Source organism: Lemur catta, chromosome 16 (assembly GCF_020740605.2).
Source record: "Lemur catta isolate mLemCat1 chromosome 16, mLemCat1.pri, whole genome shotgun sequence".
Taxonomy (NCBI): Eukaryota; Metazoa; Chordata; class Mammalia; order Primates; family Lemuridae; genus Lemur; species Lemur catta.
In genome coordinates, this window is record NC_059143.1 from 42,035,690 (window position 1) to 42,157,585 (window position 121,896).

Below are 121,896 nucleotides of genomic sequence, written 5' to 3' on the forward strand. Positions count from 1 at the left end.
TTAATAGTTAATCAGTTATTCTTTTGTTCCATGATATGCATGAAGCAAACCTGTCAGCCTTAAAATTTCTGAGGGCTGCTGGCGAACCCCTCCTCCCTCTCCAACCCAGTCCCCCTTAGCCTCCCTGGCCAGTCTGTCAGAAGGTGTCAGACTCTGTAGGTCCTTCCTACTGCCCCCAACTCTGAAGGAGTGACCTCTCTGGCTTCAAGCCATTAAATGGGAGCTCACTGACATTTCTCTCTTGAAACCTACAAACTTCCCTGCTTCAACACTAATCCTTTGCTTCCCCGACCTCTCTCCACCTGTCTTCTGGATTCCCCACACTCTCCAATCTTATCTCCACACTACAGCCAGGCGAACACTTAAAAATGTAAACATCATTTTGTTCTGTATCTGGCAACCTTCCGTGGACTTCCTTTTGCTGGCAGAGTCCACCTCAACATCCTTATGGGCTCAGCAGGCTATGTATTCTCTAGCCTGTCATTGCTTTCTAAAGACATAACTAACTTCAGCCTAGGCTAATTTCTTCATTGAATTGGCCTGAGTATGATGTAGAATTGGGGGTAGCTGTTAACAAAGGTGAAAACAGCATCAAATAAGAAAATTTCCTCCATAGAGGTGGGGAAACTTTCAAAGCAGAATAAATTGTGTCCTCTGAAAGCAAAGAAGAAGTCCTCTAGGTTGGTTTGAAGAACAATCCTGTATCAGTTTAGCAGGAGTTGAGGCTCTCAGGGGGTTTCAGGGGGTCTCAGAGGCCCGGCTGACGTTTCTTAGTGTATCAGTTTTTTGCTGTTGGGACAGGACATAAAAGTATTTTCACCCCAAGCCATAACATCCTAAGAAATAACTCAGTCTTGGACAAATTCAGTAAATTTAGAAGAGTCCTTCTGAGTTCATATTTACTCAAAATGCTTGCAGTGCTAATAACATTCTGATGCAAGTTTTCCAGAAACTTGCACCAAAGCTCTACCTTTAGAAATAGTCCCTGTGTTATTTTTATTAAACTCTTCAAGGAGCATAATGTTGGTCACACAAAATTTAAATAAGGAAACTGAAGGTAGATGGGAATCCCCAAATGGGTGGTAACCAGAGACCTCCTATAGGATTTCCATAGACTGGTTTATTCATTATGCAGCTTGGCTCAGCAGAACCATTTCATAATGAAACTGCAAGATGACTCCCAGCGGGCAAATCAACCTCTATGCTAAAGGCTGATTCTTATCACCTGGGAGAATTGATTCCTGATGAGAAATGCTAGACTAAAAAACCTTCCCATGTTGACTTCACAAGCCAGATCCAATATCTTTAATCCTCTCGTGGAAAAAAAGCAAGAAGACATTCCAGGACTATGACAGCCTTCGAGAATGATTGCTATTATTTAAGAGCATCAGGGCCCAAACGAACATTGGTAATCTTTCCCACTGGAGATCGTAAAGGGTTACCTAGAGTGAGGTAACCTATAACCTAAATTTGGCTGGGGTACCTTGGGTTTTTAGCCACTATACTTGATCAGGAGTTTGGATTTCTCTCCATATTAGAATTTTCCTTCCTCATATATTTAGTGTAAATAACTGCATTATAATTTTATTCAGGTTTTGAAGCAAAATTCCTAACAATTTTTAAACTGTGAGTTATTTCTTTCTATGCATCTTATTATTGAGGTCATATTAGCCGATAATTGATTGGACAATATAGAACCAAATCCATACAGGTCTTTGAATCTGGAACATTCTCTCAAATTCTGTTGGAGCTTTCCACATTTTTGACGTGACTTTAAGATGTTACCCAGACTTTTCTGAGGGCAAAGAAAATGTGTGTGCATATAAATAGCCTAACAAAACACACTGCTCTCTGTCAAGAGATGGAACAGGAAGTCCCCATCTCTGCCCACTGCCAGGGCAAAGTAAAGAGCTGGGGGTTGCTGCTCTAGTGAGAAATGCGTAGGCTCAGAAGAGTCTCAATTTGGGAGGATTTATAACTTGAGCAGGAAAAATATTAAGTCAAATTACCCTTTTTGGCTTAAAAATCATTTCTATTTTTTACTTATTTTTTGGAAAAGATAATATATTCATATGGCTCAAAATTTAAAAACCATGAAAAGGTAATTCCATTTTTAAAAGTCTCGTGCCCTATAACCACTTTTACTAGTTTCTTTTTTTTATCTTTCTAGAGTTTCTTGATGAAAATATGGCTATATTCTTCCCAGTCTACCTTCTATATTCTGTCCTTCCTTTCCTTAAAAAAGCTTTTTTTGAGGTATAAATAATATACAACAAAGTACACATATTGAAAGCGTGCAATTTGATATGTTTTAACTATGTACATACCTGTGAAACCATCACCACAATCAGGGATAGTGAACATAACATATCCATCACCCCAAAAGTTTTCTTATACACTTTGTAATCTTTCTCTCATGCATTTCCCTGTGGGGGCTGGGCCTAGAAGAAAGGATGGATGGATGGAAAGAACGTGAGCAGGTGAATGAAGGGTCAGGTGAAAACACCTGCCCGAAGCTGCTTGTTTGCTGTGTGCAAACGTCAGCTGAAAACAGCTGACCTGTATGGAAATTGTTAAAGAAATTAACAAACGGCCCCAACCCTTTGCACGTGTCCTTGGAAATAAATACTGGGAGGACCTTAGCTGAGGAGGCCATTTTCTTTTTCAGAGTTTGGTTTTTTTCTCTTTTAACGTCTGCGTGTTTGGAGTACTTACTCATTTTCTTCACTACGGAGCTCCAGAGCAAAAAGCAGCCGCTACAAGTGGGGACCCCAACATGATTCAGGAATCTGTGCATCCAGGGAGCATTTTTGTCGTCTGGACTACGAGGGGAATCATCCTGGTAAGGAATAGTCCCGCCTGCTGTTTTGAGAAAGGGACCCACGACTCGGGTAGTTCAGAAGGGGATTTCTAGCATGGGGCAGCACCTGACGAAAGATGGGCAAATTTATCTGTGTACTTTGCAACAACTTATAAAGGCTGCCCAGTGTGGTATGGAACCAAAAGCTTTACAACTCTTACGAGCAGTAAGACAGCATTGCCCCTGGCTCCCAGATGAGGGCACGTTAGATCTAGAGCTCTGGGAGCAAGTAGGGAAGTTCTTTAAGAAGAATTTTGGGCAGGGGGATGGTTTCTGTGCCTTTTGCGGTATTAACTACAGGGAGCCTGGGGAGAACAGCACTGACTCCCTTACATGTTCCTATGGGTTCTAATCGGTTGGAACTGCTCCTCCTTCTCTGCTGTCTGCTCTGCTGGAGGAGCCGGCGTCCCCTGCTGTAAAATTCCCAAATCCTGAGCTATGCTCTCTACCATCGCCTTCTGGGGCTCAAGAGAAGCAGCAGCTCCTTCCACCTCCCCCAGGGGATCTCTATTCCTCCTCTGGTAAACCATCAGCTTTTCAATATTTTCTATGAGAGGACCAACCCTCATGGGGACGAAATTTTGTAGAAGATTCCATTGTTCTAACTACCCAGCCTTCTCTTTTTTTTCTTTTTCTTTTTTTTTTTTTTGTTCTTTTTGAGATAGTCTCTCACTCTGTTGCCCAGGCTAGAGTGCTGTGGTATCAGCCTAGCTCACAGCAACCTCAAAATCCTGGGCTCAAGCAATCCTTCTGCCTCAGCCTCCCATGTAGCTGGGACTACAGGCATGTGCCACCACGCCCGGCTAACTTTTTCTATATATTTTTAGTTGTCCAGCTAATTTCTTTCTATTTTTAGTAGAGACACGGGGTCTCACACTTGCTCAGGCTGGTCTTGAACTCCTGACCTCGAGCGATCCTCCCTCCTCAGCCTCCCAGAGTGCCAGGATTACAGACGTGAGCCACCACGCCCGGCCTACCCAGCCTTTTTATTAGGGGTCACTGCTCAGGTAAATCCAACACAACCCACACCTTTATGATGGGCTACTAATCCGCCCATTTGGGTAGAGTAGTGGCCCATTAAGCAGGATAAACTAAAACGTTTAACATTTCTTGTCCAGGACCAACTTACAGCGGGACTTACAGAACCTTTCCTGAGACCATGGAACACTCCTGTATTCATCATACATAAAAAGAACAGTAAGTGGCGTTTACTACAGGACCTAAGAACTCTTAATGCTGTTATAGTCCCAGTGGGTCCTCTACAACCCGGCCTTCCCCAGTTGTTAATGCCAAGAGATTGGCCTTTGATTGTAATTGACTTAACAGATTGTCTTTTCACAATTCCTCTAGGGAGACAAGACTGGGAAAGATTGGCATTTTCGGTTCCCACTTTTAGTAATGCCCACCTGGTCAACAGGCATCACTGGTAAATCCTTCCAAAAGGCATGTTAAATAGTCCCACTGTTTGTCAATCTGTTCATCAAGCCCTACTCCCTTCTCGGCACCAGTTCCCAGCTGCTATCACCTATCACTAGATGACTTATTAGTTCCTACTCAAGCAGAATTATCATCGTTTGCTCACATACAAACATATACTGCTGTCCATGGGCTGCAAATTGCCCCAAACAAAATACAACTTACCCAACCCTGGAGCTATCTTGGTTATCTTTCTTCACTTTCACTGCGACCCCCAACAAATAGTAATCTCCTTGCCTTCTACCCTGACACTACATTCATTACAACTACTTTTGGGACATGTGAATTGAATATGTCCCACTTCAGGAATTACCAATAAACATATCATCTTACTAACCAACGAAATATATCATCTTACTAATACGTTAAAGGGTGATCCAGAGCCATCTTCACCTCATTCACTAACATCTCTGGCATTACAGGAATTCCACGCTATCAATAAAGCCCTTAATCACTGTCAGCTGTCACACATTGACCTGGACAAACCTGTTCTATTAGCTTAAACACCCCCCATCTTCAGCTGTTCTTACAAGGCAATTAACACCTCCCATGCCTCCTTCGGTTTTTTTTATTTATTTTTTATTTTTATTTATTTATTTTTTTTTGAGACAGTCTCACACTGTTGCCCAGGCTAGAGTGCCATGGCGTCAGCCTAGCTCACAGCATCCTCAAACTCCTGGGCTCAAGCCATCCTCCTGCCTCAGCCTCCCAAGTAGCTGGGACTACAGGCATGTGCCACCATGCCTGGCTATTTTTTTCTATATATCTCTAGTTGTCCAGATAATTTCTTTCTATTTTTTTGGTAGAGACAGGGTCTTGCTCTGCTCAGGTTGGTCTCGAACTCCTGAGCTCAAACGATCTGCCTGCCTCTCCCTCCCAGAGTGCTAGGATTACAGGCGTGAGCCACCACGCCTGGCCCTATCGTTCCTTTGGAATGGTTACCTTTACCACACAGTCCCTCCCCCAAACCTTTGCCCCTTTAATTAAGGGACAGCCATGATACACAATTACTTGGATTAGATCCAAACACTATATATCTCCCTATTCCTAAAAACTTTCGAAGCAACTTTACATAATTTACTTGGGCAATCAGCCCTTGCAAGTTATGTAGGTTCTTTCCATCCATTGCCCCTGGGACAAGCTGCTCTCCACTGTCTGCTTAATTCCTGTACAACCGCTTACAAAACTCTCCCCTACACCTCTTCCCGCCACCCGGACAGTGTCATGGATGGCTCAGGACAATCATCTAAAGCAGGAATTACATGGAAAGATGGTGATGGAAATATTTATCCACTTCCGATTTTCCCTGCACTCAAGAAGCAGAATTAGGAGCGCTTATATTAGCTTTAAAAACAGTTCCAGGCCAGCGCGATGGCTCGTGCCTGTAATCCTAGCACTCTGGGAGGCCGAGGCGGGCAGATCGTTTGAGCTCAGGAGTTCGAAATCAGCCTGGGCAAGAGCAAGACCCCGTCTCTACTAAAAAATAGAAAGAAATTAGCTGGACAACTAAAAATACATAGAAAAAATTAGCTGGGCGTGGTGGCATATGCCTGTAGTCCCAGCTGCTTGGGAGGCTGAGGCAGAAGGATTGCTTGAGCCCAGGAGTTTCAAGTTGCTGTGAGCTAGGCTGATGCCATGGCACTCTAGCCAGGGTGACAGAGTGGGACTCTTCCTCAAAAAAAAAAAAAAAAAATTCCATTAGAACCCCTAAACATCATTGACTCCCATTATGTATTCTATTCCATTCTCCATGTCAAAAATTCTGTCATTAAGGATATACCTAATCAAACTTCAACAAGTCCTTGTTCTACAGCACTTATTAGGCATCCAGGGACACCCCCTCTTTGTGTCTCATATTCATGCTCGTACCCCTGTGCCTGGACCTCTGACAGAAGGAAATTAATGCCGTTGATCGTCTCCTTTTTTTTTTTTTTTCTTTTATTTATTTGAGACAGTCTCTCTCTGTTGCCTGGGCTAGAGTGAGTGCCGTGGCCTCAGCCTAGCTCACAGCAACCTCAAACTCCTGGGCTCAAGCAATTCTTCTGCCTCAGCCTCCCGAGTAGCTGGGACTACAGGCATGCGCCACCATGCCCAGCTAATTTTTTCTACATATATTTTTAGTTGGCCAGATAATTTCTATTTTTAGTAGAGACGGGGCGGGGGGGGGGGAGTCTCGCTCTTGCTCAGGCTGGTCTTGAACTCCTGACCTCGAGCGATCCACCCACTTCAGCCTCCCAGAGTGCTAGGATTACAGGTGTGAGCCACCGTGCCCGGCCTGATCATCTCATTTTCTATCGTGTATATTCCACTAATGCCTTTAAAAATGCCATGACATCCCATCAGTTTTCACCAAAATGCTCAAATGTTTACTGAACAGCTTCCCATTACCCACAAATAAGCTTGTCACATAATACGAGCCTGCTCAGCATGTCAGGCTTTACAATGTGCCTTTATCACCTAGGGTTAACCCTCCCGGCCTAACTCCTAACTCAATCTGGCCAATGGACGTTACTCATTTCCCCACCTTCAGGAGCCTTCGATATCTACCTGTAACTATTGACATTCAGGAATGATTCATGCCACTCCGTTATCGGGTGACTGTGTCTCCCATGCTGTCGCTCATTTGTTAAATTCCATCACTGGCTGGGCGCAGTGGCTCACGCCTGTAATCCTAGCCCTCTGGGAGGCCAAGGCGGGTGGATTGCTCGAGGTCAGGAGTTCAAGACCAGCCTGAGCGAGACCCCGTCTCTAAAAATAGAAATAAATTATCTGGACAACTAAAAATATATGTAGAAAAAATTAGCCGGGCATGGTGTCACATGCCTGTAGTCCCAGCTACTCGGGAGGCTGAGGCAGTAGGATTGCTTAAGCCCAGGAGTTTGAGGTTGCTGTGAGCTAGGCTGACGCCATGACACTCACTGTAGCCTGGGCAACAAAGTGAGACTGTCTCAAAAAAAAAACCCATCACTTATCTAGGGCTTCCTCATACTATAAAGGCTGATAATGGACCCTGTTACACCTCAGTAGCCTTTCAGACTACTTGACAGGACTGGAACATTCACCACATTACTGGCACTCCACATAACCCTACTGGAGAGGCAGTTGTTGAGTGGACCAACGGCTCTTAATTTTTTTTTTTTTTTTCCCTGTTCAGTCTCCAGCCACTTTCCACCCAGTCCTTTGTCATTACCTCCCTTTCCAGATCCCAACCCAAGCCCCTAAAAGAAAGTGTGGATGTGGTGATGGTGACTCCACAGGAACCTGGGACAGCCCTTTTGGTGTGTTAATGTGGGGAAAGAAGATATGTTTGTGTTCAAACTTCTACAGGTCCCAAGTGGTTCCCTTCTAGACAAGTTTCCCCTACATCATGAGCTGGATTTTGCAAATGAAACGTCTCTCCCTCTAGCTGCTGCCAATAGGGGTCCCCCCGCGACAGACACGTAACACCATGATGGTGCCCAGGATCATGTGGGGTCAATTGCAACAACTAGAGACACAGGCTTCAGCTATGATGGCACAATTGGGGATTTCCCTACCCCAGGGAACACTTTTCTGGCATATGTGGCTATTATTGTCCATAACAGGTACCCCAAGGGCTGATTTGCAGCCCTTTTCTCCTCTTATTTCTCTCAGACAGTACAGCCACGGTTCACTGGGCTCATGTCTTAAACCCACCTGTGGTTAAGCCCCTATCATGGTGGGACTTGGTCCCTCTGTCTACCAAAGACTCAATATGGACTGGAGGAGTGTGGCTGCCTCCACGTTCCTGGCAGAGAAACGGAACAGACAGGCTTAATACCACACAGTCAGTAGTTTATCACTCCTCTAATCCTCCTGTGTGTTACCAATTTATATAATATAACATGGTGTATTCCCATGACCACCCAAAAATATATTAACCTGTCATGCTTGGTCTTGTCATTTTCTCTTTTACTTTCTAGGATAGATCTGCCAACTGATGACCTCCCAACACCATTATGAAAAGACTGGCTGAAGCTTACACCTTTCTCCTACTCATACTCCATCTCTAATTTTAAGTAAAAAAGGGGGACGTGTAGGGGCTGGGCCTAGAAGAAAGGATGGGTTGATGGATGGATGGATGGATGGAAAGAACGTGAGCAGGTGAATGAAGGGTCAGGTGAAAATGTGTTTTGAGTAATCATTTTTTAGCTACCGAGCCCAGGAGCAAAAAGCAATTGTAACATTTCCCTAATGACTAATAATCTGAAGCATATTTTCATCATCTTTGCCACATGTATATCTTGTTTGTCGAAATATCTTTTCAGTGTTTTGTGGGTAAAGGGTGTGGTTCAAAGTATGGACCAAGTTCATTTTTTCACCCTAAGTTCACGTTTTTGCGTGTGGATATCCAAATGCTCACCACTATCTGTTGAGAAGCCTATCCTTTCTCTACTTCATTGTCCTTGTACCTGTGATGAAAATCAGTTGTCCATAGAAGTATGGATTTATTTCTGGACTCTATTCTGTTCCATTGATCTATTTGCCATCCTTAGGGCAATACTATGCTGTTCTGATAATTACAGCTTTATAACAATTTTCAAAATCAAGTAATAATGTTAGTCTTCTCTTTTTTTTTCTTAATTTTTTTTTTTTTTTAAACTGATAACCAGAGAGACATATCCTACTTTTGTAGAGCTATTTTGGCTATTCTAGACCCTTTGGATTTCCAGATGAATTTTAGAATCAGCATGTCAAATTTTATAAAAAATCCTTTGGGATTTTGCTGGGATTACATTGACTCTATACACCAATTTCATCACCTCCTGCTCCTTTTTATTTATACATAAAAAGAAGCTACCACACACAGCACTGCACATGGCACTTACTTCAGTCATGGACATCTCTCCTTATTCTCCCTTTAGCTTCCGTTATAGTTTCCCTGTAATCTGTCATCAGGATGTAACTTCATTTAACCTGTCTCCTGTGATGGATTTCTAGCTTATTGCCAATAGTTTACTATGATAAACAGTGCTACAGTGTAATTGTACATATCATTTCCCTTGTGGGCAAATATACATACATGCAGGATAAATCTGAGAAGCGTGATTGGTAGGTGAAAGGGTATATATATTTGAAGTTTTAACGGTATTGCTAAATTGTCCTCTTCAGAGTTTCATTAACTCATATTTCTATCAATAATAAAACAGAAGGGCTGTTCTGCCATAGCCTCAACAGTGCCTTATCAAACTTTTTCTCTTTTGTCAAACTAATAGGTGAAGATGGTCAACATCATTTTGATTTGCATTTCTTTATTACAAGTAAGTTTAAATATTTTTTCGTGAGTTTGAGAGCCATTTGTGTTTCTTCTCTGATTTTCATATTCTTGGTTGCTATGGGTTTGAATGTTTGTGTTCTCCCAAAACTCACATGCCGAAATCCTAACCCCTAAGGTGACAATATTAGGAAATAGGGACTTTTGGAGGGGATTAAGTCAGGAGGAATTGGTGCCTTTATAAAATTGTCTCAAGGGACTTCATTTGCCCCTTCAACCATGTGAGGACACAGAAGGCACCATCGGTGAATGAGGAAGCAGTCCTCCAGCAAGCACCTAATCTACCCGTGCCACCTGTGGTCTGGGACTTCCTAACCTCCAGAACCATGAGAAATTTCGGTTTATAAGCCATCCAGCTTATGGTATTTTGTCATACAGCCCCAAATAAGACATTTGCCTATTTTTTTTCTCTTGGATTGTCAGAATTTTTTAGTTGCAAGGAAGTCTTTATATATTAGATTAGCCCTTTGTCTGATATGACTTCCAAATATTTCCCCTGCTTTCCCATTTGTTTTTGCTTATACCTTTGGTTTTTTTTTCCTAAAAGGAAAGTTTTCAGTGTTTATGTAATTAGATCTTATTAGCTTTTCCTTTGAGGCATTGGATTTAGTCTTAAAGAGGCTTTCCATACTCCAAGGCCATATATTTGAATTTTTATGAGGTTTTTTTTTTTCATTTAAATCTCCTATTTATTGGGAGTTTATTGTAGTACAGTGTGAAGTATCCAGTTTGGTTTCCTGTAGTCCCAACATGATTTATTAAAAAATTCATCTTCTCTCCATTGATTGTTTCGTTTTTTTTTGAGACAGAGTCTCACTCTGTCATCCTGGCTAGAGTGCAGTGGCATCATCCTAGCTCACAGCAACCTCAAACTTCTGGCCAAGCGAATCCTCCTGCCTCAGCCTCCTGAGTAGCTGGGACTATAGGCACATGGCACATGCCATGATGCCTGGCAAATTTTTCTATTCTTAGTAGAGAACAGGGTCTTGTTCTCGCTCAAGCTGGTCTCGAACTCCTGAGCTGAAGCGATGCTCCTGCCTTGGCCTCCTAGAGTGCTAGGATCACAGGTATGAGCCACTGTGCCCAGTCTGTCTACTGATCTTTGATGCCACATTTATATAGTAAAGTTTTACATGTGTTTGAGTCTATTTCTGGATTTTTCTGTTCTCGTCCATGAATGTCAGTGAAATCATGCATCAGAACCACACTGTTGGCTGGGCATGGTGGCTCATGCGTGTAATCCTAGCACTCTGGGAGGCTGAGATGGGGAGGATTGCTCGAGGTCAGTAGTTCGAGACCAGCCTGAGCAATAGAGAGACCTCGTCTCTACTAAAAATAAAAAGAAATGATCTGGACAGCTAAAAATATATATAGAAAAATATTAGCTGGGCATGGTGGCACATGCCTGTAGTCCCAGCTACTCAGGAGGCTGAGGCAGAAGGATTGCTTAAGCCCAGGAGTTTGAGGTTGCTGTAAGCTTGACGCCACGGCACTCTAGCCTGGGCAATAGAGTGAGACTCTGTCTCAAAAAAAAAAAAAAAACCCACACTACTCAAACCACTTTAAAAATTATATGGTTTAACATCGGTAGGGGTAGTCTCACCTCATTGCTTTTGGTTTCTGGCTCCTTAGCTTTTTCCACATGAACTTTATAATCAGCCTGTCTATTAAAGGAAACTGTTGGCATTTTTATGGGGATCATATGCTATTTATAAATCAGGGAGAATCAATTCTTTATGGTGTTATATCTTATCCAAGAGCAGGATATGCTTTTCATCGGCTCAGCTCTTTTGACCTCACTAATATTTTAAAGTTATGTTCACATATGGCTGGTTTGTTTATTCCTGGGCATTTTATCTTTTTTGTGGCAATGGCAAATATGATCTTTTCTCCATTACATCATCTTACTAGTTGTTTGCATAAATGAAAGTTATCCGTATATTTATTTCCACTACCTTGTTGAATTATTAATCAGTTTCTTAGTTGAATCTACTGGGCTTTCCAAGAATACCTCCATGTAATCTTCAAAGAGTTTTGTTTCCCTTATCGCCATTTTTATAGTTCTAATTTATTGGGCTTTTTATCTAATGGAATTCAAATTATTTTCCCCTTTTAAACCTCTTCATGTCTATTTCATGCTTTGTATCATTTAGAATTACTTGTGGCCATAAGTAACAGAAAACTCATAGCTTAAGCAAATAAGGATTTATTCTCAAATAAGTTGTGTGGAGGGTAGGCAGTTTAGCTGTTCACCCATGTCAGTAACCCAGATTCTTTCCAATTTTCCTTCCTGCCATCCTTACCAGGTTGGCTTGTTGCCTCATAGTATCAACATGGCTGCCAAACTCCAGGCATCACACTCACATTCAAGGGAGGAAGAAGTGTGGTGGGGTGAGACAAGGGGAGAGGCAATCTAGGTACCTCAGGAAGGTAAAAGTTTTCCCAGCACACTTCACCTTTTGTCTCATTGGCTATAGAGGGTCATGTTGACACTCTAGCTGCAAAGGGAGTTTGAGAGAGCAAGTATTTAGATTTCCAGCCTAATAGTGGAGGTGGGCAAGGAAGAAGGGGATTGGGAATGGGTGGGTGATTAGCCAGTCAGCACTGTCTATGGGAGGCATCACTTCATGTTTATATGGAATAAAGAAAGACCTTTGATCCTAAATAAGTCCTCTTGAAGGCTATGGTGGTTTTGCTTTTTGTTCTGTATAAAAACAATCTACTTTTAATGTGAAATTCACATAAGATTAACCATATTAAAGTGTACAACTCAGTGGCAGTGAATTAATATGTTCAGTGATGTGTAACCACACCTGTCAAGTTCCAAAACATTTTTCTCACCCCAAGAGAAAACTCTATACCCATAGTGGTAATTTTATGTCCACTTAGCTAGGCTGTGGTACCCAGCTATTCTGTCACACAAGTCTACATGTTGCTGTGATGTGGTATTAATATTTAAATTAGGTCTCTGAAGAGGAAAGAATTCTGCCTCAGTTTGTAGCTTTTAGATTCAAGACCGCAATATCAACTCCTGCCAGAATTTCAGCCTGCTGGCCTGGATGTTTGTAAGCCCTCAGAATCCTGAGTTAATTCCTTAAAATTGGTAAGTCAGTTTCCCTTTCTCTTTTCCTGTGTTTGTGTGTGTGTGTGTGTGTGTGTACACACATGTGTGCATGTTCGTCCTGACCTGGACTAAATACATCCACTATAACAGTCCCCACCCTATTCTCTCTAGCCCTTGGCAACCACTAATCTGTAAGAATTTATACTGGATATGTAAATAGACTCTTACAAAATGTGACCTCTTAACTCTGATTTCCCTAAGCACATGTTCAAGGCTCATTTATATTGTAGCATGTATCAGTACTTCACTCCTTTTTATGGCTAAATGATATTCCATTTTATATATACACATTTATCCATTTATCTGTTGGACATTGGGGTTGTTTCTACGTTTTTGGCTATTATGAATAGCACTGGTATCAACGTTAATGTGTATTTGTTAGAATACATATTTTTAATTCTCTTGGGTGTATACCTAGGAGAGGAATCACTGGGGCATATGGTAACTTACTGAACTGCCAAACTGTCTTCCGCAGAGGCTGTACCGTTTTACATTCACACCAGCTATGCATGAAGGTTCCAATTTTTCCACTTTTGTTTTCATTCCAGCCATCCTAGTGGGTGCGAAGTGGCATCTCCCTGGTTTTGATTCACCTTTCCCTGATGACTAAAGACATTGAGCATCTTTTCATGCTCATTGACTGTTTAGATATCACCTTTGGAGAAATAATTATTTTTAGTGTTTAAGGTCCCAATCTCCACTTTTTCCTGAGACATACTTTTCTTATTCAGTGTTTTGACATGCCTTTTCACGTGTATAGGTGCACCAGAAGTTGTATTGCAGCCATAACTTTCTAGCAGATCCTGACAGGATGTTTAGAAGCTGTCTTGCAATTTTCCTAAGCTTCATGCCCATCACATAAAGGCAGCAGCTGTTAAAATATAGTTAGATCCCATTAGGGTATGTTTTGCTATCACACTGAAGTCTCTTAAGAATCACTTTATCCCCATCAGATGTTACTACAGAGCAGTTTCTGGTCCTGAACATGACTAAGAATCTTTAGGTGGTGGTCTTTGATTAAGTTGTTTGAGGGATAAATGTTTTTAAATACAGTAGTACTTTCCAGGAAATAAGCGGCCATTAATTCTTTTAGAGGTGATGTCCCAGGCCTGATTAGAATGTTTCTCATACCGTTTCTATTGTAGAGGTTAATCTTCCCCTCTACTCCCATCCCAAGCACCCCAACACTAATACTTTTTCAACTGCTTCTAATCATGCCTCCCAAAGAAGCCCCCATATCTGTCACACAGAAAACCTTCCCTAGTGGGGTGCTGGCTTCCGTGTGTCCAGGAGCTGCCTGTCCCACAGGCAGGTCACATTAGACTTAACTTCCCCGCAGCCTCAAACACCAGGTCTTCCAACCCCTCCCCTCCCTCCTCTTTGCTCATTTTTCTGAGAGCTATTTGTGTATTTCCAGGATTATCTGCTCATTTCCCAGTTCCTCCTTTTGGGTGAGGTTTGCCTTTTTCTGGCTCCAAAGAGTTGAGGTCATTTGAAAAACTGTCCCTTGCCCTAAGCACCATCCCTGGCACAGCCTTCGTCTTCCTAACTGTAAATCCACACCCTGTTAGTCCCTTGTCCCCTAACACTTAGTACCCTGTCCCTAAGTTTCCTCAGACAGATTAGGGTCTATGACGGAAGAATCTAGTCCTATAAAGACTAGTCAAGTTGCAGTAGTTGAGAAGGGAAGTAGAAAAAGGAGTTCAATCTGTAACTGACTTGAACAATCAAGTGAGATAACTCACTACCTTCGGACCAGCCCTATACCCCAATCTTTAAAAACAAAAACCCCAACTTAAAGATTACACTTGCCAAAGATTTTACTAAAACATTTATTTTTAAACAAAAATATACAATCTCAGATTTACAGAATATAGAAATAATTTATCCAAAGCAATTTGCATTAAAATTGTTAATATTGCACCCAACAATATAAGTCTTTGACACATTTGCATTGTCAACCTTTCCCACAATTTGCAAAACCGGAGAGACATCTGAAACTGACAGAATTACACAAGCTAACTTGTTTTTCTAAAAAAAGAAAAATTCTTATTTACAAGCTAAAGAGAAGTTGTAAACTTTCAGAAATTTACTTCCATAGAATAAAGAGCCATACATTCTTGTATCGTACCTAGAAAATGAACTATATACATGTTGTGATTTCCTCATAGGAATTCAAAGGGACTGAAATTCTGAACATTCCCAGCTCAATGGTAAGCAATTATTGAAAATACTCCTATGTATTCAAACTAGTGTGTGAAAGAATGAGAAAAAAGCCTTTGGAAAAAATTAATTTTACCTCTTTGATGATAGTTTCCATAATTATTGAAAGTTATTTCCAAATTTAAAAGGACACATTTTCCCCAGTTTTAGAAATGTGCTACTGCTAGCCTTTTCTCTCAAGACATAAGTAAAAAAGAGTGAGGTCTCTGTTCAAGTCCCTTATAAAATACTTTACATATAGGCAGGCACAAAGTTTGCTTTTCAAAAGAAAGCTTTGCAAAATGTTCTGCAACTGACCACTGACATCTGTTTTTAATATTTAGATGCATTTTAAAAACAAGAGAATCAAGTCACTTGGTGCCGTAGGGAGTTGCTAAAATACGCGATAGTAAAAATGTAATGTGCTATTTAACCTGGTAGTAAACCACGAATGTACTAAAACCTTAACGATTGTGAAATTTAGAAGTAATTTTCCTTGATTGTACAGAATTAAGCTATACAGCCTGTTATCAACTTTGAAAAAGTCATTGGACCACTTAGTTTCCATGTGCACATTCATGAGTCTTTTGTCATATTTAAAAAACAAACACCCACCTCGGTTAATAAGGTGGCCTAAGGGTAAAAAGGAGTCTGGGGAACTCATGCTGAAGATCAGAGGGAAGTTTAATTGTAATTTTTTTAAGGTAACCATTTGAAATGAAATATACCACGCTTTCTAATGCTGTTGCCCTGGATTGAGACTGGGTTAAAACGTTCCCTTTGAACCATCATGAACTTCATAATAGTCCATAATAGGACTTTTAAAAAAGGTAGCTTTGGCTTTCTATCAGCCCAAGCCAAGTAGTCGGTGACAAAGGTTGCTGCCTTCTAGATCTTTGCTACAACCTTAACAAAAAAAAAGTCCTGAGAGTCTTGCATAGAAAAAGACACGTCCCCCGTGAGCCAGCGCCTCAGCTCTCCACCGTCCGCCGGTACTCGGCCGTGCCCTCGGCCACGATGGCGTCGAGCGGGGAGCGCTTCTTGCGGATGCTGCGGCCGGAGGAGATGAGGTCGGCATAGCCGCGCTGGTGCGAGAAGGCGTAGGCCGAGCGCCGCGACGACGCGCCCCTGCGGAACACGTTCTGCCGCCGCTTCCACTGCTCCTCCGCCTTGAGCCGCTTGCGTTGCTTCTGGATCTGCGAGAGCGTGAGAGCAGGAGGGAGGCAGGGAAGGTTGGTGACACGGAGGGAGGGGGCGTCCCCAACGCCTGTCCCACAATGGCGTGGGCATCCCTGTCCCCACTGCATAGATGGGAGGAGGTAAAGGAACAGTACTACATACTCAGCACTGCAAAAGGGACACCTCGGGGGAGACTGTTACCTCTCAGCATCTTCTCCCTCTTTATTTCTAGGAAACTGATTTTATTCCAGTACCCCTTCCCCCACACCGCCACATCCCTCACAGGCCGGGGGACTGATTGACTGTCCTTGCTAGGCACTAGTGCAAGAACAGGCATGGGACCTAATTCTGGCAAACGAGACCTGAGTGAGGTAAGTGTGCTAGGGGCCTTGGGCGAGAAGTTTTGAGGCTCTTTAGGGAATGCCACAGAATAGTCTCTTATCTGCCCCTGGATGCTGACACGTCAGGATGGGACTGGGAACAACTGTGGCCATCTCCCAGATTAAGCTAATCGGAAGATAGTGGAGGGGAATGATGCAAAGAACCCTAGTCCTTTTTTGATATTAAGTTATTCAATCAACCAAATCTGTTAATGATTATCTGAGTTGAAATGACATTTGAGCCATTTTGAGTTACAGCTTTGTTTACTGGGAGCCCAAAGGGATCCTGCTACGGGAGGTGACTTTTTTTAACTTTATTTTTGAGGCAGAGTCCCACTTTGTCACCCTGGCTAGAGAGCTGTGGCATAAGCCTGGCTCACGGCAACCTCAAACTCCTGGGCTCAAGCCATCCTCCTGCCTCAGCCTCCCAAGTAGCTGGGACTACAGGCATGCACCACCCATGCCTGGCTAATTTTTTCTGTACATTTTTAGTTATCTAGCTAATTTCTATTTTTTAGTAGAGATGGGGGTTCTCACTCTTGCTCAGGCTGGTTTCGAACTCCTGAGCTCAAATGATCCGCCAGCATCGGCCTCCTAGAGTGAGCCACCTCGCCCAGAGCCCGGACGACATTTTTCTTTAAGGAAAAAAAAAAAGCCCAACTTATTTGCATGGCAAAATGTTAACACTGTGATTGTTAAACCAAGGAGATAGATACATGGGGCTGACTGTATTAAAAAGAAAACAAAAATCCCAATCCCAAAGGAATTGTTTGCAAGATGGAGTTAAAGAAAAAGCAGCAGTCAGAAAAAGCATTCTTACCAAACTTCCCCTAAGCTTGGAATTTTGCAGGAAAGGTGCTGTTGGGAAATGGTTTGATTTCCATGAGGGACACTCAGAGTTAGGGGAAGACTGTATTTCTATATACCTTATCACTTTCTGATGGCCAAATGGTCATGGACAAGAACCGTACGGCAACGACGGGCAGCAAGCACACTGCAACGGTCAAGATGATGGTCAACCAAATGTATGGCTGCCTCAAGGCATTTGAAGCTGTGCCTGAAGAGAACACAGGGAATTAATTGCACTGGTCCTTCCATCCCAAGGGCACGTTAATAGTCCACAGTCCACAAATAGATTATTTATGGTAAAGACTTAGAGCCAGATTGGCGTCCCCAAAATATCCCATCACTGCTCAAGGAATGGACATTTTAAAATCATTTTAAGCAAAGCAAAATGGGGCAGACAAATTCTTTGGAATAAAGCAAATATACATAAGTGAGCACATAAGGAAAAAACAAAAGCACAGTTGTTCATACTGCAGTGATTATTAATAAAAATGAAAAATTAGGCAATAGAGACTTCTAATTCTTTTCATGAATGTATAGTTCTGGTTTGAAATACCAAATATTAGTAATAAAAACTAGCACTGCCAATACCAGGTGTTTTATAAAGCTCACATCATTCAATCAGTTCTGAGAGGTGCATATTATCCTCTGTGCCAAAGAAAGAAACAATTTTAAAGAAATTTGCCCAAGGTAACAAAACTAGCAATGGTAGTGCCTGAATTAAAATCCACTTCTGCCTGACTGACGCCATGCTTTTCCACTGCAATTTGGTTTGAGTTTTTATGTCAGAAGTTGTAACAATTGAATTCTATAATATCACATCACATCATCCACTATCCAATTTTCAAACTATACTTAACATCTTCTAGAGACAAATTTATCACAAGGTTTTCTGTACTTACACTCTATGTAAAAAAAAAATAATGGTCTTTATATTTCAAATGTGATGTTTACACTGCTAAATGTGGATGGAATTATAAAACACTCCCTGTGGGGGATATGCTAAGTAGCTGGGTACTAAATTTTTAAAAGTCGGGAAAAAAAAAAACGAGCTCAATCCCAAGAAGAAAAGGGTTATCACAGGACCTGTTTTTTACAACTCAACAGCTGGTCATAAAAAGCTTAATCTTTCACAGGAAAACTAGTTTATGTTGTTTTCCCATTGTGAATCCAAACTCTCAATTTAAAATAAGAATCTTATAAATTCCAGTTCATATTTTTCATTTATAATATTTTATGATATTTATATCATTTCACATTCATTCTAACATTTGTTAATTCATATTTCATATAGTTATAATCATTGGTCCCATTATGATTTTGGTTTCCATCAATTTACTTATTTTGCAGACGCATTTCCCTTCCAGCGGTCCCCAACCTTTTTGGCACCATGGACTGGGGGCTGCATGGGAGGGTGGTGCTACAGAGCTCAGGCAGGGATGTGTGGCCCATTTCCTAATGGCCTATAGACCAGTGCTGCAGTGTAGATGTAGACCACTTTTGAGTTCTAGAATTCTGTCATACTGGTATGTTGTAGTTTGATTACCTAATTGAAATCTTAGGTCTTTTGGGTTACTTCCATTTTTTCCCCTTTTTTACAATTAGAAACGTGGTGGTGGTGTAGTCTTTTTATACATTACCTTGCCAAAATTTGGTATGTTTTATCTTAAGGTATTTTCCCCAAGTGGAACTACCTGGCCAAAATGTATGAAAAGCATTACAGTCCGTTATGCATTTTCAGATAGTGTTTTGCAAAGATGAAATCATACTATAGTGTTACCAGCAATACATGTATACTTACTTTTCCAGTAACCTAACGATAGGTTTTATGGGGAAAAAAGAAAAGGCTTTTATGTAGCTTTTTTAAAGCCTTATCTAACACAACAGATGCACAATTGTATCTTATATCCTAACTTGCTTTCCTCCCACTCACATTACTACACTCTTAACCCACCATCACCATTCAGTTTCCAGTTAAGACATTAATTTTCGCTAGCAATGATTTATACTTTGTTTTTTTACTTACCCAGAAGTTATATCAAAATCTAAACTAATGAAATTTGTACATTTTTGGAATTTAGAAAATACCAACCTGTAAATTGAAATGCAGATGGAAAGAGAACATGTATTCCAGCACTGTGAAAGTCAAACATGATGCCAAAATAAAGTGCAATGCTTCCAAAAATTGAAAAAGCATTCACAAAAGTCCAATAAGAAGTATCCAAGCCAATCTGTTGGGAAACCAGAGAAAAACACAGCACTCATTTTGGGGAGTTAGATCCTTTATTTCTTGCTAAGAATTCTGAAAATAGGATGCAGCAACTGCATGCATGATTTGATTGGAACACAAGACAATCAGAAACCCAACCAAACCAACCCATCTTTGACTCAGGCAAGAAATAGAAAATGTGCTTGGTGTAGGGCAGTAGTCCCCAACCTTTTTGGCACCAGGGACAGGTTTCATGGAAGACAATTTTTCTAAGGATGGGGGAGGAGGGAATGGTTTCAGGATGATTCAAGCATATTACATTTATTGTGCAGTCAAACCTCTCTGCTAATGATAACCTGTATCTGCAACTGCTCCCAAATGCTAGCATCGCCGCCTCACCTCCGTCTCAGATCATAAGGCATTAGATTCTCATAAGGATCGTGCAATCTAGATCCCTCACATACAGAGTTTGGAGTAGGGTTCACACTCGTATGAGAATCTAATGCCGCTGATTTGACAGGAGGCGGAGCTTATGCAGTGATGTAAGTGATGAGGAGTGGCTATAAATACAGATGAAGCTTCGTTTGCTTCCCTGCTGCTCACCTCCTACCTTGTGGCCTTGTTCCTAACAGGCCATGGACCACTACCAGTCTGGTGGGTGGGAACCGCAGATTTAAGGGATTAAAATAGCATTCATATTTTATAAAGTGGCAGAGGTGCATTAGGAGTCCAGTGGACGTGCTCGCCAGCCTTTGTACAAAAATACAGGTACTAACCGAGACTGAATGCAATCTCTGAAAGCCACATACCTGGAAATTGACCGTTATTACAAGAGCAGAAGCAATGGTGACAGCAAAAGACTGGTAGTCAGAAGGTGCCTCTCCGTCCTGGCCCACGGTTTGCAGATAAGCTCCAAGAGGTATGAAGAAGAGGATCATTGACGTCAAGACCCCATGCAACAAGCTTACGAAGAATCGCCTATAGTTGAACAGTAAGTCTCTTTGTCCCACTACATATAACCTGGGGAATCGGAGGCTCAGTTTGTCACTCACGTCCTTGAGGAGAAAACAAAATCAGAGTAGTGCATTGTCCATGTCAAAGAAGTTGGAGATGTGTTGCAATTTATATCTCAAAGAGTTGCAACTTGCTATTAAGTTTTAGGAAGGAAAAAAACTGAACAAGATGCTCAATCCTGTAATTTTTCTGTGCAGAGATCGATCTCATTGCTTTAGCCCACCATTACCTAACATTTAATTCAGAGAGAGGCTAGGTAGTTTCTAATTTGCTACTTATGGAAAGAAAACAAATTTATTATTTTGCTACTTATGGAAAGAAAACAAATTTATTATTTTGCTACTTATGAAAAGGAAAATTAGCAATGTCAAAAAAAATAGAGAGCGAGGTTATTTTTAACCTCCTGAGAGAATATATTTATATTATTGCAAATTCTTTGGGAAAAAATTTCCTCATACAAGTTGATGAGTTAATTCTAAATTATTACTTTTTATTCATTACAGCACTCTAAGAATTACTAATAGATAAAAATACAGATTAATTTGGGAATTAAACATATAAGTTTTGGAAAATATTAAAATTTACTTTTAAAATGAATAAGTTATTATTATAGAGACAATATGAGTCCCTCAGGTGTCTTAACAGTAAGGTCTAGTGTCCAAAAGGAGCATGATAAACACTTTTGTCAGTGAATTCAACTCAGTCACAGAAATCCGCCCCCTCCCATGGGTCTTCATTATGCTGTCCAGACTGGACTCGAACTCCTGGGCTCAAGCGATCCTCCTGCCCCAGCCTCTGAGTAGCTGGAGCTACAGGGAAATCCTCTTTTCTTTTTGTAAAACAAGCCGCACAGAAGTTACCCTTGTTGTCTGACAACAGAATTATAAAAGGGTTTACTCAGAAAGAAGCAAAACCCAGAAGAATGCATGGGAACGCTTGCTTGTAACTTCTCTAACAGGCGCCCATCTGTCTGGAAGCTTCCCTCCCAGTGAGGCTCCTACCTGGTCGAGCAGCCCCATGAGTAGCACAGGCAGGCTGGAGTACAGCACGTTGTAGAGGGTGATGAACCAGTCCTCGTACGCAGTCTGTGAGGAGATGACAGAGGCTCCGTGTTACTGATAAAGACATATGCCAGCATAGTGGACACACATTCACCTGCTTTCTCAAAGCAGGGATGTCCCCAGCTGAAGGAGGGCGTCTCCTGCCTGAGTAAACACCCTGTGTCTACACCTCTACAAAACATGAAGTGGTTTCTATGGAATGGGCAGAGTCATAGACCTTTTTGCAGAAACCAATTCCCCAGCCCCGATCCAAAATAAGTCTGGGGGGAATATACTCCAAAACGTTTTTGCTAAGAGTCTATTCTACTTGAATGATGCTGGAAAACAAGTCAGTGTTCATTGTTTTTATACCCCTTTATCCATAGTTTAGAATACATAAAATTGTTTCAAAACACGTAAGTACCATTCAAAATTTGTTTTAGCTGTTTCTTTGCAAGGCCAACATTTCCATGAAAATACTTTGTAAAACAATTTGACTGAATATAAAAAATATGCTTCTGAAGAAAAGAAACACCACTGTGCATGCATCATTCCTAAAGGTGGGATAGAGGAAATGGGCTTACTCAGCACCAAGAGTTACATACGGCCCTGCCCAGAAACAGGATGATGGCCAGGACCCTGCTTGAAGTCCCTCCTGGGCCCTCATTCCTGAGACACCATTTGTCTCTGGCATCACATCAAAGAAGTTTCGACCACAGGCACTGAATTAGGTCCATATTTTATTTATGATACTTTTCTTCTGCATCACTATTTTAGCATATTAGATATGCCCCTTGCTCTCATTTCAGCAAAAACAAAATAACAAATGGAGACATGATAATAGAACTATAACATCCACAATTTATATAATCTCTTTAGCTTTGGTCACAATATAATTTTATGCTTTCACAGTTAAACAGTTTGTTAATGCTATTCTTAATGGCAAGGTGACATGGAAAAATAATCTAAGATGAAGACATAAACATAAGCAAATACCGCCCCCCCTTTCTAAGGCAAAATAAAATGTTTTGAAAGCACCAGAAACATTTTATAAAAGTCATGACCTTACTTCACTATGCCCCGAATTTAAGGAGACACAGCACCAGAGCTACAAATATAGAAGAAACAAATTGTCTTTTCTGGAGTTTTATTCATCTAAGGGAAGAGCTCTATACCCAATAAAAAATAAGTGAATAATGTTATATTACCTGTGCAGAGTAGCCATTGAAGAAGGAGTACCAGAAATGAACCAAAGTAAACGCAAAGTTTTTGTAAAAGAAGTATCGTAGGAACTTGCACATCCTTATGTAAGACCACCGACCATGCACCAGCAGCAGCCTCTGCAGATATCGGAACTGAGCAAAGGAATAGTCACTCGACATGACGGCTTGCATTCCTTCCTGTCCACTTATCCCAACACCAATGTGTGCAGCTATGGAACAGAGAAAGCATACACACACTGTGGATCACAAGCTGATTTTAAGGCAAAACATCATATGATAAAAAGCAAAACAAGACAAAGACAGACGTTCATGGAACAATACAAAAGCTCTTGCTCACCATCCCTCCCCCCACCCAGCTCCTGAACTCAACTCAAAGTTGGAATTACAAGTTGCTGAACAGAGTACACATGGTAGGGCCTCCATAAATATTTGTGAAAGGATCTCCCGCGGGTGGTGCATTCCATTTGAATTATCTGCCCAGCTCCTAAAGCTGTCCATCCCTTCCACCCACAGGGTGAGCCCCCGGCACCCATGTGTACACTGTGGCCCTGCCTCCTGGGCCATAGTTGTGTTGGCCTCAGGCAGATACGTAATCTCTGCGGTAGATACTACAGACTGGTTCCCTCAATCTTCATTCCACCCTTGTTCTAATCGGAGAGGTGGGAAAGTAAATAAAAACCCTACACTTCCCAGACTCCCCTTGCAGCCAGATTCTCTTTGTGATTTAGGCTCCACTGTTTAGATTCCCTTGTAACTTGGAAGCAGAAGTGAATCAGAGCCCAGCATCCCTTCCCCCTTTCTGGTTTTTTTGCAGTTAAGTCCATATCCAGCTGCCCAGATGTTGATGGGCAGCTGCAAAGGAATCTCAGAGGTAGAAGCTCTTCCCGTGAGGGACCCAGAGGTTAGAGACTCAGCTTAGAACCTGCTTCTTTAGTCCATACAGAGCTTTTGAAAGTGCCTAGTCCCCTGTATGAACCAATTCTTGTTTAAAGTACCTAACAAGGGGTCTGTTTACTATGCTAAACCCTGATAGAAAACCCAAGCTGGTCCAGTCTCTCTTGATATTCTGGAATTAGGATTCAGGTGTGCTTGTGTCTGGAATTTCAAAGTGTAAATTTTGAGGTGTGGCATGGATATATTTCTTTCTGAAGAGTTCTGAGGGGCAGAGAAACAGCGCAGTTGAGAGAGAGAGAGACACACACAGGATTCCTGGTGCAACTCTACGTCCTGGTTCCAGCATGTTCCCAAGGCCTAGCTGCTTGGACAGGAGACATCTTTGGATATTTTTAAATGAATTGTTTTTATTCTTGAGCTAGCATTGGTTGTTCTCCAATACTTGTAATCGAAGGAGTTTTAACTGAGATACAATTAAATTTTCAAAGGCTTATTCATGGCCTTCCATGACCTTAAGACATAATTTTTTACAGGGAGATGTTTTCCAGAATGGATAAAAATTAAAGTAACAAATTTATTCATCCTTCTAATAGCCAATAAATAACATTTTCAAATTAGACAATTATAAATTTTATCTAGATCTTAAAAGTCATGAATGTAAAGACCGATAATGAGATCTTTTAAGAAAAATGTGTTGGAGAACATAACCTATTATTCTCAGACCCCGAGAAGTGACTGCCAACTCCTCAGAGTTTCCAAGTAAAAAGAAGCTTCAAAAATCCCACCCTGGTAACAGAACACAGGGTCTTGCAAATTCAAAACATAACTGTAATGACTTGTCCAAACCTAAGTTTTCAATAACACTTTGCAGTTCTAAAAAATAAAACAAATTACATCTCATCCAATATTTATGATCACTTTTAAAACGCAAATAGTTCTTATGACCAGTTGTGGTTGCCAAACTCTCCTTCCTACCAAACCATGGCCTTCTTTCCTGAAAAAGGCACAGTGGGAACTGCTGAGATTCTCGCTTGGCTCTGGGGGCTGAGGAAAAGCCCGTGCCAGGCCTGGTATCCAGTCCTTCAATCATTCTGCTGAGCAGACCAAGGGCAATATATAAAATGAACATTGTCATGGTTCCCAGGGCATTTGAAGGTAACTAAACAGATACACTGTAAAGCAACATTTGATTTTTTTCCTAAAATCTGCGTCATAAGCACCTAGATTTTCTTGAAGTTGCAAATATGGTGACAAATGCCTCATCTGGAGGTACTCCATAATTCCTTAACAAAATGATTATTCCATTAATACAGCAATAATCCCTTCTGCCTTTATGTCAGAAACTTCAGGCACGAGAGAGGGCAGCCTATGCCAGTCTTTGGATCCTTGCTGGGGCAAAAACGTGGCAGGTCACAATTCCCTCATTTCCACTAGACTACACTGCTAAACATGGAGCATGTTAGCAAATGGTCAGATTGTTTTTGACACCTGAATTTCACTCTATTCTACTACTTTATGGCAAATAAATAAAATTTCTTTCTGTACATTGTTCTTGATGCCATTGAATGAGATGGCAGCTGTTACAAAGTACAAAAAGGCACTAATGCTACTTAGATGACTTCCAAGGAGACATCAGGGTTGCCTTCATTGTCATCCCAAATGGATGCTCTGTAAGTTATATATAAAAGCACCCGACATACAACAGAGCTTAATAAAAGTTTTAAAGCAACTAAAGAACAGCAAGCCTCTATAAGGTTATCTATACTGACTTTGTACAATCCCTCTCGCTATCAATTGGTGAGCTCAGAGGAACAAAAAGTTTCAAGTTTAAGTCACATAATCAGATTTAAATCTGCAAAGCAAACCACCTCCCCCCAACATCTAGAAGTCTACATCATAACTGAGTAAAAATAACGTTTGAGTTCCTTGCCCTTTTGAAACAGCTTGTTCTGTTAAGGGTACACAGTGGAAAATAAACTAGAGCTGCCTAAAGAGGAAAGAGAAATCTAATTCAGAGCAAGAAATGCCATTCATAGGATAGGACAAGCACACGCAAAAAACAGCGGGGAGGAATTAAACTGGCAGTGGCCACAGATATACGCACTGATAATAAAAAAGCAAGACGACATACGTCATACAGCTGACTCCTGTTGAGGAAGATAAAGTTGGAATATTCTTAGTATATATCGAGGAGGAGGAGGAGGAGACTCTAAGAAAAGAAAGAGATGGACTCATGAGTCACAAAATAGGCTGAATTAACTCTAGTTGTATATAACGCATTCAAGCTATCCACCACTACAGGACCTGGATGTATAGTCACGTGATATTTCATCTTAACAGTAATAGTATCACAGAGCTGGAGGTGACACTGGACATAATTTTCTTATTTTCAGATGAGAAAATTAAGGGCTGAGCATCAGTCCAAGGTGACACAGGATGTTGGCAATAGGATGAGGACAAATATTCAGGTCTCGTTAGTTTGGGTCTTTTCATTACAAGATACTCCCTTATAGTAATAGAGGGAGGAAAAGGGACCAGGACTCAGACACAGCAGAAGGCCCCAGGTTTGGTTCTGCATGCTTTAATACCAGCTAGTTCTGCATGATACGACTCAACCTTTAATGGTGGGGACCTACGGTCCTCCGACCAGCAGAAGCTTTTTGGCAGCCTTCCAGGGTGGTCAGGAGGATGGATGGTGAGACGTGGAAACTTTACTTCAGTGCTACACGTGTTACTCTAAAGCTCACACCAGGTGACCCATTGGTGAAGTTCCAACAGATTTACCAAAGGCAAGAAGAAAGCCCCAGAAAGAGACGCGTCGGTGAGGAACAATGATATTCTCAAAGCAGTATCAGAGAAAGTGCAACAATTTAGGCTGAGCTCAGCAGAATGTTTTTCAAAGCTTATTAAGTCTCAGAGTTTTTAATAAGCCCTAAAGAAATATGGGAGGAGAACCACTCAAAAGCAAAAAAAAAAAAAATATATATATATATATATATATATATGTATATATATATATATATATCAGATGTATGTAAATGGAGGAAACAAATAAGGGTAAATTCACATACAAGGACTTCATCTTCTACTTGTTCTACTTGGCATCTATGAAGACCACTGTTAGGCCTGCCATTTCCTCCCAGTGAACTGGCGGCTTCCTGGGGGAAGGGTCACAGGCAGAGTCATTATGGTTAAGTGCTTTTATTGCATGTCTGCCTTAACAAAACCTGATTTGGGAAATCTGAAAAAAAATCTTGAAAATGTCCCTGTCGTTTCTCCTCTCTAGCAAGTTGGGTCTCACTGGCCACCTGTGCACAACTCACTTTTGATCATGTTCACATCGTTGGCACCGTCTCCGATGGCCAGCGTGATGGCTTTCTTGTACCTCTTGACCAGGTCCACCACCATGGCCTTCTGCTTGGGGGTGACGCGGCAGCAGATGACAGCGCTGCACTCGCAAGCCAGGTCCACAAAGTTCTTCTGCCGCTGCTCTTTCTTAGCTTCCAGCCTCCTTTTGCTTTGGGTCCGCATCCGTCTTTCTTCTTCTGTCCTCGGGAACTTCAGATTCAGAATCTTACTTCTCTTGGTCTTTTTCTCTAGAAGAATTTCATTCTGTGAAATCAGAGAAGGGAGGGATTACAGTCATTTTAGTTTTAACACCAAGAGCACCACGACCAAGGTTTAAATTACGTGAAGGATAATTCTGGGGTTATATCACAGATTGTATAAATATATTTACAACAAATAAACTGATGTTTATAATCAAAATGTATGTTCCAATTATAAAACATGTTTATGACAAAAATTTAGAAAATGCAAACGTCTACAAAGAGGAAAATGAAATTTACTCAACCAGGATAACCACTGTTACCAATTCGGTATAATTCCTTTCATATATAATACTAAGTCTCAAACTTGGAAAATCATACTTTACTTTATAGGCCAAGAGATTCTGAAGTTGGCAGTTAACATGCAAAACCATCTAAAATTGATCCAAAAGGAATTTCTTTTGTTTGAGTCAAAGGCACAGACAGAGCCACCAAGGATACATACCAACCAAGAACCGGTGATGATTAAGGCACGGTTTCCGCCAGAAGGGAAAAAGGGTTCGGGCACAGGGGGTGCAAATTTTGCATAGACTCCACCTCTATTCCTCTGGTTTTCCATCCTTGTGTGAAGAAGAGAACTTGGGGAAAATAAATTTAAGTGTTTAAAGTATAAGACATAAAATAGGCCCTCAACACTGAGAATTCTGACATTTTTTTAATTCTTCCACTATGAGGGCTCCATGCTCTTGGTACTTCATTATTTTTCAAAGACAGCCTAAGGAAGATACAGTTGAAAATGTATACACAAGCAACAGAAGGTAGGCAAACTTGATCTGGATTATAATACACTAGGGTGAACCCTACTTTACTGGCTACTGTTTGGCAGCAAGAAACTTGTTTCTACATAAACAAAATTATAGCTGCTTTTAGAAATTCTCAGTGCTTCATATCAAATTATTGAAAAGATCACATATATTAATAACACTTTCATGTAACAGAAAAATGAGTCATGAAATTTTACAGTGGAAGGGACTTTAAATATCTTTTGTTTTTCTTTTTGGAGACAGAATCTTGCTCTGTCACTCTGGCTAGAGTGCAGTGGCGTCATTGTAGCTCACAGCAACCTCAAACTCCTGGGCTCAAGCAATCCTCCTGCTTCAGCCCCACAGTGGCTGGGACTACAGGCATGCACCACCATACCCGGCTGATTTTTCTATTTTTTTTTTTTTTTCGTAGAGACAGGGTCTTGCTCTTGCTCAGGCTGAGGACCTTAAATATCTTGTCTAATCTCTTCATATTACAAAGAATGCAATCAAGCCAGAGAAAGGTGATGTGATTTGCCTACAGCAAGTTGATAGGAAAACTGGAATGAGGACTCAGTTCCCCTAACTCCCTGCCCAGGACTCTTCCTATTGCACACACACAGCCATCATTCTTCATCTTCAAAAGAAGGCTTCTCAACCTTGGCACTATTGATGTCTCGGGCCAGATAAATTCTTTGTTGTATGTGACCACCTAGTGCATCGTAGGATGTTTAGCAGCATCCTTGGCCCCACCCACTAGCAGCCAGTAGCACCTTCCTCCCCACACATAACCACCAAACATGTCATGTGTTCCCTGGAAGACAAAATCATTACTGAGAACCACTGTACTAGAGGATTAAGTATCTGGTATCCTTTCTCCACCTTAATTTAATTCTCATTTTCAAGTTGTAAGACAAATCATTAAAAGGCTGAAGGAGATCAAAAATAGTTACCTACACAAACCATTTTATAGGAATCATCATTTCAGGAACATCTAGAAAGATGATTCATCTTTCTATAAAGGTAAACTTGGCCAAGAGCATGATCATAAAATTTACCACTTGCATAAATCGTTTAATTTAGCTTAGGGCACTACTTTCAAAAGAGACCAAAAATTTATTAAGGCCCTATCTACAAGAAGTAAACAAAACCATATGGTAATTAACCAAATTACTGGAAACCGAAAACTACTGAAGTAAACACATTAAGCATTTATTTGTCTATTGCTACCTTTTAAAAACCTAAAAGCACAAAGGGGTCTGAGGTATGTGCCTCTACACAAACAGAACTGGTTTACATTCTAAGGCTACTACTCATTTTGTCTGAGTTAGCAGAGTGCAGATATACTGGAATGACTCGCAAAAGCTCTACCATCATCATCATAAAGACGACTAATGACAACCGTCAACTCCCTCGTCATCTCAGCAGCCCCAGCAAGTGTATATGTTAACAGCTTAATGTGACCTTGTGACAGCCAGAGAGAAGTGTTGTAGGGAAAAAGCTTGAGGAATAAATGGAACTGTCAAGCCATCAGGCAAGCACATCATGGTAACTGTGCAGCATGTTTATGGCTTCGTAACAAGACAGGGCTTCCTCATTACACATTTCTAGGTCTGCTGCAACCCTGATTCCAAGCTAACAAATGTTTCCGCATAAGCTCAGGTTGGAAACGTCAGGCCCGCCCATCTAGACCAGACCACAGAGGACCCACACCATGTAACCCACCCAGACATTTCCTTCTGGGCCAAGGTTGGTTTTTTTTCTTCCCCTTCTATTTCTTTCAAAAGGTAAAATTCCTAGAATAGGCAAACCACGAATATAATTCATATTAATTTGCTAGTGATATCACATGCTCACTTTCTTTTTCAGTAAGCAAGGATGGAGGACTTCTAAGGAATGGAGAAAAATGGCCCCTGAAAGGCCTCGAGTTTCCTTAAAACTAAAATCTGTCCAAAATAAGGCCAAAACATGACAACTTGGAACTGCCTGCTGTTCTCTTGCTTCATTTAAACATGAGGACACTGTCCCAAGTGACATATTGCAGCTCCTATTTCTCTACATCTGTTGCCTTCTACCGCGAGTCTTGCCTTTGTGAAAATGAGCTGTGACATCGTCACATACTGCAGGCCCTTCACTTACTTTATATCTTCCCCATAGCAGATAGTGGTGTCTTCAGTCAGAAGTTCACAAGCAAATCCTATATTTTCAGCAGTTTCTACAACAGAATAAAATTCAGTCAAATGTTGTTTGTTCCTAGTTGAATTGGATGACTGACTTTAGTAATAATTTTTCCCCAATTCATGAACTTAACCAGATTCAACCAAATATGCTGTTTTTCTGTAGGAATGTACAGAAATCACATATAGAAAAAAAATCGCTTTCTTTATAATAAGTCAAAGTCTGGTCTGACATGTTTTCAATAAAATGTGCTATGTTATCAAACATATAAACTGGTTATTTACTAAATCTATATTCAGTAAATTACTAAATACACTCAAGTTCATGTAGTTTAATGATTCTGTTATGGGGAGGAAAAAATAACCATTTCTGTCAAACCTCACACGAAGATATTTTTCCCTTCTTTTTATAACCACCCATTTGGTATTTATTTAAGGTCAAGGCTGTGCTTTCCTTAACTTCACAGAGTATATATATAACCCATTGACGATTTCAAAGCAACAGATATTATTTCATTTCTTGTGGAAGGCCTGCGGAGTAAAAAATCAATGCCAAATGACTACTTGTTAACCTCTAAATTTAGCAATTAAAATTTCTTTACTTAGGTATTAAATTTTAACTATAATTTTCAGGCAATCAAATGGACAAGAAAACAAAAGTTGCTTTTCAGCACTTTGTATTTTTCTACTTCTATGCCCAACAAATGGCAAAGCACTGGGAGGAAAGAGGGATGAGGGGGTGGCCCTTTCAGGACAGGAGCCCACGTCTGTCTGGAGAGAGAAGACCAATCACAATCAGCAAGATGTGGCCAGGAGCTAAATTATAAGGAAGAAACTGCTACTGAGGGAGAGAAAACATCTTCTTTGCAAAGAAATAGTGTTTATATAGGATGGCAAGTTAGAGAAGGTCCATCTTGGGCAAGGTAAACAGCAGCTATAAATATTTGTGAATTAACAGATATGCTTCCCTACACAATGAATTACCCTTTTTGTCTCCAGTAAGCACCCAGATCTTAATGTCAGCTTTTCCAAGTTTTGAAATGGTTTCTGGGACTCCATCTTGTAGCTTGTCTTCAATAGCTGTAGCTCCTAATAGCTGGAATGGACATTTTTAAAAAAAGGAATTAGCAAATAGACCAAAAGTTTTCTATACTTACAGTTTGCCAACGTAGAAAAAGAAGGGCTAATTATATACCCTGGGGTTGGTGCTCTACTGGGCCCAACAGCCAGTGTTGACAGAGAAGGCTGCCATGTTTCACATTCACCACAAACCAGCACAGATAAACACTTTTTTCTTAAAGGATGAACTATTTAATTTACCAAGACAAACATGCAAGTACAAAATCAAAGACACTAAAAATATACTGTACTTGTGTATTTGTGGCTTTACACAGACATGAGCCAGTTCCAATACTTGCTATTTGTTGAACATTTCCCATCGATCTAAACCCTGTGAGTGCTAAGTATTAATTTTTGAAAATTTTGAAAGGGTATATTTTTCATGTCTCAAGATTTTGCAAAATATGAATCGTTTCAGTAATTCCCACAATGTAATAAGTAGACCTAGGTTTGTCACAGTGTAAAAATCATAATGAATTTTAATAAGTGATATAAAAATGACAGAATTACATTAGAACCTCTCCTAATGTTTTTTCTCTTTTGGTTTCTCATAACAGCAACTTCTATTCTGCTATTTTGCCAAACAAAAGAAATTTAAATGACCTACTTCCATTGTACCAATGTCAAATGCTGAGGTTAGAATTATCTTTCAAGCATGAGATCAAAAATGTAATAAAACTTAATACAGGTTGCAATTCTGTTTAGAATAACAAGAAAAAATTATTACAGCTAAAACTCACAATTAAGTCTTTTTCAATCTCCTCATACACTTTATCCAGAGCTTCATCCCGGTTGGTTGAGGCCACACTGGCAGCCATAAACTTTTGATTCCATTCTGCAAATTCTTTTTCTTCAATTTCCTTGTAGCAAAGGCACAGGGTTCTAAGAGTTTCACTTGCAAAGATCTGTTTTATCGAAAAGACAGTCCACCAATGCAAAGAATAATTTTATGTAATTCAACATCAAATTAGTTAAAGGGAAAAGTCTACCTTTCTTCTACATCAAGTCACTAGAATCAAGAAAACCTTTTTCTCTTAATGACTGAGAAAATAACAAATGAAGGGAGCTGCCTTGTGGTATAATGATATAAACACAGACCTGACAACTTTATAATTTGTTCCAAAAAACTGCGATACAAATCCGATCAGCTGTGAACTGTCAACCAAGCATTGTTCTCTCAAGCCAATTCAAAAATTCATGAGCCATTATTAAAGCTGAGGTCAAATATTTTAATGAAAAAGGGTATCTGGACATTTTCCGATAGTGAATAGATTTAAACCATTTTAAATAGCTTCAACATGAACTGGCAAAAATCTTTCATTACTTTATAGTCACATCTTATCTAGCCACGACAGTAGAAGTGGTTCAACCAAATGAGTGTGTGGTTTCAAAGATTCTTCGGAAAGTTCTGCATTTATTTGATTAGATTGTCATTGTTCACATCCTCACGAGGACTCATGCATTTTAACTGCATCAGTGTCAGCATATAATCTTAAAATGTGACCTCGCTTAGTAAACAACATATATATTCATCAAGCGTCTCTTCAAAGGACATTTGGCTGGCTCTAAAACTCAATCAACCCTTAAAGTAAAGGGGGAAAACCGCCCTTTATTAAGTATCCACTAAGTGCTAGGAACTGTGGAAGATGCTTTCTCTTACAGTGACCCTCCCTGGGAGGAACTGTCCCCTCTCTCTTTCACACGGAGAATTAATGATTCATATGATAAATCGACCATTTTCCCCAAGGACACAAAACTAGTAAAGAGGCAGTATTGGGACACCAGGTCTGCCTGATCTCCTCCATACCTCACTGCCCTTGTTATACAGAACCCAAAATGACATGCAGATGGGTAGGCAAGTCCAAGAACGCAAGTTCCAGAAGCATTCTGAGTAGGTACAACATCGCTGGACGAGGTATACAGCTTCCTAAGATAAGGACTTTGAAGTCATTGAGACCAAACTGTTTTACTAATAAAGGTATCAAAATTCAATGATCCAATGCACTATCATCCCCTGTCATACACAGATGCTTTCTTTCCTTCATTCTACACCTGCAAGTTAGTGCAGTTCTTGGGATATCAAGACTATAGCTTAGTATGATTAGGAAGCTTGCTTAAGGTCACTGGAAGAGAGAGAAGCTGCTCCCGTGCCTCAGTCCTATGTACCCTGTGGACCTAGATGCTGGAAAGAGCACCATGGTCAACTCCTAGAAGTCAGTGGCCGGGGCAGAACTGGAACCCAGGTGGCCAGAGTCCTGCTTTGGCACTTTTTCTACCCAACTACACCAAAGCAACAGTTAACATACAGCTTCTGCTCGAGCTTAAGAGAGAGCACCAGCAAGTAAGGTCAGAATCTCCAGCAGAAGAGTAAAAGTGAGACTTACATCCAAGGCATCCTGTGTTTCTTGCTTTGTAGGATTCATCCGACATAACCGTTCATAAATTACAGTGTCAGCACCTTTACAATACAGCCTGATGTTGCCTTCTGGGGTTCGTACTGGTAGCAAGGGAAGGAGAAGCACACAACAAAGTTGAGTTTTGCTCTCTTAATCGAAAGCCACATTTATAAATTTCATTTGAAGCGTTGCTGTGCTCATAGATGTGTCATCAACACATCTAGAAAAGTATTGCGGTCAGCACAAGTTGGTAAGTCACTACCTACACATTGAAGACCATAGTGAAAATATAGATGAAAAGATTCCTTCACAGTCAGCTCGGTTTTCCGTATCCTTATTCTTCCAAAAAATATTTACTGACTCCCTGCTATGTGCTATGCCCTGTGCTAGCTACTTTCTTCCAGAGAATTTCCTTTGTGCATGCCAACCACTAGGAATCTTATTTACGAACTCACAGCTCTTACTGCCTTTAATACTCACATCATAACCACTCCCTATGACCATCTCCTTGTATTTTTTTACCTATGCTATGATTTAATCGTAGTATATGCCTCATTGCTAACTAGATTTTAAATCAAGGTAGATGGCAGGCATGGTAGTCTAGGTCTGGAAAGCACTCAGTAAAACCTAATGAGAGTGTGATAGACAGTTAAACCTATATATTGTCATTGGTTTAAAAATATCATAGTGGAGAAGGCTTGTGGACACCACCTTAACCAAGTGATCAACGTTAACATCCCCATCCAACAAACATCACGTGCCTTCTGATGTGAGAAGGGCACAGCATCACTTATGGACTCTTCCTGCCAATAGTGCATAACCTTGATCTAATCATGAGACACTATCAGACAAACCCAAACTGAGGGACATTCTATAAAATAACGGGCCCAGGCCAGGTGCAGTGGCTCAAGCCTGTAATGCTAGTACTTTGGGAGGCTGAGGTGGGAGGATCACTTGAGCCCAGGAGTTCAGGGTTGCGGTGAGCTATCTATGATTGCGCCATTGCACTCCAGGCCTGGGTGACAGAGTGAGACCCTGTCGCTACAAAAAAAAAAAAAAAGAGCTTGCCTGTACTTCTCAAAAATGTCAATACATAAAAGATGAAAAAAAGGCTGAAGGACTGTGGTTGATTCAGTTATGATCACCTGATACAACCTGCCATCTTGCATTGGATCCTGGATCAGAAAACCAAGAGGGAGGGAATTTCCTGGTAAAATCTGGAAAAGTCTGTAGACTAGATAATACTGTATTGGGTTAAAGTTTCTGATTCTGGCCATTAATCGCTGTATATACAAGCGGGTGTTCTTGTTCTTAGGAAACACCCACTACAGTCTTTAGGGGAAAAGGGGCATCAGGTCTGCAGTTTACTCTCAAATGGTTCAGAAAACAAGCTGTGCATATAGTGACATTGACAGAGAAAATGCGGCACATGTCAACCACTGGTGGATATGAAAGAGTATACAGCAGTTCTTTAAACCATTCTTGCCACTTCTATGTGAATTTGCAATTTCAAATTACTAACTTTAAACAATTCAATGCTAGGACGAGATCATCCTCTCCACTGGGTGGTCGGTCATGTGCCCGGACTGGAGGTCTGATTTTGGTTCATAAGCACAGCCTTGCACGTCTCATAACTCCTCTCCTGCTGGGTCCTCCCTTCCCTGCCATCCAGCACAGAAGTGCTCAGAGGGCTCAAAAATAAGACAGCACATGTCGTAGGCAGTGCCGCAAACGCCCACCTGCCGCTTCAGTTGTGCTGCGCGTGCCAGCCCAGACTCAGCAGCTGGTAGCCCATGTGGCTAAAGAATGGCGACAGCATTGGCAAGATTCAGATATGCCGCAGCTGTCCCTCTGAATAAGGGAGATGGTGGAGAATGAAGAAAAAATACCAGTTTCAATAAGTCTGTGGAAATCTTCTAGGAACCAAGTAGTTCGTCCATGGCCTGCTTCATCCTGGTGTCACTCAGTAAAATGGGCAACAGGCAACATTTCAATGAACGATTCACGAACATACTCTGAGGGAGACTTACTGATGATAGACATCCGCTTCCGGTCACTGTTGAAGTCCAAGATGGCGAGAACGTTGTAGGTCCTTTCGGTGCCCAGCTCACTGATGGTGATGGTGTTCTGGGTCCTGGTGAGGAAGACAAAGCCGAAGTTCCTGGCGGCGTTGACCAGGGCGCCTTCGTCGGGAGAGGCCGCCTGGTAGTTGAGCTGACCTGACAAGGAAGCAGGAGAGAAATCTCAGAAGAGCTGGAAAACCAAACACAGAGCTCACTGCAGGTCCTCCGCCGAGGTTCCCACAGGGTTTAGGATGCACAGCAAAGCCCAAAACAGAGCCAGGAAAACAAGTCCCTGACTGAAGGATTATGCCAAGGTGAAAACTTCTTAGACCTGAAAGTTCTATTTTGAATTATAAACAGTCGTATAAACTAGAAGTAAAACAACTGGTAAGAAAAAAATTCCCATGATCCCACCATCCAGAGGAAAAACCACTCTGTTGACATTTTATCATACCTTCCAGTCCTTTCTAAATGCCCACTTCTACTTTTCCTTTTCCCTTTTACAGTGCTAGCTGAAAGCAGACAAGTCAAACAAAATGCCCATTTCTGAAACAGTTTCTATCATCCTGAATATACACATCTACATTCTGATTATTTTAATGTATTTTGAGCATGTTGACTTATCTTTAAAAATTCTTTCTATGTTTTATTTTAATGAATATAAACATGTTACCATTTTCCCATTACAGACACTTAGTTTAGATGCCAATTTTTTTGCTCTCAAAAATAACATAATAACCTTTGTGTGTGTGCGCAGATATTTCTGTCTCTAAGAACAGATTCCTAGTAGTGAAAATATTGAGCTAGAGAACACAGATAATATTTGAGCTCATTGGTATATATTACTAATTTGTTTTCCGGAGAGGTTATACTAGTTTAACTTCCCTCTAGAAGGGTGTACTTACTTTACCATAGCTATATTCTCTTTTAAAAAAAAAAATTAGTCAATTTGATCAATAGCTTGATGGAAAACTGCCTTCTGTTTACAACTACACGTCAGCAATAAGAATAAATCTCACAGTGTTGACTGACAGAAACCAGACACGGAAGAGTATATACTCTACGTGACTCTATTCACACAAGCCAAAAACTGACAAAGCTAACCTGTGTCACACAAAGTCAAAAGAGTCGTTTTCTTGGAAGGTAATCACTGGAGGAGAACACAAAAGGGACTTCTGGGAGATTGATAGTGTTCTTTTTTAAAATCTGGGTGCTCATTACACAGGTGTACTCAATTTGTAGAAATTCATTGACTATATACTTGCGTACATGTCCCTGTATACATGTTGTAAATTGATAAAAACTTTAAAAAATAGTCTGCCTACCCAACAGCTTCTATTTTCTTCTGCTAGTTATTCCGCCTCAAAACAGAGAGAAAAAGCATTGCCATGGTCAGATGAATTTCTACAGAAAAGGGCATTTAGTTTTCCAGCGTGGTTTGACCAGGACGCAGGCCACGGCCGGCTGGGCACCCTTTTACACCTCTGCGTATCTGGAATGGGGGGATGCACCGGGGTGAATGGTGGCAGTGAAAGCTAAAGGCTCCGTCCTTCCCTACTTCCTTCACAAACTGGCTCAGATGATTCACTCTAATGAAGTCAGTATTAATCGCTTCCCAATTAATAAAGATGATACTTTAAATCGTCTATTTGTTCACCCAGAAGGTCATATACAAGAAGTTATAAATGTACCTGCTAAATCCAGCCATTCTCCAAACATACACGTGTGCCAGAGGGCAAACTATTTCACCAAACTAAACAAGCAACGGAGAGAGCAAAGCCAATCCCTTCAGCCGTTGTAGCGACATATTGTGTAACATCGACTGCAAACTCCGTTCCAACAGAGACAAAATAATAAAAGGTGGTAGAGTTCCCATGAATGAGACACTTATATCTAGAGCAAACACGTTGGTATTTTTTATCATTGAAAAGAAAATCCTTCCATTACTTTCTAACAATGGAATCACAGAATAGCAGACTATAGAGACAGGAAAAACCTCAGATTTGGTCCAAACTCCAACCTTATGTTTGCAGGAAGGCACTTGGACTGAAAACAATCTTCTGAAAAAAAAATCTTTACAGCACACGTAGAGGCAACCAGAAAGACCTTTTCTTTTACAGACTAATTTGAGGATCATGAAACTGCTGCAAACAGTTTCATGGACCGGAATGAGTTTTAACCCACCGGATGACCTCGGGCAGGTCTCTCATGCTCTCTGGGTCTGAATTACCTTATCTGTAAAATTTGCAGGTTGGTCCCCAAGGTCCCTTCCACGAGACCCTCTCATGGTATTTTATGGATCAAAGCCAAAACCAACTTCTCTGACCTCCTGCACCTTGAAATACAACTTGTCTCCATTCTTAGGTGCTTGAGCAATTGCCTGTCATGTACTGGGTGAAAGAAGATTACCCAGGATGTATAACTCGTCACCTCAGCTGACTGTGGGACGAAGAGTTGCAGAGTGTTAGGCTGGAAGGGACTTTGAACATCCAACGTTCTAACTACCAGACTGATGAGGCTGGAGCCCAGATAGGGACCGAACTGGGCTGGCTCATCTCTAGCACACAGTCCAGGGCTCTTCCTGTAATATCCCGGTGGGGAAAAATAAAATAGAGACCATAAGATTACTGTGCACTTACTTAAGTTGACCAGTTAGCTCTTAAAATACCATCACATACTCAAAGAAAAGTAGAATAATTTTACTAATGAGTCAAAACCTATGGGAACCACATTGCTTAATGGTATCGTACTTTATCCTTATGGTCTGAGTAAAATTTGCTTGGTGAGTCAAATAGACTTTGACCTGTGCTCCAATGACGAGTGACCTGGCATTGTCCCTTTTTATCCTTCCTCATTTGTCTGCCAGATTCTTCCATGTATCCACCCCTATTTGAACTCTGCTATCTCACTTTATCGCACTATTAGAGTCATCGTTAGAGAATGGGTTCCTTTGAAACTTGCTGAGAGATATCATTTACAGTCTCTACACATTTAGTTTTCATGCATATTCTTTCTCTGAAGATTTCATACCTGCTACATATGAAATATCAAAGTTGGGAACAGAGAGCGACTTATATAGGTGGCATTGGCTAAAGTAAGAAGTAGAAAATGGAGTGAAGGCAGAATGTGCTTCATTACAGACATACCAAAAGAATTCCTTTTGGTATTCTAGAAAGTAAACGTGTATCTATATAATTTATCTTTACATCTGTATGTGATAAAAAAAAAAAAAAAACTAGCTTTCCTTGATGAACTTGCTGCAACAAAGCTGGCACAGACTGAATCTAAGAATTCTGTAAAGGAACCAAGTCAGCCTGGCATGTTCCCATGAAACCCACGTTAATTATGTTCCTTCAAATGAAAAAAAAAAGCACCTTAAAGAGATTCGGGCTTTGGTTGAAATTATTTCAAACCCAAAATATATCAGAATCTAGTAAAATAAAAGGATATGTCTGATATTTTGCAGAAAAGACTTTCCAAATTTAAAATCCACTTACGATGTACATAAGATTTGATTTTTCGCTCTCACGAAATGCTAATAATATGGTAGGAAGATTTCAATTCTATCATAATTCGAGTCAATCATTTCTTTTAACAAGATTTCATTTACAAAGTGATAAAACATGTCTCAAGATATAACTATGAATAAGATGTAACTCTTCAGAGACAAGCAGCTTGTTTCATACTTCGCTATGCCATAAACCTGCAATCCCCAACCCCTGGGCCACGGACCGGTATTGGTCAGTGGCATGTTAGGGACAGGGCCCTGCCCCTGTCCTTGGAAAAATTGTCTTCCATGAAATGGGGACATGGTGGCTGAGGTGGGTGGGCACAGCATTTCTTCCGTATTTATAGCTGCTCCCCATCGCTCGCATCACCACCTGAACTCCACCTCCACCCACTTCCAAGGAAAAATTGTCTTCCATGAAACTGGTCCCTGGTGCCAAAAAGGTTGGGGACCACTGCCATATACGATCTAGTGGCAGGTGCTGACAAATATTCATTGCATGTGAATGTGAGACTTATGTGTACTATATAATTTGCATTTGAGCCACAAGTTACCTGGAAACTAAACAAACTGGTCTTCAATGCCAGAGGAACACTCACCATCGTTTCTATCCACCATGACCGTGTGGCAAACCGCGAGCAAGAAGAAGAACTGTCGTACTTCCCGCTCCTTCCCCGACTGGATTTGCTCAATGAGATAATGGTCATAAAAGGCAAACTTCCCATCAGCAAATTTGTTCCAGCTAAAATCAACTTGCTGAAAGAAATGGAGGAGAAAACAAAATATGATATTAAAAAATTATTTTGACTTAATAAACAATAACATGATTTCTTCATAAGCCAAGTGTTTTAATTATACAAAAATCACCTTAGGATTTTAGCACATTCTTAAGTGCCAAGAGGCTCACGCCTGTCTGAAAACAAAAAAGTGCCCTGTGGTGGGTTGAATTGTCCTCCCAAAAGATATGTTGCAGTGCTAACCCCTGCTACTAATGAATGTAGCCTCATTTGGAAGTAGGGTCTTTGCAGATGTAATCAAGGTAAAATGAGGTCATAGTGGATGAACGTGGGTCCTAATCCGACAACTGGTGTCCTCATAAGAGGGAAATGAGGACACAGACGCACAGGGAGCATGCCACGTGACGACAGAGGCAGAGATGACAGCGTGGCGTCTACACGTCCATGAGCTGACGAGCACCCAGGATCCTGGGCAACCACACAAGCGAGGAAGAGGCAGGGATGGATCCTCCCTCAGAGCCTTCCAGGAAGCACGGCCCCCCCGACACCCGACTTCCCTCGCACCTCAAACAATTCTTGAAGGACTTACCTCTATTTTGTTATGATTGTGTTGCGAAGCATCCCGATGGTCTCCTGGGAAACAAACGGGACAAACAAAGTGAGTCTCCAGCTGCATCCAGAGGCCCCTCCCCACCTGGCCTTGCTAACATGGTGGTGGAGACCACAGGGCGCTCCCAGCCTGCTTTCAGACAGTCCTCGAGTGAAGGATGGTTTTTACGTTTTTCCAGAGTGGTTAAAAAAAGAATATTTGATGAGGACTAATATGGCCTGCCGAGGCTAAAATATTTCCTATCTGGCTCTTTACAGAAAGTCTGCCGATGCCTTGTCTAGACGTTCAAATGCTGAGGACTGTCCCCCTGTCCTTCTGCCACCTCCTCAGGGGCCTGAAGCACGTCCTTTGAAATGCTTTGCTTTCCCCCACTCAGAAGAGACTGCCGCCACACCTGTGAGCCACTTCCTCAGCCCCTGTCCCACTTTTCTCACTGACGCTCCTCACATGAAAACATGCTCACAGTACACCTCCCTTCAAGTGGAGGGTACTTATTTATATGTGTCTCTGTATCTCTGTAAAAATTGTACTATTATGCCTTTATTTAAAAGTTGAAGCACTATTTGAATACAGTATTGGCCTTAATATTGTTTATAAATATACAGCACATTTCAGAAAATTAGAATGGAAATCAACTTTTAAAAATAATTATAGTGAAATACACATAAAAAAAGTTAATACTTTTTTTTTTTTTTAAAGAGATGGGGTCTTGCACTGTTGCCCAGGCTGGAGTGCAGTGGCCTGAACATTTTTTGAGGTTTGTTAAAAAAGAAGAATATTTGATAATATTCACTGTAGTCTTGAGCTCAAGCGATCCTCCTGCCTCAGCCTTCCAAAGTGCTGGGATTTATAGATGTGAGGCATCTTGGCTTGGCCAAAATTTACCATTTGAACCATTTTTAAGCATACAGTTCAGTGGCAGTACGCACAGTCACACTGTTGCACAATTGTTTCATCTTGCAAAATTAAAATTCTGTACCCATTACACAATAACTCCCATTCCCTACCCCCAAGCCCTTGGTAACCACCATTCTACTCCATCTCTGAATTTGACCATTCTAAGTATCCCATATAAGCAGAATCACACAATATTTGTCTATTTGTGACTGGCTTATTTCACTTAGCATGATGTCCTGAAGGTTCATCTGTGTTGTAGCATGTGTCAAAATTTCCTTACTTCCTTTGACTAAGTGATATTCCATTGTATGCATGTGCTACACTTGTTTATTCATTCATCCATCAGTGAACGCTTGGGCTGCTTCCGTCTTTTGGCTATCGTGAATAATGCTGCTACAAACATGGGTGTAACAAACGCCTCTTTGAGTCCCTGTTTCAATGCCTTTGAGTCTATATCCTGAAGCAGAATTACTGGATCCATGGTAATGGTATTTTTAATTTTTTGAGGCATGTGAGCCCATTTTTGATGCTGACCTCCCCCATGTATGTGTCCCCAGTGCTGCCCACAGTGCTCCTCTGGCCCTCCGCCAAGGAGTGCCCAGCAGCTGCAGGACTGTATGGGGAGGGCACCAGCAACTCCGGGCAGGCAGGCCCCAGCCCAGGCGTGTTCTGCACACAGCAGGCAGCCCTCGTCCTCCAGGAAATGCCTCACGGCTTCCACTCACCATAAATCTGCCCGTTGATGCAGCACTTTTTAAAGGTCATGATGTTTTGTGTGAGTGTCCCCGTCTTATCGGAGAAGATGTAATGGATCTGCCCAAGCTGCTCATTCAGTGTAGTGGTTCTAGCCTTTGCGGCTGTGTCCTTCTCAGCATAGTACATCTGCAGGTCCCAGTTTATGAAGTGACTCTGTCCGAGACGAATCACTTCCACGCTAAGAAGACAAAAGATTACTTTTCCACAGAGAGCTCAGATGTGAATGGCAGGTGCTGGATTTGATCATCACTTGTACAGACAGGAGCATGTCTACTGCTATGGTCTGAATGTTGGCGCCCCCTCACCCCCAATTCATATGTTGAAGCCTAATCCCCAATGCAACAGTACTTGGGGTGGGGGCCCTTTAGAAGGTGATTAGCCCCACCCTCATTAATGGGATTAGTGGCCTTAGCAAAGCGGCCCACGGGAGCTTGTTAGCCTTTTTGCCTTGTGAGGACACAGCAAGAAGGTACCATCTAAGAAGTGTAGAGCCTGCCGTCACCAGATACCAAATCAGCTTTGATCTCACACTTCCCACCCTGCAGAGCTGTGAGCAGTAAATTTCTGCAAGTTACCCAAGACTAAGTTCTTTTGTTATAGCAGCCCGAATAGACTAAGACATCTGCAAGGAGACAAGCCATGCTCTGGCTCATGTACTTAGCGTCTCAGTTCTCCTGACTAAACACATCGTTCTCCAGTTCAGGGTCGAGCAGATTCTAGACTAGTAATTTCCCCCCAAAGTGCCTTGCTCTGTCTGATTTCCCACTCACTCCTGAGCACATCTGGCCACAGCACCCCTTGTGCAGAACACACAGCCCAGAACAATGGGTGGCACAGTAACACTGCAGACAGAGCCAGAGGATGCAGCAAGCCCAGCTCTCTTTCTCTAGTTCCCTGTTGTACCAGGGGCAACTGAAATGCCTGGATGCACCTTCGCCCCAGTGGCAGGGCAAGCGGGGGAGGGACTACTAGCTCACAGCACACACTGTGCTCACAAATAGGGCAAAAAGCTTTTGGCAAATACCCCTAAATCATGATCCCACACTGAGAAAAAGCATATTTAAAAAAACAATTCTTATTCAAGTATAGGATTCCAAAATAAGATATTCCTCATTTCAATTTTACAGTATAAGGGATTAAATATATCCCAGTTATAAGGAAACCGTTTACATATCCAGCAACTGTTAAGTGGGCAAAGGATGCCTTTACGACAAATAACAGATGCAAAAATAACTCTCTCTGTCCCTCTCTCCTTTCAGTAATTCCTGCGTGCCTACTATGGACCAGACACCATTCTAGGTGCAAGGGATATGTCAGTAAACTAAACAGACAACATTAGTGCTCTTACGGAGATTACCTTGTAGTGGAGACAGATGAATACATAAATCAGTAAATTGACAACATATCAGGGGGTGAAAGTTCTCTGCAGAAAACCAAAGCAGGGTAAAGGGAGATGGCGATCAACAGGCAGGGGTAATGGGGGTTAGAGTGGAGTGGCTTGGGACAGGTCAGGGGAATAAGATGCTATCTGAGTAGAGGCCTGTAGGAAATGAAGGGGCAGCAAGTAGCTATCTCAAGAAAGATATTTCAGGCAGAGGTAAGAGTAGATACAAAGGCCCGTAGCAGGAGGAGTATTCAAGGGGGCTAGAGTGGTGGGAGCCCAAGGAGGTGAGTGGAGGTGCAGGAGGTACGGCAGGAGTGAGCACCAGATCACCCTGGGCCTTGTGGGGGACAGTGTGGCCTCAGTGTGTCTATTCTGAATGAGATCAAAAGCTACCGTAGGGTTGAAGACCAAGCAGAGATACTATCTGGAGAGACTGATCCAACATGCTTTCAAAGGACCCTTATTTCCAAGCAAAATAAAGCAATCAGGCCAAGGTGGAAAGTCGCTTGAGGCCAGGAGTTCAGGACCAGCCCGGGCAACATAGTGAGATCACGTCTCTAAAAATAATTTTTTTTAATTCAAAAAAAAAAAAAAAAAAAAAGATTCTCCATTCCCACTGCTTTGCTTGATCAGCCTTAAAGAGAAAAAAAAATTAAAAAAAAAGAAAAAAAGATATTGTATTTGTCACGTGATATACCTTTTCTTTCTTAACCCAAAACTACATAGTTTATTTCGTAACATACACTGATAGTCTTAGACAAAATAATCTGCGTAATAGTTCTCTTAACAAAAGTAACTCTCATCTCAGTTTTTTCCAAAGTAGCTGCGGAACAGATGGCTACTCCAGGGCTTGCCTTCATGTTAAAAGAACAACAGTAATAAAATTAAAAATAAAACAAATACACATATAATAAAAACAAATGCACACATAATAAAATTAAAATAAAATAGATGTCCCTAATTACAGGTGTGTATGTGATCCCGTATGCCTTTGGGCTAGTCCTTATTGGAACTAAAACAGCCTGTGGCTGCTGAGTATATTTCAAGGCATGACCCCTCCCTACCAAAGGTCTAAAATCCAATTGCCCAGTGATAGTAAACTTGGAGAAGAAAGAAAGAAAAAGTAAAAAAAGAAGAAATATCACCAAATGAGGGAATTACCACTTGTCAGAAATATGGCCCTGACTCTGTTGCTGAGATTGAGATGAGCCACACAGCATTTTGAGAGAGCGCTGAAGGGCAAGGAATTTCCTTCCCACTCGGAGGAAGTGGCCAGAAGCACAGTGAGGTTTCCACAGTGGATGCGGCAGGTGGCAATAAGGAAGACGCAGATAAGAGGTTAGGAAGCATCCTGAGAAAGAAACTCAGTTTTTCCAGGACATTCTAAATCTTCACCTTCTTTCAGGTTCTTTTTGAAGCCTGGGCTCTGGAACCCACTGAGAAGGAATCTTAGCGAGTGAACGGCCATAGACATAGCATTCGATCTTTGACCTTCCTTAGCCTTATCTCACAGAGGATGAGATAGAAGGTGCCTGGCACAGAGTAGACACTGAAATGTGAATTTCCTTTTCCTCTATTACCCTCAGTTCTAAAAGGAAAGTTATTTTCTAACTTGTTCCTTATGACCTTTGAAACAATTATCGCTAGAAATGAAGATGCTACCTGAGCAAAAGGTAGTACGTTCTTCCCTTAAAGCAAAAGGCCACGGAGAGGATCGTCTTACCTGACATACAGAGAGATGGGCACCATGGTGTTAAGGACGATGATGTAGCCCCAGAAGTTGAGGAACCCACGGTATGAGGGCGTAGCATCCTCTCCATCATAGAGGTACCAAGAATAATTGCCAACTTGCGCTTCCCAGTAAGCATGACCAATGGCAAGGCCAGCGGAAACCAGAATAAGAACAACGAAGATCTAGAAGACATAAAACATTTGCATGTATTCCGGAGATGGACTTCTAACCCCGTGCATTTCATAGGTGCTAATTAACCTTACCCAGTCTTTTATATGTCTATAATTTAGTAGTCTGCAAAAATAATACACTTAAAAGCAGTGCCATAAGAATGCTTTGGAAGACTACTTGATTGCTATGATTAATATATCCTACATCTCACATATAAGGTAAGGTTTTGTTCCCAAAATTATCTTTCAAAAAATAAGGTGGTATCTTATATTCAAATCCTTAAAGACATGCATATTATAGGGCATTATCTCAATTACTTTTACTGTGAACAATAACATACTGTTTGGAGGAGATACCTTACCTTAGCATGGAACAACTTTAAACAATGCTGAATTGAGATGCTTATAGAAAACATTTGATGGAAACTATTATTTTTTTTTTTTTAAAGGCAAGGAAATTTCACCCATATCTTCTGGGTCATTGTTCTTGGGAGTATAATGTCACAAGTATTGCATGACATTGTAAACAAGATCACTTAAGAAGCAATATAATATGTATTATGTTGTGGAAATTATGAGTATGTATTTATGGAATGAATAAAAGTCAACTGTCCTACTGGTACTTGGGAATTTACATGTGGGAATAAAATCTCCAGGGACAAATTTAAATTTCTAGACACAGATTCCAAAAGTGCTATATCTCAAACCAGTTAGGCACAGAGAGAAATGATGGATCTTTGTGAGGGCTCGAATCATAACCATGATAACGACACTGACAATCAATGTGAAAAGTTCAAATAAAATTTTCATAAATGTGAGAGCATAAGAAAAAGTTTCTTACTATATTATATGATTTTAAATATCTATATGTAATCAAAGAATAAGTATTATTGTATAAGTCTCTAAGAGTGTATGCATTCAAATTGAACTAAATGCTAGAAAAAAAAATCTCACTGGGCAATTGAAGGACTGCTTACAATTTGGGTCACAGTATGGGCAGAAAAGAGTTAATACAGCAGGCCTGAGACTGCTCCCCTAGAAGAGTCCTGCTTGCAAGGTTGGCCCTTGGCTGGTATCTGGGAACTCAGATTTGGGGAGGGTTTCCCGATTCCTTATTCTCTGATAAGAATAGTTCCGCTGGGCACAGCAGCACATGCCTGTAGTCCCAGCTATGCACTGTGCCTAACTGTGTAAACAGTGTGGTTTCTGCTGATCACCCAATATTCTTTTGGGGAGTCTGGAATTTTGTGACATGCCAGACAGATGGTGCCCATGTGACCACCCAGTTAAAAACCTGGACACTGAGTCTCTAATGAGCTTCCCTGGTATAGACAACATTTCACATGTGCTCTCATCAATTCTTGCTTGGGGAATTAAACGCCTACTGTGTGTGCTCCACTGGGAGAGGACTCCCGGAAGCTCGTGCCTGGTTTCCTCCTGTCTTGCCCCATGCATCTTTTCCTGATCTTGCTTTGCCTCCTTTGGCTGTAACAGACAGACACAGCCATGGGTCCGACTATGTGCTGCATCCTGTGAGTCCTCGAACCTGGGGGTGGTCTTGGGGACCCTTGGTAACACCGTATTTTTAGCCTTGCCTTGCACTTGGATTTATACAGTGTATGCTGGGGAGGAAAAAAAAAAGGTTTGCTTTTGAGAGAACCATCTCTATGGGAAAGTAATGGTAATAAAATCAATCCTACACTGACTTCAGGAGCACAGCCCCACTGTTTATCTAGGACTCCTGGTTTTCCAACTGGTCACTCCAGTGAGCAAAGCACTCAGGGAACTCTACAACTGAAACTGCCCTTCCTAAGGGGATTTTCCTGTTAGAAGTGTGGCATTCGAAGCTCGGGGTGACCAAGCACGTTTCTATTCCATCTAAAGAGGTAAGATTTCTTTGCATTAGAAAAACACACAACAAAATTAGAGCCAAAGACAACAGGCCAGCCTCTTGTGAGATGGGGAATAAATACCGTGTAAACCATGTAGTTCATCAAGTAATCAATTTTAGTTCTTTTAAATCTGGTTTTCCCACTATTCTTCATTATTTTAGTGTCAGCACCTAAAAATGGAAAATTCAATGTGATCAACAATTGGGAAGATCAATTCAACATGTCGATAAAATTACTCTACCTTTGGTTCTGATGGAGAGAGGACAGAAAAGCAATTTCTCCTTTAAATCTTTAAAGCTCCTAGTAGAACAATTTCCCAAGAAACTCCAAAATACCTGCAAAAATGACCAATCCGTGACAGACATCAGTGTTCCTAATTACACAGCCACGTAACAGAATTTTATCAGCATCCAAAGGAAAACTTCTCTTTCTCCAAAATAGTGTTCCTGTAAACTTATCTAATCGGTTATTGGGTTCTTCACATTCAATAAAGCCTTTAAAAAAAAAAGGAAAAGAGTCACATAATTAATCACATATGAAAGATTTTCTGGTTTTAATCAACAGGAACTGAATTGAGCATCTCAATTTAAAACAAAATAAGACAAGTTTGGTACAAACCATCGAATGTTGCCAATGTATCTTCTCTTTGGAGATATTGGTCTGTGATTTCCAGTGCCATTTTGAACTTTAAATTGGTTTCTCTAAAGGGAAGGTGGAAAAAAAAAAGAATCAAATGAACCAATTTTGGAGTTCAAAAGGGAATATAAAGATAGTCACACAAAGAAACATTTGGCATACCTGGAAGTAAAGGTTAAATAATTAGCTTTTTCTATTTTCAAACACTCTGTTTACCTTGGAACTTCGGGTTTATATGAGGTTATACCCTGAATTAGAGAAAATTCCTGACCTTGGGAAATGCAGTCCCCTTCACTGTTTGCTGTTGTGAAGGACAGAGGTCCCCACGAGCTTCCTTCTCATTAACTTAACCCCTTACCACCTGCTGGGACTACCAAACTGCTGTTTAAAAACGTAGCTTCTAATATTTAATCACATGAAGATGATTCTATAAAACATATTTGTTACAGAAATTGTTTTGCCTCTGTCAATGTATTATTTTCCAGAGTAAATAAACTGGATCACATATTTGTGAAAGAATTTTTTGAGAAAGGAGGTAGTAGTTTCACTTTCAATACCTGGCATGCCCCACCCACAGCGCAAGGTCAAGTACCTGCACACGGCACACAGGGGCAGGCTAGGGACCCGTGCTCTCAAGAGCAAGGAAGCCTTCTCAGGACGGATGGCCTTTAGCAGGTTTCACAAATACCTACTCAGGAATTTCCACGTAGTAGGAAGTTGACCATTGGTTCTCAACTTCACCATTCTGTTCTGACAGGGCATGTTAGGATTTTCTCTCTTTGTAAAGCTTTGGAATCTCTTACGGCAAAAATAGCTGTTTTGTATTAAGGTTGAACAGTCAACCAATAGGTCTATAGAGCAAAGACAGACCTAATTTTCATTTGCATGATCTTAGCTCTCCATAAAGCAGAGTTTGCACATCTAGGGCATGAGGAACTAGGAACACAGGGAGCAGGGGCCCATCTGCCACTCACTGTGTGACCTCAGGCCTCAGTTTCCTCATGGGTCTCACAGGGTCGTTGAGAGGGTTAAATGAGCTAATATGTAAAGTGCCTGTAACCTTGTAAGCCCTCAATAAATGTATGGAAAACTGGTCAAAAACAGAACTTTATTCTTTTTTAAATGGTAGCATAATAACCAAAACAAAAGGAGAATTCAAAATTGATTATTGGCAAAGACTTTACAAAAATCTTTTCTCTGAAACAGGTAATAGTCATATTGTCTGCACACTGCCCAGTAGCTTATAAGGGACTCGATCTTTTACCTTCCCTGAGAGGTGGGAAAGGCAGGTACTGAGAGCTCTGCTTTACAGACGGAGGATAGAAAGCTCCGTTCACTAGGGATGCTGCTGCACAGACAGCACGTGGCAGAGGCAAGGCCAGATGTCATGGTCCAGGTGCACGGATTTCAGTGTAACGAATACGCTGTCAGAGGTCAGCTTTAAGACAGGCCCGTCAAAGACACTCTTACCCGTCCAGTTCTGCCGTTTCCACGTAGCAGAGGCTGTTAGGCTCAGAGCTGGATAGTAGCAAAATGTCAGCCTGTTCAAAGCAAAACACATCAGTACCAAGGAGACGCGCCCACCCCCAACCCCAGGGAGAAACCCAGTGTGGGGTCCAGGTAGGGGGTAGAGCAAAGAGTGAGAGAAGCAGAGCTCATTCACTTACTGGAACGAAATCATTTTTTTTCAGACGAATGACATCTCCAACTTGAATGTCTTTCCACTTGGCAATTTTAAACCTAAGGATTAAAAATAATAGTTTATTGGGTTTTCTTTTTAAGTTATAGGTAAGAGAATTATTATTCTTTCTGGATATCAAAGATTCTGGAAAATGCGTAAGTCACAGGGAAAACATTTGCCAACAGTTCTCCCGTTTAATGATGTAAGCACACAAAGTGGGCGTGGGAATCCTATCATCCTGAGGGAAGTGATGATGGTGACGACTTTGATGTGTTCTTGCCATCAGTGTTAATGGGGGACACGTAAGTGTGCAGCTGGGAGACACTTGCCACCCCCTTTTGTTTTTGCTGGTGTCCGGCTCCCCTCCCTGCCCTCTCCTAGGTTACCAGTCACTTACTCAGTGTGGGTCCCAGGGTGGGAACACATATGTTGTGGCTTCCACATGGGCCAGCTAGAGTCCTCACGGGGCCTTAGCACTTGATTCCGCTCTATTGTTTAAATTATCGTTTTAATGAGTGTCTACCACTTTTGTAACACATTTAATAAGGCTATTAATAAAATGTAAAATAAAATAAAAAGATGACTATCTTTGGTATTAAATTCCCTAGGAAACAGATACCCATTTAAATTTCTAAGAAATCAATATTTAAAAAAGTTTTAAACTATAATACTCTATTTTACAGATTTTCACATATACAAAAGATAGACCTCACGGACATGAGGAACCTACCATAACTAATTCATTTTTCTGGAGGCAGAAATCTAACTACTATGTTTGTCTCCCATTCATTTATGGATAAAAAACCTGGAGATTTAAAATACATTTTAGATATATGTTTATATGCCTCAGTTTCTCTAATTTTATAAGAGTTTAGTGCATAATTCTTAACTCCAGGATTTTTTTTTTAACTTGGCTTATTTTTTAATAAATGAAACTGAAGTTTTTTTACATTTCAATATTTCCAAAATTGTAGATTAGAAATTTGCATGAGTCTGAAATTACAAATGGACAAGTCAGCACCTTGCGAGGGCTCTGTGGGAGCACTACAGACTCTCCCAGCTGGACTCCCCAGCTGACGTTCTGGTTTCCCCTGAGGAGGGCCCTGCGCTGGGCCACACGTATGCCCACGTTCTTGCAGGCCTGACCTCACTGCAAGGGCTTCTGGGGCCATGGCCCTGTCATATATGCAGCCTCGACTCCCAAATCCAAGGCGACTCAGAGCTACTGTTTCCCAGCATAGTTAGCTACGTCACGGGCAAAACAGAGAGTGTGTGTTGGCTGCGAATCTCACCACGTTCCCAATGTTGACTCTAAGTGACTTGAGTTCAATGAAAATTAAAGGAGGCCACTGTTTTGGACTACACTTCTGTACTAGGCCCAAAGAGACCAACTAAAAGCCAAAACGGAGTTGCCCATGCTGAGGTTCCATGTCACCAAACTGAAACTGAGTCACTGGCCTTCTGAGAAATCAAATTTCCCAAATAGGATTAGTTTCAGTCATGATAATAACGTTCCCTCTGCTTTAATCCTTACCAAAAAAATAACCTGAAGTAACCTGATGTTAACCAATCAGTTGTTTCTCTATTGTTCTGTTTTCCTGTTCCCACTGTACAAGGAATGTAACTTTAAAATGACTAATACGATTTTTTTGTTCTTGGGTTTTTGCTTTCTTCAGCCCTTCTTTGTCTATAAAACCACGCTTCTCTGCCGGGCTCCCTGGAACACTTACTCAATTTTATGGAATGAAGGGTTGCCCAATTCTAGAATCGTAAATAAAGCCAATTTGTATCTTTAAATTGTTGTAATTTTGTCTTTTGACACCTGAAAGGTAAATTTTGGAAATCTACCTATTTGCAAGTGGAAAAGCTATCTAAACATGCTCATGGCTTGGTGTAGCCTATTATCGAATTAGACACAGTGACAGATGGCTGCAAATCAGGTTATTTTCCTCAGCGTTGACACATAAAAAGTCTTTGAATTGGGCCTTAGTCAACTATTTTTAGGACTTGAATTTGCAGTTCTGCCTTAAGGCTCTAAACAACTCATTACTGATTGCTGAGTTGGTGCTTTGGTCACAGTCCACTACATTAATTTCACAAACATGTACTGAGTGCTTTCTGTGTGTTGGAGGTAGGACAGTACCCTCAAGAAACTTACAGTCCAGGATACAAGATTTTAATAAAGTTCATATAATAAAAAAAATGAAAACAAGATGCTCTGAAAGTGTAGGGAAGGGAGACATCACCTTAACTGGACGATCTAGGGGAAGGTGTCAAGACAAGAGTAAAGCCCCGAAGAGGATGTTTGGGAGGCTGAAGGAGTTGTGTAAACAAGAAGTGCTGATAACAGGAAGCTCCATCAGGAAACAGCTCATAATCCGATTTGAGTACAGCCTCAGGGCCATAAATGAGATGCAATTTTCTTTTCTTTAATGTTAGGGGTTAGGGTTAAGGTTAGGGTTAGAGTTAGGGTGTTAGGGATAAGAGTCAGGTAGGATTAAGGGCAGGTATAGCAGTTGGGTTAGGAGTATCAATCTTCGGTAAGTTAAGAGAAACCTTTACAGTTAAAAAGTTAATGTACTAATAGACATCTACATCCTAATAGTTCTCTCTAAGTAAGTTTCTATACATCTTTATACATTTTATCCTTGTAGCTAAGTTATAAATTAAAGGAAACACAGTACCTGCCATCCTTAATGACTTCACACGTCCTATTGTTGACTTCCTTATCCATTTTATGGCGGGCCTTGAGAAGGGAGATGAGGAAATGCAGTTTTAATCATCTCAGTACCTAAGGTATGAACATCAAATTAAAATAAGCTCAACGCAGTGAGTAGAAAGTTGCATGAGAAACCCTTACCACATCGTCCACCAGATCTTTGATTGCAGTGATGCCCAGCACCAGGAGTAGGGGCACGAGCGTGGTGTACCATGCCAGGGTAGAGATTTCAGGAACTGACTAAAAGAAATAGAAAGGCTTACATATGTGCCCACGAAGGCATATTGCGCTTGTGGGTAACTGATTGTTAATTCTAAGCTTGCAAATTCTAAGTCTCATCTCCATCATCACACAACTCTACATCCTGTAGAGCAGGTAGGAAAAGGTATTTAAGCATCATTAACTAAGGGTAGGGACACAGGGAAAGTAGTCCTTTCACTTTTAGGGAATGCACATATAATAAGCTCTATGCATCAGGTTGTTCAGCCAGTGGTTTCTGAGGATCTAATGTTGGAAGCAAAGACGGCAGGAGGTAGTGGCTGCCTCTGAAAGCTAGTGATTATGTCGGGCATCTTTGGTGGCTCTCAAAGACAACGCTTCCCTTATGGTCAGCGTTATTGGTCCAGCCAAGAAAAGGGCTGGCCTTGCAGGAAGCCCCACTTCCATCAAGACAGCCCCCAAGTTTGAATGAAAGATGAGAAACAAGTTTAATAAAGACCTCTTATAACTATTCTACCGATCCCTGGGCCATATATATGATGGAGTGGCTAAAGTCATAGGCTTTGGAGTCAAACTCCTGGGTCCCAGTCTGGCCAAGCTCTACCATCTATGGGCTGTGGGACGTGGGGCAAGTTGCTTTAGCTCACTAGGCCTCAGTTCTCTGCAAGTTGGAGGTTACCCCAGTACTTATCTCAGCGAGTACAAGAATTAAGTGAAGTAACAGCACAAGTAAATGGCTGTCTAAGGCTCTCACTATTACCCTAATTTGGATTGCTACCCTTAAGAAAGGATCATTGAGGTGTGTATAGAAGAGAGAAAAATCACTTCTTCCCACAACACAGTGAATATGTGAAACTCTCCTCTTCCCTGCTAGAGGGAAGTAAGGGAAAAATAGCCTACTTACCACACAGCAGCACCTTCTAATTTGCAGCCTTGACCTCTACACAGGCCTGTCTAAATGTCCCCCTCGATAACAGGAACATCCTTTATTATCAGGTCAGCAGGCCTTGTATTTTACCTAATCTGTTGAGTATCCATTTCTCCCCAGTGTCTTCTCCCCACACATCTTCTACCCCCACCCAGAGACAGATGCTACCATTTTCATAAAACCATAGAGGGTGAATCCCAGCAGGTGGGACCGTTTTCCAGACTCCATGCTTGATGTCAAGAGTCTGACAAAGTCATGTGGATAGGCTGTGCTCTGTCACCTGCACAGCAGGTACTAAAGGTCGTTTCTGGGCACTGACTAGAGTATGTCAGATCCCTTGATTGCAGCGACAGTTCCTACGCAGACGACAGCATGCTTTCCGGATAAGTGAATGCTTTGCCACAATTAAGAGAAAACAACTTTAGGAAAAACTAGGTCTTTTCTAATGTAAAACCATCTCACAAATAATAATTTATGGAGATTTATGACCAAAATATTAGTAGGAATCATAAAATTCCTGGGGAAATTAAGTATCTAAATACAAAAATAAAGGACAGGCACAAAAAAAAAATAGGTTTCATTTTAAGGTACAAATAATTTTATAAAGTGAGGCTTTTAATTTTATCTACTTCTGGGATGCCAGTTTTAACACTCACATCCATGTGACATCAAATTTTTTAAAATACAGAATTAGAATAACATGTCCATTGGCTCCCTCTCCTTGTTCGTTTAACAGATTGAGCCAGTTCTGTGCACGAAGCCCTGTTCCCTTATGTACAGAATGCTGATGCGAAACACTTCCACGACTACTCACATGATGTGTGCCCACAACTTAAATGTTACTGAGTCACCCTAATTCAAAATAGATTTAAGATATCAAAGGGCATTACCTGCAAGATAAGAAGGACCAGGAAATACATATTGGCTGCTCTCTTAAACTGCTCAAACAAACTCAGTGGTAGAAAGGTAAAGGCGTTGTACTTGTATGTTTTAATTGCATTATTCTGTTGGGAAAAATAAGAAAGTCATTCTACAGGATATTGCATTTATCACAGTGTATACACACCTGCAAAAAACTCACTAAGTCCCATGGCCTACAGTGACCAGGAATGTAATTTGCCAGTCACAGAGACGTTGAGGTTTCTTTTAAGCCTCTAGCCTCGCTTCAAAATGACTACTTGGAATCTTATGTCAAGACAGTAACAAGATACAGACATCAGAGCGTGACCAGATGAAGCCTGCTGTCAGATTCCTTGATCCATTAAAGCCTCTTAAAAACAGGCAGACATCAACATGGGCAAAACAGGAAGAGGAACACTTTTATTGAAGGGGGGGCACTGAGGCCCCTGCATAAGAAAAAGACACTATTGTGGGTTGAACTTCATGCATGCCCTGAAAGGTATGTTCAGGTCCTGACCCACCTGTGAAAGTGATCTTATTTGGAAACAGAGCCTTTGAAGATATAATCGAGATGAAGTCACACATGATTAGGGCGGCCCTCATGCAGCGACTGTGTCCTTATAAGAGGAGGACAGTTGGACACAGAGAAACACTGTAAAGATGGAGGCAGGGACTGGAGTGATGTGTCTGCAAGCCAAGGACTGCCAGCAACCACCAGAAGCTAGGAGAGGCCGCGAACAGAATCTCCCTCAGAGCCTCCAGAAGGAACCAACCCTGCCTTTACCTTGACTCCAGACTTCTGGCCGCCTGAACTGTGAGAATAAATTTCTCTTGTCTTAAGCCACCCGGTGGTGGCTTAAGACTTTGTTACGGCAGCCCTAGAAAACTAAGACAGACATTTTACAACATTTAAGTCCTCACTTCACAGGTGTGCTTTATCATATTTCAAAGGTAATAGGCATTTTTTTTTTAGGTGAAAATATCTTTAAAGTCTCTAAGGTCATCCCGGGCAAAGGAGAGGGAAATAATTTATTAAGATTACTTTCACACTCATTACTTTCAAACATAAGGCTTCTGTGACTTCCTTGGATATTCTTTCACAAAACACTTTTAATAGATTTGCACATACACAGGGAAATTTTCAATTTACATAATTCTGTTTTGTTTTCTTTCGGGTTACTCCTACCCACCCTAAGGGTGTAGGTCAACAAAAACCACATTCTATAGAAATAGCAATGATTGCCAGTAGCCCCAGGGCAGTGGTTCCCTGGAGGTAGCTGAAGCATGAAGCTACAAGCCTGTCGGCTCCTGGAAAAAACTGGGTTTTAATAAAAGTAATTTAGGAAGTTAAAATTAACTTACCGCATATTTACTCTCCTTAATGCACAAGAACTTTGTGTTCATAAAATGAGGTTGTTCATGGTACTTCCGATCATTTGCTTTGACTTGCCATGTACACTCTTTAAAAAAGGAAAAAAGTTGGTAAATAGAAAATTAGCATATTGTTATGAGCTGAATTGTATCTACCCCAGATTCATATGTCGAAGTCCTATCGCCTCCCCTTACCCTCAGAATGTGACCTTATTTGAAACGGGGTCACTGTGGATATAATCAAATTAAAGTGAGGTCATTAGAGTGGACCCTAATCTAATATGACTGATGTCCTTATAAAAAGGGGAAATTTGGACCCTGAGATAGAGGGAAGGAAATGTGGAGAGGCACAGTGGGGAAACGGCCATCTACAAACCAAGAGAGACCTAGAGCAGAGCCTTCCCTCATAGCTGTTGGAAGGAATCAACATCTCCATGCCTTGATGAAGGCATAAATGTATCACAGCTATGAATCCTCAAGGCAGGGATGCTACAGACTAACATGAAAACTTGAAGACGAACCCCTTTGGCATTAGGTCCTCCATGGACATGCGTACTGGATGAACTTCCCCTGGGTGACACACAGACTGGGTGAACCAGGTTTTGATAAATCCCTCCTGGCCAAACTGGCAGAGGAGATAAATTAACAACTAGTGTGGCACAACCATATTTGGAGACAGGAATATATTAAAGGATATTTATAAGAATTATACAAATATCAATCATTTATTACTACAAGGTAGTAATAATATAATAAAGACAGCATACTCTTAAAAACATATTTTTTAAAATGACTCATTTTCTAGACTCCTACTCCATAGGAAATATGGATAATATTGTAAGAGGAACAAGTGTAGACTGCTGAAGAATGCAAATATTAACTTGATTATTTTTTAAAAACCACAGTACCATTATTGGGCATTTTTCTCACACCACTGGCTGCCACTCATCAGGTAATCATAACAGTTGTGCTATCACAAATGAAAATGTCCCTAGCATCTCCCTAGCTCAAGAGCAATTTTATCAAAAGGGAAAATGAAAGTAGAGTCATGAAACCACTCATCAGCACTGTAATAATGTATGTAGTCAGAACATTTCACTCCACGCAAAACGGAAATCTAAGTAAAGTAGGTAAACATGACATTTTATAGGGTAATCTTGATCCATTCTATTTGATGCTAATTTACACATGAGTGTGTTTTTAATGGTTTATCTTAGCTCACAGATGACCTATGGCACATCCCAGCCACCAGTGTTGTAGAACACCATTGAGAACCACCGCTCTAGATTTTAAGGAAGGCTGAGAAGAAAAACAGACAAGATTCCTCGAGAAGAGAGAAAAGGCCAATGATAAGGGATAAAAACAAATCTTGGAAATACCTGGGAGGAAAGAATAAGCCACCCTGTCACTGAGCTGGACAGAATGAGCTTTCTCAGCCTCCCTTTACTCCCACTCGTGGCTCTGCAAACTCACTTCATAATGAAGCCTTCGGCCAGTGGGGGCTCTGTCTGGTCCTAGCGTTATACCCTCAGCCCCAGCCTGCTTGGATTTGGGTGACCCAGAGAAGGTGGTACCTGACCTCAAGTAGGAGCAACAAGGGGTTGCCAGAAATGACTTCTGTCTCAGTTTTACACTTTTGCTAAGATCATGGTGAGTCTGGAGAAAATAACCAGAAAGTCTTCATCTGCAGTTGAGTGATCAGTAACCCTATTTCCAGTTAAGGATCCTTGTTTGGCCTAATTCAGACAAATCAGGGGGCAAACGAATTGATGTCTTTCCCTGATTCTTCCCCGAGTTTTGAGCTAATTGCTAGAGTAGGATTTTAATCAGAGCTCATAAAAATGTGGAACAGTATTCTGTGGGCAAATACATCTGCAGAAGACAGCATCCTGCATCCCTCTCTTGGACATTCAGTAGACTCGTTGGTACCTTCAAGGCTCTGAGAAGTCCTGTAGCAAAGAAACTTATTTAATCCAGCCTTTTCAAAATTAATGTGACCACAGGCACTCACAAAAAAAAAGAAAAACCCACAGAACACCTATTAATATGGGTTGAGAAATGCCGCACTACAGCACATGCCTTTAAGAAGGACAATAAAACAGCTCTTGGAGGAATTGGCCTTTTTGACCAAACATTTAAGTGTGCACTTAGAAAAGAGAACTTTATTGGACACTCGGACCACAGGGCTAATTTACAGAAAAAGTAGGCATTTTTCCCTATTTTCTAGAATGGAAATACAAAGAAAAAATATTAAATTTACCAACCAAAAAAATGCACCTTCACCAGGTGGCCCTTTGGCTAAAAGCTAGAAAGCTAACTAACAAGCATTGTGCCAACAAAACTACTGATGCTTGTGTCCAGAGATGCATTTAACAGCCACCACATGCGGCTCAAATCACCCCCCAGTCTGGTAACTGTTTGTGTCATCGATACATCCAAACACTGCTACGTGACGTCCAGCGTGTTCCCACGGTCGCTAAGTCATTTGATCACGGCCATCTGGCCGAGGACATGGGCTCACACTTGCCCCTCACCTCCTCGGTGCTGGCTCTGGATTCTCGCTCATAGATCCGCCGCCAGCAAAAACGCTGCACTGGTGGGTACAAACCACAGCAAACCGGGAGAGTAAAAAGATCGAAAATTTAACACTAAAAAGGAACCAACCCAAACCATCAAAGAGAAATGGGAAAAGGACACAGTTCATACAAAGTGAAGTTCAGATGGCTCCTAAACACGTGAAAAGACTCTCAGGGTCATAAAAGAGAAACGCAGTTCTTCATGGAGGTACCAACTTTTAGCCCCAAATGGCAAAAATATCAGCAAAGAGTAAAGAATGTGATCACACTCTGGATTGAAAAGAGAGCAAAGAAACAGGTGCTCTGAGGTAGACTTGGGGGGAGAAATTTGGCCATGTCTCAAAATTTAATATACACGTGCACTGACTGAGCAAGTTCACTTTTAGGAATTAGCCCCTGTGTATGTACTGCAGGGCTACTCAGCGTAGCTCCATTTGTCAGAAAGATTAGAAACAACCTAAATGCCTACCAGCAACAGCTGGTTAAACACCCATATCAGTAAAAAAGAATGCGGCGGCTTAATATACGTGATAGGAAAGTGCTCCAAATTACAGTGTTAGGTGACACAAGCAGATGCGTGTCAACCATCCTGTGTTTTCAGCTATTAGTGATGCACAGAATTAATCTGTATCATGAATGCACACACATGCACACGTGTATCTATGGGTATAGAAGTGGTGCTGGCTGGTGGGCCACACTTTGAGCAGCAGTCACGTTAGGGGAGAAGAAGGCCTATTCTGCAGCAGAGGCTGAACCTGGCTGAATTCATTTTTTCAAGACAGGGTCTCGCTCTGTCACCTAGGCTGGAGTGATCATAGCTCACTGCAGCCTCAAACTCCTGGGCTCAAGTGATCCTCTCGCCTCAGCCTCCTGAGTAGCTGGGACTATAGGTGCGCGCCACCACGCCTGGCTAATTTTTCTTACTGAGGTGACAGGGTCTCACTATGCTGCCCAGGCTGGTCTTGGATTCCTGACCTCAAGCAATCCTCCTGCCTGGGCCTCCCAGAGTGCTAGGATTACAGGCGTGAGCCACGGTGGACGGCCTGAATTTATTTTAAAATATGGATTCTTCCCTTGCCTCACCCCAAACCTACTCTGTATCTCCAGGAGCTGGGCCCAGGCACCCAGAGAGTTTTAAAAGCTTCACACACAGTTTTGATGCACAGGCAGGGTTGAGAACCCCCAGCTGGTGTGAGGGCGCCTGGTGACTTCTATCATTAAGTATCTACTTCAGAGATGTGGGCTCCAAACTGGCAGAAAGAAAAATAGCAGCTGAGTTAAATCTCCACGAGCAAGAGCTTCTCACCCAAGGTTTGGCCATAAATGACATTACTCAAAAGCAAGTTTTAGAAAATGAGATGTCCCAGCCTCATCTCCCAGGCACCATAACTGATCACTCAGTGCAGGAACACGTCACTTTACTTTATAAGCTACCAGTTCTCTTGAGCAGTCCTTGAGACTGAAGTGGCGGCAGTTTCCTGACCAGAGAAAGGAAACAAGTAGCCAGAGTGGAACTTCCACATGTGGTAGGTGTCAAAAGTTGAAAATGCATCTGATGAAGTGGAATAGCTCCCTCCACACTTCAGGGATTTCCTAGGATTTCCATGTTTCGATGGGACAGATTTATCTGCATTGTGGCTCCAAATAAAAATTCATTCATATATGCTATAGAGACACACATCTTCAATTCCAGATTTTTTTTTGTGAAGCTATCACTTTCTTCAAGTATACAGCTGAGCTTGTTTCACGAATACCATATCCAATCCCCAATTCTGCCAAGAGGAGGAAGAATTTTGTCCATAGACTGATGCTCTTGCTATGGTACCTTTAAACCTTTCCTATGAAACATTCCATCTTAAATACTGTCAACCAATGAGCATTCTGCCCCTGAACAGAATTCCGAACAAAATTCTGAATTAGGAAAGACTTTTCAAGAAATACAATTTTATGTTTTCAAGTACAGGGAGCAAACCAAACCGGTCAAGAAGAAAGGTCTCTGAAGACTTCTCTAATGGTCAGATAGAGGCAAATGCCTGGCCTACAAGCTGCTTACAGACATGTCTTTCAAAGGCACCATGATCTTGTTCATGGTATTATTTGGCCTTTTATTTATTTATTTACTTACTTACTTTTAGAGACAGGGTCTTGCTACATTGCCCAGGCTGATCTCTAGTGATTCTCCCATCTCACTCTCCTGAGTAGCTGGGACTACAGTCTGGCTTTTTTTTTTTTTTGAACAAAGATAAATGACATTGGAGCCTCTGTCTGAATCATCTCCAGTTCCAAAATTGTAGATTGAGAATTACTCACTTCCAATATTCAGTAGTCATATGCTTTTGCTACCCTTGCAAGCACAGAAGGTATAAAGATCGGGCAAGTGTGTGGCCCCAGGAAGACCAGGTGCTGGTGGGTGGCCACGCCACGTGGGGGTGTAGGCCGTGTGCCACCGGGGGTGTGAAGCACTGATTAAGCAAGTGGGTAGTACTCATATAGAAAAAAACCCCACTGCCTAAACTCCCCCTCTAAGAACATACCACTTACATGGGTGCAGCAAAAACAAAAACCCATCAACTGCTCTAAGTAAGGATTGCAGTCTGGGAACTAAAGCTCAGGGCTGTCTGTTACCTTGTGGTTAGGAACTGAAAATTCTGTCACTTCCTAGGGACAAGGCCATACCTTTCTTGGTCATTTCTAACCACTTCATCCTCTCTCTGTAATTGCCAGCTAACCAGCAACACAAGTGGATGTCCCAGATCCACCTCTACCTATTAGAAAATGTCCCCAATCCTAAACCCAGCAGCTCCAAAACCACCACCCTCTCTTGGACCTGCAGGGGCCCTCCTGCTCCGTGACCCGCTGAGACAGAATGCGTTTCCGACAGGCACAACAGCTTCCCCTGCTCTCCTGCAACGTGACCTTGTTCCTCCCTCAGCAAGAGGTGGCCTCTCACTTCCCTTCCCTTGAATCAGGGCAGGCCTTAGTGACTTGCTTGTGACCAAGAGCATGTAGCCGAAGTGGTGCTGCCTGACTCCCAAGGCTCGGTCAGAGAAGCCCACGGGCTTCTGCCAATTCCCCAGGTGGCCTCGCCTGGAGCCCAGCACCACACTGGGAGAGGCCAGGTTCCCACCCAAAGGCCCAGCTGAGCCTTCAGTCATCTAGCTCAGGTGCCGGGTATGGGGGTAGAGAAGCTTCCGAATGAGCTGGGACCCCACGGTTCAAGTCGCCTCAGCCATCAAGTGCTCACAGCTGAGGCCCCGCACATCACAGACGAGCCCCTCCCTGCCATGTCCCGAGTTCCTGGCACAGAATCTGCAAACATCATGAAATAAATTCATGTACCCCCAAATATCCGAGTCCTGCCGTGCGCTCTGCATGGGACAGACACGGCCCCACTTCGCATGAAGCCCACAGTCCAGTGGGGCAGAGCTTCGTCAGTCACACGGTCATTCCAGGACGTGACCCATAAATGCCATCAGGAGGACGATGGGAAGTTCAAGGGTTTAAAACCACAAAACAGAGGGATCTGGTCTAGCCTGGTGGTGGAGGGTCAGAAAGGCTCCTTGAAGGAGTGACACCTAAGCTGAGACCTGAAAGGTAAGAGGGAGCCCGGGGCGGGGCTGCTCCAGGCAGAGGGGACAGAGGTATAGCGTTGTAGGGGTGGGACAGGCCTGGGTGACCCCGACACGGAGAGCAGGACAGGGCAGCTACAGTGCAGTGAACAAGGTCGCAAGCCGGGAGAAGGCGGCAGGGCCCAATCACACTGGCCTGAGGGCCTAGGAAGGAGCCCAGGTGCACTGAAACCTTTTTCCACGATGAAGACTGGGTCAAGGGTGCCACGACGGCCCCGGAGTCTGGTGTGGAGTGGGCTACCGCGCCCACCATGTTAGTTTCAGCCTACGATGCTCCTAGAGGCCTTCAGGATGGTGCCCATGCTCGTTAGCACGCTGCGCTCTGCCTCGCCCTCTAGGCGCTCTGCTCCCTCCTTAGGCCTAGCACCCGCTGCTGCCTCAGCCTGGACACGCTGGGGGCCTTTCACCTCTTGTGCTCACCCAGGACTCTGCTCAGGTGACCTCACCTCCAAGAAGCCTTCCTTGACCAGGGAAGGCCTCTGGAGAGCTCACCCGGTCCCGTGCCCAAACCTCTGTTAAAGCACTCCAGTGCATTCACGCCCAAGTACCTGCCCAGCCTCTATGACCTCCCAGGCACAGAATTGGTGCCCTGAAACCAACTCAGAATAAGATAGATCGGAACCCGGGCTCTCACAGCAGTTATAGATTACCTGGAAGATGGGTGATCTACAACCAGTCACTCTTTTTAAATTGCACCAGGATAGCTGCTGAAAAGAAGAGGGCTCGTGCTAATTGTCTCTCTTCTGATATCCTCATTCCCCTGGCTTAACTTCAGTTCCTCCATGTGCCTTGGCACGACACCTTCCCTCCTGCCACAGAGCCTCTGTGTGAGGTCCCCTTGCTCCCCACAAACACCGCAGCTCAGGCACGCTGTTTTCTGAGGAAGCGTTTCCCAACCCCTGCTGGGGCAGACTCCTTTGTCGGTCAGTCCCTTAGAAGACCCAGTCCAAGTCATTGCATGAGTGAGGCTTTCTGGTTTTACTGAAAGCTTTAGCTGTTGATTGTGTGGGCATGGGTGGACTCTCCCGTGGATCCAGGTGTCTGCCTTTTCTATTTGGAAAGACCGGATGCAGGGGTGCTAACCCATCTGCGACCCAGTCTGAGGTTTTATCTGAGAGCCAAGGCGGCACTGGAAAGCAAGAGGGTGGGGCAAGCACAAGCGTCTACAGGTCTGCTAAAAAAAGAGAATGCCAGAGAAGGCTGTATGAAAGGGAAAACCTTATAAAGATGGCACGGGCAGGGGTGACATCATATCACCAAAACGATCCTCAGTATGTGGGCAAACTGATGGCTGGGAAAACTGTTATTAATCTCTCCGTTGTACGTGGATTTGGGAGAAAAGGATCTGTTAAAAAGAATCACTCTCCAGCTTCAGCCTAAGGGGGCCAGGAGAACCCAAATACCCCGAGGGGAAGAAGAGGGACCAGGAAGAAGATCTGATGACAGACAGACAGCAGAGGAGGTGACAGATGAGGGGAGACACCTTGGTTTGATGTGAAAGACAGTAAGGGAAAACTGGGGGTGGGGGAACATTTAATCGGTGGAGGATAGGAGAGTGGCCAGAAGGAAGGATACACAGGAGGAGAAAACACGTCAGAGGAAGCAAGAGGTAGGGAGATGATGGTTGGTAAAAAGCTCACTGGACTTGGCACCTGGGTTCTGGGTGAGCTGTAAGCAAGTGTCACCTGCAGGATGACAGGAAAGCAGCCCGAGGCAGCAGGCAGGATTCAGGCAGGAATCTGCTGCAGGACAAGGAAGCTGTGCATGCACCTGTGGGCTAGCCAGAGCCGGGAGGAGACAGAGTTAACAGACAAAGTTGCAGGGAGGTGGGAGTCAGCATTCTCATTCCCAGCCCAGGCTCCGGGGAGCAAGCCAACCTGCACCAGCCCAGAAACTCTCTCCAGGACGCTCACTTCTTCCCAAGGACCTCATCTCTGAGCTGGCTCCCGACGGGCACAGAATCGCCAAGGAGTTGGTCTGCAGCACCAGGATCATGGATGGAAAGCCGACAAAACAGCATTCCAGAGACAGGGGACTTTAGGAACCTCTAGCTGAACAAAGTTCAACTTGTTTCTTTAAATCCCTGACTTCTTGGATTATGCTAGCGGAGGATGCTTAAGTTCCAGAGAGGGATGAAGAATTCTCAGTTTCCAGTCTCAGGGGCCACGGAATCTCCGTGTCCTAGAGCACGTGGTGAACACATTCTGGGAAATATTGTTCTACCATGTTCATGAGGAAGCAAAAGTGCTAGTGCCCTAGCACCGAAAACATTCCCTCTCATTTCTGCCAATCCCCACTCAAGCTAAAACGAAGGGTAAAGTCACTCCAAGTGAAATCTGTGGGCTTACCGCTTCCTCCACGGCACATTCTAACAGCATGTTTGTGCTTGTTCTTGGTTCTCACGGCGCACAATGAAGGCCCTTCAGCTGAAAAGTACTTTCAATGGGTCTCTCAAAACACTTGTTTAACAGGAAAGCTCAGTTGGGCGGAGGGCATTTTCTTTCTTCAAAAAAAAAAGAAACCAACTTTCTGTGCTACGATGATGTCATTCAAGGAATGACTACAGTTCACTCACTCTCAGGACCTGCCCTGCCGGAAGGGGTGCTGGCCTCCGGTGTCACTCAGCCTGATGGCGTGTCACGGGGTGACTCAGGCTATGATGTCTTATAAAACTGATTCTTTGAAGGAAATTATGTGTGATGTGAAATGTCAAGAAAGACAGATGATGATTTAAAAAAAAAATAAAAAGAAAGAAAAGTCAGGGTGACATCAACCTTAACTGGGAAATTGCCCAAATGAGACCATGGGCAGAAAAATAGAAGAGGAGGGAGGGACAGAGAGAAAGTGAGGGAGGGACAGAGAGAAAGAGAGGGAGGGAGAAGGGAGGCAGGCAGAGTGGCTGGGGGGTCGCAGGGCAGACGTCAAATGGGAGGAAAGAGGTCTAGCATTTACTGAATGTCCTCTGTGTGTTTGGGAAGGGCAGAGAGAAATGTTAGAATAAAAATTTTTGTAAAAACTCATAGGCAAAGTCATTCGACAGGGTTTTTGAGAAATGAAAACCAACTGAATCCCCTAAGAATAGAAACCGCCCTTAGAAAAGATTATGAAGAGCCACGGATCCAGTCTGAGCTCCCTCAGTGCCCGTATGATGAGGGTAGAAATCTACAGGAAATATGACCAGCAAATATGACCGCCAGAATGTGCAGGCAGAGCTGGAAAAAAACAGAGGTGAGAGTTTCCGCCCACTACGTGCCTCCCCAGCATTTCTGCAAGCACCCAAGCCCGGTCCCTCCGCTGTGCCCTGGTCCACGCATCTGATCGCGTGGCACCAAGTACCAACAGCAGAGTTCACCCTCACCCCCACGGAGCCAATTCTCCTGGCAACCCATCAGATATCGGCACGGGGTAGAGATTCCAAGATTGTGATAGGAGACTCAGCAGCGCCACGGGGCAGGAATGAGGAAGAAACATGTTTTATTCACAATTTGGGCAATCAAGTAGAACTGCCCTGCTAACTTGTCGAGCTGCTTCAGCCTTGTCCCCAGTCCACCGAGATCCAGTCTGGACCTGTTACGACAGAGGCCACCTCTTCCTGTTCACATTGGTGGACCATTCCATTTTAATTTCACTTACGTATCATAATTTTGGTACCTTCTGCGTCAGAGCAGCAAGCACTTAAAGCTCAATACTCAATAGCTTAAAATGACAAGCAGAAACCCATGCTAAGGTCTAATGCATCTAAATGTTTGATGTGGAGGACATGCAATATACATGGGTCAATGGCCTCCCCACATCTGGATGAGATGGGGCCCCGTGGACATGTGCACTCTCCACACTGAGAATCTCCCTACCCTGGAACGGGCAGAATCATCACAGAAATGGGATTCCGTGGTGTGTCACTTTCTCTGTAGGTGAAAGCTGTTAGAAAAAAACAGCTTAACCAGGCAGCAGAACCCAGGAGAACCAAGAGGGCAGGCCTTGGCATGGGGCCAAACAGAGGCTTCCAGGAAACCTGCAAGGGCAGAACGGCAGTGACAGATCTCAGGGAGAGCAGATGAAACCCAAGGTTATTCTGAGGGACGCCACAGGCAAGGCATGTCTGGGGAGCTTGAGTCAGAACACTGCCATCTTGACTTCTGGGAATGGAAAACGAAAGTTACTTGGCTGGAATTCAAGGGACCATGGGAGGAAGTATCGTCAGCCTGGTATCTGAAGCAAATCTGGGGTCCGAAGAGAAAAGGCTCAGCTTCCTCATGGAGAACAGCTACAAGAGGAGCCCACATTTGCCAGCGTGGGAGAACCAGTAGGAAATGAAACAGAAAAGCCACAGGGGAAAAGCATAATGGTAAAAGTAAGCTACGTGCTGCTGCCCCGAGTGACGTACTGTCTGCGGCCACTTTCACACAACAGGGCAGCGCAGAGTAGCTTCGACAGAGACTGTGCGGTTCACAAGGCCTAACATGTTTACTCTCTGGCAGAAAGTTTGCCAAGCCCTGGTCTGGACCCTGCCTCTGAAGCTGGCCTGATTCTGGATGGATGGCACAGGTTGCTGTATAACAGGACCCTCGTGGCAAGCCATAAAATTCCTGTTAGAGAGCCCACACCATTCTATATTCACAAATGACTGAACAAAAGGTAGGTACCTCCAAGTTCCTTCTAAAGTAGCAGGGAGCACAAGAAGAGGCAAGCTGAAAATGCTAAAAGGCTCAAAGCTGTGTCCTGGTCCCCCAAAATGCAGTCCTTTGGGGACTGTATATTGCCCCAAAGGGCCCCACACACCTAAGATATCTTTGAGAAGCTGCTGTCACTGAGTGGCACCCCATGCTCTGTGGTCCAAGAAAGAAGAGACAAAAGAAGTGGCATGGATTGGCTGATTTGTTAAAGTACTTTTCTTTGAACACAAGTTAGAGATTATCCCATTATATTACTCTTGTTTATCCATTGGAGGGCACGTGAGCATGCACACGTACCCACACAGGTATAATTTCCTTAATAATGGCTCCAAATTAGTTAATATATATGCATGGGTGTTTATTATATAACATGCCAACAATTGAACAATACAAGTAATTTACATCCAAAGACTGATATGTATATACTTTTTAAATTCCTGGGCATAGTAACATGCAAACTCTTGCACATACAACTCGGCTTTAAAAAATATACACACTAAGAACTGAGCTCAAGGCCTCCCTAGATTCTTTAGCCAACATAATGACAGATAACTGATTAGCCTTAGATTATTTACTGGCTGTACAAGGTGGTGTATTGTGCAATAATCAATAAAACTTACTATAAAAATATATATACACACACAACCAAGACCTTCTATTCTCTCTGCAGAACCTGTCAGATATGGTCTTCCAGCCCTGCCAGACTGAGGACGATGGGCACTTATCCAAGCCCATCCGCCACTCTCTCAGTTGCATCCTAGGAGAAGACCAGAGAAAGATGCCACTCTCCTAGACTGCATGAAATGGATCAATCGTTTTTGGCACATGTGGCCATGACTGATGTGTGGATTTACAAGTATGGTGACCAGTTGCCAGGCTCTCACGTGGTTACCTTTTCTGAATGGCTCCCGGTTCTCCTCCGCTTCCCTGTTGGCTCGATTCTGCTCTGGTTCAACAGTAGACTCTTGGTCTTCAAGCTCATCTTCTGTTTCATCATCACTATAGGGAACCACTTCGTCATTGGGCTGAGAATCCTCCTCGAATGTTGTCTCCGAGTCTCTTTCTGTATTCATTCTGCTGGTGAATTGGAACTACCTGGTTGAAAAGAAAGGGCAGCCAGACTGATTTGCGGATCTTGCCCGGTTTTTGGTTGAATCTGCCTGTGTGCTCTTACAATGCCCCTTTAACAGAACATTATCTTACTAACACATACATATTTCTGAATAAGGACCCCAAAAGTTCAACTTAACTCAACAAGCAAGAACAAGACCATTAGTATTGATTAAATGCCTAGGTAAGAACTAAGAAAAAAAAAATACATAGCTGTAAACCCTTTTGTTTTTTAAGAGGGGTATATATACTTGAAGTTTGTATTTCCATTTAGGAGTCTCTACCCAGCAAAATAAATTTAGTGGGTCACAATCAACGTTAAAATAAATTGAAACAGACTACAACATGTCAGATTATAGCACACACAGTAAGTACTGTTTGGCAAAACAGTTTTACAAAACTGACACATTTGCACATTAACTTGCATTGTGGGTGTTAATGGAATTGAATTTCTTACTGTGGATTGCCAACAAAGTTGCAAAACCACTGCCCTAAGATATCTGGTTTCTGCTAATATTCCGAGGCTTTATTCTGTGACACATTTTAAATACAACCCTAGATCTTCAAATTTTACTAATGACTTCCTGGGAACACTCCCTAGCCTCTCTCTATCTAGAATTTGTACATGTTTACTTTATAAGGTGATTCTACATAAGTGACAAGAACCTTGTTTCTATTTATGTTAGGGAAATATTTACACAAATATCTCAGGTTACTTAAAGACAGACATGTAGCCTGGCATTATTTACTGACGTATCCCACTGCCTTGTACTCAGTATTATTACTAACAGCAGGGCCAGGTGTGGTGGCTCACACCTGTAATCCTAGCACTCTGGGAGGCTGAGGCAGAAGGATCACTTGAGGTCAAGAGTTCGAGATCAGCCTGAGCAAGTAGCCAATAGATATATGAAAAAATAATAGCTAATATTTATTGAGTACTTACTGTAGGCCATATACTGAGTTGAACGCTTTGCACACAACCTCTCACAATAATGCATGCCAAGTGTTGAAATTTTGGAACGTGAACAAATGTGTAAATGACTGGAACTATACTCAGCTTTTAATGTGCTTGGACTTTGGCAATGTCATTAACTACTCTTCTGATTATGATCTAAATTGCTGTGCACTATCTCACAGTATGAGGATACCACAATTTATTTACACAGTTGACAATTGGACGTCCTTGTTGCTTCTGGTTTTTACTGTTTTAAGTAAACCTGAATCAAAATCATCATATAAATACTTGAAAATTTCCTAGTTGTTCACTTGTGAGTATAAAAATTATTTTAGATGTCTAAGATGCTAGATTTGGTGGCAAAACATGGAATCAGCTAAGTAGTTCCACTCAACACAATTTACACTCAATTAAAATATGTAACAAAGTATACACAAAAGTAAAGCATAGATCTCTTTTTGGGAAGCAGTTATTTTTGTTTCAAAAGTTTAATAATTATTGTGCAAGTTATTTAACATCCCAGAGTTTGGTTTTCTCCACTGTAGAGTAAGAATAACAATAATACCTTCATCTTAGTGGTATGGGAGGTTTCAGGAAGCCAATGTCTACAAAGTGCAAAGCTTACATGCAGTTAACACTAAATAAATGTGAGCTGTTAGTAACAGGTTTTTTAAAAAATTATTTTACTTGATTAATTAATTTATTTATTTTGAGACAGAGTCTTACTCTGTCGCCGGGGCTAGCGTGCCGTGGCATCAGCCTAGCTCACAGCAACCTCAGACTCCTGGGGCTCAAGCCATTCTCCTGCCTCAGCCTCCTGAGTATCTGGGACTACAGGTGCGCACCACCACACTGGCTAATTTTTCCTAGTTTCAGTAGGGACGGGGTCTCCCTCTTGCTCAGGCTGGTCTTGAACTCCTGACCTCAAGGGATCCTCCTCCTGCCTCAGTCTCCCAATGTGCGGGGATTACAGGCATGAGCCATTGTGCCCGGCCTCTCATTCACATATTGATCTCATAGAGGTAGAGAGTAGAATGATAGATGCCAAAGGCTGAGAAGGGTATGTGTGTTGAGGGGCTGGTGAGATGAAGACAGGCTGGTTAATGGGTACAAACATAGTTAGATGGGAGGAATAAATTTTAATGTTTCATAGGAGAGTAGGGTAATTATCATTAACAATGTAGTATATATCTCAAAATAGTTTGAAGAGAAGACTTAAAAAGTTCCTAACATAAAAATGATAAATACAAGAGGTGGTGGATATCCTAAATACCTTGACTTGATCATTGCATATTCTATGCATGTGACAAAATACCCCATGTACCTCCTAAATATGTACAAATATTATGTATCAATTTTAAAAAAACATTAGCCATGATTGTCAGCTGTTAGTTTCACAATTAGAAAAATGTTATTTACAATAGCAAATAGAAGGGGGTAGGGATCTGTCACTTTAAGCTTTTCCATCAACAAAATTAGTTTTTAAATATATCTGCCCCTCACTGGGAGGTAAAAAAAAATTAGACTATTATCCCCTTAAAAATATAAGTGTACTTAATAAGTATACTTACGCACAGACATATTCAATTTCAAAAACTTTTGTTCTCTGAGCATAATTCTATTCATGTCTCTTTATTCTTCTTTTGGTACAAAATGCAAACGTCTAGTAGACACATACACTTTTAGTTTTTTGTTTGTTTTTTTTTATTGTAGAGTAACACGTGTTTCCTCTTTCCAGATTCTTTGTGGGTTTGCAAATGACGATTTGTCAGGATTTGACTTGCACCTATAATTAGCCTTATTTGCAGTTTTGTAATCTAGTGGCATCTATGCTTTAGCTAATATTTAATTTTAATATACTTTTTAAAATTCCTAAACTCTTAAAGGTAAAACTTTCACCAGAAAACTTTCAGAACAATAATAATAAAAATGATTACCATCTAGTGAGCACCAACTATGCCTTGAGCAGGGCAGCCCTGGGAGGGATGTATCCTCATCCCATATGGGGAGGCTGGGGCTCAGCTAGTGAGTGGCAGAGGTGGGATCCAATGTCTCCATTGTGGGGCTATATAGAAAATGTTGAGAAATCTGAATGCACCATATAGAAATATTTTTTATGGTGGTAAAACATACATAGCATTTACCATTTTAACCATTTTTAAGTGTAGGGTTCAGTGGCATTAAGTGCATTCTATAGAAACATTTTATAAACAATCATTTTCATTGTTGCTTCCAAACTGCCAAGCATCTGGGGCTGGTTTCCCCTAGTAAGACTGCATCCAGTCCTTTGAGGTTGAGGGAGGAGGCGAACAGAAACAAAGGGATGGATTCGACAACTCACACGTATGTCGTCCAAAGTAAGCAAGGCCTTGCACAACCAACCGACCCGCCACCCAGGCAGAGCTGCACAGGCTGGAGCTCTAGGCTGAGTGTGAAGATGTGTCCTCAACTCAGGTTCTCTGGAGTGTGTATGCGTGTGAGATACAGACACGGATGGGAATAACTTAGCTCTGTTGTTATAAAGTGTCAAAGAAAAATTAGGAAGAAATCACTTCTTTGAAGCCCTAAGTGACGTAAGGAAGCTTTCCAGGTCTAAACCATGATCCCTAAAAGCAGGCACTGTCCCCACGGTATGGATTTGGAAAACATTCTGACCCCCACTCCAGCACATGCAGACACGTTGTGCATGTACTCAGCAGCCAGTAAGCACCTTTGTACAGTGTGCTACACCAGGCCCGGGGAACAGAACCGCTTAGACTTCCAAGTTATTGAAGGATACAGATAAGTAAACTCTCAAGGACAACCAGGAGACACAGCAAGGCCAGTCGTTTCTGCCCCAAACATGCCTCCAACCCATCTCCCTCCACAGCCACCACCCTAATTCAGGCCACTATCATCTCCCAAGATGTAGCAAGAGGCCTCTAACTGGGCAATTAGCTTCCACAGGACCGCCAGACTCGTGCCGTTCTTCTGCTTAGACCCTTCCCATGGGCTATGGACTAAATTGTGTCTCTCCAATCTCATATGTTAAAGCCCTAATCCCCCGATGTGACAGTATCTGGAGATATACCCTTTAAGGGGGTAATTAAGGTTAAATGAGGTCACAGGGTGGGGCCCTAACCCAACAGGACTGGTGTCCTTATCAGAAAGGAAGAGACACCAGCGATTTCCCTCTGTGCACACAGAGGAAGGGCCATGTGAGAACACAGCAGCATGGCAGCCATCTACAAGCCAAAGACAGTGGCCTCTCTAGAAACCAACCCAGCTGGCACCTCAATCTCAGACCTCCAGTCACCAGAACTGTAAGAAAATAAACATCTGTTGTCTAAGCCAACCAGTCTGTGGTACTCTGCTACGGCAGCCCAAGCAGACTAATCCACTGGGAATTCCCACGGTACTTTAAATTAAATCTAAAACTCATTCCCCAGCTCTAAGAGCTCTGTACACTCCTACACAACCTCCTTCTTGCTTGTCACTCCTCAGCCCCAAGGCCCTGTTTCCAGATTCTTAAGCAAACAAAGCCTTTCCTGCCTCAGGGCCTTTGCACATGCTCTGCCTACTGCCTGTAATGCTCTTCTTCCAGTTCCTTGCCTGACTATTTCTCATTCTTTAGGTCTCAACTTCAATGTCCTCTTCCACTGATGGCATTGAGCAAGGTATCTCCCCTCCTCTTCTTGCTGCCACTGGCCTGGCCTCCTTGACCACATTTGTTTCCCTCCTAGCACTTACCATGATTTGCAAACATACATTTGCTTTTATTTACTTATCTGCCTCTCCTGCTAGACCACAAGCTCTACAAGAACAGACTAGTCTGAATACTCAGTGCCTACCACATAGCTGACACTGTGTCAGCACCACACAGATCTGGGGAAAGAACAAATCAACTTTCTTTCTTTCTTTCTTTTTTTTTTTTTTGTCACCCAGACTGGTCTTGAGCTCCTGCCCTCAAGTTATCCTACCCACTTCGACTTCCCAAAGTGCTGGGATTACAGCCACCGTGCCCAGTCTAAACTGCCAATAAAGTCCTCAAGAGCTCAAAAGTTCCTTGCCATCTCTCCACAATTCATACCTACCACAAAGAAACAGATTCAAAAAGGCACTGGATGAAGGGTGAAAGATTGAGGGCAATGTGGAGGAAAAACCGGAAGGGATAAATTTAGAAGTCAGACAAGATAGAACTTTTTAGGAGCCTGAGTCATTCAAGGCCATCCAAAAACTATTGCCCAAGATATTACCATGCACACAAAACGAAATTCTGGGAAGGTAATGAAGATATCAAAGGTGATGATCAATTTTTTATTTATTATTTTTTTTTGAGACAGAGTCTAGCTCTGTTGCCCTGGGTAGAGTGCAGTGGCGTCAGCCTAGCTCACAGCAACCTCAAACTCCTGGGCTCAAGTGATTCTGCCTCAGCCTCCCGAGTAGCTGGGACTACAGGTATGCACCACCACACCTAGCTAATTTTTTTCTATTTTTGGTAGAGATAGGGTCTTGCTTTTGCTCAGGCTGGTCTCAAACTCCTGACCTCAAGCCATCCTCCCACTTCGGCCTCCCAGAGTGCTAGGAATACAGGCATGAGCCACAGTGCCCAGCCCAGGACCGATCTTTCTTATTTATTACCAGCACCTACCACAGTGCCTGGCATCTAGGAGGCAGGTTTGCCTCTGTCCTTAAGGGGCTTATAGTCTGTCTAGACGAGAATTGGCAAATTAATGCCTGTAGGCTAAATTTAGCCCACCACCTATTTTTTTTTTAAATAAAGCTTTATTGGAACACACCCTTATTCATTCCTTACATACTGTCTATAGCAGCTTTTGTGCTCTACTGGCAGTGTTGTGATAGAGACCTCATGGCCTCAAAGTCTACAGTCTCACCACCTGGCCCTTTACAGAAAGAGTCTGCTCACCCTGGATCAAAATGAAAGATAAGAGACAGCAACAAAGCAAGTGTCAATGTCAAATGTCCACAGCCAGGTAAAATTGGTATAGACCTGGGCAAATCACGCATGGTTTGGGAATGTGAAATAAACGACCAGGCGCAGCAGTGGGGAAATGTCCCTAAATACCACAGTTGCCCTATTGACTTGGGGATGATATCCCTTTGAATTGTTTCATAGCTATGTAACTAGAAAAGACACAACATCAATTGTTTGTAGGACAACACGCCATCATCTGCCCCTTCGTGTGAAGACACTATGGATGTGCATCCTGTGACACATGTATGCCCCGTTCAATATAGTATTTTATCATTTCTCCATGTGCTTAGAATCACAGTACTGAAAGTGAATAAATGTTACAGCAACTGGGCACAAGATTTATCAGCATTTTTAAAAAACTCATCAATGTGATATAGCATTCGAAGATTTTTCTGGTCACATGATCTTTAGAAACAATCCTTAATTAGCTTTGATATATAGAACTAAATTCTTTAATTTTTGTGTGTAGGCTTCAAATTGCTATGTAAATATATCACCACTTACAACGTGCACTGTTTACCTCTTAAAAATGAAGCCTTGTTTGATTTCAGTGTTGTAATAAATACGATTTTATCAACTAAATATGTAATTCAACATTGAAAAAAAAAGGAGATAATCTTCCTGACTACGTACAAATGGACTTAATTCAAATCAAATCCACCTACATCCTCATGCAAGCATCCCAATCCTCAGGGAAATCTCATTTCAGATATCATCACAGTAAAGATGACAGAAAATCCGTCATCTCAAAGGACTACATGCCTAGCATAGTTTCAGAGCAATTAAATCACGGCATGTGGTCAGCAGAGTGACCAGTGCCACGGTTGGGAAGCGGGTGGGTATGTGGCAGGTCCACTTTCAAGAAATGACACAGGAAACACAGAAGATAAGGATCAGTTTGAGATGACCTGGAAATACAATAGGCCATCAGGAAACAGCCGGGTGCCAGGGAACGACCTTAATGTCAACTACTGACCTGCTCCCTGCCAAGTCCTGCTGGTCCCCTCCGGTGACCGGGGCCTCCTGCTGGGGCCCAGAGGCAGCACCACATACTAGAAAGCACATGGGTCCAATTCAAATCCCACCTCTACTATTCACTGGTTTATAACCTGGGTGCATTACTTAACATTTTGGAAGCTTATTTTTCCTCATCTGTCAAAAAGGGAGAGGGGAATTTTTACCTTTCCAGTATTGTGAGCATGAGTTTAGATAGCTAATGGGTGTGAAAGTTCCAGCAGCGTCTAACGGATGGTGCATACAGTATGTTAATCTCCATTCCCTTCTTCTTAGTGTTCTTGAAAGACAAAGACTTACAAAACAAAGACTCAATGACTGTGCCCACCACAGAGGGAAGAATCTCCTCCACCTGAAAGGGGGCCTTGATAAACGGAGGGGTCAGAGCCTGCCAGGTCACTAGTGAGCCAGGTCACTGCATTATCCAAGATCAGTGTTGGGGACTTTGCGTGGGTCACTCCCACCCTTGCCATCTGCATGTGGGCAATGCCCAGAATGGGTCTGCCTTCTTGCACGGAGCCAGTCGTCCGCCTCTCTCCCTGTAATGTCCCCCACACCAGGCCGCTGTCTGGCTATCAGATTCTAGAACTTTCAGCAGGCCTGCCTAGAAAGAGCAGGGCACGGGGAAGAGCAGGAACCAAGAAGCTTCATTTACACCAGAGCTTGGTGTTAGGATTTTCCAGCTTTTACCAAAGTGGTGCCCTCATTTCCCATCTGGCCTCCTGGAGTATCCATCCTCTCGATCGATCATAAACCCCAGAAGACAGGAGGGGTGACTGGAGGGATTTCCAAACTCCACCCCCGAACATCTATTCTTTGTTGTCTTTGAATACTTGGCTACCAAATACCTAGAAGTGAATAAACACATGAAATCTTTTGTGGGAGAGGAGGCTCTGAAGGAGAGACAAAAAGAGAATCTAGCCAGGAAGAATTGTTCTTGCAATAAAACCCCAAAGTCAGGCCGGGTACGGTAGCCCACGCCTGTAACCTGAACACTTTGGGAGGCTGAGGTAGGAGGATCGCTGGAGCCCAGGCTGGGCTGACACCGTAACTGCAGCCTTGTGAGACATCCTGGCACGGAGGACCCAGTTAATCTGTTCCCTGGTACCTGATCCACGGAAATAGACAGTATTAATAAATGTGTGTTGATTTAAGCTGCTCAACTTTGGAGTAGTTTGTTATACAGCAATAGATAATTAATACATACACAACTAATAATAATTCTATGGTGAGGTACCTACTATGGTCACTATCATTTCCAAGTTATTCCAAAGAAGAGTCCGCCTCTGAGAGGTGGCAGAAATCTTCTCTAGTTAGTTCAGATACCTGCCACACCCGGTTTGGAATCTGCCCAATATTCTTCAAAGTAAAATCTGACAAGCCCAATGACAGTTGTAATTAGATAAAGGATCTCATGAAGCAATAACAATAAAACATACCTATGATCTAGATTAAATTTAAACTTTACACTGTTATAGAAACAACATAATTACAGCTCCTAGCAGGAAGAGGATTACATTTTTTTAATTTCCTCCCAAAGCCAGGCCTAAAAAACCTGGAAGCCTGGAATAACTAATGCAACACTAAGGGACCATTAATATCACCTCGGGACAGTTCAGCCAGGACTTCATTCACAATAGAAAAGTCTTCTCTGGGTCCACAGCTTCACCCTCTGTTCCCCAGAAAGCCCACCCCAGGGCCCTGAGCCACAAGGGAAGGCTGGCTGCCACCTCACACTGTACAATTTCAATGGCTGTCACTCAAAAAAGCGCAGGAGAAATCTCAAAACTTGGACCTTTCAGAGAAGAGCAGTTTTTTTCCTTCTCTGGGATAAAGTTTAGAGGATTTCTGAGTCCAACACTGTCATGAGCTCCCCCGCATTTCCTAGTAATGATGATTACTTCTTGTCCATATAAGGCAGTAAGTAAGTATCTCTTATACACATTGTCTCGCGCAATTGTCATGGCATGATTCTGAGGTGTTGCCAGGCATCACTGCCATTTTACCAGTGAGAAAACTGAGGTGGTTTAGGAGCTTGCCCAGGGTTATGTAGCTCCTAGGTGGTAAACGTCAGATCAGATTCAGGCCCCCTCCCCACGTCTGGGCTCTGCACTACGTGTGGCACAGAGAAAGCATCGTAGATTCAGACTGGAATTCAAGCTCCGTCCAGGAAGCATCAGAGCCTGCCCCTAACTCCAATATCACCTGCTTTCCTCCTTCCACACACCTATTTACAGCATCATTAGCCACAACAAAAACCTAAACAAAGGAAATGAACTTGACAAGCACAATCAATCAGACTTTGAGGTCTACAGGTGGATCTATCCTATGCCAACCAGTTATGAAATTTAAAATGCTTCTTGCTTTATATCACTTAGGAGTATACGTATTTCCTAGATTTTTAAAAAATATTTTAATGTGTTAATAAATTACATTCTTTATTATATGAAATGCAAATCGACCTTCTTTGATTTATTATTTTATTTATTTATTGTAGAGACGGGGTCTCACTATGTCGCCCAGGCTGGCCTCAAACTCCTGGCCTCAAGCGATCCTCCCACCTCAGCCTCCCAAAGTGCTAGGATTACAGCCGTGAGCCACATGTCTGGCCCCCAGGAGTTTTTGAGCTGGGCAATGTGGGAGTCACAGAGGTCGGCAAGAAGTGGGAGTGGAGAGGGAGAGAGGCTTGGGAAGGACGAAGAGTTGGAATAATGACTCAGTGGCAGGAATGAGCCGTGGAAAGGCCTGGCACCCACCCAGCTGAGAGATTTGGGGCAGCAGGAGCAGGGGCGGACAAAGGAGAATTGGCGTCACCTTCCCCTGGGCCATGTGGCCTTGGCAAGGCTTTATTCCAGGGAGTGAGAGGGGGAAGGTGTCTGCAGAGGAAAGGAATCTGTTCCACACAGTGCCCGGCTGACAGAGGGAAGCAGACGGGTGGCCAGGAAGGCGACAGCCGGGCAGAGGGACCTTTCAGAACCCACAGTGGAAACTGAGCCTCTCCTGGTCACAGTTTTTTCACCTGGAAAATCCCGTGGTTCTGTCCTATGACTGCTGCAGCCACATTCAACAACAATACTCAGCGCGTGAGCCTAACTCCAGCAAGAAGGAATCTGGGCCTGAATCAGGGTGGTGGCAGCAAGAAAAAAATGCATTTAAAATGAAGACAGGGTGGGGCTGGCCATTCTTTTGTCTGAAGAACTAAGGAAAAAAGGAAACAAAAGACTAGAACTGGTTCCCATAGGATAACAATGCCAGAATTCCCCCAAATGTTTATTTTGGAGACTCAGCCTCAATCCACAACGTACTTTTATGATAAATAACAAAAGTCACCAAGAGAAAAGCATTGTTATTTTCATATTCAAGCTTCACTCTTACTTGTTAGGGACCACAGCCTCATTTTCACTCCGTTACTATTGGGCTTTATAATTAGGTTTTAAAATTATGTTCATGTTTACATAATGTAAAATCACAGGGGCTTTATGACTGACAGCTACCTGGACGCAAAACCTCCAGGGTAAACTAAGTCTGTCGAGTTGAATTAATTTTGATGTTTGAAGAGTCACCAAGCTATTGATATAAAGATTACACTCCAGAAAGACAACAGAATCAGCATGATTTTCCAGAACCAGATGTAAACCTTGAAACTTCCAACCTACAGAGAGGCAACTTCTACTCCCCATCAGATGCAGTAAGAACAGCTTGTTTGAACAGAAGGGGTGGCTGTGATAACAGGAAGGATAGACACACAAGGAAAAGATGACTCCTAGTAATCAGAGAACGGCAAATTGGCGAAGACATAAGACACCGTTTTATCCCTATTAAGTTGACACCATTCGATGACTGTCCAGTGCTGGCCGTGAAGATGACGAATAAATCCTCACCCACACGCTGCTGCTGGCCTTGAAGTTGTTATATTCCTTATGGAAAACAATGTAGCAACACTTCATCTACCCAAAACACCAGAGATATTATACTTGAACCAATAATCTCATTTACAGAGCCTTTTCCAACAGGAATACTTCCACAAAAGGACTCCATTCAAACACCATTTTGACTGATGTCATTAGCTATAAAAAGCAGGAATAGAAACCACCGGAGAATGCAACAGGATCATGGTTTTACAAGTTTTTATGATTTTAGTGTAGCCATTAACAGCTGTAAAAAAAAAGAAAAACTAACAGCTGTAGAAACATAGGAAATTCTTTACAATATTCAATGGGAAGGGAAAGGCAGAAATCAGAACCATGTTCTATAAATGCTGCTTTGTAAATAACACATGTGTATTTTGGAAACTAACATTTGCACTGAAAGAAGACACACAATTCTCTGTGTGTTTTTCCTTCCAAAATAACCAGCAACTGAAAACATCTACCTACTTCCTTATGTCCAAACGCTATTGCACAGTTGCTCATGTGCTGGGTACATTTCCTGGAATCCTTACAACACACCCTAAAGGAAGAGTGATTATCCTCATTTTGTGGGCTTGGGGAGGTTAGATGACTTCTCCAGAGTCACACAGGGCTGTTTCAACCAGGGCTGTCTCCCCCAATCTCTTATGATTTGTCACAGTGCTGTTCAAAGGGAAGGAAAGTTGGATCAAGGTATTAGAATTATGCCCATCCACACTTTAATACCATTCTCTCTCTTTATAAATGACCACAAAAACAAAAATGGTAGCATGGAAGTGGATTAGTTTCAACCAGAGGCAGTCTCTGAGCTCAGAGAACGGATGGTTTGCATGTCAGGACAGGAGAGAGAAAACTGGTCACTTTTTGTCCTTTGTATTATACCTTCTGGGTACATTAGTAAACAGAAGATTCCATCTCTTGCCTAAGGATCATGAGCTGTGTGAAATTTAGACTGTGTGCATCTTTGCCTCTAAGAGTCCTTGCTGATCTATACTATATGCCAATGAAGATCCCCAAACCACTGACCTACACTCAACATCGGGCCTCGAGTGCCTTGGACAGAGGTCCAGTGACAAAGCTGACTTAAAAAGTCAGTAGCCTCCCAGGTCTTGGGGCCCTTAAAAAAATATATTAAAAAAAAAAAAAGAAAGAAAAAGTCAGTAGCTTTCCTTAGTAATCTACATCCAAAGCTGTGGCTTCAACTGGAAATACAAACAAATTCTCCCATAGCACCTTTTTATATGTAAGTGTGTTTCAGAATTTCCAAATATTTATATGTAAACACATTTCAAAGTTTACATGGACACTACGTATGACTGGCACATGAAGAATGATCAGGGCACCTCCTTGATAGCTTTTCTAGATACTGCCATGGTTTCCTGAATGTCCAGGGCTGGTCAACAGAGCCTCACTTTTTGTTCCATCTAAAAGTTAACACCTGCACCCTAAAATTCCAGGGCCAAGAAGTCAAGAAGTCTAAGGGACAAGGGCCACATCTGATATTTAATCAGTCTCCTCTGCTGCATTTAAAGTCAACTTAGAGGACTCAACTTAGATGACAAACTCTTCCAAGACAGCAGAGTTCACACCCTAAGTTTTGGAGCAAAATCATACTGCAAACATGTGGTTCGTATTTTTACGTCCCTCAGAAACACTTGTACTTGGCTGGAAACATCTGCAGAGTTTCCCACCGACAGTCAACAGTTTTAACTGCCTGTTCTGGCTTTCCAGATTTGAACAAGTCAACAGGAGTGAGTCTAAATTTCTCCTACAAACCATGGAGCTTTAAGGACTTATGGTAATAATTCCAATATAGGGCTTCTGAAACTCCCAGTGTTTGCCTGGGATGACAGTAGTGTGCCTTTACAGAGAGATGACTATGTATTCTACGTATCAGGCTCTGCATTAAGTGATGTGCATTATCCTATTTTATTTGTAGAGGATCAAATTATTTCCCCATTTTACAGATGAGGAGCCTGGTCTCCTGCTCCAGTTTCTCATGAACAGAACCTCCTGCAAAATCCCCAACCCAGGCCCCACCCTGGTCTGGAGGTTTCCAGAAGGGGCCCCTTGGTAGTGCTGTCTAGCAGAGCCCCTGGAGCAGCAGGCCCTGGCAGGTCGGCTGTGATGTCTTTTAAATCTGCCTATGGAGTACTGCAGAATTTTTATTTGAAGAGTTATGGCTTTTAAAAATAAACTATACACTAACCACTAGCCTAGCCCACCTCTCCAGGGAGCTGAAAATGAGAGCTCTTGCATTCTACTTGTCCAGACTCCCACAGCTACTGAGGAACAGGCTGTCCCTGTGGGGCAGGGTGTGGGGTGGGACCTTGGGTAGGGGGTGGGTGTAGTCCACCAGCCCACAGGCAATAAGGAAGTGCATCATCTGCAGAGGATTCAAAAACAAAAATAGCTAAACCTATTAAAAGTAGTCTGATTTTTTATTATTTTATTATCACCATCAATGGATAATGTCAGTGATAAAATACTCTCCCCTAAAAAAACCCTTTTGCTGGCTGATACAGTGGCTCATGACTAATCCCAGCATTTTGGGAGACCAAGGAGGGAGGTTAGCTTGAGGCCAGGAGTTCAAGACCAGCCAGAGTAGCAAGCAAGATGCCCCGGGGCACTGCCCCAGCAAAATTTAAAAATCAGCCAGGAGTGGTGGCACACACCTGTATCCCAACTACTTGAGAGGCTGAGCCAGGATGGCTCAAGCCTAGGAGTTCCAGGTTACAGTGAGCTATGATCAGGCCATTGCCCTCAACCTGGGCAACAGAGCAAGACCCTGTCTCTTAAGAAAAAAAATCTTTTTGCAGTAGTTACTGCTCAGATTTAATACATAATTATGCTTCAAATAAACATTTTAAAATTGCTTATCCTTTAATACACATTGGAGTCCATGGAAGCTAACTTCGAGAATTCCTGTTTGTACAGGTCACCAGGGGCAGCTGTGTTGCTGCAGGAGTAACTGATGCTGCTTCCAGCACTTGGTGTCTCCAACCCCCTGCTGTTACATATTCCCGCATTTACATAGCAGATTTGAAATAACCAGTTAGGAAAACAAGGAACAGAAGAGGGAAATAAAATTTAAAACAACCTATCCAAAAACAGAATGCTTGCTTTAATTCCGTCACCTTCTGTAACCACTTGAAGTTTTTATTTATATTCAACATTTAAGACAGTGAAACGTACAGGGAATTCTTACTTATTTCTAAAAATTCAAAATGCATTCAAGGTCAATAAAAGAAAATGTCACTGCCTGAGGTTCTTTTCTGGTCATTATCATTATTCATTTCATTATGAACTGACAATAATCTTGCCCTACAGAAGAGGGGGTGTTAAAAACTGATCCACACTGGGTGCAAATACTTGGGGTACAGCACTGGGGCTTTGGCTGCTCCCCATATATCACACTGCTGACTGTGGGTTGAATTGTGTCCCCTCAAGTCCCTATGTTGAAGTCCCAACCCCCAGCACCTCAGAATATGACCTTATTTGGAAATAGGGTTGTTACAGATATAACTAGTTATGGTGAGGTCATTAGGGTGGGACCCAATCTAACGTGACTGGTCTCCTTATAAAAAGTGGAATCTGGACACAGATACGGGGAGATGAGAGTTATGCAGCCACAAGCGAAGGAACTACCAGAAATTAGGGGAGAGGCCTGGAACACACTTTCTCCCAGCACCCTCAGGGGGAGGATGGCCTGCCAACACCTTGATCTTGGACTTGTGGCTTCCAGAATCATGAGATAATACATTGCTGTTGTTTAAGCCACTCAGTTTGTGCTGCTTTGTTACAGAAACCCTAAGAATCTAATACATGGCTTTCATATGTAGTTTTAAAATTTGAGGGTGCCTTTTAAATTCCTTAATTCCTACAGAGGATGTTACAGTCAGATACTGCCAATTTATTACTCTATGTCTATAAATTCAGAATCCACCTTCTCTCCATGACTGTGCACATCAAAGGCAAAGCTGTGGTTAGCTGTTGTAACAATTTGTATAATTAAGACCTAAATGGCCATGTTTTCTCTCTTCTAATTACCCTAAGGTAAAACATGCTATTTTTCTGTGGCTTATCCATGTTGTAAGAATTATTTGCAGGGGATAACCTGAAGAAATACCTGGTATTCAATGTAAATCAGATGGCCTGCTGAAACAGGGATGCCTCACTCCTGCCTTGTGCAAACTCTTCTGATTTGCATTTAAGAGAAAATATACACCCGTACAAGGATCCAACATTTATTAAAACATCTTCAAAATGTTTGGGGGTTTTTAAAAAGTGCCAATTAAATAAACTTTTCACTCTACTTCTTAAAAAACATGGCCCCAGGAAAAATGCCAGTTCATTCTAGAACTTTTTTCTGCTGTGATATTTTCTCCTCTCAATATTTGCTTCCCCTCTAAAATCTCTGTGTACCTTTTTTGAGAGTGATGAGGGCTTGGGTTTGATTTAGCAAAATCCACCCCACCCCACCCCCTACCTCCAACCTCCCCTCCACAAAGGCATGTAGTACAGATAGAACATGTGTTTTTTAACTCCAAAGTGAAATAAAGTGTAAAACCATCAGCCAAAATACGGTTGCCTATTTTTTTTTCTCTTTCACGTTCCCCCTTTGCCATAGACCAGACTTCAACTCCCATCTCCTGCAAAGTGAAAATAACTTTCTCAAATGCCATTGGACTCTAATGACAAACAAAAATTACTCTTTAACCCTATTGTTATGAAAATATCATTTATAACTTTTATCCTACTATTAACACTATTATAAACTCATAACAATTAATATAGTACTAACCTGAAAAATTACCGCCAGATTAAACTTTTTCTTTAGGTGAAGGCACATTCTAGAACTAAATTGAGTCTTTTATCTAGGAAACGGAACTCACTTGTCATTGTTCCTTGTAGGTCTGGGAATTAGCAGGCTTTGGCTGAGTTGTCTAGAGGATTCTCTCCCTGCAACCAATCCCTCCACTTCCCACCTCACCTCCACACTCATCAACTGTCCATCAATAAATCAATGCCAGGGATACATGCCCAACAAATGCAAATCTAACTGGACTGAACTTGATTTTTTAACATATTCCTCCTGATTTCCTAGAGCTCTTTTTAAAAAGAAATGGAATTAGTGAAAGAATAAAAAGAAAAGCAGCCAGGATAAATGAGGGGTTTAAATAGCCCATAAATCAGCATACCCAAGTTAGGAATATATCAAGAGCACCTACATACTGCACAAGTCAAGGAAAACTACTAAAAAGCCTTTAAATGTCAGGTGGATTTGAACTTAAGACATCTGGAGCTAATTAAAATCTTTTCAAAGCATGTTTAAAAGCACTCTGACTAGACTGTACTCTGATTCCCATAATGCCAACCCTTCCAATATTTCAGAGTTGTGACATACTGTCCCTTGGGATTTTCCTCAATGGAAAAGCAAGCTACACTCAAGATCCAAAGCTGGTGTTCTGGCCACAGAATAGGCCACCTCCAAGTTTACTCCTCTACTTGGCCAGCTTAGCCTATCAGTGCCTGGGCTCATCGCTGGCTATCACCCCAAGCCATACCCTGAGCCCACGCTCTTTTCCTCCACCTTAGAGATCTGTCCATGGGGAATCGGTATCTTAGTGTGGCCTTATTTTCTGTGCAGGAGGTTTAGACTTTGGAAAACTAACAGCAATGTAGCTAACTGTGCATGTTTGCATCCACCACACAAGCATTTAGATATTATGAATGCTTGTTACGGTTTAAACATGAGCAACTTAGGTTATCACTAAGAAGGAATCATCTTGAATGGGATTTCAACGTTGCTGTTTAGATCAAATACAAAATACAATCACACTCACCACATTCTGAAATCAGAATCAATGACTCTCAAGAAATGGCTGCCATAGGTCAGATGGCAATCTGTGAGATTTTCATCTTGTCTTCAAAAGCTATCAATAGATCAATTTCTGACATGCTGCATTATGGAAATTACTAGAGTTTCACATCTGTATTAGAACTTGAGAGGCTCTGTCTGCTCTGGCCCTGACCACTGCAGGCTCCACCCACCCTCTGCCCACACACGGGGACACTCAGAAGGGCCACCAGGCACCCTTATTCCTTTCCCAGATACTCAAAGCCCCACCTGATAGCTTTGTCATTTACACTCAAACAATTTACTGCCAGAACCATTCTCTGCATTCTGCCTTGTATTGTGGTTGTTTTTGTCTCCAACAGAGAGCACATTCCAAAGGCTCAGGACCATGCCCTGCTGCTCTTATTTCCCAAGTGCCGCAGAATCAAGAAATGATTAAGGGCTCCTGTCTGAAGATTGACAAAGAGACAGACGGGGCTAAAATCCCTGCCCTACCACTTGCCACCGCCAGGACCTTGGGCAAAATATCTTTACTAAGCCTCCATTCCCCCATTTAGGAAATGAAGGTAGTGCCCACCTCTCAGGTCCTTGTGATGCTTAATCTTGGTCTCATGAAAAGACCTTAGCAGAGTGCACAATATCTGAGGCTCAGATATCCATTGACTGGGGAATTCTAGTGATGCCTTTCATCAAAAAATGCAGTAAGATACATAGATATGATGGAATTCATAATATTTCCCCTCAATAAAACTTGGTTTATTATAAACTACTGTCAGCCTAGAATACTTGGGAATGGAAGTTTTCAAGTAAAAGAATAAAAAAAATAATAATCTTTATATTACTCTCCTTCACAGCTTACAAGAGGTTGTCACATATCATTAACATATTTCATTTATACAATGTCATTGAAAAGTAGATTTTTGTTTATTGCTCTGTAATATACATCCACTGCCCAGAACAGCATCTGCCGCACAGACCTTTAACAAAGAACTACCAAATGAAGAATTGAGCTCAGAGTTCAATATTGTACCTGAGTTCTCAGAAATCATGAGAGGCAGTGGAACCAGAACCGGGTCTTAGTACCTGGATCCAAATCCGTAGACTTTCCTCTCCATCATACTGTCTCTCGCCCCCGGGGTAAGGTTGCAGAGAATTATAACCACTTAAGACACACTATATTTTCTAGATGAAAACAACATATAATAATAAAGATAAGAGAGCAGAGCACTTAAAAGACCCCAACTAAAACAAACCAAAAAAACTATCACTCGTGTCACCAAGGGAAGAGTTACAGCTAGTAACATAACCACTTAAATGTAGATTTTCACTTTCCTCCGAGTATGCTTAGCGAACAACCTTTATCATGGTATCAACAAGTGAAACAAACGAAATTTAAAAACCAGCATGAATGGAAAAAGGCATTGGCTAAGTTTTCTTTTAAATAATATGGGGAAAGCGGAAGTGGACAGAGGTAGAAATAATATTGGCCATGGCCGTGAACAAGGGGGATTCATTATACTATTGTTTCTAATTTTATATATGTTTGAAATCTTCCTCAGTTAAAACAAGGAAGCAAAAGCCTATCCTTCAAATAAACTAACGTATTAACACTAGGCACTACTGTGTGCAGCACATGTGCCCTAACTGGCTCGGAAGGGACCACGTGCTTTGTGCAGCCATTGGCTCCATCTTGAGAACTCAGATATTAAACAATCTTCTCACAGACCAGTGAAAGGAGATTCTTATTAAAAACGAAATACACCTGAACCTTTCACAAAATGAAAATGTCACAAGAAACTTTAACATTTTATAAGTTAGGGTCGCTCCATCTGTGTGGTACCCTAAAAGACATATCTGCTCTTTGGATCAGCAGGAATGTTTAGCATTTACTTGTTTTTTGTGCATCATCACTGTTTTCTTTGAAGAATCAGTTTCGGCTCAAATACTGTTTCTACCCTTTATCACACTTAATTTTCCCCAATATGCGAGTGTTGTCACTACTCCCATTCCAAAGATGAGCAAACTGAGACTGAGAAAGCGTACGTGGATTGCTCAAGGGCACACGGCTGATTACCACAGATGGCTGAAACCAGAACCAAGTCCAAATCCTCCTGCTGCCAAGGTCATTTCACTGTGCCATGATACAGTGTCCCGAGCAGGCATTCTAGTGCAGTGGCAAAGAGCACAGGCTCCAGAAACCTCTGTGACCTCAGGAAAGATTATTAAGTCATACCACTGTTCCTCAGCTTACCATCTGTAAAACGAGTAAAATAACGGTGCCTGCCTTTTACGGTTGCTGCAAGGATGAAGTGATCTGATATATGCAAAGCTCCTGGAACAGGTCTTGACCCACAGGAAGGCACAATAAATATTAGCTGTTGTTATTCTCAAGTGAGAGATTAAACACGAGGAGAAAAAACACGTCACCACATTGACACTTCAGGAACAGCCGAGAAGTTACTACAGCCCATGCCTGGGCTCAAATTTACCTCCGTGTGTTGAATCATTGATGGCAAGGGGAATACCTAGCTCGTAACCCACTGTGCTCAGGGCGCAGGAAAATGTCACCCTAGTAGTGAGAGAGACATTAAATATTTTACTCTGCCACCTGCTCAGAACAAAGCAGCCTCGGTGTATCCATTACCACCTTTTTCAGATCTCCCGAAACATGTCACAAACCCCAAACTCTGGGATTTAAAGTAGAATATAAACCAAGCATCTAATAGTTAGTACCTTTGCATAATGAATACATGTGGGATTTTTTAGAAAGTGTTATTTTGCAGAAATAGAAATTGTCATTACATCTGACACCTCTGCCACAATATCCGGTGTATATCTTGCCAAAAAGAGACACGTTATACTGGCCAACCAAAAATAGTCCCGGGTTGTTTATCAACAATGCATAATTGTGCATTGGAGAACCCAGAGCTGAATGTACTCATATTCACGTGTCACACTCCCATCGGAATCGCCTTATTAAACTATTCTAATAGTAAAATTCACGCATTATATAACCATGGCAACATTTGGGGAGGGCAAGATTATAACAAGGACTGAATCTTCTAATTTTTTTTCCCTACCAAGATTAAAAAAAATCCTTGATAAAATGTCCTATGCTTTTGACAATTTCACATTGGCTGCTTATCAAGTTAATTTTTTATTATTTGCGTGTTTAATGATTGATTTACTCACTATCTGTGGGTCCCAGGCCAGTCTCCCTCCCTGGTCAGCTGCTTTGCCTCACCCGTTTACACAGGCAAGCTCCCAAAGGGAGTTTTTAACTGTTTAAGAAGTAGAGAGGTGATCAATATTCAAATCATTTCCAGGCCTTAAAAAGAGAATCCTATATTCTGTCATGTTCTCTGTAGTGTCACAGCAGTGCTATTCTAATTCTACCCAATCCCCAATCATAACATAACAAACGGCACTGGCAGGAACAGGCCAGGGCAGACAGCTGCAGAGAATTCTGCAGGTGCCCAGACACTGAGCTCCCATCCTCTGCCTGAATCACCTGTGAGATTCTCCCGACACCTTTGGGGTTGCAGCCAACATCACCACCTGCAGCTGTGTGTTGTTAAGTTCACCAAGGAGTTCCTTAAGTTTTAATTAGTTACGTTTAGAAATCTGTTGACTAAATTCAACATTAATAACATTAACAGCTATCTAATATTCTTTGTCATTGACACAAAAATGTCATTTACAGTATTATTTTCCTTCCAATACAGGATCCAGTCTAGAATCAGGTGTTACTTTAAGTGGCCATGCCCTTTAATTCCTGCAAGCTTTTTTTTTTTTTTTTTTTTGAGATAGAGTCTCACTCTGTTGCCCAGGCTAGAGTGCCGTGGCGTCAGCCTAGCTCACAGCAACCTCAAACTCCTGGGCTCAGTCGATCCTCCTGCCTCAGCCTCCCGAGTAGCTGGGACTACAGGTGCACTCCACCACAACTGGCTAATTTTTTTCTATTTTTAGTAGAGATGGGGTCTCACACTTGTTCAGGCTGGTCACAAACTCCTGAGCTCAAGCGATCCTCCCGCTTTGGCCTCCCAGAGTGCTAGGATTACAGGCGTGAGCCACCGCACCCGGCCTGCATGAAGCTAACAAGGAAACATAGCTATACTAGATCCTTCTCTTTGTTCAGCAAGGTATTATATGTTGTAAAATCAAATTTTTAAAAGTCCAAAATTGTTTCTAAAAAAGGGATCTATAACTAACAGAAATAGATGCAATTCACACACTCAAAATCTGTACTTAATGATTTGTCCTAGAGAAAGCACTGAAAAGGATCGGTATGTCTAACTGGAATAACACGTTCTAGAACCAGTAGTCACTGAGCACCTTTGTTACTAAAAGTGGAAGAAGTCATAAAAAAAAAAAAAAAAAAAAAAAAAAAAAAACCTTCACCTTCACAGATGGGCAGCCTGCTGAAAAAGATTTTCTGAAAACAAGGGAAAATAGAGGATTAGTCTAGCCAAAAGGGGAGGCTGAATCATCTGTGGTTTTAAGAGATCAAGGAAATGGTGCAATCTACACTTCAAGGAATTTTTAGGTTCAAATGCAATGGCCTCTCTGAAGGCCCTTAAGATGACAGGGAGTGTGCAGAGAGACCCGTACTCCAGCCAAGCACGGCCACCGCTGGCTGTGTGGCCTCAGCCAGGTCACGTCCCCATGTGGACTCAGGTCATCATCTGTTGGTGAGGGTGCCCGACCAGACCAGCGGTTCTAAAATGTGACCACACACCAGGTCCCACTGCTTTTAACAACAACAGACTCTGCAGTCTGAACCCAGCCCTACTGACCCTGGAGTGGGGAACAGGGAAAGACTGTCCCCAGCTTTCTCCAGATGTCTGAGGTCCCTTCTGGCATTAAATTTCCTAATGCTATGAGATTTCACTTTTCCTAATTTTTTAAAAATTTAAGAGACTATTGAGTAGTTTTAGGTTTACAGAAAAACTAAGTGGAAAGTACAGAAAATTCCCATATATCCCCTCAGCCCCTCCCTGCCTCCTGGTGTTAACATGTTGCATTAGTGCGGTACCTTTCTTACAAGTGGTGAGCCAATATTTAAGTATTGTTAACTAAGGAGCATGGTTTACACTGGGGTTCACTCTCTGTGGTGTGCATCCCACAGGGTTTCACAAGTGTGTAATGACACGGATGTTTCCTAAAGATACCCTCCTTAAGTCTCGCTCTCAGGAGTGGGACACAGTAAAAGGCAGCAGGAGACAGGGAAAGGCTGCTTCTACCCATTGACCCTGACAAGTTGGGGCAAATGAAAGGTATTGACGTTGAACCGTGGTGCATGTGGCCAAATACCCAAACATGCAAAATGGCTTGTTTTTCCTTTTTAGCACTTGGACTATCTTCCCTACAGAGTTATACTCTGTTACTTAAACTACCAGACCCACAAATAGTCCCTGATAATGTAATGTGCCTCACAGATATGTCACAGGTTCTGTGACTTTATAGCCTTGAGCAATTTTTTTTTAATCTAAGAGATGGCAACCAGATGTTGCTAGAGATTACTTCTCTTGATCCAGAGATAACTGGCCCTTGAAGTTCTAAGAAAGTCAGGGGTTCAAACACGGAGAATCTTAGCGAGGGAAAATGACACTCGTTGGACATACATTTTTGCAGTTATCCAGTTATTTCCTTAGCATAAATTGTAAGAATGGAATGGTTGTCAAAAAACTGTTCTCTAAAGATAGAGTTCTGTTTCCACAAATTGTATCAGAAACTAGTAGTAACATTTTTCATGTACTTTTTCAAATTCCAATGAACATTTTTAAGTCTGTTAGAACTAGATGGGACCAACAGATTTTATTTCTATGGAAATAAATTCTATGGATTTCATTTCTCTTAATATAGCAAATTATCAGACAATAGATACTCAGTGGCTAGGTTTTAATTGATCAAAGAAGTACATTTAAGAAAGTTTGGAGAACTTTCACTTTCTCTGGCACTATCCTTGAATTAACTTTCCTCTTTCAAGCATTCTGTTGTCAAAAAAAAAAAAAAAAAAAAAAACCCCAAACAAACTAGAAAATAAGCATTGGTAAGGATGTGGAGAAGTTGAAACCCTTGTGCATTGCTGCTGGGAATGTAAAATGGTGAAGCCACTGTGGCAAATAGTATGATGTTTCCTCAAAAAATTAAGCATAGAATTACCATATGATCCAGCAATCCACTTCTGGATATATACCCTCCCCCCAAAAAGCAGGAATCTGAGCAGATATTTATACAGTATACCCATGTTCATAGCAGCACTTTTTACAACAGCAAAAAGGTAGAAACAACTCAAATGCTTATCTGATAACTGGATAAGCAGAATGTGGGGTGTGTGTATATATTTATATACAATTAACTATATCATTCAGCCTTAAAAAGGATATTCTGATACCTGCTACAATGTGGATAAAGCTTGAAGACGTTATGCTAAGAGAAATAAGCCAGTCACAAAAGGACAAGCACAGCACAATTCCACTTACGTGAGGTGCATAGAGTAGTCAAGTTCATAAAAACAGAAAGTAGAACAGTGGCTGCCCAGGGTTTCCGGGAGAGGGAAAGGAAGCTGTTGAATGGGTACAGAGTTTCAGTTTGGGAAGATGAAGACGTTCTAAAGGTGGATGGTGGTGATGGTTGCACAGTAACATGAATGCACTTAATGCCACAGAACCATACAACGAAAAATGGTTAAGATGGTAAGCTGTATGTTGAATATATTTTACCACAATAGTAAAAGAAAAGTACCCAGTTCTTCTTTTTCTCCTTTGGAGAAAGGAGACGAGATTTAAATAGATTGAAGCTGACAAATTTCCTGATAGACAGTTGCCAAAAGAATAACTGAAGTTTCCTCTCTGGAGGTTTCCCTGATCCCCTGTCCCTCTGGGCCAGGCAGCATGTAAAGGCTGGTGGCAAACGGCAAGTCACAGATCCTATCTTCATGGGGCTCAGGGTTCAGTAGAGTGGTTCTCAGACTTCAGCAGGTATCAAAATCCCCTGCAGGGCTTGTTAAACACAAATTGCTAGACCCCACCCTCGGGATTTCAGATTCAGGAGGTCTAGACTGGAGCCTGAGAACTTGCCCAGGTGATGCTGTGTTGGTCCAGGGACCACCCTCTGAGCAGCTCTAGTGCAGGGGGAGGAACTGTAGGTAAAAGAACAATTTCAACCAAGCATGGGAGGTGCTGCAATGGGGACCCACCTGGGGAGAGGCAAAGAGAGCCTTTTTCAGAGGAGGTGCTGCAGGAACTGAGATCTGGGGGACAGTAGGAGTGAGCCAGGTGAGGGGAAGGGGCAGGGCATGCCAGGCAGAGGGGGTTGTATGTGCAGAGGTCTAGGGGTGGGAATGCACACAGCCTGTTCTTGGAATTGCACATCTTCCCATGTCACGGGAAGCAGGAGGGTGACAGGGAAAGCACCGAGTAAGGAAGGGCAAGGCAGACCCCAAAGGGGATTAAGGAGCCCATACCCGATCCTCAGAACAGTGGGGAGCCAGACTCAGACAGGCTTTCAGCGTGAAAGGATTGAAGCAGGGAGGGAGTAGGTCCAGCAGAGTCAGAGCCTGAGGGACTGGAGAAGGGGTCAGAGGCATATGTCCTTATCTGCAGTCCCCAACCCCCATGGACTACTTAGGAACCAGGCTGCAGCACAGCAGGAGGTGAGTAGCAGGCAAGCCAGCAAAGCTTCATCTGTATTTACAGCCACTCCCCCATCGCTCACATCACTGCATAAGCTCCGCCTCCGGTCAGATCAGCAAGCAGCATTAGATTCTCACAGGAGCGTGAACCCTACTTTAAACTGCACATGCGAGAGATCTCAATTTCGTGTTCCTTATGTAATGCCTGATGATCTGAGGCGGAGCTGAGGAGGTGATGCTAGCACTGGGGAGCAGCTGTAAATACAGATTATCATTAGCAGGGAGGTTTGACTGCACAATAACTGTAATGTGCTTGAATCATCCCAAAACCACGCCCCCCCTGCCCCGCACTCCCCTGGTCCGTGGAAAAATTGTCTTCCATGAAACTGGTCCCTGGTGCCAAAAAGGTTGGGGACCGCTGCCTCTGATCCCAGAACCAAGCCCCAGGCCCAAGCTCTAGTTCTGCAGAAATCCTCCTGCTGAATCACGTGCTGTTAGGCGAGAACAGTCCAGGTTCACGGCGCTGCCCAGTACAGCAGCCATGAGCCACGAGAGACTATAGAAATTAACTAAAATTAAATTCAAAGCCAGCTCCTCAGTTGCACTAGCACATTTCAAGTGCTCAACTGCCACCTGTGACTAGTGGCTAGACACAGGACACTTTTATCATCCCAGAAAGTTCTATCAGACAGCAGTGGTCTAGGAAATATGAGGAAGTATAAATAGGATTGGATCTAAGACTTGCCAGGTATTTTGGTTTAACTGTAGTAAGTCAACAAGCAACTGGTTTGGGCCTTCATTCATGAAAACACATACACAGAGCTCTAAATTGATTTTGTAAAAATCTACAGGGTATAAAGCTAGACAACTGACAATTCCTTATAATATCCAAGCTACAAATATCCTAAATATCACTTTTATGGATACTTTTTCAAACCACTAAGAAGAATCCTAGAATCATCCTTATTTTCCAAAGCCATCCCTAAACCCTAAAAATAACTTGCCAAGGGAATTTGAAGGAGGAAAACTATACCCCAGATTAAAGCTCTAAAAAGCCATTTTTACTATTTATATGCCAAAAAAAAGCTAAGCTTTTAAAGCTTTCGCTATTGTATAATTTACCTAAGTCAGTAGGATTGAAAATATTACATTACTAATCCTTACACTAAGTTCTAAAAATAAAAGGCAAGAGATGGTTGTATGCCAAGTTGGTAAAAAAAACCCACGCCAAGGACAGAAGTGGAAATCAATACGAGGAGGAAATGAGTTATTCTTTAAAGCGAAACACACCCAGGACGAAGGTTTAACCCTCGGGCTGGCCATAATAGCAATCATTTTAACCAGTTAAAAGGCCCAGGAATCACCCTCTTTAGAGAACAGAGGGGAAGAGGGAGGGAAGGAAGGAGGTAGATAAATGTTAGATTAAATGAATGAATGCAAGTCCAGGAAGCCAGAGGTGAGTGATAATTTCTACAAATAAAAATTCAGAGAAGCTCAGGAAGGAGCTGACCAGCCTGGGTAGAAAGAGCCAACCTCCTACCCCCGACCCCTGAAGAATTGGGGGGGGCAGGCGGTTCCCAGTGAGAGAGACGAGTCCTCCCAGGCTAGCTGGGTGTTCTGGTCCTGATGCTGAGGGACAGGTGGCTTTGGGAAGCATACTCAGGCAGGCCAGACACAGCCTCTTTGCTTAACATTCTAGCCCACGTGTGTTCAGGGGAGGGGCCCCTCAGGAAGAAAGAAGAGCCCAGTGTCTGCATTGCTCAAAACCACTGGCGACTGCCCCCCATAACCAGGCATCCTGCCTGCCCCACGATTCCTCCTTCCCCAGTGCCTTCTCTCTTCTTGGGTCCGCCCTGCCAGGAGAGGGACATCAAACATCTAGTTGGCTCTTTCCTCCCTGCTCTGTTAATAGACCCCTTCCCTTGGGTTAAAAGAAAACTAGTTCCTCCAGGGCCTTTCCACCCCATCATGAGTGGAAGACCATTCATTCACCAAGTCCTGGTTTAGCTGAAATCAAGAGCCAGCAAGAAACTCAGTGGAAGGCTCTGGGGGGTGCTGGGGCAGACGAGAAACAGCCAGTCCTGCATTAAACCAGCAGGCCACTGGTTGGGCCTTCATCCATGAAAACACACCCCCTCTAAATTGATTTTTAAAGCGACCTCAAATGCCACTGGATTATCTCAAATGGCAGGAATCAGCCCGAGATGACCCTGGAGTAGAAAGACGAGAGGGGTGTGGGAGAAGGAAACTCACTCATCGGGAGTGCTGAGCCTGCGCTGTTCCAGATGCTCAGCAAAGGGCATTTATTTGTGATTCTGACTTAATAATGTGTTCATGACAACACTAGCTGGCATTTATCGAGCACTTGACACATATAAATGCATTTAAATTGCACAAGGACCCATCGAGGTAGGTCTTGTTATTGTCGTTTTATAAATGAAGACACTGAGGTCAAAAAACTTGCCATTGATACCCTAACAAGCCCTGATTTGACCACAACACAATCTTTGCATGTAACAAAATGACACATGTACTCCATAAATCTGTACAAAAACAAATTTTTTAAATTGTAATTTAAATTAGATTAAAATTTTAGATTGAAATAGTGTATAAAATCGTATATAGTGCGTTTTACATTAAAATAGAGCCCAGATTCAAAGCCAGCCCGTCCGGCTCCAGCATCCTGTGCCTCATACCTGGAACCCCTTTTTCTTGCTCTCATGTAGAAGTACCTCAGCCTAGCAGGCCTTCCTAGGTGCCTACCCACCCAGGCTGCCAATAGAAATTGCATTCCGAGATTTCATATTGCAGTAAGTTGTCTGAAAATTGGAGTGGATCTTTCCAGAGCAGTCCACGAAATGCTCATTTGCCTTGAGAGGCCTGTGTTCTATATGAAATGGTGCCATGGAACTTGGTCACCAAGTGCAATGCTTCTGTCCAGTGTGGGGTCTTCCTCACTCCGTGAGATACAAGGCTCCTTCTACCCCCTCCATCCAGCCCACCATGAGAACAGGACACCCCTAGAGTCAAATTGTTGAGCCAAAAGCTCCAAAAAGGTAGAAATTGGCTAGAGGAGAAGAGGAGGTTGAGATGGGGACCTCAAGATGAACAGCAAGCGGGTGTGGGGTGGCTGGCCCACAGGGACAAACCACAGGTAAGGGACAGGTACACTGGAGCCTGCCTACTGCAGCAGATCCCAAGTTCTTGACAATACACCTCCAGATGAAAACACGTCGACATGTCCCAGTGTTATGGAGAGAGAGAACAGAAAGGGACCCCCAGACATGGGTTATTTACCATCCCCCTTCTCTATAGGGACTTACATTTTTATCAGGAAGAATTTGAATTTAGTGCTGGTTGCAAATGATGCGAGAATTAAAATAAGTCTTTTTTCACAACTACCTCAAAAAATCAAAGTAGAACTATTTCTGCCAAGAGTCAAAATACCTAGTTAGAGAGTCTGTGAATAGTCCGTCACACGTTCCGATGGTTTTTATTAAGCATGATACAGTCTACCTCTGTCTGCACTGGGTGTGGTGCATCTATTACCAGACAATTCCCTCACTTCCTGACTTCTTCCTGATCCCTCAATTTGCCTTCTTTGTAATTTCTAAATAATCTGAGATCACCAGCTTTCCCTTACTCCAAAAAAGAAGCCTGAGGAGTTATTTCTAGGCACCTGCACTTCAAAGGCCATGGGCAGAGTTTCCTCTTTATCAAGTAAAGAGCTGTCCGGGCACCTTGTGATTCACACAGTGGCAGGGTGCTCTGGGCTGGTGCCTCCTGTCTAAATTTTACTGGAATCGTTGATGTTGGAAACCAAAGAGCTGATCAGAACATATCCAGTTTCCAAAGATAGGAGTAGTATCAAACAAGATAAATTAGTTCTCCGGTAACATCGGGAAAAGCCCACGTAGCAGTGTTGTTGGAACAACCAGAAAAACCACATTCAGAAGGCAGCACAGCCCAAGGCACGGAAACTCAGGATGAATACCTGGGAGGAAGCAAGCAGGCTCTACCTTTAGCCATTCCCACCACAGTTTTCACTACAAAAACAACAATCAACACACTGATTATTCGGAAGCATATTATAACCTTCATATCCCAAACAACTATGTTATCTTGGTTAACTGAACCTACACGATACTTAGAAAATTCTCCCTAAAGTTATGCTAAAAACAAAAAAACTTCCCAAGCTTTCTGAGGTCAAACCTGTAATTTTGTTACTTATATGAGTGCTTTACAAGAGTTAAGATTAATCATAAGGAACAGGCCTCCTAAAATGTGAAATTCCACTGTTCCTCTACTGCCCCCAAAATTCAATGCAATAAATTATTAGTTGTATTTAAAGATAAAAAGTATATACAAGTATATGAAGTATCTAAAGATATAAAGTATACATAGTATATAAAGATTGATATATAAAAGGTACAAAGTATATATATGTGAAATATACATGTGTATAAAGTATCTAAAGATAAATACATAAAAACGAATGAAATGGGCCCCATCCTCACATACTTGCAGTCCATGCGGGAACAGTGGCACATACACACCTAACCACGGCATTCAACGTGACTGGAGCTAGAGCAGAACCCAGAGCAGAGAGCGGTCAATTACACCGCATGGTCGAGGAGGAGAAAGAGCGGAGGGATGTTACTTGCATTGGGCCCTGAGGTCACACGGGGCCACCATCAGGTTGGGAGACGAGAAGTGGGGGGAGAAAGGCATCTGCATCTCAGGAGAGGAAGCCCTAGGAGTGAGGGTTCCCCGGCAGGGAAGCACCAGGATTTGTTCAGAGTTACTAAAGTGTGGACAGCTGGGGGTTGAGGAAGTTGATGGTTGGAAGAGGCGGGAAGCCCTTGCATATTAGAGCATTTGGAATTTGTGTGCTAAGTAAGGGGAGGCTTTTTGAGGCTTCCCATTGGACAAACGTCTCCTGACTGCAGGACAGGTGCTCAGTTAGCTGCTGGTGAGCGAGGTGGCTCCTGTCCTCAGGAAGCTTAAGCCCAGGGAAGGCAGGTGAGCATCTAGCCCACAGAAGTATTCCCACTGTGACGGAGAAGTAACAGGGACAATGAGGACACAGAGCAGGGAAAAGGGGCTGGGAAGATGTCCTGGGACATGCGAGTTGGGCCCCAAGGTTTGCAGCATCAGCAGAGGTGAGGAGGGGGGAGCAGCGGTGCAGGAACAAACGGCCTGGGGCCTCCAAGACAGGAACCGCCCTAATCAGATCTGCGTGTTAGAAATGCTAACCCTGACCTGGGACTCCGGAAAGAGATGGTGTCCATCTGCGGCCAGGACAAGATTGCAGAAAGTTCCTGCTGTCCTCCAGCCGACAGAGGATGAAGGCGAGGCTATTAAGGTGGGACAGGCAGAGAGGATGGGATTTGCGGCAGAACTTTCAGAGGCAGAAGCAGCAGCAGTTTACAGCTCACTCCATCCTGGCAAGGGGTCTGGGAAGAAAAACACAAAGAAAGATACCCAGTTTCTAGCCTAAGCGCTGCTCTTACACGAGGCAGTGCAGGCAGCTGAACACTGAAAATGTTCTCAGTCTCACCTTGCTTAGATACGCTTTGGCCCTACAGTCTATGTGGGCTTAGCATTTTGTTAAAGATGAGAGTGGTTATCCTGAGTATTTCTACATCAGCAAAAGCAGCTAGATTTAAAACTTCACATCTCTACTCAAACATCACCGAAACCGAACCCCTCATTTTCCCTCTTTACCCCAGGCTCCCTCACTTCAGTAAAAGGCAACTCCGTCCTTCCAGGTGCTCATGCTGAAAACCTAGAGTCAGGCTGGACTCGTCCTCCCTCCCACTCTGCACCCAATCCATCCGCAAATCCTACGGGTTCTGCCTTCCAAATATTTCCAGAAGCTAAAACCTCTCCCCACCTCCCTGCTACCTGCCTGGCTGAGGCTCTGTTCTCTCACCTGGATTAGAGGCAGCCCCAGACTCATCTGGAGTTAGGTTCGTCCCCTTCCACCTAACTCCAATGCAGAAGGCGGACTGATTCTTTCAAAGGTAACGCAGATTGCCTTACTCTTCAGCTAGAACCCCACAGTGGGTTCTCCTTTCTCTTGGAGTAAAACTCACAGTCTATCTGCTCTTTCCCCCTCGGCCCCATCCCCACCACCCTCACACCTCACTTCCAGCCTCCCTGGCACCTCCCTGGTCCTGGAAGCCTCTAGCATGTTCCGCACCCCTGGGGTCATGCAGAGTCTATTCCTGTGCCTGGAACATTCTTCCAGGGTAACCACAAGGCTCACTCTCACCTTCCTGTCTTATCTCAAATGTCACCTTTTTAAAGGGACCTGCCCAATCACCACTGTATTTACATTTTTTCCTTAGCACTTCCCATCTGCCAACAGACTTGAAAATTTATGATCCCACCAGAATGTACACTCCCTGAGGGAAGGGATTTTTGCTTCTTTTCTTCAGATATATCCCCAGCACTGACAGTGAAGTCCAATACATGGCAAACATCTTATAGATATTTGTTGATTGAATGAAAAGTCACATTATTAACAAGGCTCTGAGTCACCTGGACAAAATGATAAGCCCTCACTTCTTTTGCGCTTCATACTGATTCATTGTTTCTATTGCCCTTATCATCAACATGTGATACATGTCGATACCACATGTTAGTGTGCTTATTCTGTCTCTCTACACAAGAGCGTGAACTCCACGGGGGCAGGGACTACGTCCAGAGCACCTAGGGCAGCACCTGGCACATAGCAGGTGCTCAAATACTTGGCGGGGGTGTGGCGGCTGGAGCAGGGAGGGAGAAAGGAAAAGGGAAGGAAGGACAGAAGGAAGGGAGGAAAAAAGGAAGGAGGGAGGGATGAGAGAGAGAAGGAAGGAAGGAATCCCCACTGCATATTATCAGGGTCACAAATGAGGGGCCTAAAATAAAGAAACATGAATTGGTTCTTCTACCTACAGCAAGAGATTCTGTCAGGAAGCAGTAAAAGAATCAAGCATTCATTTAAAATCTATTCATTCATGCATTGCTTTAGTCAAAATAAAAGGCAACGTGTAGTAATGATGCCAGGAAAAGGAGTAGACAGTGCACTGGAGTCCCATCAAAGGGAGCATGAGTCATTGAAAAACAGCCATCATAATTATTTGTAGGCAACTTTCTTCTGTAGTTTCTGAACAATAAGTAAAAAGGATTGGCCAATCTTGTTATTTGGCATAGCAAGCCAGGTGAGCATACTGATTCAATTCGTTTGGAGCTGACACTACACATTAAGAAAACAAAACATCAGTGTTCGGGCTGGGTTCTGTCCAATTACTCTTTGCCTCCATTACAACTTGCCTGGCATGATGCCTATAACTTTGAAGGTAATGACTGTAATGATCATGCCACCTCAAATTCATAAGTTGTCTTTCTTCTAAGGCATTTATTAGTCTTCATATACCCTATGAATTAGGCATCTGCTATTCTTGAAAGTTGTTTTAATTATCTGGTTTAATCATCTGCACCTTGCAGAGAGGAAACTCAGATTCGAACAGGTAAACATGCGTGGCCGATGTCTCAGGCCAGGCAGGAGTGACTCTCGTTCTGGGCTGGGACATCACTTGCATAATTAACAAGTCACCCAGATCTGCCCACTGCAGCTGCAGAAAGAAGGAGAAGTAGAGCAGCAAGCCCTTCTCTTTCCTCTTCATATCTGTTCTTAGAACTCATGTCCATCTAACCCAGAGTCACCTTAGATCCTTAAAGATGACCAGAAGCAAGTCATAAAAACGGTGCAATTTTTCACAATATGAAGGCTTCTTCGGGAGAACTTGGCTAGAAAATAATGGGAGACAGAGCTGAAACAACTATCTGGGACATTTTCTAACATGGAGAGTTATTGTCACTCTCTTTTCCCCAAAGGTCAACAAGATACTTCACAATGGAAATGTCTCAAAAGCAGCTCATCTGGACGTTTTAAAGACTCTCCTGCCCCAAGGCACATGGATAAAGATGGTTTCCCTAAGTCCCACTCCTGTTCCAGCCTCGGAAGCAACATCCCATCACTGTGGCTGTATTCTATTCATTAGAAAGTGTCACTAGGTCTAACCCCATCCAGAGGAGGATTTCCCAGAAACAGAAGCTGCCCCAAATTATACCTAAAGAGAATTGTGAGACAATTTAGCAGGGTCCCAGATTTGGTCAAAGGTAGTTTGAGAAAGCTTTCATGGAACAAACCTAAGTAGTAGCAGTAAAACAAAAACCAGAGAGAAATTACTTCACTCAAACCAGCCTCCAGGGAGGCAAAGAATTACCAGCACTCACGGGTTGTACTCAATGGCTCCCAGAGTGGCAAAAATAAAATTCAAAATTGACTTTTACAATCCAAAGTTGGTCTCAGCTATGGCCTAATACCTTTAATTTTAGCAACACTGAACATGGTGTTTCTATCCTATTTTTGGTATGATTAATGACCAATTCTGAACTTGTGTAATAAAAGAAAAAATACTCCGGTGTAATATTAAACATTCTCTTTCTGCTAAACTTATTACAAATCGCTGTGGCACATAAATGCTGGAGCTTAGAAGCTGAATAAGTCAACTAGCCTTGAGGTCTTAGTTTCTGATTCTCATAACATATTTGATTATTACAAATCTCAAATTTCACAAGTTTGTATAGGTAAAATTATTTTGGAAGATGTCAATAGGTAACAAATTGTAAAAACCTGAAGTTGGAAAAAGATGGAGCAATTTTTTTTTTTATCTTCTACTCACTTGACTATATCCTTGAAAAGATTAAGAAAACTTGTGAAAATTTTTTAAAAGACCCTTTAAAATGAAACTGCATAAATTTACAGTTACTCTAAACTAAAGGTTTCCTGCCCCCCTTCCACCCTCTCCTAAACTGAAGGTTTTACAGGAATTTCTCAATTTGAAAAACAGGGCTTCTGGCCTGGCTCCCAAGTGACTACAAACAGCTGTGGGGGACTTTCTGTCGTATGTTTATATATAGTAACAGCTTCGGGAATGTAACAATTAAATCTATGGTGGGCTGGCTTCCAGCTCAAAGCAGGCAGGGAGAGAAGGAAAGTCAAGTCTCTGGGAAGATGGAGGGAGGGGAGTCACAGTTACTTGACAATCAGGATCCTGCAGAGTTTGCCAGTTCTACTCTGCACCAGAGATTTCTTTTAAACCCCAAGAGATACACTTGCTTAATCCTTACATTTTGTAACCGTCAAAAATCTCTTAATTGGCTTTAGCCAAAGACATTGCCCGATGGAAAAAAATCTGTACGGAGTATGTGAAAAACTTCTCATTTTTTCCTGTGGACGGTTTCTCACTAATGGAAGGAAGATGTGGTTTCACATTTCTTTTTTGTTTTCCCAGCTTGTTTACCCCTCTCCTCCTCCTCACCCCAGCTGATTAGGAAATGACTTCTAAGTGGTCAAGAGTCCAGTGTCCACAGCCAAGTCCCTGATCCCATCACAATTTATACAGAAGGCGACTTCCTTGTCTCGGCCACGTGCGGGATGTTCCTGGCCTGGCGATGCCGGCTGCTCACACGGGGCTGCTTTCCGTCAGCCAGATGTTTAAAACTCAAACACAGACTGGAAGTCCATTCGCATACCCACTGCCGGTCGGTCAGACAGGAGGACTCTCCCGGAGCACTGAGAAGTGGGCCTTAAACGCTGATCCACCTGCTCCAAAAATCACTGGAGGGGATGTGGGGTGGGGGTCGGGAGGGAGGTGGTTTCAAAAAGGGAAGGGACGGAACACAGGAGTTTCTACTTTTTCAAAGTGTCCCGAGGTGATTTTGGATACTCAGCGGTGCGGACTGGGTCCCTGATCTAGGCAGAAATGTAATGTGAATTTCCATTCTTGCCAATAGGTGGGTTACTTTGATCATATCTTTATTCTTGAGACTGTTCCACTCCATCTGGAGAGCTTTGCTGAGTTTTGGCAACACTACAAAGTAGTCAAAAATCATAAAACAGAAATACCTATTTTAGAGCTATACGGGTTGTTAGAGAAAAATCTCCAAAATTATTTTATTTTTTTACAAGAGGAATCCAGAGCTCAGAAAGTGAGGTGAGAGCACGGAACCTGGATTTAGGCTCCCTGTGCCTCAGTGTCCCCGTCTGTAAAGTGGAAATGAATGTACTAATTGATTCATCGGTTACTGAATGCCAACTAAGTTGTGGACCCTTGGGATGAAAAAGACAGGGTGATCTCTCACTAAATCTCAAGGGGAGAGAAACCCTAACACAGATGGTTATAGCTGAATATGGTCAATACCTGGGGAGCTTAGAGAAGCCCCACCTAACCCAGCCTGGGAGCTCCTGGGAGGGGCTGCAGGCCAGAGGCTGCTACAGCTGAATCTTAAACAATGAGAACAGTGCAGAAATGGCAAAAGGAGCAAAGGTGCCCTGCTCTCTTTAGAATTCCTCTGGAAATAAGACAGTACATGTGAAAGTGCTTTGCCCCTATGAAGTTATTTAGTGACATGATCAAGGCCACCCACAGCTGAGGCATTGCAGAATTCAATGCAGTGTTTTTAAGTTATCCCATTCATTTCTTTCAGTCACTTTCCCCATAGGTTTATATCTAGACATTTCCATAAACCCAAGTAATTTTTTGATACCTTTAGGCATCCTATAGAAGGTAGACTCCCACACTACTTCCCAAGCAGCCCTGTCTTGACCAGGCACTAGAATCACTCAAGGTTGGTTAATCAGAATCTCTGGGGCGGAGGACTCCAGCATCAGTATTGCTGATGCTCCCCAGGTGATTCTAATGTACAGCCAAGTTTGAAAATCTCAGTTATTGAAAAGTCAAGAATAAATGGCACATTCACACATACGGAAAATTCTTCTGTCACCTCTGATTTACGCATCTTAGAAGTCTCCAGATAATGTGAAACCCATTTGTTTGAGTCTTGACTGTAATATGGTTCTCTTAGGAGACAGATTTACCCTCCACATGATAGCTGCCTCCGATGAATTCTAGTTTGTCTTTTCTGAAGATGCAATGGCTGATGGGAAGCAGGGACGTTCCTACAGATGTGCTAGGGGACAGAGAACACACCATCCAGGCTAAGAATGCTCTACAGAGAGACCATTAAAAAACGTACAGATTACAGGGGAAAGAGGGCACCAGGCATGGATGACATAATATTTAGGTGGCTTCATGTTTGACAAACGTTGTAACATGCTTACTTTGGAACTGATGACAGGCACACAACAGGGTTTAACAAACAGTCTTTTTTATGTTTCTATTTCCTTGAATATTACAGAAAAGATAGTGGAGAGTAAAAACTTTAAAGATATCAAATATGCCTGGTAGATGCTGCCTTAAATGGAATAACAAAAGGCTCCCGAGAGTCACAAGAGACAGAATTAAAAAAAATTAAGTATTGAAGACAATACAGACGTCATCTCCTCTGCCATACATCAAAGGGCACATGATGACAGAGATGGTGTCATTTCAATAACATTTCTGGTCTTCCCGTTCCCTACATCCTCGCTACTCAGAGTGAGGTCTGCAAACCAGCAGTGTCTACAGCATCAAAATCTTGTTAGAAATGGAGAATTTCACAACCAACCAAACCCAGAATCTACATTTCAACAAGGCCCCCAGGAGATTCACATGCACATTAATGTTTGAGAAGCCACTGTGGCAATTGACACTTTCTGGATGGTCCACATGTGGGCATGATCAGAGACAAGACCGTCTTTAGGATCCATTTAATTTCAAGTGTTTCTCCCACCCACCCTGACTGGAACTTTTTATTATTTCCCAAGCCTGGGGATCCCCAAATCATTCTTCAAGATCATCCTCCAGGCTGCGTGTGGTGGCTCACACCTGTAATCCCAGCACTTTGGGAAGCCGAGGCGGAAGGATTGCTTGAGACCAAAGTTGCAGAACAGCCTGGGCAACATAGAGAGACCCCCATCTCTACCAAAAAAAAAAAAATCATGCTCTAGTAGAATCCCTTCTTGGGAACCTTCTTGAGCACCCCTATGCCCCCATGGCCTTGCATTTCACACTATCCCTCCCTCATCACCTCAGCTAGTCTCCTTTCACTCACTCAGGCAGCCACTGCTCCCACTAATGTTCCTCTAACATTATCCAACAGCAAGCTTCAGCCACTGTCACCAGTGAGCAAGACAGACATGGTCTCTCCTCAGAAAGCATCTATGCTTTGGCCGGGCACGGTGGCTCATGTCTATAATCCTAGCACTCTGGGAGGCAGAGGCAGGAAGATCGCTTGAGGTCAGGTGTTTGAGACCAGCCTGAGCAAGAACAAGACTCCATCTCTACTAAAAATAGAAAAAATTAGCTAGGCAACTCAAAAAAAAAAAAATAGAAAAAATTAGCCAGGCATGGTGATGCACACCTGTAGTCCCAGCTACTCGGGAGGCTGAGGCAGGAGGATTGCTTGAGCCCAGGAATTTGAGGTTGCTGTGAATGAGACTGATGCCACAGCACTCTAGCTTGGACAACAGATCGAGATTCTGTCTCCAAAAAAAAAAAGTATCTACGCTCATGGGGACAGCACACCAGTAATCTGACGGATAAATAAAGGATTACACTCTGGTGAGTACAAAAAAAGAGCAGAGAGCATCGCCTGGGAGGGACCTACCTTACCCGGGATGGTCAGAGAATACTCTGAGGAAATGATACTTGAGCCAAAAGGCAAAAGATAAGGAGGACTCATTCAGAGGAAGAGCTTTTCAGGCGGGACAGCGACAAACGTGAAGGGCCTGTAGCAGGAAAGAACTCGTCATGCCTCAGAGACTGCAACGGGACAAGAACGCAATCAATGGGAGGAAGCAGCCTCAGAGCCGGCCAGGAGGAAGCCGGCATTGTGAGTGTGATGGTGAGCTACTGACAGGTGCTGCAGCTGGTGCTGCCAAGACCCAGGGTCTGGGAGGCTGCTGTGGGTTGGGGGCGGGCGGGGGGTGAGGGTGGGGAGATGGTGGCTGGAACCCAGCGGATGGCAATGGAGACAGAGGTGACCAGGTGGAGTCAAGGTCTTCCGGAGGTAGAAGCAACAGATCTTAGAGATGGATGGTACAGTTTGGGAAAGAAAGGGGTCGAAGTTCAAGTCCAGGTTTCTGGCTTAAGCACCAGCGAGAGAGGAGTCTTCTTCTCAACTGGTGGGGGAGTTCAGTGCTCCCTGTGCTGGGTGTGGGGTACACGGGACACACACCTCATGGAGTGAGGAACGTGGCTGGGACCGAGTCCTGCAGAGCTCCAGCACTTTAAAAGGATTCCTATCCATGCTTTAGGGCATGACATCTCAACCGCAACACTGTTGACACTTGGTGGGACACTTTGTTGTGGGCACTGTCCCGGGCATTGCAGGATGTTTGGCAGCATCCGAGGCCTCAATCACTAGATGCCAGTAACATCTTCTGAGTTGTGACAACTTAAAATGCCTCCTGGTGGGCAAAAATTGCCTTGGTTGATTAGGTTAGGGGTATTTTAGCAAAGGCCTTGATAAACTAGTGCCTGCCTTCTATCTCAAGAAGTTCCCAGGCAAGCCAGAGCTCCACACACCATTTCAACTTTCTCACCTTCTGGCTTTTTTTGACAAGCATGGAAAATTGATTGACTAAAACCAGACCAAAGCTTGACTTTGCTCCATCTGGGAAACAATTGGAGTTATACTAACCCTAAAATACTCTTAAGATCTTGAAAACTCTTTATCCTTTGTCTTCTGGCAATAATATAAATCCACAATAGAACAGCAAGTGAATATAGGTGTTACATGTTTTCTCCCCTGGAGTCAAATATTTCATAGCTCAGAGTTATAGTCTTTCTTTCCAAGTACCATCTGTAAAAAGATCTCTAACCCAGACCAAGATGTCACAAGAGTCCATGTTTCCTGAGTAGGCATGTTAGCTAAAAAGAAAAAATCCTTGGTATTTTATGGCATTTCCAAAGCATGGCAATATATACCAAAAGTTGGTGTAAAAATCTTAAAATATCTATTTTTGTTTATGACTATTTTACTAAGTCATAAGGTCCAAGAACGTGGTTATTCTCCTCTGGCAGCTTACTGAAGGAATGAAAGCCATACAATTCACTCAATTAAGTCACAGTGGAATCTTTTTATGGCAGTCACTACAAAAACAGTCAGGAATGATTGGTTCAATGCCTTCTCGCTCATAAATCATGCCTTTAATAATGGCAGCTAATGCTGGTGCCTATCAGTGTGGAAAAGGAACATCTCTGACTTCACTATTTACTGTGTAATTATAGAGCTACAATTTAAGCACCGGGCTGGGGGCTGGGCTACAAGAAGAGAGCCTTGCCAAGGTGCTATTCTCACCAGGTGGCCATTAGTCAAAACACAGGCAAGTAGACCAGCAATTACAATATAGCTCAGGGATGCCGCACCCCTAGGCCCACATCTGTCCTGCTTCTCACCTGCTCAAGGTGACAACACACCCTTTCCTGCCATGGCTGGACATTACCTTGAAATCTTATTCATCAAAAACCTCAAGACCAGTGGTTCTCAACCTGGAGCAGGCATCGGAATCACCTGAAAGTTCTGTGAAGACACAGACTCCTTGGTCCTGGCCCCAGGGCTTCTGAGTCAGTAAGTCTGGCATGCAGCAACCCCGTGCTGATGTGGCTGGTCCTGGGACCATACTTTGAAAACCAGTGTCCAGGTAACCACCGCTGATCAAGCCAGGTTGGAACGTGAAATAATCCCTAGCTACTGTCTCTAAGATGGCATCATCCATGCTAGGATGGCGAGGCACAGGCAGCTACTGGAACAAAGCAGGGGCCCCTCACTTTGGCCTGGGAGGGACAAAGAATCAGGAAGCCTTCCAAGAGGAAGTAGCACCTGGTTAGCAGGTAAAGGGATGAGGGGAAAGAGTCACAGGTGAAGAATACAGCATGCACGCGCAGGGACCCTGACACAGGGAACACACTCTGTCCCAGTAGAATTCTAGGTAAAAGGGAAATGATATTTGAAATCAACAAAGGTTGGCAGAAGCAACTGCACCATTAATCTAAGAATGAAAATATTCCTTTTCTATTAAAAATATTTTGATAATCAAATATCTCATTGTCATCCTTTTTTCCTTTTGCACTGAATCCTTTTCTCTTTAAACAAGAGCATTTGCTTCAAAAGAGAGTCTATCACAAAGCCAGGATTATTAAATACTGCAATTTTAATGTCATTACTGTGGATATGTGCAAACATAGGCTGCTCAGTCTAAAAATGGTATTTGCAACAGTCCAGGAAACAAGCAAAGAAATCAAACAAAAGTCCTAGGATCATCTTTTACGTGTAGACCAATTGGGACCAGGGCAGGGGAGGGGAGAACCCTGCCCTGTTTAACATAAACAGGGATGTCAGAGCTGAAAATTTTGCTGGGTATCTTCTGATATAAGCCCCTTTATTTCAGTAATGAAATGTGTTCTTCTGATGGTTCATGAACACTAGAAACACAAAAAAATGTTAGAGTTAAAAAAAAAAAAAATCAAGATTTGCTTGAGTACAAAGGAGAGATGCTGTCATTTTTGTTACCTCTAGTAAGAAGTGTTGAAATATAGCCAGAGGATAATACTGACTTTGAACATGGTGGAACATAAAAATGACTGCTAATAACTTACAGCTCAGACAAATTCCAGAGTATACAAAGACTGCTGCACAGGATGTTATAATACAAATATTTAAAAGATTTAAAAATAATTATTCAAATGTAAAATTTTGAAGACAAACTTTGTAATATTCATATTACATTCTAAGGATATTCTGGACCGGAAATCATCACATAATGCCTAAGACAATGTGGCAAGCAGTATTTTATCAGCAAATAAAGTGTACTTTAGTTCTCACAATGGTTGCCAATCTTTATATACCTTTAGTCCTTTGCCAGGTGCAATTAAAGCCATTTTATGCTTACTGATTTCCCTATGACATACACAAAAGAACCTAACAGATGACATACTTCATCTGGTAAAAAAAAAAAAAAGAAAGAAAGAAAGAAAGAAAGAAAAGGGCAGAAGAGTTCCATCTGGAACACTGAAGGCAGGTAGCAGGGGGTCCGCTGTGCCATTTCCTCTCGTCATTTTGGTTCAGTCCTTATCATGAACTTCTTTTTCAAACTGTTTTTAGAGTCTTATTGATTGCTCGCCTTTACTGTTTTTAACTTTAAGAAAGTCTCTTCATTTAAAAATGCTCTGAAGTTTGTTGAGCCTCAATAGTTAGGTACATGAATGTCGATATGTTTCCTGAGGATTTAGTATCTTTCAAAATAGAGAAAACAACCTTTAAAAAGGTCTCATTTGAAAGTTTATAAACCTTCTAAAAGGATCGACAGTATCCACTGCGCAGACATAACAGTACTGTGTAAAAGTGAACATGGAATGAACAAAACAGAACCTATCAGAAGTGCATTATGCTTCATTGTCATCGAATCCCACAATGCTTGAAATTATTTACAACCTATAGATGTGAAAAATTAGAAACTTAGGACAAATGAGACCAGGAAGAGTCAGGAAATTACAACGGTAAGGCATCCTATCAAACACCAGGCCCATCAAGTGAAGCAGGAAGAAACTCGAGCTTAGAAAAGTAACTGCTAACCCCTGAACTGAGAGTTAGGAAAGGGGTGTCCTAACCCAGTTACTGCCCCTGCCCACACCCCCAAACCCTGCTTCCCCCTGGGTTTCTCCTCTGTTCCATGGGGCTAATGCCACCAACCTCCAAATGAGAAGATTTTAAAACTATGAAGTGATCCAAAAATGTAAAGAGTTGATGTCTTTAGCCAAGGTCAAACACGACTCACCAGAGCTGACATCTCCTGAGCCTGCCCGACGCCTGCTGCCCCCTGGGCTGCTGTTTATTATAATGCAAATCACAGATATTCGTTAAAAACTGGAAAACATCACAACACAACCATTTTGAAAGACTGGGGGCCGGGAATCAATCGCCCTCTCACCCCCTCCCCCAAATAAAACAAAATGCTTAGATAGACCCAGGAGTTGTTATAAGGAGCTTGAATATACAGAGAGTCCCCAAATTACAGACAGTTTTGTGTTCTAAAAGAACATTTCTGGGTGGAGTTGCCAGATAAAATACAGGACATGCAGTTAAATTTGACTTTTAGATAAACAACACGTAATTTTTAATATAAGTCAGTTCCAAAGACCACATAAGGACATACTTATACTAAAAAAATTATTCATTGTTTATTTGAGATTCAAATTGAACTGTGTATCCTGTATTTTTGTCTGCTAAATCTGGCAACCCTATCTCTGGGTACTTTGGACCAAATTTTTCCAGCCTTCAGCCGTGAGGTCCTGGAAGGAACCCCCACCTTGGGAGTCTAGAAACCTGAGTGCAATTTCTGGTTTTGTCAATTACTAGTTCTGAAACCTCAGGCAAGTTATAGTTCCTGTGCTCGCAAAAAGAGACCAGTAAATTCACACACCACAGGATTGGGTGGGTAAATATTATCCAACATGTGGAAGTACAGTACTTTGCAAACAGGCAGCTCCGTTTTGTTATATCCCCCTGTACACATTATTGGAGAGAGTAATTTGGCTTTTAGGTCAGGCCACACAAGTCAATTTAAATACTCTTCTATTTTCCGTGAGAAATTCCTTGACTTTAGTAAGTCCCCATGACAAAGTGGCCCTTTCCTGCATCTGAGAAACACTTAGAGCCATGTATGGTGGTCCTGTCTACTAGGACCCCTCAAATCTTTGTTCACAAAGCAGGGCTTGTGCATTTGCACAAGTGCTCTTTTGCTCAAATTTACATACTTTGTTGCTCAAAAAGTGCTTGAATATATTATTTCACAAAAATTAGTCAAAACTAAAAGGTTGATACCAACAATAGAAATTATTGGTTTCATAAGTTTCTCTAGTGTCCCCAGGGAACTCCTCAAACCCAACTCCACACTGCCAATTTGGGCCCAAAGTTATGTGTCTACAGCCCAGACTTCTGAATCTACCAAAGCTTGACCTCTGGCCATGCCCAGATGTCCCAGCAACTTGAACTAAACACAACCAAAGCTAAGTTCTTCATCGTCCAAACCTACTCCCCTGTTTCAGTGACACCAGTATCTTTAGTCGCTTATGTTAGAAATCTGATAATCATCCGACACTTCTCTTTCAGGTCCTCAAATCAAACTCATCCCTAAAGACCAAGATTCCCCTCCTGAAGTGCACTCCTGCCCTCCACTTCTCCTCATCCCCACTCCTGTCACCCTGGCCCAAGCCCCCATCCTCTCGTGGACACCCAACCCATTCTCCATATTGTACCCTGAATTATCAACTGAAACCAGAAATCAAATCACATCACTCCACTGTTTACAAATATGTCAATGGCTTCCTATCAGGTTCTCTACAGCTTGGTGCCTACCTCCCTCATCCCATGCTTCTCAGCCCTAGCATCATGTCACCCACGCTGTTCTGTTCTCTCTCAGTCCCTAGAACACAGCACAGACCTCTCACCCACCTCAGGGCCTTTGCACATGCTGTTCCCATTGACTGGACCACTCTTTCCCTGACTGCTGCCTTCTCATCCTTCAGGTCTCAACCACAACCTCCTCTGAGAGATCCTCGTGGGCCATTTTTTAAAAATTGTAGTAAAATATACAAAACATTTACCATTTTAACAATGCTTAAGTGTACAGTTCAGTGACATTAAGTGGATTCACATGGTTGTGCAAACACCACCACCCATCACCAGAAATTGTTTGTCATCCCAAACTGAAATTCAGTACCATTCAACAATAACTCCCCATCCCCCCGGCCCTACCTCCTGGTAAACCCTGTTCAACTTTCTGTCTCTATGAATTTGACTATTCTGGATACTTCATATAAGTAGAATCATACAATACTTGTCCTTTTGTGTCTGGCTTATTTAGCAAAATGTCTTCAGTTTCCTCCATGTAGCACCTATTAAAATTTCCTTTCTTCTTAGGCCTGAAAAATATTCCATTGTATGGATACGCCACCTTTTGTTTATTTCATTAATCTTTCAATGAATATTTGGGATCCTCCCAGGCCATTTTAATGTAGACCCTCATTCTCTTAGGAATATCTTATTTTCCTTTAAGGTCCTTATCATAGATTGTAATCTAATATCAATTTGTTTCATGTCTCTTTTGTTCAATATTTTGTTTAATATTTATTCCTCTCACCCCACCCCCAACAACCCTGTAAGCTCCGTGTGGGGAAGGCCAAGGCCACATCTGTTCTGTCCATCCCTGTCTTTACCACCAGAACCTGGCACCGGTCCTGGAATGTAATAGGTATTTAATGAGTATTGTTGAACCACTGAATGAAAGAAAATCATTTGGCTACCAGAAAGCCCCTTGTCTTTAGAGTCAGTGTGGACTTTGTATTCAATTGTGCAGGTGAACAAATGTGCACACACATACCCGGAGAACACACACACACATTTTTAACTCTGGGCACGAACCATCCCTTTATAACAGGTAAGTCCATGTATTTGCAACTAGCACGCATTGCCATTTCCCGTGTTTTTCAAGAATGCATCATGTGCAAAAGCAACAAGTGCATTTGGCAATATAAAGAAATTAAGTGTTGACAAATGCTACAATGTGGATGCACCTTGAAAACATTCTGCTAAGTGCAAAGAGTCGATCACAAAAGAGCATGTACTGTGTGATTGCATTTATATGGACTGTCCAGAATCGGCAAACCCTAGAGACAGAAAGTAGATTAAAGGTTGCCAGGGCCTTTGGGGACAAGGGAATAAATGAGGGACAGCTAAAGGTTACAAGATTTCTTCTTGGGGTGATGAAAAGGTTTTAACACAGATTGTGGTGATGGTTACATGGTTCTGTAAGTACACTAAAACCCATTGAATTGTATACTGTAAAAGGATGAATTGTATGCTACATTAATTATATCTCAATAAAGTTGTTAAAAACAAAAAGTAGTATGTGTGGAGATGGGGCAGGGCTGGGAAGAACTGGTCCTCCCAATCAGACAAGGACCAGAACGGTTGCCGAGGGAGCCAGGCGGCCAGTGAATCACACAGCATCCTCCTGCCAATTTAAAAAAAAAGTCCTCCGCTTCCCAAAAGCCATTTCCTGCTTCCAACAACCCCACCACCACCACCACCAAAGTAGGAAGAAACACTGATAAACACAGTCAAGTGCTCTGAAGCAAAGCCTTATAAGGTATGTGTGTTTCTGAAGAGCCTCTTCGTAATCTATTGTAAGTGATCTGAACACAGCCCAGTGAATTTACAGCGTTCTGAACTCAGATTTCCTTTTTGCAACCCAGGTTCTGCCAAGAAAGTTATCTCAGGCTCCTCTCTCTCTCTCTCTCTCTCTCTCTCTCTCTCTCTCTCTCTCTCTCTCTCTCTCTCTCACTCACACACACACACACACACACACACACACACACACACACACACACACTCCCCCCATATACAATCTGTCTAGAAGTCCTGTTGCCTTTACAATCTATCAAAGTTACATCTAAGTGTATGTACCTATCTACTCCCGTTTTCTCTTCAGAATCTGACATCTCAGCCCCACAGCCACCACCCTGGGAGAAGCTTCCTACCTGTTCTCCCTGCTAGGAGCCTCCGTCAGGCCTGGTCTTCCCATGGCAACCAGAAGGACACGAGTCACATCACACCCCTCTAAGGAGCAATGTCCTGTGCTGACCACCCACCCCCTTTCTCACACAAAGTCAAAGCCAAAGTCCTTGCACAGCCTAGAAGCCCCGCAAGACCTGGCTGCTACTCCTCTGCTCTCACCATCCCCTCCCCACTTCCTTCCCCACTTACTCACTGGGGAACAGCCAAAGCCCAGCACTCTCACCTTATGGCCTCTGCACCCAATTGTCTGTCCCCCTCCACTTGGGACGCTCTTTCCCCAGAACTTTCTGAGCTGCCCTCTCCTCCTGAGCCTTTGCTCAAAGGTCACTTCTCAAGAAGACTCCACGGGCCGCTCTATTTACAGCTGCAACTTGCCCCCTTGCCCTCCCATTCCTTCGTCCCAGTGACCTCAAAGATCCAGGACATGTTAGCTGCTACTCCTGGCCCCACTCACAGCTGGAAGGCCTCAGATAGACCTCTGAGGATTTTCACCCCAGTTCTCTATATTAAAAGAGGAGTAGAGGAGATATAAGACTGATGACAAAACCCTGAATGATCTTCATCCAGTTGAGGTAGACAAAGTGTCAAATCTTCAAGATTAGGCACATTACCCTCAATGTCCTTTTTGTGGCTGTGGTTGGCATGAGATAGAAAAGTGGAACGACACCCAGGGATGGCAGTGTTTGGAGTTGAAGTGTCGGTTATTTTTTTTTTAACTTAAAGAAAAATAAAACTTGCTTTTTAAACATGCAAGTTCTAATTTGGCTAATTTTCAGGGCACAGTATGAGATTCTATTCTTTTTCTAGAAACTATAGATTAAGATGTCTATAGTTAGACAGTCTGACATCGAATCATTACATAAAGGCTCTGGCTTTTGCGCTGCGACACATGTAAGTAGATTGCTATAGAGACGCAACATCTGATAACTCTGCCCTGCTACACTCCATAACTGACCTTTTGCCTTGGAGTTACTTTTGATTCCACCCTAAGGGGAAAAACAATCTGACATTTAAGTATTCAATGTTTGAAATATTTAAATGTCAGTTTTTTTCACATTCTAACCCTCTCCTCTTACCAAATTTTTTTTTTTTTAATTCAAGTCAATTCTGGAAGAAAGTTAAGGATTTTTTGCTCTATTATGGAATGGCATTTTTGGAAGGCAGTTCTGGTCTGCAGAGACTGCCAGATGGTGGGGGGCTGGTCTCCTGAGCTTTCACACCCACCGTAGCACAGGGCAGTGCGGCCACAGAAGGGGCCAACTGGGTGATGGAATGACAAGTGACCACCGGTTCAGTCCAAGCATCTGCCGGTGAGAAGGAGAAGCATGTAGCTCTCATGTGTCATCAACACAACAATTCTCCCTGCCATTTCCTGCATTCTTGTCTCCAAGCTGTTTTGGAGTAAATCATGGTATTAAATATGTGGTCCTGCCCACCTAATTTATGAAAGACATTTTACCAACCTGAGTAAGAGCTCAAAACTCACATGAATAGATACCTGTATGCCCAGGTCCATTGCAGCAGCATTCATAATAGCCACAGGGGGACCCTACCGGAATGTTCATCCACAGGTAAATGAATGGATAAACAAAACGTGGTACATACATACAATGGAATATTATTCAACCTGAAAAAGGAAGGAAATTCTGATACATGCTGCAACATGAACGAAACTTGAGGGCATCATGCTACGTGAAATAAGCCAATCATAAAAAGACGAATAGTGTATTTCACTTAACATGAGGTACCTTAGTCAAACTCACAATGAGAGACAGCAGAATAGAGGTTACCAGGGGCTGGGGAATGCGGAGAAATGACGAGTTACTGTTTAATGGATACAGAGTTTGTTTGGGATAATGAGAAAATCCTAGAGATGGATGATGGTGATAGTTGCACAACAGTGTGAATATGCTTAATGCTACTGAATTGTACATTTAAAGGTGGTTAAAATGGCAAATTTTATGTTATGCATATTTTATCACATTTTTAACAAAACTCCCATGAAATAAACTCCCACACTAAGAAGGTGGGTCCTGAGGAACCTCCCCTTCCCCGAAAGTTGTACTTAGGTAACAAAAACAGAGCAGAGATGATTTTCCCTTAATTCTCACCATCTCTGTAGTCTGATGAAACCCACATACTTCATTTCCTTGTTGTATCGAAAATTCTGTAGGTTAATACAGCAGCTGGCAGTGCTTGACTTAGAGGACTCACATTTATTTTCCAACATAAAGATACAGCTGTCATTTTCCAGCATAAATGTACAAAACCTGACCCACCTCTCCATGTGAGTGAATAGTTAAACCACCCAAGTCAAACGGTTATCTGTTTTCTTATAGACAAAGTAAAGTGTTTCTGCTGGATCTACAGACATACAGAGATCTCAGAGGATCATCTCCGTAGTTCACTGAGTTCCAAGAAGATAAATTAAAGATTTGTGTACAAGTCACACTATACTTTATAAAATAAATAGTGTATCCAACACGGAAACTTCTCTAAACAGCAAGTATGTATGTTTGTATACCATGTGAGGGCAGCGTTTGGTACCTTGGGGGTTCCAAAGAGGATTTACTAGCTCAACTCAAGGCTAGAAAACCGATTTCAAACACCACCTGCCCTAAATCAAACAAACCTCAACTCTGGTGGAACAAAAGCCACTCAGCAAAGAAGCAAAGCCATAAATGACAGCCCTGTAAATAAAGACCGAAGCAACGAGCCAAAGGTCAGGCTGCACAGGTACACAATGCAGGAGCGCCGGGCTTCTCCGCCATGCTGGGGGTGAGGGGTGGCCCTCACTACTGAAGGGTGCCCTGGAACAGGGGTGACCCTCTCCCCAGGGTGCCCGACTGAGCCCCCCTCCACAACTTCCCATCTCTCACCCATTAAATGCAAATCCACCAGTCTTGGAGACTGAAAATGAACACAGACCTTCCTGCAGAGCTGAAAGTGGCCTGGGCTGTCCTCCAGGGCCTAAGGCAACCGTCCCTCCAATGTCCACAGCAGGAAGACAGAAAAAGCCTAATCTATTTTCTTATCAAGGAAGAAAAACCCCAACTCAGGTCCTCTGTGAACCTCACAGGCTTCTGCGAAGCAGAGTAATAACCCCCCAGCATGGCTTGAAGATGAATAAATGAATGGGTTGCATCAAGGTTCTGTCGGTAGCAATACCTTCTCAGGCTCCACAACTAAGAAAACCAAACTGAGATCCCTTCAAAAGGCCCACAGGTTCAGAAACTCCTGAGTTTTGAACAGAACAGTAATTAAAAACAAAACAGGAGTATGGAGGATGAGGAGAGACCAACTGAACTGAGGGGTGAAGAAGGCGCAGGAGTGTTCAGTGTGTCACGGGCTCCCACTGCCCAGGAAGGGGTGGCACTCAGGTGAGGCAACAGCCAGGTAAGAGGTCACCTAGCACCCTGGTCGTCTGAGCCACCTGCGCTCCACGACAATAGCGTGGGTTTGGAGGTTTAGAATGTCACCCTACTCTGGGGAACCAGTGGCTGGTGCAAGCGGGCACTGTTTGCTAAGTAAATACTAACATACACAGCCCAGGAGGAAGGCAATGGCTGCATGAGTGAATATTTACTGAGTGATAGAACAACAATATTAATGACTGCCTTTTACTGAGCTCTTGCTAAGCCCTCTACTTGAACGATCTCATTTGGAACTCACCACACAACCTTGTGAGGTAGTACTGTGATTATCCCACTTACAGATGAGAAAACTGAAGCCTAGAAAGATTTATAACTTGCCTGAGGTTATACAGCTAGGAAGCAGCAAGGCCTGCATTCCAACCCGGGTCAAAGAACTCCGGAGGCCGGCAACCTCTACTTTCCTGCTGCCTCCAGACTCTGCTAGCAGGGATCAGTTGCCAAACATTGCTCTCATTGTGGATGGTTTGGGGGACAATTTATTTAAAAGTGCAATGCGTTTAGAAGTATGAGGGAAAGTACTACTCTGTCCCTAAGGATTTGGATGATAAAAAGTTCTTTGTTTTCTGGGAGTAAAAATGAGAAACAAGGCTGATACCTATATACATATATACACATGCACATATATGTGCTTTCTAGAGTCTCATTGTTAATACCAGGTCTTCAGTGACATAGGAGTTCGAAAGATTTTATATTTGGGTATTATTTTTAGCTGGGCATGGGGATGAGGACTCAGGAATAACTTGGGTAACCGAATGAAGAAAATAAGCTATCTTTGTGTATTATTATTAACACTCTTCTGGGCTAGGTGTGGTGGCTCACCTATAATCCTAGCACTTCGGGAGGCCAAGGTGGGAGGATTGCTTGAGTCTAGGAGTTTAAGACCAGCCTGAGCAAGAGCCCCATGTCTACAAAAATTAGAAAAATTAGCCGGGTGTGGTGTTGAATGCCTGTAATCCCAGCTATTCGGGAGGCTGAGGCAAGACGATTGCTTGAGCCCAGGAGTTGGAGGTTGCAGTGAGCAGTTATGATGCCACAGCACTCTAACCAACACAACAGAGTGAGACTGTCTCAAAAACAAACAAACAAACAAAACACTCTTCTGGCAGCAAATTAATTTTTACTCAATAAGTAACAAAAGACCTACAGGCATGAATACAATTAATCTAATTGAATGATGCCAACAAACAGACCTGAAAACACACTTTAAATATCTAAAGACACTACAAAGAAAAACTTCCCAGGGGACTAATCTAGAAGCAAGTACACAAACAAATTCTAAAGTTAGGTGCTTAAGAAACGTTAAAGGCACTTTCTTTAGAGATATGGGACAACAGTGGGTCCAATAAAACTTGTTCTGGTACCTAAAGAGCAAGTTTCCCTGCATTCGTAAGTGCATAGGCCTCTTTTACAATGACTGCAACTAAAGAACAAAGGTAACCAGCAAATGCAAATCTCTCCACGACGAGTTATAAGGCATTCCATGAATGTCGCTTATGAAAAACTAAAATAAAACTTAAACTTGTAAGGCAATAAAATATTAAAACTACACCATATACCTGATCATACTGGTTTTTTTTTTTAAAATATCGGTCTAATAAAGAAAATAAGAAAATAACATTCAAACACCTACTATATATAAGGGACATTCACAGATTCTCATTTAATTTTCCCAAAAATCCAAAGAGACTGATAATATCTCCCCCTAGCCCCAAATACATACACAAACTGAGGTCCAGAAAATTTTAAAATTCATCTAAGATTATAAAATTAGTAAAAGAACTGACATCGGTAGGCATCTAAATCCATAGGTTTTCCAGTGCCCCTTGCTTTAAAAGGAAGAGAAGGAAAGAGAGAAAAATAGAGGAGAGGGTGGAAGAAAGGGAAGAAACTGTTCTACAGCCAAATCTGATAGTGCATCCATCTACCAGGTTAAACATGGGACCAGTCCTGAACTTCCCTTCTACCTGAAAGACTTTTTTGTTAAGCCATCTGCTTTACCAAATCATTATTTTAAAGCCTCAATTAAAAAACAAACAAAAAAAAAAAAAAAAAAAACACCAGAAAACCACAAAACCTCTCCCAGCCCTATCACTAAGTAGTAACAATTGCAGGCAGCTGTGTATTTTCCTAAAATCCAAAGGAAAGCCTGGAAGTAGCCGGAGCTGGGCTCACACAGGTGGCATTTGTGTTGCCCAGTCTTAAGACACGTGAGTCTTTTATGCCCCTCAATAACCAACACAAGGCATCACTAAAAATTACCAAATTACAACCACTAGAAAACGACAAATGAACAAAGTGGTTAAACTTTCTTGCCCAAATTTAGAACAAGGAAACCTCCACTACATAATGAAAATCATCAAGAGAATTCAGAGTAATTGCAAGCAAGCATGACTTCTCCCCTAGAAGGTAATCAGCTAATAGCCATTAATCATCTTTTGCACAGTGCATGCATTTATAATAGGGCTTAATAAGGCCTTCAACAATAGGCCCAGAGTTAATGAATGGTATCTTAGGCCTAACACAAACGTACTCCTTAGACGATGAAAAGTAGAGCCTCTACTTCATATTTTGTGCGGTCTCCCCGTTTTATGTGCGCCTGTATTCACCAACCCTGGGGACTTCATCACACATCATTTTTAAGCTTTTGTTCTTAATAGCAGTTAACCTTCACCAATAACCTACCATGTGCCCAGTGGTCTCCAAGTATTTCACTATTGTCTTAATTTCCCAGGGGTGGGGGCAGAATTCTGAAGGCCACACAACCAGGAAGATGGGAGCGAATCTTTTCTCAGCCAAAGGGCGGCCAGTTTCCGGGAGGGGAACTTGGCGGCGTCCGAGCTACGGGAGAAGGCTGGGAGCCCGCCTGGGGCAGCGCGTCCAGGCCAAGGGGGTCGGGTGGGCTTGAGGGGGGACTCACTGGGCGAAAATGCGACCCGGGTCCCCTTTATTTTTGCGCGTCAGCCCTCTCCCCTGGTTTGGCATCCTCCCTGCACGCTGGTCCTCCCCCCTACAGCTGTCACGGATCAGCGTTTGGAGCCTCCCGGCCAGGACCACACCTCCCTTGGAGAACTTTCACGGACATTGCAAGACTTTTCTTTCACTTTGGGGCGGAGAGTCAAAGAAATCGGGGGTGAAAGCGCTCACCACTCCCTGCAACATCTCCCCACTCCTCACTCCGCAACAAGTTGCCCCTCCGCTTGCACGCAGCGAGGTGACAGTACTGGGCATCAAATTGGTGAGGACGCAGATGGCCTGCGGTAGTGCCATGGAGCTGGCGGACACGACCCTACAAGTCACTGGAAAAAGTGTCCCTCTTCCCCATCACCGCCCCTCATCCCTCATTAAAGCGCACAGATGATGTCTGGGGACAGGGGTACCCGCGCCGCAGCGCAAGCAGAGATGGATCTCACCCCCTCCATCCCTCTGTGCAGGTGCTGCCGCGGCCAGATACGTTTAGTCCCGGGTGGTTTTCGCACACTCTGGCTTAAGGAGCACCCCAGCAGAATGGGATCACTGGGGACTCCCGGGGGGGGGGAATGGAGGGGCGGTGGCCACCGCAGGGAAGCCGACAGGCACTCCCCAAGAAACCTCCAGCCCTGCCTGGCTTGACCCTCGGAGCTGAACCCCGATATGTGTTGCAAACAAGCGAGGAACCCAAACACCTCCCGCGAGTTTCCTCCTCCAGGCAGGAGAGAACCCCGTGGACCTCTCGACAGCGCTGCCCACTCGGCTAGCCGTGCCTCGGCGTCCCCGAGGCTGCGGGGGCTCCCAGCACCCTCACCCCAATCCCACCCATGCGGGCTCAGGAGTCTGAGGGCGCGGACAGCTGCTGCCACGACATCCCTGATCCCCGGAGTGCGCCGGCTCAGGGCGGCCAGGGGGCCCGCAGGGTTGGGGACATCGGGGGACCTCGGCGCCGCGCCCCTCCTTACCTGGCGCCCGCTGGGCCCCGGCTGGGGCATCCGCCAGGTGAGCGCCGCTCCAAGCGCTCGCTGCGCACCTGGCCGCCGCCGCCGCCCGCCCGGCCCGAGCCCTGGCCGCCGCGCTAGCGCTCCACGGCGCACAGGCGCTGGCCGGGGGCCCCGGGAAGCGTGTCCAGTTGGCGGCGGCTCCTCCTGCTCTCGCGGCTCGCCAGTGGCTCCCCGCCCTCCCCCGCCCCGCGTCCGTGCGCCCTTCCTCTGCGGCCGCCCTTTTCTCTCCGCTCGGCGGAACCGGCCAAACTGGTTTCTCAGCTCCGGGGAGGTGCCTCTCGTTTCCCTCCAGCGGCCGCTGCGGCCGCGCGCGGCTGGGACAGGGGCTGGGGGCGGGCCCGGCCGTCTGCCTTCCCTCTGTCCCTCCCGGGGGCGGAGAGGATCAGGACTGCGAGCCCCAGAGGGCGCCGACGCCGCCCAGGCCCAGCTCCGCGCCCTCCGTGCGCCCTGGAGGCGGGCAGGCACCCTCGGCGGCGCCCCGAGCGCGCCCCTGGCCTCGCCCAGCCTGCGACCCTGGTGCTGCGGCGGCTCTCGGCTCCCCAGGCGCTCCCTCCTCCCCGGGAGCCGCACTCGCCACCCCCGCCCCACCAGCCCCGCGTCACTTTCCCACCGCTCTCGGCCGGCTTGGCTGCAGTCCGGGGTCGGTGACAGAGCCAGCCCGGAAAGCTGATGGGGACAAGGAGCCCCGGGACCTGAACTCCCTCGGTAAGGGGAGCTGTGTCCTGTCGATGCCAGGTCACGTTTTGGGACCAGTCACTGAGTGCGCGTCACGGTTCGCCTTGCCGAGGGTGAAGAAAGAGACAGCGCTTAAAGACTTCGAGAAACTTATCCTGTAATTGGAGCAAGCAGGGGTTTTGCTGAGACTAATCTCTCCCACGTTCTTTGGGTTTGGAGTCGAATGGCGTTAAGGGGCAGCACGTGAACCACGCGGTGTAGGTGGAAATTTTGGACTTTTCTCGAAATTTTGCATCATTACTAGCTGGTTTGGGCGTGTGAATCGCGCCTCCCTGGCAGTATATACATAGGTTATACTCCTCCCACCCTCCGAGTCTCCATTGGGTAGATTTTTACTGCTCACCTACTATGGACAGAGTTGTTGGGGTAAGAATGGAGGGAAGTCAAACGAGAATCAAAGAGTTTGCTTAAAATGCAGTAGGGGAGATATCCTAGACAAATACAGGCTCACACCATTGCCCTGAGAGACTCCCGGATTGGGGTGACAGGGGGGCTTCCTAGAGGAGGCCATGCTTGAGGTGGGACTCAAAGATCTGCAGTTTTAGGGATCAGAGTTGTGTGGAGACGGTATGCGGTATTCAGCATTCACCAGGTGACCCACTGATTGGATCCTGTCTCATATTGTTAAACCCAAGGCCACCCCAGGGTTCCTTTTCGTTAGTCATGCTTGATCTCGAACTAGGCGGTGCTGGTCAGTCATTTAACCTCTCTGGGCCTCAGTTATCTATATAATGAGATTGGACCAGATGATCTCAAATGGTTCCTTCCAGCACTCATTTTCTGGACCCAGCAACAGAGCAAAGGTAGAGAGGCAAGAGAACACAGGGCCTGCTTAGTGACAGTGCTGTAGGCCTGGG

At 43.0% G+C, this 121,896-nt stretch overlaps 1 protein-coding gene and 1 long non-coding RNA gene across 4 annotated transcripts; one reads left to right on the forward strand and one right to left on the reverse strand.

Annotated features, from left to right (window-relative positions):
- Positions 1 to 2,672: 2,672 nt before the first annotated feature.
- Positions 2,673 to 8,866, forward strand: LOC123621588. 2 transcript variants are annotated; one of them, XR_006729191.1, is made up of 3 exons: positions 2,673 to 2,842; positions 3,979 to 4,057; positions 8,278 to 8,866. It is a non-coding gene; the product is annotated as an uncharacterized LOC123621588 (long non-coding RNA). The 2 variants fall into 2 exon arrangements; XR_006729192.1 differs by lacking the exon at positions 2,673 to 2,842 and adding an exon at positions 3,783 to 3,867.
- A 5,693-nt stretch (positions 8,867 to 14,559) lies between these two features.
- On the reverse strand, positions 14,560 to 120,358 carry ATP8B1 (ATPase phospholipid transporting 8B1). 2 transcript variants are annotated; one of them, XM_045527436.1, is made up of 28 exons: positions 120,266 to 120,358; positions 67,757 to 67,959; positions 55,978 to 56,075; positions 54,606 to 54,719; positions 52,710 to 52,808; positions 52,534 to 52,595; positions 49,836 to 49,908; positions 49,639 to 49,709; positions 48,151 to 48,233; positions 47,868 to 48,026; positions 47,614 to 47,702; positions 45,462 to 45,652; positions 42,324 to 42,532; positions 40,681 to 40,724; positions 39,954 to 40,110; positions 35,814 to 36,002; positions 33,772 to 33,884; positions 32,128 to 32,292; positions 31,253 to 31,364; positions 30,231 to 30,306; positions 27,794 to 27,926; positions 27,064 to 27,352; positions 22,832 to 23,055; positions 21,585 to 21,668; positions 20,379 to 20,624; positions 19,453 to 19,591; positions 17,441 to 17,571; positions 14,560 to 16,151 (listed from the first exon to the last, which is right to left on the reverse strand). In XM_045527436.1, exons 2-28 carry the CDS (start codon positions 67,935 to 67,937, stop codon positions 15,927 to 15,929), a joined length of 3,756 nt encoding a protein of 1,251 aa, XP_045383392.1. In that variant the 5' UTR covers positions 67,938 to 67,959; positions 120,266 to 120,358; the 3' UTR covers positions 14,560 to 15,926. The 2 variants fall into 2 exon arrangements, with proteins under 2 accessions (XP_045383392.1, XP_045383393.1); XM_045527437.1 differs by lacking the exons at positions 49,836 to 49,908; positions 52,534 to 52,595; positions 52,710 to 52,808; ... (2 more) ...; positions 67,757 to 67,959; positions 120,266 to 120,358 and having other exon boundaries at positions 49,433 to 49,645.
- Positions 120,359 to 121,896: the final 1,538 nt, after the last annotated feature.

Excerpts from the sequence above, each read along its gene's own strand:
- ATP8B1 (XM_045527436.1), bottom strand. The coding sequence starts at position 67,937 with ATGAATACAGAAAGAGACTCGGAGACAACATTCGAGGAGGATTCTCAG. Across the intron at positions 49,710-49,835 it reads AAAAAAATGATTTCGTTCCA|GCTGACATTTTGCTACTATC; the intron begins GTAAGTGAATGA and ends TGCTTTGAACAG. Across the intron at positions 31,365-32,127 it reads AGATTGAAAAAGACTTAATT|CTATTAGGAGCTACAGCTAT; the intron begins GTGAGTTTTAGC and ends TGTCCATTCCAG.